The sequence below is a fragment of the Haemaphysalis longicornis genome, unplaced genomic scaffold (genome assembly GCF_048455015.1).
Source record: "Haemaphysalis longicornis isolate Haplotype H1 unplaced genomic scaffold, Haemaphysalis longicornis Haplotype H1 scaffold_4, whole genome shotgun sequence".
NCBI classification, from domain to species: domain Eukaryota; kingdom Metazoa; phylum Arthropoda; class Arachnida; order Ixodida; family Ixodidae; genus Haemaphysalis; species Haemaphysalis longicornis.
In genome coordinates this window covers 211,740,348-211,884,526 of record NW_027526361.1, presented here as the reverse complement: position 1 = coordinate 211,884,526, position 144,179 = coordinate 211,740,348, and positions in this window count along the sequence as shown.

Genomic DNA, 144,179 nt, shown 5'->3' with positions numbered 1-144,179 from the left:
AGCAGGTTGCCTGGGAACTTAAAGCTTTGTGGGGAAATATTCACAATATGATGTGGTATGCGTGGTCGGCAGAAAATAAACAGAAACTATGTGGCACATAGTGTTAGAACGTGAGGGTATTCATCCAAATCTAAACGAAGAAAACATTCGCCTTCCGGAAGCGCTAGGATTTAAGGGTATCACAGAAGAAGTTCACTTCAAGGCTTTCGTGGGGACGAAAAGAAGATTAGAATGCTGGTGGACCAAGAGCAGAGAGGGGAATATTGCCTAAGACAGTTACCACCTGTAACAGGAAAAAAAAGTATTTTGTGCCTGATAAGCTTTTTGCACCTGCCCAGGCAGCGCTAGTATTAAACGAAGAGTGTAAAATATGAATATATTAGTCCTTTTTGGTAAGGTGACATGTCATCACCCCGATACGAAGGGGAAACAAGAGAAATCATCATCATCTTGTAGAGATGCCCTCATCTACTCGTGCACCCCGAATCCACCGACACGAATGCATTTCCGCAGATACAGGAAGCAGGACATGCTGTTCTTGCGACTCCTAGGTAGGATCATCTCGGAAGACGTCTCGTCGGAGATCTCGGAAATGGTTTTTCGCACACCCGAAGATAGCAAAATAGTTTATTTCACTTGAAGATACGGTTTTTATGACGCAGTACTATTGCCCTCTGCAGCCGTTTCCACACAGGCTTCTGGTAAGGTGAACATGCTGGAACACCACATCGATTCAGGAGATCCGCGTCCACTTCGGTTCAACCCCAGACCCTTCAGCATTCAGAAAAAACCAAGTCTGGATGGTGCCCTGCAAGAGATGGTGAATACGGGTGCATTAAGGTCATCAACAAGCCCTTGGGCATTTCCAATTATGTTGGCAGATAAAAAGATCGCAGTGTTCGCATCTGCGTACACTACAGATGCCTAAACGCGATAACCACGAGTGTCTCCTACCCCTTTCCATCTATCGATGAGGTTATGTAAGCGCTAGGTCCTGCAAAAATATTGACAACTCTCGACTGTAGTAGAGGATTCCTACAGATCCCCGTAGGTGAAATGGGGATCTAAAAAACAGAATTCACTTGCAGCAGAGGGCTGTTTGAATTCGTCAAGCTGCCGTTCTGTTTGTCTAATTCCCCGCAACTTTCCAGCGCATGATGGACATCGTGTTGGGGGACGCCAAGTACAACTACTCGATGGTACATAGATGATGTGGTTTTAAATGCAGAGCATTTCCTTAACTCACCATGTCACCCGGAGTTGGCGTGCTCGGCGTCCGCAACAGCCGTTCCAGCTGCGCCCTCTCCCCCACTCCTCCTCTCCCGTATCACGCTACCCTCCTCGGTCTCAACAACAGGCCCGCACCCCTCTCCCTATACTATATAAAAAATAATACCGGCGCCTGGTTTCGATCCCACGACCCTGCGGGCGGAACGCAAGGTACATGGGGCTCTACCAACTGCGCCACAAAGCTGACACAGATTGGAAGGCTACGAACGCGCCTTATATCCTTGACTCATTAAAACTACGTCAAGAAGCTGCTGCTACAACGCATTCACTACCGGTGGGCGGAACGCGAGGTACATGGTGCTCTTCCCACTGCGCCACAAAACCGACACAGAATGAAAGGCTACGAACGCGCCTTATATCCTTGACTCATTCAAACTACGCCAAGAAGCTGCTGATACAACGCATTCACTACCACCAACACCCCAAACACTAAACGTTAACGCAATACACCCACCCCCTATACGACGCATTTACTCGAGTCCCCCTGGCGGGGAGATGGGCACTTTTTTTCAGACAACCTTGAGGATTGCGTTTTTTATTCACAGACTGTGTTGCAGCGCATGCAGAACGCGGGCCTTGCGGTACATCCCCGCAAGGTACAACTGGCTGCCAGCAAGATTGAGCTCCTGGGCTTCGTTGTGGACCAGGGTTCAGTGCGGCCAAACGAGGAGAAGCTCAAGGCGCTATTGTAGACCCGAAACCTGGGAAGTCAAAAGTCTGCAGCGCTTCCTGGGCATGCTCGGCTTATTTAGGCACGTCATTCCAAATTGTGCAAACTTTGCACGGGCGCTTCATCAGCTGCCAAGGAAGGGCGCCAGGTGGCGTTGGGCGGTTCCGAAGAGCAGGCGTTTCAGGGTGTGTTAACAGCTATTGGAGAGACCACAAGACTGTGGCTGCCAGATGTCAACCGCCGCTCCGTTGTTAAAACTGATGCAAGTAATTACGGCATCGGGGCTGTTTTGCTACAGGTGCATAGATCCGAAATGTACCCTCTAGAGTTCTCCAGCCGTGCTCTGTCAGCTGCTGAACACAAATATCTGCATCTTCTCATAGGGGAACCCTCAGTAGTATGCGAAGCAGCCATGGGGTCGACTCAAGTCAACTGCGTTTAGGCGGTCAACAGACATCATGCGCACCACATCTATTAACACGCATTTCACCTTGCGAAAGGCCACGTGGAAGGTGTTCAACTCGCTTGCGCTGAGGCCTCCGTCCTTGTTGGGGCCGGTGGTCTCCTGAGAGAGCTTAAAAGCCGCCTGCACCATGGTTCCTACCCCTGCCGCAGCCGCCTTTCCGATGCTCGCTCAGATGACGAAAGCGTTGTAGGCGATGTTGTTGGGGGTGTTGCTCTACCGGTTGTAAAGGCCCATGGCAAGCCGGAGGACGAGCGTCTTACCACAACCGGCCGGTCCAGTGAAGAAGACCCGTAACGGTGGGGCTGGCGGCGTCGTCTGCCGGTGGATGACCTCTTGCCGTAGCTATTGTTGTTCCGCAATTTTCATCCTCATATAGCTGTAGTATTTGTCCAGGTACATGATGTCTTGGCACTTGCACACGGCCGTGCACAGACTCGCGTGTTTGATCAGGCGGACCAAGTCTTGGCTCGGGATGAGGTTGGCGTCTTCGTGTTCCGGGTGAACGATCATGGTAGGAGGAGGGGCTGCTCCTTTTTCTCCTTGTCCTTCCTGTTGTGCCCTCTTCTCCGCGGCGCTGTTCGCGGCGCTGACACTGGCGCTAACGCTGGCGTTGCAGGTGGCGTTACCGGCGACGTTGACGACGGTGGTTAACCACGAAGCTATCTAGTGACTTATTCTTTGATTGGCCAATCTCTAGGGGCATCCTGCCGCAACCATCATCAGCGGTGGCTGGCCAGACATGCGCAGTGGCGGTGTGGACGCCGTACAACGCGACCACACAACGGCAGGGGGACCAGGCGCCACCATAAGCTGATTCACATGTAAAACTAGTGAGTGAAGGAGATGGAGTGTCTCGCCATAATGCTTGCCCTCATAAAGTCTAACATGTACTTGGATGGCGGAGATTTCACTGTACAGACCGACCACCAGGCCCTGTCATGTTGTCACGGCCTCAGAACCCTGCAGGTCGCCTCGCACGATGGGCCGTAAAGCTGCAAATACAAGAACACCAGCAAGAAAGCCGCGGACGCGCTGTCTCGCGCTGTCCTACCAGCACACAAGCAACCAGAACTACAGGTCTTCGCGATTATAATGTCTGAAGAAGGCCGGAGGACACCTATAAGTCGCCAGCAGATGCTAGAAGCCAGCAGGCTGAGCAGCAGTCAAAATGCATTCGGCAGTCGCTTACGGCCGCGGAGAGCGACGACGCTACAGCTACACGGGCACTTAACTACGACTGCTACATCGAACTCCAGGACGGATTGCTCCTTCTGTACATTCGAACAGCATACACTTTTTATATACCATGACAGTAGTCATTTTTATACCACGACAGTAGCCTAGCAGGTCATAGTGACGGACAGAAAACATTCGAGAAGCTTTGTCGTGTTGTCACGGGGCCTCATATGAGAAAAGAGGTTATGAAGTAAAGGCAGACATGCCGGATTTGCCCGTCTGTGAAGCCAAGAGGAGGTAAACGACTGGGCCTCATAAAGTGTGTCGTGAGCAGCTTTCCCTGCACATGGCTGCATGCGATTTTATGGGTCAGTGAAGGGCAATCGCTAAATCCTGGTAATCACTAATCAATTGTCGAAGTGGGCAGAGCTGTACGCCTTACGTAAACTTTATCCTAAGGTGATCTTGGGCAAACTGTTGGATACTGGTTCGTGCTTTGGATTCCCGTAAGAGCTCATAATGGACAACGCGCCGTACTTCACAAGCAAGAACTTCGAAGACACTTGTTCTGTTCTGGGAGTGGTACACAAGAAGGCTCTCTAACATCCACAAGCAAATACAAGGGAACGTCCGAACAGAAACTTGTTGGTGGCCTTCAGGGAACGCCACATAGTTTGTGATGCTCGCCTCTCTGAAATGGCGTTTGCTACTCGGACTACGGTAAACCGCTCAACCGGCTTCACACCAGCAGCCTTGCTTTGTCACCCCGATCTGTTTCCCTATTGAACGTTCCTTCAATGATCAGGTCGAGGCGCGCCCTGGCACTTATGTCAAGAACGCGCTGGACCTTCGCAGCTCGTTGAACGAGGCTCTCAAGGAGGACAGACAAATCCTGCATCTAGCACGTCTCGAACAACGCCGGCAGTGCGACAAGTGCCGACGCCAGGTTGAGATTTCCGTCGGCAACCTGTTAATACGTCGCACTTCCGTTGAGTGATGCAGCTAAAGTCTTCGCTGCTTCACTGGTAGACAGATGGAAGGCCCTCACGAGGTGAGAAAGCGCACATATCGGCTGTCTTATAATTTCGTATCCTGCAAGGAGGACAGGAAGCGGGTGCAGTAGGGATTGATGAACTTAAAGCATATCATGAACGAATCTCTGGCGAAAAAAGCTAACGTTGTTTATGTTCCACGAGGCGCTACCCGTTTAACGGTACAGCAACAGGGGTCGTGCGGGAAGATACCATTTACCCGACATTCACTTCAATTCCCCTCAGGAAGGCTTCATCAGCGGCAGTCCCCCAGCGCTTCGCGGGCAACTCGGGGATTGTCTGGGTTGATGGAGGAGGAGGGTAGGAATGCAGCCCCTATGTGGGCCCGCGTGTGGTGATTACAGTGTAGCTAGCGCGCTTCTAACACCAGTAGTGACGTCAGTGCGTCATGTGCTTGTGCGTGCTTGTGCGACAAACAGTAAGCATACAAGGAACACGTGTGGGGTTGTACTAAGCCTGGTAACTGAGCACAACGGCTCGTCTGGTATAAAGACCGCTCTCACGGATGCGGTAAGGGGGGCGTTGGACGGATCAGATCGGCATCAGAAGAACAAGAATGGCATCAGCAGGGGGCCGACAACCCGACCGATGACCGCTGACTAGCTCTGACTAACCAGCACATGTGGTAGGCGCACACGAAGTGGCTTGGTACGAGAACTCGAACGTTGTCGTAAGTGTAGTGCGAAGCGTAGTATTATTTTCCCGCACAATCGGTGCAGTGAGTTGTTTTCAGTGTCGCATTGTTTACATGACCATGTGTGTTACGAGATGTATTTATACTCATGTCATTTTGTTTTGCCGTCCCGGAGTAAACCGGTGATTTCCTTTGCCTTCCTGTCGGCGTCACTTCGTCGAGTGGAGTCAGGGTCGCGAACCCTTCGCGCATGATGCAGGTTAGTTAAATTCGTGGCCGGCAAACTTTCTTCTTTCGACTGTCCTACGAGGCAATGGAATTTCTCTTTTCTAGTCTGTTTCTCGGTATCTCTTCTGTTGCCCTTGTGGTCGACGCATTGTCAGTTCGTCGTACTTCATGACTAGTGCCAGACCATTTCTTTTCGATAACTTGAACAATGTTATCTCCCATTCGACTTTGTTACCTAATCCAGCTTGCTCGTTTTCTATACTTGCGCGTTACTCCTAACACTATACGCTCAATGGCAGGTTGGGCGGACCTACGTTTGCTTTGAATTTGCTTAGTAAGACAGAAAGTGTCAGCTCCGTATTTCATCACCTGCAGAATGCATTGGTTGAATTCCTTTATTTTTAGGGATAGAGGTAGCTTAGATTTCATTTTTTGCGAGTTCATGCTGAATGCATCACATCCCTTTCCTATTGTACGCTGGATATCTTTCTCGCCGAGGGGATCAGGACTAAACGTCTGGCAAAGGTTGTTATATTATTGTGGTTATTCCAGTATTTTGTCAGCCATGCTGAAAAAAACACCTTAATATGTTTTTTTTTCATTCCTTTAGTGTTATTCATATTGTAAGGACACGAAAGACCCGGCACAAGTCGGCACCAGTACCAGCGGAATAGGTTTAATGAGACCGTCGGTGACTCAACGGAATCAGCCACTCGTGACGATGATTATGTACAGATGATGATGATAATGAGTATGCACAGATGAGGGATTGGTCCTACCGAATGACGGCGATTGGCCACAGCACGTAAGTTTCCCAGAGCGCAATAATTGTCCAGTAATGTTGACTGCGCTTACACACGCTCACAATATCCCCCCCTCGGCTGGAAGCGGCCTCCTGGTCGCCGAGAGTCACGATGTCCGCTGGTTGTAACGTTTCATGCGACAGACGTGCACTATATCAGTTCCTCGCCGTCGGGGAGCAGTAGGGGCAGCTGCCGGAGACACCAGATAGTTTACAAGAGAGGTCTGCTCAACTACGATGTAGGGACCAATGTACCTATGCAAAAACTTCTCGCATAGACCGGGGGAGCGTAGTGGCGTCCACAGTAATACTTCGTTCCCAGGACGGAAGTGAACGGAGCGGTGAGTGGAATTGTACTGGCTTTTGCGTTCTTGCTGTGTGAGTTCAGTGTGAAGACGGGCCAGGTGACGACAGTGGTTAAGCCGAGAGATGAACAGGTCAGAAAACGGGGCGGCAAGGGAGTCCGGGGCAGAAAAGAAAGCCGTGTCAATGATGAAACAGGGGGAGCGTCCAAAAACCAGGAAGAAAGGTGAGTAGCCAGTTGTGCGCTGGATAGCCGAATTGTAGGCGAATGTAACAAAAGGAAGAATTCGATCCCAGTTAGTGTGGTCCGGCTTAATATACATGGATAGCATGTCGGAGAGGCTACGATGAAATCGTTCGGTGATTCCGTTGGTTTGAGGATGGTAGCTAGTGGTAGTTTTATGCACAGTATTTGCTGCTTGAAGCACTTCAGCCAGAATTTAAGAAAGGAATGCCTTGCCTCGGTCGCTCAAAAGCATGCGAGGTGCACCGTGGCGCAAGATGATGCTCTGAAGCACGAAATCTGCAATTTCTTGAGCGCATCCAGATCGCAGAGGTGATTTTTCCGCGTACCTGGTCAAATGGTCGACCGCCGTTGCAATCCAGCGGTAGCCGGTGGGTGTGCTAGGCAGTGGTCCATACAGATCAATGCCCACCGTATCAAAAGGAGAAGGGGGACAGGGAACTGGTTGTAACGGACCAGCTGGAGAAGACGTACTGCGTTTTCTATGTTGGCATTTGGCACATGATGAAATGTATTTTGCCACACTTGTGGACATTCCAGGCCAGAAAAAAACGACTACGGATTCGGTCGTACGTTTTCTCAAAACCAAGGTGTCCAGCGGTCGCATCATCGTGGAATGCCTCTAAAATGACTGGCCTGAGCATCCGAGGCAAAACAGTGACCCATCGACTGCCTGCAGGGTGATGGCTGTAACGGCAAAGAACTCCACTAACGAGCTCAAAGTTCTTGAGCTGCCGACGTAAGCGGCTGTTGGGTGGTCGTGCGGTGCCTTCAAGTCTTTCTATGATTCGGCGACAATAATTATCGCCACGTTGCAAGGCCGATAAGTTAAGTGTGCCATCAACCATGGCGCAAGGAATGGGTGCGATGGGCAGGACAGGCTGCATCGACGCGGAGGCAGGGGCTGGCGATTTGGACAACGGGCAACGTGAAAGGGCGTCCGCATCCAAATGCTTCTTGCCGGACTTATAAGTAACAGTAAAACTGTAGCGCTGCAGACGAAGAACCCAACGGCCAAGGCGTCCGGACAGGTTCTTGAGTGTCGACAGCCAGCACAACGCATGGTGATCGGTAACGACAGTGAAATGCCTGCCGTATAAGTAAGGGCAAAACTTTTGAATTGCCCAAACAACGGCGAGGCACTCCTTTTTCGTTATGCTGTAGTTTTTTTTCTGGCACCGTAAGCGAACGACTGGCATAAGCAACCACTCGCTCTTTTTGTTGGACGTCTAGTTGAAGCAAGACGGCACCAATGCCTTGCCCACTGGCGTCCGTGTGTAGGATCGTGGGAGCGCTGTCGTTAAAATGGCAAAGGACGGGGCTCGACGTGAGGGCGTCTTTGAGGGCCTGAAAAGCCCGTTCGCAATCTTCTGTCCAAACGAAAGGGATGCCAGGGCGTAGAAGGTGATGTAGCGGGGAAGCAACTGTTGTGAAATTTTGTATAAATCTGCGGAAGTATGATGCGAGGCCGATGAAGCTGCGGAGGTCCTTCTGCTGTTGTGGACGGAGGAAATTTAAAACTGCCGAAATCTTTTCGGGGTCCGGTTGAATTCCTTTTTTGCTCACGACGGGGCCTAATGCTTTGATAGATTTGCTAGCGAAAGTGCATTTCTTTGTGTTTATCTGCAGTCCCGCATTGGAAAGACAACTCAGTACTTCGTCCAGACGGCGTAAGTGTTGGTCAAATGTACCTGAGAAAACAGCAATGTCGTCCAGGTAGCAGAGACAAGTTTTCCACTTAAGACCACGAAGCACGGTGTCAATCATTCGTTCAAACGTGGCAGGCGTGTTACAGAGCCCAAATGGCATCACGTTGAACTCGAAAAGCCCGTCTGGGGTGGAAAACGCCGTCTTCTCTTTGTCATCCTCGTGCATTGGGATCTGCCAATATCCCGAGCGTAAGTCTGGACTTGAGAAGTACTCCGCTCCTTGAAGACTGTAAAAAGCATCGTCGATGCGGGGCAGCGGATAAACGTCTTTTCGAGTGATCTTATTTAGTGCACGGTAGTCGACACAAAAGCGAACTGATCCATCCTTCTTCTCGACTAACACAACCGGCGATGACCAAGAGATTGACGATGGGCGGATAACGTCGCGCTTGAGCATCTCAGCGACCTGCTCTTCAATAATTTTTCTTTCGTGAGAAGAGACGCGGTATGGTCGCCGGCGTACAATCGCTGAGCCATCTGTCTCAATTCGGTGAGCGGTCACAGTGGTCCGTTTGAGTGTGTTAGCAACCAAGTCAAAGGATGCAAGGTGCTTCGCCAGTACCGTGAGCAGCTGTTCTGTTTGCTCAGATGTAAGGTCGGGGCTGATGGTTGCAGCTATACTAGACATACCACCCGAAGAAGCAAGGCCACACGCACGCGAAGGTGGTACAGCGTTGGACAGGACAGAAACAGGCTCTCAGTCAACCACGGCAGCGACGGTCATGCCTTTAGGCAACAAAATTGGCTCTGTGGTGGTGTTCCGAGCGGCCAAAGCTGCAGATCCTTGTGAAAAACGGACGAGGCATGTGGACATAGCAATTCCTCGGGGAAGCATACGGCTTGATGCAGACGCTATCTCATCACCTGCGGAAATGCTGCTCGAGGACACCTAAAGAACTTCTTCACAACCCGGCGGCACAAAACAGTCCGCCCGTAAGGTTAAGTTCTGCTTTCGTGAGTTTGGGGAAGGGGAAGGCTCTGTGCTGGAAATGCGAATGGCTGGTTGGTGACAGGAAATAACCGCATAAGTTGAAGAAAGAAAGTCCCATCCAAAAATTAATTCATGGGCGCATTCTGGCAAAACGGCAAACTCAATATGGTGACAATCGTCTCCGATGACGACACGTGCTGTGCAAGATGCGGCACGCTGTATGACATTTCCATTTGCACTGCACAATGAAGGTCCAGAGTAGGGCGTCTTCACTTTCCGTAGCCGGTCACACAGATCACTATGCATGACGCAGATACTGGCACCAGTGTCCACTAAAGCTTGTACAACAATTCCTTCCACAATTACAGGCAAAATGTTCGAGGGACGCGCCGGAAGAGTTTTAGACAGTTCGCACGATGCAGTTTCCCCTCCGTAAACTGCAGCATCTAGTTTTCCGGAAGGTGGTTAGCGTCATTCGAAACGGGGCGAAGAGGCGAGACGAAACGACGTCCGGGCGAAGGGGAACGGCGTCTGGGATCCAGTTGACGGCGAGAACGGTGTGGGGAAAACTGAGGCGACGGGGAGCGGTCGTGAGGTGGATTTCCAGGTCGTCGAGGTCCGTAGCTGTAGCGAACGTCGCGTTCGTAGGGCGCGTAGCCTCGCCGCTCATCTTGCTGGCGCCATCGGCAAAACCGGGAGATGTGGCCGCGGATTCCACAATAGAAACAGACCGGGCGTTCGTTAGGCCGAAAATCCATACGCGGTCGCCAGTTGGAATATATTGGTGACGCATGGGCCGCTGAGAAGATCGCTGTGAGCTGTTCAAACATTGGCGGAGGTGCAGGAACTCCGATCGGTGAGACTGGGGGTCGCGAAGCTGCGTCCGCGTACGAGGGTGCGGCGAAAGCCACTGGGGGGCTACAGCGCAAGCTACACGTCATCGACGCCAGCTCCTCTTTAATAATCCCCCGCAAATCAGTCGCAGGCTGAGCACACCGGTAACCATGAGGGCACGATGGGCCTTGCCTTTGGAGTTCCTCACGAATGATAGCGCGTATGAGAGCACGTAGCTCCGACTCAGGAGGAAGACGAGCTGATTCCTGCCGTGGCTGCAGGCGGATCGCTTGTAGCTGGTCGAGGCGCTGACACGAGGTTCGTACGTCCTCCACGGAAGACGGATTTTGTAGGGCAAGCGAGTTAAAGGCGAACTCTGCGATTCCCTTGAGTAGATGGCGAACTTTGCCAGCCTCTGCCATGTCTGGGTTCCCCGACGGCAGAGAGCTAGCACATCCTCAATATAAGACGCAAATGTCTCGTCTGGACGCTGCCAGCGGGCATCTAGTTTTCTTTTTGCCTCATCTGAACGCGCAGACGGTGTGCCAAATATCTGGCGGATCTTCTCAGTGAAGGAGGCCCAATCAGGTATGGTATGTTCGTTGTTGCGGTACCAGGTCTTTGCAACTTCATGCAGGGAGAGACCTACGTTATCGAGCTTGAACTTCTCGTCCCACCTGTTAAATTGGCTGACTCGGTTGAATTCGTCAAGCCACTCCTCGACGTCTTTGCCACGAAGACCTGCGAAGCCGGGAGGGTCGCGCTGGCGGCAAGTCACCATCCATGCCGGCGTGGTAGGAGCGGTAGCATTCGGTGCGCCTTCTCGGTCCATTGGACTGGATGGTGGTTGAACAAGGCGACCTGAACGGAGCTCCAGGGGTGCAGCTAGGTCAGGGAGAGGTCAGGGTCGAAAAAAGCACCCTCCACCACTTGTAAGGAGACGGAAGACCCGGCACAAGTCGGCACCAGTACCAGCGGACTAGGTTTAATGAGACCGTCGGTGACTCAACGGAATCAGCCACTAGTGACGATGATTATTTACAGATGATGATGATAATGGGTATGCACAGATGAGGGATTGATCCTACCGAATGGCGGCGATTGGCCACAGCACGTAAGTGTCCCACAGCGCAATAATTGTCCAGTAATGTTGACTGCGCTTACACACGCTCACAATATATATTTTTATTGCCAAATTGAAGCGCCCCGATAAAACACCGTAAATCAATTTTGATTTCTGCTCATTCACTAAGCAAGACTATGGTGTCTGCAAACCTGAAATGACTCCAGTAATCACCGTTTATTTTTAGGCCTGAGTTTTCTTACTCAAGCTTATTGAATACACTTTCTTGACATGCTGTGAACAATTACGGTGGGATCGTATCTTCTTGCTGCACTTTTTTTGAATCAGGAATTTCTGACTTTGTTTGTGAAGGTTCAAACCTGCCCCTATATTCCTTATACGTATCGTCTAGGAATCTTGCATAGGTCTTCTCTATTTCTTGGTTCTTACAACTTACTTCGCAAGGTATATGTAATATAAATAAAACGCTTTTTCATTGTCTATACCGTTCAAATTGCCCAAAAAGTGTGTAGAAAATGTTCCCTATGTGAATAAATTTGGAGTATTTACCGGATCGTAATGATGCTTTGACAAAAGAAAATTAAGGCTCAGAATATTTTACACAACCCACAAACGTGTGTTCTGTGAGTTATTCGTATGATCTGCTGGTAGGAAGGATATCCAAAAAACGGCATCACTGCCAGAAAAGCTGCATTTCACCATAATTTGTATCAGTGTAAGGTTGTTATTATAACCACTTATAACTTCTTTATTCCAAAGAAAAATCCCATTTATTGTGAAGAAAAATTTTTATGAATGGTGTTATTATGACAAATAATTACGGGAATACTTCAAGCTTGAAGTGCCGAAAAGCATCAGTAATCCGCGAGAAGAAAACTGCGAATGCCCCAGAAAAGAAGAAAGCAATAAAAATTTATCCTTAGATCTCATGTGGAGAATCATGCCGCCTACTACCGACCAGCAAAATTGATGATGATGGTCTGATGTTTATGGCGCAAGGCCAACTGGGGCAGAGAGCGCCAAAACAATAGTCGTATATGAGAGGTGATACCTTAAACACTGAGTAAAATCAGCAAAAACAAAAGTAACATCACAAAACGACAATGAGCATGGGTGGTGTTTATGGCCTGATTTCATGATGCGTGATAGGAAATGAGGTTTAAAAACTTCACGTCCGACAAATACTCAAACACACGTTTCACGGAAACAATGGCTTCGTCACCTAGGAAAAACGATGGATGTAGGGGAATATGTTGTCTGTAGAGTTCTCTGAAGTGTTTGTGCCGTGTTGTGTGAAGTGCCTTGCATGTGATTAGTATGTGTACCACGGATAGGGCCTCTCCGCACCTGCTGCACTGGGGTCTAGAAGATCCCGTCAGCAGATACGAGTGCGTCGCATGGGTGTGCCCTATCCGCAGCCTACCCAAGGCGACTTCCATGTGTCTGTTGTGTGAGTCAGATGTGTACCGTCCCAAGTGTGGCTTTATTACATGTAGTTTGTTGTCTGTCTGTTCGTCCCAGTGTGTTTGCCATGTTCTGCGCAGGTGTTGTCTTATGTGAGGCTTGAGGTCTGTGTAGGGTATTGTTGTAATGTCTACAGTGCTCCTGAGTGCATCTGCAGCGGCCCTCTCGTCTGCCAACTCATTCCCAGCGATCCCTGCGTGTCCTGGGACCCAGCAGAGGACAAGCTCGTGCTTTTGTGCATACACGGACATGATAGTGTTGAATACAAGATTAACTATGTGGTTTTTGGGTGGCTTATGCGATGACAGTGCGCGGACAACACTCAAAGAATCTGTATAGATGATGAAATTGGGAATTTGATTATCAAGAATGTGTCGTACAATCAGTAAAATTCCATACGCTTCTGCTGAAAATATTGTTGTGTGCACGCTAATGGTTCTGACTGCATTGAAATTTGGACCATGACCAGTACACGACACCATAGTGGAGGTTTTGGAAGCGTCACTATAAAATTCTGCACATGTGTATTTAAACTGCAAAGACAGAAAGTGCTGCAGTATTGCAGCTCGTGGTACACGATTTTTGTCAAGTCTCATAAAAGAAAGGTCGCACGACACAGGGCGAGCTTGCCAAGGCGGTAAAATGTTTAAAGAGGATGACCTGTACACGTCTAAAAACGAAGCACTCAGAACCGAGGCTCTCTCTCTCGCTCTAAATGAAAAGGGCAGAGGAACGGATGGGCGATTTACAAAAAGCACAGATGTGGATGTGTCGTTAAAGACAGGATAAAAAGGATGATTATTGAGTGATGAAATTTTAAATGCATAAAGTAAGTCCATGTACGTTCGCTGGTTCTCAAGGCTCCACTTATTACATTCAACATATAGACTCTCGACAGGGCTAGTGTGAAAAGCACCCGAGGCGAGACGAAGCCCCAAGTGTAGCACTGCGTCAAGCATTCGTAACGCTGTTTTACTCGCCGACCCATACACCACACTGCCATAGTCCAAACGAGACCCAACCAAAGCAGTATACAAGCGCAGCATGAGTTCTTTATCGGAACCATAGGATTGGTGGGAGAGAACCTTCAGGATATTCATTGTTTTAAGACATTTTTGTTTTAGTTCTTTCATATGAGGGATAAAGGAAAGTTTTTCATCAAGAATTATACCGAGGAACTTGTGTTCTTTTTTGACCGGAATCGAGACACCATCCAGTTTGATGTCTGGATCTGGCGTGACCCCACGCCTTTTAGAAAACACAACACAACTGCTCTTGACTGGGTTCAGCTTAAAACCGTTCTGATCTGCCCAGCATGCTAGTTTGTTGACACCAAGCTGGACTTGGCGTTCGCAGATTGACATATTGCATGATTTAAAAGATATTTGCACATCATCAACATACATGGTACAGGAAATGGTTCGTGGCAACGCCTTTCGAAGTAAGTTCATCTTGACTATGAACAAAGTACAACTCAAAACGCCACCTTGAGGCACACTATGTTCCTGCACAAAAACATTTCAAAGGGCAGTACCAACTCTTACACGAAAGGTTCGTTCTGCCAGGTAGCTATAAAGAGTGTGAAACATATTGCCCGAAACACCGAATGATTTCAGGTCTCTAAGTATCCCGTATCGCCAAGCAGTGTCGTAGGCTTTCTCAAGATCAAAAAAGACCGTAGCACAAAACTGTTTGTGGACAAAGGCATCCTTTATATACGACTCAAGGGCGACAAGTTGGTCGTTTGTGGATCGCCCCACCCTGAAGCCGGCCTGGCAGCTCTCGAGAAGACCATTATATTCTAAGAAGTACACGAGTCTCCTGTTAATCATCTTCTCGAGAAGCTTGTACAGGCAGCTTGTGAGGGCGATGGGTCGGTAACTGGCGGGAGAAGACGGGTCCTTACCCTCCTTCAAGAACGCCACTACAATAGCCTCCCTCCAAGATTTCGGAATGTGCCCCGAAAGCCATATGTTGTTGTATAAGTGTAGGAGTGTTTCAAGAGTATCTGGGTGTAGGTGTTGTATCATTGTGTATGTAATCTGATCTGCGCCTGGAGCAGAAGGTTTACATGTGCTCAGGGCAGCCTTCTGCTCATAGAGAGTAAATTCAGAGTTGTAACCAGATTTTGACCTGTTATTATCATGTAAGGACTTCTTTTCACAAGTGGTTTTATGTCTCAGGAAAGTGTTTGTGTAGTGTGCAGAGCTGGAAACGTGTTGAAAGTGTTGTGCAAGTGTGTTAGCCTGGTCTTCCAGTGTGTCCCCTGTTGTACTAACCAGGGGCAGGCTGTGTGTCTGTTGTCCTTTTAGTTTTCGTATTCGTGTCCAGACTTTGTGTGTGTCTGTACGAGGTTATAGATGTAAGGAAGGTGCGCCAACTCTCTCGTTTTGCCTCATGGCACACACGTTTTCCTAACGCCTTGGCCCGTTTGAACAAAATAAGGTTGCCCGACGTGGGGTACCGTCGAAGGATACCCCACGCCTTGTTCTGGGCCTCTCGCGCCCGCCTACAGTCCTCATTCCACCACGGCATCCTCTGATTGCGCGGAGCACCAGAGGCGTGGGGAATGGACTTCTCAGCGGCGTCGAGGATGTGCGCCGTGAGGAGTTGGGTAGCTTCTTCAACGTGTAGGTGTTCAATGAATGTGTGATAAAGTTTATATGTTTCTGTAAATGTACTCCAGTTCGTTCTATCTTCATTAAACCTGTTATGGGAAGATGGACTGCTCGGGCCTTTACCTAAGTATGCTAATGTGGTTGGGAAGTGGTCACTGCCATATGGGTTAGTGCCAACGTCCCATTCTAGAGATGGAAAGAGTGCTGCAGAGCCAATCGCCAAATCAAGGTGTGAATAACTGTTGTGTCCTATATTAAGGTATGTAGGCTTGTTTGTATTGAATAGACATGCTCCCGAAGATGTTAGATATTTTTCGATAAGGCGACCTCGGGCATCTGTGCGAGCAGAGCCCCAAAGGGAGTTATGTGCGTTGAGGTCGCCTAAAAGAATGAAAGGTGCGGGTAGCTGATCCATAAGGCCCTCGAAATCCCAGCTCAAGAGCTGGAAATCAGGAGGGATGTAAACTGAGCATAGAGTTATTAGCCTATTGAAAATTATGGTACGAATGGCAACAGCCTCAAGGACGGTCTGTAACAGGATAGAATGACAAGCCAAGGACTTTCGGGCAATGATGGCCACACCCCCGGAAGATGTACCACCACCAACCCTGTCCTTCCTAAATACCTGGTAACTATTCAAAAAGTTTGTATGTCTGGAATTTAAGTGTGTTTCTTGTACACACATGACACTTAGCTGATTGGAATGCAGTAGCTCATTAACATCATCAAGATTTTTAAGAAGGCCTCTGCAGTTCCATTGCATGATATTTTCTCTTCCCATTATTGAAGTTTAGATCTACTGGAGTATGTGTGTGTTTACGTGTCGGCTTTCGGGGCTTGTACTCTTGGAAGGGGCTTTTTCATTTTGTCTACTGACCTGGACGCCGCAGCCCGTTCCTTCCGCTGTGGTGCATGCCTGAACGGCTCGACGTCTAGGTCGTCATCTGAGGGCAAGGGGGTGCCCAGCGGACTGGGCCCCCTAGAATTGGACTGGGCACCCTTTGCGGTGCCCTTTTTGGCCGCGACCGCCGAGGGCGTCAGGAGCGCCCCGGGTGGCACAGGCGGTGCGGCGGAGGTGGGAACTACTGCGGTTTCCTCCAGCTCCATTTCCTCCGGGCCCTCGCAGGCGCTTCGGGCCGGTGAAGAGGAGGAAACAGTGGGTGCACAGCATCCCCACGAGACGTGGTTGCCACCACAGCCGCTGCTGGCTCAGCGAGCGGTGCGGAGGTGGGTTGGGCTGCCTGAGGCAACCCAGAGGGGGGCGGGGGCGGGACCAAGTCCGACTCGCGGTACTGGGTGCCCGCCGAAACAAGACGCCGCTCCGCCCCCGGCGAGCTGCGTCGGCGTACCTCCCCAGGGGGAAAGAGGCGAACCTCTTTCGCGCCTCGGGGAAGGAGATGTTCTCGGTTACTTTTACGTGGATTATCTTCTTCTCCTGGTGAAACTTCTCACAGCTGCGGGACCATGCCGCGTGCGGCCCCTGACAGTTTGCGCAGGTGAAGGTGGTGGAGTCACACTTTTCAGTGGGGTGGTCGTGTGCGGCGCATTTTGCGCAGGTCTGTTTGCCGCGCCAAGAAGTCGTAGCGTGCCCGAACCGCTGACACTTGTAGCAGCGGCGCGGGTTAGGTATGTACGGACGTACACCACACCTAATGAAACCAGCATTGATGTGCTCAGGAAGTTTTGAACTGCTGAATGTTAAGAAAACATGCTTTGTTGGTATTTCTACATTGTCGCGACGGATGGTGATTCTCCTGACAGCTGTTACGCCCTGATCCTTCAGGCCTTCCAGAAGGTCGGCCTCTGTTTCACTTAGCAGATCTGGCTGAGATATCACCCCTGCGAGCTGTTGAGGCTGGGGTGGGGTGTGACAGTGATGTCCAGATCTGCCATGCGGGTTTGGGTCAGGAGATTTGTGGCTTGCTGCTGCGTCTTGACTTCAAACAACCCTTCGCCTGTTCGTAGTTTTTCGCCTCGAAAGATTTGCCAATCATTCCTTCAAGGAACTTGGAGACGAGGAATATAGATTGGGAGGAGACGGGTTTGGATTTTTCTATTGATTGGAGGACCAAAAAACGGGGATAGTTGTCATGTTTTGGAACGTTGATAGTTGGTAGGGGTGGAAAGGAAGCTTCGGTGCGGCCCCTTTTCGGGGGCCGATCCCGTCTGGGGGGGGGGGTTTCGAAAATGCCATATGATACATTGAAAAGCAGGGAGACGGGGGTACTTTCTTCTTTGACCTTACCCTGGTAGCCAAAGAGGTCCCGGAGCTCCCTGCCTGGTAAACAGACAGGGAGCCTATCCACCGGAGCTTGACCTGGGCTCCGACGGCCACCGTTCGTGGTTTCTAACCCTCCACCTATAAACACATCGCCACGGTTGGATCCAGCTTATGTTTGGCGGCTCGGGGTCCGCGGTATCGCCAGTACCGTCACCAAGATTTCTCAAGGTGCCCCGTGCGGGGACCAGCAAAATTTTCATGGTGACAAAAGCCACGCCCAGAATAGGTGGGCCTGCATTTCTCAACCGTGATAACGGTACACACCGAACGTAACGGCTGTTTTTCTCAGCTTACCATGTTTTTTTTTTTCAGTTCCTAAATTTGATGTCATACGCTTCTTATCCGGGAAATACGAGAATACAAAGTAAAAATATCCTGCATCCTGAAGGTAACTAGCCAGATAGCACCGCCTGGGGCGCTATTTTTAGTGTGCGAATTCTCCACAATGGTGGCCACATGATTGAACTGGCGAAACCAATATGATCGTGGAAACGTTCACAGCGATTGCACAGGTCTGTGAAGCCAAGCCCGAAACCGCTGCCACTGAGTAAATAGATTTTATGACCCACAAGTTTTTTTTTTCAATCAATCAAACTTTATTTCAGGAATGTATACATTTACATAAATAAAATGTTACAGTACAGATGAGGTCCCGAAGTTAGAAAACTGTCGGGGGGACCTCCGTTAGAGAATAAGTCTAGTGCAATAAAAACGCAGCAAGCAGTGAAAACACTTTGTACGGATTAAACAAAGAATGGGTAACATTTCATAACAACAAGGCAAGAAAATGTCCGTGTAAGAGCACGTGGTATGGTAAGTAAAAAAGATACTAACATGGTATAAATGAGAAGCATGGCATGATAGTAGAATTTAGCAAACAACACGTTTTGTGATCAGGTACTCTTTAAAGAGTTTGCGAAACGAATAGAATGTGGGACATAAGTTTATTTCAAGTGGTATATTGTTCCAGACGGATACACCTGTAAATTTAAGAGTTAGTTTTCCATAATTGGTACGCACTTTAGGGAGAAGAAAGTTGTGATAGGCTGAAAACCTGGTGTTATTAGTATTGACAAGATGTTGCGTGGATAGCCCTGAAATACATAGACGATGATAAATAAGGCGGTACATCAATATAGCTAAATTTAGAGTGAATAAATGATTAATTGGGAGCACAGAAAAATGAATAAAGAGTGGCGTAGAAGGCGATTGAAATGGAGCGAAGGCGATCAGACGTAGTGCCCGCTTCTGAAGATGTTGGAGGGGCTCTGGGTGACTGGCATATGTATTACCCCAGGATGAAATGCAATAGGAAAAATGGCTATGAATATAGGCGTAGTATAATGATAAAATAATGCATGGCTGAAAATAAGGGCGGGCTTTATTGAGAACATGAATCCCAAAAGAAGCTTTTTTTAATATTGAGAGTACATGATAGTTATATTTCAAATGTTTGTCTAGTACTACGCCTAAGAACTTCACGTGATCCGATACAGAAGAGATACGGAAACTGGTGTAGGAAATGTGTTCTGTGCGGATGAAAACACTACAAATGTAGTTTTTGACGGATTTATATAAAGATGATTGTTAACACACCATTGATAAATATTAGAGATATCGGAGTTTAAGCTTCTTTCTAGTTCAGCACTTGTTTTCTTGGATGTGAAAATAGTAGTGTCATCGGCGTATAGAAGACAGTTAGTATGGTTAAGGGAACTAGGTAAGTCGTTAATAAAAAGTAGGAATAGAAGAGGGCCTAACATTGAACCTTGAGGGACGCCCATGGTAATTGGTTTAGCAGATGGCTCAATGTTATTGACATAAACTACCTGTGATCGATTTGTTAAATAATCGGAAATGAACTGCAAAGGGGGACCCACAATTCTGAAAGACTCAAGTTTACGTAGAAGGATTCGATGGTTAATTGTGTCGAAAGCCTTAGTGAGGCCAATAAAAACTGCTCCAGTAAGTAACCCATCGTCTATGGGTTGTTTAATTCGGTCAGTAAAGCTGAGCAAGGCGAGCTCTGTCGAGTAGCCAGGTCGAAAACCAAATTGGTGGGAAGAGAGTAGGTTAAATTTAAGCAGATAGGACATCAAACGCAAGTAAAAAAGCTTTTCGATTACTTTGCTAAAGAAAGGGAGTGCACAAATCGGACGGTAATTATTAGTTGACAAACGATCACCTTTTTTGAAAACAGGCGTTATTTTTCCTACTTTTAAAGCATCAGGGAATGCACCTGCTTTAAACAACTTGTTAATTATTTCAGCTAAAATAGAAGACAGTTCACGAGCCACGAGCTTTATCCTAGTCGGGTGAATGGAATCTAAGCCTGGCATTTGGTTTTAAGAAATGACATGATTTGAAAGACTTCGTCTGCAGATGTCGGACGTAAATAAAACGACTGAGTAGAACGAGATAGAATTGGAAAAGGAAGGTCAACTAGTGAATCGGCGGAATTTGATGCAAAAGTATCACTCAAAGCATTAGCGATATCGAGTCGCTCAGTAAGGAAACGTCCATCAAGCGTTATTTTTGATAAACACGTGGTCTCGCTGCTGTTCAAGAATTTTTTTATTAACTGCCAGTTCTTCCTGGTATCAGTACCGTTCTTTTCTATTTGCTTTTCATAATACTCGCGCTTGGCCCTCTTAAGCAGCATGGAAAGTAGATTTGAATATCTTTTTAAGCGTGTTTTGAGAGAGCTGTTTGAAGGCTGAGACTTTAATTTTTTCCGCATGTTTTCTTTTTTAGATATGGAATGCAAGAGACCAGGAGTAATCCATGGTTTTCTAGGCGTACAAAACCAATGGGTGACGGTGCTTTTGGTTGTGCATTCTGCAATGAGTGCGCTTATTTTTGCCGAAAATTTATTGAACGCTACCTCACCACATGTGTGCAAGGTCGTGTTTGCAAGTTCGTGCAAGTTCGTGTGTGCAAGTTCGTGTGTGCAAGGTCCTAAAAGGCTCTAATGTTTATGGAAAAAAGTTTATTATACTCTGCGAATGCTTCAATTACTGGGTTCATGACATGGATCGGATTTATTATAGAGTATTCTTTTCTAAACCAAGGCTGTTTTCTCGTTCGTTGGCAATCTGGGTGGTGGTTCGGGCGGTTTAGTATTGCGTTCGTAAACCGCTTGTATACAAGTCACACGTGTTATGAGTGTATTTATTAGGATCTTTTTATATGGCTTGTTTGAAAAATAGTTTATGGTGGAGCTTTTTCAGGCTTTGGCACAATATTGTCCCTAAACATTGTGAGATTTTTTAAGCAAGCCGTTATAATAAAACATATCCACCCTTGTTTAAAACGTCTATGCCGTCATCGCCTGGAGCCTTGCTACTTTTATCAACCTTATCCACTTTCTCAATAGTTACTAGCGGAAAATGGGAAGCCACGCTGGTTGGATTAGTAGTTTCCACTGGTCCAACGTTGCCGGCGTATCGCCTTGTGTAGAATAGTGCCGGTATTTTTATTATCTCGTTAATAAGGGATAATATGTTACCCTGCTCGAGTCTAAGTGCGTACATTCTATATATACCCAGCTTGCTTCCGGGTGCCTGCAAGATTCCTCCAGTTTCCAACAATTTCTCAGTGACCGCCATGTTGTACAAATAAATATCATTTGTTGCCCTTCTTGTAATCAACTTTTACTGCTCAGCAAGCTCAGCTTTACGAACCGTGCTAGGCAATTTTGTGTTGTGATGATTTGAAAGAAGCTGCTTGGTTTCATTTTTTTTATTTTTATCTCTTTTGTACCATCTGCTTGTCTAATAGCCGCTTCATTCTCAGTAATTACTATTGTTAGGTTGTCATTAAAGGTGTCAACACTGTCCTCGACTTCTAAACACGTTAATTTCTTCTGGACAGCTATTGTAAACTACTGCATCTGGTGTGACTTGACGCTGGGTTACGTAATTTTTTTTTTGTTTCTTTGTCTCCGTTTTGAGATTTAGCCTTAATTTGCGCATACCCAAGCGGTGAATATAGCACCCGATTTTGCTTACAACCACGTCTTGCAAAATACCTTTTTTGTCACTCAAAATATGTCGATTTGGTTATTTGTCATCCATTCAACACTTTTCTACGTCTATTTCGTACTCTTGGGTTTTTAAAAAAGTTTTTTGATTACATTCATGTTGTTTTTCTCTGCAAGTCAAACCAGTGTACCGCCTCGAATGGTGCAAGTACCGACACCAAAATTCCCTACAGTTGTTTTATTTCTTTAATTGCAGAATTGTTTGCGTTATAATCTGCGATAAAAATAGTGAACATCGCTGTTTTATTATTTGTTGCTCACTAGATGTATTAGTAGAACTATCTACGGCCTCATCCTTGAAGTTAGCTCATCGTGCATTAGCTTGTATTATCTTCAACCGCTATCGCTTGTTAATCTTTATCACAACGACTCCGAACCTTTCCTAATGCTGAAAAGTTACTCAAGATTTTTTGTTATCTCCCTGTACATCAAACATCCCTTCTTGTGGTGTTTATTTTAGAGAGGTACCCGATAGCAATGCACTATCGTCTAGTCAGTTTCATGAAGCCTCCTGTTTTTCTTAACCTCCCTTAGCACAATACCATCCTATTTAATGTCCGATAGCTGCTCCAATTGTACAGCTAATCTTCATTCGCTAGAGAGAGTTAGTGCGTTGAACGTTGCCAAGTTGAAGTTCCAGAGGTGGCCTGTCCGGACTACGAGATTTCTAGCACCACCTGCTGTAATACTGGTCCTACCGCTCCCATCGTGAGGTGGTCTGCAGACCCTGGGGATTCAGGGCCTATAATTGCGTAGGTCAATCATACGGGGGTTGGGCCAACTACTACACAAGGGTTGCCACATTCTTCTATTGTGAGGGAGCGCTGCTTGTGCAAGCGTGTAAACAACACCACGCTAAGAACTCTTCGTGGAGCAAATCGTGATGCACAGTAATTACACGCGAGAAATGTGAGGCATTACTGACGAATCCTTCTTCGAGGGTATATATTCCGTTACGACGAAATAAACCTTGTTGTTGCTAGTGAGCGCCATGTCTTGTCAACCTTTCCTGCGTCCAGTTTAAGCGCTGTTATTCTCTGTCAAGTATGTACCAACAAGCCCACACTACTACTCTTTGTAATTTCACTTGAAAAAAAAATAGGGAGAAGAAGCGAGGATGAAGAAGCACAGAAGGAAAAAAAAAGCCACCCCTATACGCTCATTTTTTATTTATCGTCATCATGCCTTTTTGAATAAAATTTGTTCCTCCTAACATCATCATGGCCTGCTATTCCTTCGTTTCATTGATGTTGTGGCCAGGATGCCGTTAAGAATGCGTCATCGACGCTTCGCACCCCCTCTGAGTGAACAGTCGCTAATTTAGCGCTAATTGGACCAACGCCGCGGGAATGATCAGTGCCGTGCAGAAGTAAAGCAGAGACCATATAGAAGATTTACTTGAAACATTGCGAATATTAGTCACGTTCTCGCACAGCCCATCATGCTCACGAAAATATTACCATTATTTAAATGCGCGGTACTAACTGCCCAGAACCAATTGACAATGAAGCTACCAAGGCTCGAAATGATCACGTTTCGCGTTACAAGGAGGCTATGGTCCCAATTTTGGAGTCAATTTGAGACAGCAATACACAACAGAGAGAGCATGTCGAAAACGCTAAAATTTTAATAAATTCCAGCATCTTTAACTGCTTGAGCGGCGCCACTGGTTGAAGGCTTTAGTTTTTAGGAGACCTATGACAGCGTCGTAGGACCGCTGCGGGAAGCATTCGGAAAAGAGGAGAAACTAGAAAAGGTTTATATGAAGAACCGTACAACCCTAGAAGCTGTCATGAGCAAGAAATAGATAATCGGAGCCCTGCGGCTTTAGAACACTGTCAAGCTCAACAAATGATGGAACGACTCAGTGCGAGTCGAAAAGTCCAGTCTAAGCTATCCAGCAAAAAACTGGAAAGCTACGCGCCAAGGGTACTGATGTTGATGAAGAAAGCTGTACCTTTCGATATGATGATGCACTTCAAGATGAAGGAAACATTTCATCAACAATCAACGGGACCGAACCATCGCTACAAGCATCGGACGCCAGCGTTCACACACTCCCGATACTGTTTAACGTTCTGCCAACTCCCACCAGCACCGCAGATAAAGAATCAGACGAACGAAGCAGTAACCAAGCGGAAGTCAATCGCGTACCAAGGACCAATGTGAAACCTACGTCGGGGATTGCAAGTTTACAGAGCGTCGCGTTCAAAATGTGGGTATTCTACGAAAAGCCAGGAAATTATGCAGAACACTGCCGACGAACCCTTACAGTGAACGAAAAAAGTGAATCCCGATGCTTTCGATGCACCACACAAACCTACACGGCGCAAAAATGCCCAGCCAACATACGTGGCAATATCTAAAAAGGAAGAAGTAACCCTTCTTTGTGCTGTCATACTAAACTCCTGGGCACGGGTGCCAACGTTCTTCATCCTTCAAAGCTTCCCGCAAAAATGAGGCCGCGAGTGGAAAACGATGGATAGGCTCACCGTTGGGTCGTTCGGTGGCCGCGAGAACGATATGTGACTGGAGTTTGTGGAGGTGACATTAAAAGGCATTCAGAAGGAGAATCTAAGCACTGGAAATACACATCATCTGTAAAGTCATATAGCCATCACCACTCAAGGTTGTAGTGCAGGAAGTGAAAGCTCTAGGACTGACATTAGCAGATGCCCTGACGAACTCTTATCAGTAAAGACCAACATTAACAGTTCTCATCGGAGCTGATTAGTTTCGGGAGACTGTTACGGGACAAACAAAACTGCTGCAGGACGAGCTATTGTCGCGGCAACAATTTTAGGGTGAACATCGCATGTTTCATCACACTCAAGAGCTAAACCAATAAATTATTCCACAGTGATAGTACTGAAAGTCCCCGCGAAGAAAAACGATACAAATGATGAAGTCATAAGGCTTTGGGAGCTAGGATCAATAGAAATTGTCAAAAACGAAGCTCACACGACAACGATGAAGTACATAAGTTCATCGAATACACGCCAATGCCTGACTTCAACGAAGTCAGCCTTCATTGGAATGACACAAGTCGAAAACAATTGGGCTGCCCGAAAAAGGCTTTTAAAGGTAATGAAAAAAAACGAATTAAGGACCCCAACAATATTCAAGTATAGCGGGAGGCAATATCATAGTATATATAATCTGGTATAGCTGACAAAGTGAACACGGAGGATTAGAAGACTATGAAAAACTGTGCTTACTACATGCCTAGTCTGGCTGTGATTAAAGACCACTGAGCAACAACGTAGGTTCGAATCTTCTTTGATACATCCGCGATTCGTCTGGCAGGTCGGCCGTTTAATGATGGCCTATAAACATGACCAAACATTAGCCTGACATCGCGTCCCTATTGACGAATTTTAGACAACACAAGCGAGTGACGTACACAGACGTAGAAAAACAATTCCTTGAAATAGCCATCCATGAGAGGTTCTATATCATCTAGATGCAGTAAGAGGAAAATTCCCAAGAACATTAGATAAAATAAGCAGGCAATTTACGCAGAAAATGTGTTGCTATGTGCGGGAGAGATGTCAAGAGCATTAAGGATGTACAGTGAAGCGAAATATATTTGCTGCACCCGGAGTGATTTAAAGTGAACATCCGACGATTGATCTTTACTAAGTGCCTTTGGCAATAAGGGGACGACCTAGACCCGTGACTGAGACCAGAATGTACAACAAAAGTGCTGGGAATGAAGTGAGATTTCGTAAAGGATAAAGTTAGCGGGGCTATTGCGGACTGGCTTTCATAGATAATGTGAAAAAGATAACCAAGCACCAGCTTTTACAGACCATTACCACAAATTAAGATCCCCTGGTATTATTAACAGCTTATATGGTACTAGCCCAGCTGCATTAATAGATTGTTTGGAGATAGTCATTAACCTGGAATAATTTTATACCTGTTAGATATCCAACAGCTTGCATAGAGTGGAATTCTGCAGATTCTCAACTTGTTTTCGTTACCAAGGCCCCGACACGCCGTTTAAAAGGCGGAAGCGTTATCGACTCTGCACATGTTTTTTGATGCAAGCTCAAGAGCATATGAACCATCTCGCATATCTTGTGACACCCTACACTGCTATAAGCAAAACCACTCAGCTTTTTACGAGCAAAGGACACAGCCTAATTTCGGACACAACGCTATCCAGAGCAGAACGTCAGGCCGCAACGATCAACGTGTGGTTATCTAAATACATATTCGAGAGTTTTGTTGGAAAAATCAAATTAGGCCCATTTTTGACGGTCTCATAAAAAGTACTTTGCTGGCTCAAGTAAACAAAAAATAAAGGATATTTGAATCTTGTGCACACCTATGGGACTACGTAAAAATGATGGAAGCTGTAAATCTTCACGCACATCAAGCCGGTTTAAGTTCACTATTGAAGCCTATTTGCTTTTTTCGCTGCCGCAGCAACCTATACCCCATCATTGGTGCTATAGGTGTTACTTCATTCCGCTTTTATAAGTGATAATCATCTGATATCACCTTAGAGGGGCGTATGATATCACGTGTCTTTCTCGTTCTGAGCACGTCTTGCCACAATACGGTTGACGCAGCAGTTTTTTTTTTTGATAAGCTTCGCCAATCACCTTAAGTGGGTATGCTTGGTTTAACAAACGTACACCTGGAAGGCTTGGTGGTGGCCGCGCGGCGCGCACACACATGCCCTAGCCATTTTCGTGGTTTTTTTACTTCCGGGACTTCGCCGCAACTTCGGCCAATCTCCCTAACTGGGTTTGCTTGGTTTGACTAACATGCGCTTCGATCCCTGGGCGGTCGTCGCGATGCGTGCGCACACGAGTGGTACGCCTTTTCCTGGTTTTGTTAGCTGCCGGGAGGTCAGCGGGAGGACCGCACTGGCAGGCGCGCACCATGCAATTTTTTGGTATTTTCATCTGCAGACACGAAAAATTACGATTTGCTAAAGAGCTCCTCCCGCAACAGTGACAAGTGAGATAAAAGCCGCCCGCATCTTCCCACGGGGGGAACTCGAGTAAATGCGTCGCATCTACTCGAAGCAAGCAAAGCATCACGTCAAGCGAAAGCCAAGCAAAGACGCCCTTGTCTGAATTCCGAACGCGCGCTCCGCCGCTTATATACGTTGAAGGGACTGCGTAAGCCGGTCCCAGTCGACGACGTTGGCATCATTGTAAAGCGGCGAGGACCCAAGGTGTTCGAGCCAAGCGCGGATGTCGCTTCGCCGGAGAACGGCACACCGGTTATATGGGCAGCGCGCCCGAAGGAGAGGAAACCGCGGAAGAGAGAGTACTGCACATGCGCCGGCCCCAGCGCGTCTGCCGCGGCTATAACGCAACGTGCCGCGGCTATGACGCAACACAATCCAACACAATCCACTTTAGTCCAATCCAATCCAATCCAATCCAAATCCAATCCAAGCCAAGCCAATCCAAGCCAATCCAAGCCAATCCAAGCCAAGCCAATCCAATCGAATCCAATCTAATGCCCTCGCGAGAGAGTGTTCGAATCCAATCCAATGCCCCTCGCGAGAGAGTGTTCGCTTTCGCCTCGACTCGACGCGCATGCGCAGTGGGCGTGCGGACTACGGACGCCAACGCGGGTGACATCGTGAGTTACTTAAATGCTCTGCATTTAAAATGAAATAACTGCTTGCCTCATACGCCTTCTAAAAAAGGTCCAGCCGGGCCTAGAGTATTTTGTAAGAGACCGGCATATGAAGTGTAGCTAAACGATATGAACATAGAAAAACTTGGACGTCAGGAGGTTCGGCACTTAAACTAAGGCAATAAAGATTGCGTCATCGGTGGTACGTTATGTTAAGAAGCTACTAGAAGAGAAAACAACGGGCCCTTTAACCGCAGAATGCAATAAAGCCGACTTGTATCTCATCACTGTAGAAGAAAAAGAACTCATGCATCCCTTTACTTCAGGCGCGGCAGGAAGGAAAGATGCATCATGATTACATGGCTTCGAAATTTTCACACACACTGAAGGTATAATTAGGGTGAAAGGTCGGCTGTAGTGAAGCGACAGCAGTTTTCGGCGAGAAACACCGAGACGTCCTGCCGACAAACAGTGAGCGCTCTGAGATTTCGGTACGGCTTGTGCTTAACCAGACAATGCACGGTGGTGGCTCTGTAATGCTGACCAAATTGCGAAGAACGTTTTTGGTAGTGCAACGGCGGCAGGTAGTCCGAATGATCATTGTGAGATACATGACATGCCGGTGCTTCAGCTTTCAACGGATGACTCAGGAAATGGCCCCACATCCAGCTTGCAGAATCACCTAGGCGAGACGTTTTCAAGTCATAGGAGTCGATTTCACTATACCACTGCATCTAAGAGAGGAAAGAGGAAACTGCGAGCAAAATATGTACATTGTAATTTTTATCTGTGCGGTAACGCGAGTGGTATATCTGGAGTTAATAAAGAGAAGATCCTCCAACTGGTTTACACAAGCATTTAAAGATTCGTGGCCAGAATAGGCATGTGCAAGAACATTTACAGCGATAATACCAGGTGATTCAAAAGGTCTGAAAAGAAATTCAATAAGATAGTAAGAATTGAGGAGAATAAACGGTGTCTATTCACAACGAACCTTCAGATCACGTAAAAGCACAAAGCCGAGTTAGAACCATGGTGGGGCTGATTTTGTGAGAGAAGGTTTAAAAAGGTTTAAGTCATTCACCAGAAAGACGATTGTAACATGGCTTTGGACAGAAGGAGAACTCCGGATAATTGTTGTGTGTAGCCAGAGGGGTACTCAACAACAGGCCGCTCACATGTATACGACGACGTTAAGAAACCGGTGCCAATTACCCCGGCCTACGTCACAGGATGTAGACAGAACCTTCATCAAGAGCCCACAGCCATCGAAAAGTGCCTAGGAGGTTTCTAGAAGAGCTCCTGGGAAAGAATGGCAGCGGTGTGGAAGATTACAGCAGGGATATTTATCAGAGTAAGAAGTTGTAGATTGATATCGTCGGAAAAAACTAGGGTTAAGAAAGGGGACATTGTTTTATTAGGAGACGTCACACCGATCTCTTTGGAAGCAATCGAAAGTTGAGAAGACGATTCCCGGAAGGGACAGCGTAGTCCCGGCGTGTTTGCTCAAGCCACCTGCCAGGCAGTAATCAGCAGACTGGTACACATTTTGTACTTTATGGAGATATTCTTCCATTGAACCTCGTCAACTGGAAGATGAAGAAAAGCCCAATAAAGAGGTGACAATGCAGTGAAGAAGAAAGAAATACCCACCTCTACGTTCCCTTTTTTATTTATTATAATCATGCCTTTTCTACAATATAATTGTATTCATCCTAACGAGACAAAGACCTCTGCGATTCCGTAGTATGAACGCTTCCACGTGCATGTGTTCTTAAATCATCAAAGGCGCTAGGGACGACAAGGAATGGTAGGAGCGCGATACCGCACGAGACAACAATAAGATGGCCAAACATACATCAGAATCAGTGTTTAGGGTGTGTGGTAAACATGGTTATCAGCATTTCATTTACCATTAGATCGCGCTGGCATGCAGTTATACACGGTTTGGCCACAGGTAATGTTCGGCGTTTTACATGCGGATAGTCTGTACAATTGACGCAGTTCGTTTAAATATCAATTCTGCTTATCTAAGACAATTTGGGCATCATTAAAAAAATCCCTTCCGTTCTTTAGAAGAAGTATCTGTGACAGGATTGTTGAGTTCCAAGTCTGGATTTTCTACATTCAGGATCTCCAAATCTGTTGTAAGAACGGAAGCCGGTTAAAACAATTTCAAATTAATTTTGCGACAAATTATTCCTACCACTTTTCCGTAGCAAAATTTAGTTTCTGCAATTATTGGTAAAATATTTGTAACTGTTAAATGCATGTTTGAGGAGGGAAATTATTTACTTAAGGCGCTTTTATTTTGCCTGCTGAAATCACGTCCGCCACACAATAAAAAAGTTACAGCCGTTCCACTCTACGTGAAAACTGTTGGAAATGCAGAGCACTGATTCGCCATAAGGGGCTGTAGCGCCGTTATCCGCTCACTGCTACCACCCGACGCATTTCAAATTTCCCGCCTTCGCAGTGCTCGCGCGCCCCCTGCCTGAAACTGCGCCAGCAGGAGTTCTGTTCTTTTTGTGCTTGTTTTCCCTCCCGCATCGCCGCCCGACGTTCACGAATGGCTGCGGCTTCTCACTGGCGAAGTTCGGCGTCGGCGGCTCGCTTGCGGCGGTTGCGCTCAGCATCCGCAGCACGCCGCCGCGCCGCCTTCTCTTCCCGCGTAGACATTGTCGATGAAGTCGATGGTGATACGTGAAACGTGCCGTGAACCCCCTGCCGCGGCTATGACGCAACGTGGAGCGGCTATGACGCAACACAATCCAACACAATCCACTTTAATCCAATCCAATCCAATCCAAGCCAATCCAATCCAAGTCAAGCCAATCCAAGCCAATCCAATCCAATCCAATCGAATCCAATCCAATGCCAGACCGACGGGGAGCGATGCGGACTACGGACGCCAACGCGGGTGACATCGTGAGTTACTGAAATGCTCTGCATTTAAAACATTTTTGCATGTGCGCGGAGAAGCGTAGCTGAAAAAAAGATCCCGGGCCATCTCTACTAATCTGAAACCTGGGAAGGGGCGAAGCATGTAGTGCATAAGTGTTTTCTTGGAGCCTTGGCGCATTCCCAACGGAAATGATGCCGCTCGCACGTATTACACAGCGTTGCTCTGGAAGTATCTTGTCTTTGAAGCATAAGGATCTCTAGCGCAGGGCATAAACGAGTGTACCGGTGATTTTTTAGTACGCGTTACGAAGAGCTCCAGCGAGACGCCTAAACGGGTGTCCCGGTGTTTATTTATTGCGCTTTACGTTCTAGCGCGAGTCGTAAACGTGTTTCCCGGTGTTATTTTAGTACGCGTTACCACAGATAAGCAACGAGTACGAAAAGATTGAAGAACGACAGCAAACACCAACATCTCCACCCCAAAGATGCTTCGCCCCTGAAACATCTTGAACAGCAAAAACGTTCTATTGCTCGCAGTATTGAAGTTACTATAAGAAATAACCTCTGCGTTAGTTTTTTAACTCGGAGGAACAAGGTAATTAGCGGTGGTCATAAAGATACACATGGAGGAAACAACTTCTCTTTTGAAAATAGTGACGCTAAAGATAGTGAATTTTAATGTTATAAAAAATCAAACAACAGATCTCCTTCACGTGGTTGCAACACATCTTGTTTGCTTTGTTGAAAACATCGCGAAAATTAGCTATTTCGCTTTATTGCTCCTTCGATTAAACCACATCTTGTCAGGAAAAAGAACAATATCCTTCAGAGTAGTTGCAAGCGGGGAAAATTTGAAAGGGGACCAATAAAACGATATTAAGCTCCGACCATGTACAAAATACAAAGGTGCCCCTTGATATGCGGTCGTGTACAACTCTCTGAAGCACCCGTTCTTATGTTCCTTCTCCAAAGAACACTGTCATGAAGGTGCATTCGCTGACGTAGACATGCTTAAAACGATTGTATAAAACCAGATTCTTGTAAAGTAAACCGACCATTTTTTTAAAGACACCATGGCGTACATAACTGCTTAATAACTAAGCCGACCCAAATTTTACTGATTTTTTGCGTTGCTGGTGGGAACAACATTTTGATTGCTCTAGTTACATCGAGCGAATGAATAATCTTATCAGGAGCATAAAGATCTTGCGCTGTGAAATGAGTAGTTGCGAAAACATTCTATGATGGCAAAAGAAAATTTATAAATCCTTTTAATGATCGTAAGAACAATCAACACGTGTGACAAATGGTTGATGTTTCAGGCTGCTATGATGCAATAAAATAAGAGAATACCAAAAAGAGCATTTGTTTTCCTGTACATACTGCAACCTAATCTTTCGTGCGCGCAAGCGAGAATGATCAAGCGTTATGCCTATTGCATATGAAATTGCAGGGAAGGAGAAGAAGCAACCGGCGTTGCTTCAGAGCGCCACTCGAGCGCCAACTGCCTGTCACGTCGCATGTGTGCGGAAATATAAAAATGATAACTACAGAAGACTACCGGGACGACCAATATCCCCCACGCTAATTTCCTCTGATGCAACATAAAAAGGCAGACGCAATCCATAATTTAAATTTGTGCCGGGATAGGGAGTTCACAAAAGGATGGGGCCGTGATTTTGCGGGGAGAACCGATAGCGGGGTTCAATATTGTGAGAATTGAATAACTTATTAACTCTAAAACTGTGTCGCACCCACGTATTGCGGTAATCAGTGTGCACGTCGTCGAGACCATACCAATTGACGATTGGCATTAAAAGCAGCGGTAGTACCGAACGGCAAGATGGTCGGCCTAGAGGAGAACCTTCGACGTATTATGGCGACTGGAGTCCGACGGTAGCGAAACCCATTTGCGCCGTAGAGGTTGTTATAGGGTAACAGAGGTAAGAGCGATAAAAACACACCAGCCACCACTCCGAGGACACAGATGTATTCGCCATGTGCCTCCATCCACGCGCATGGTGTTCTGAGCTTTGCTCTCATTGACTACGTCATCAGCGACTCGCGACAGTTCAAACTGCTGCGCGCGTGGCCATCTGTTCAGCGGGTATGACGTAAATGGCAAAAAATGCAGCATATCCCCTCCGCGGATGATGACGAGGGTGCGGGGTACGGGGACTCGAAATGACATCCAAGTTGCGCCCCGACTGACATCCGATTTGCGCACCGACAGTCATTCCATTTGAGCCGTGACTTCTACTTTGATAATAGCCTAAATGAAACTGCAACTCACGGCTCGAATCAAATTTCGCTTTATTTTTGCTTGATGGTGGTGTGCGGAAGAAAGGGGTGGAACGGACATTGGGAGGAACTAATGTTCTCCTAACCGTTACAGGCGAGGGAGAATGGCATTTGACTTTCGGGTATTAAATCACGGTGTTCGCCCAATTGATATAACAACTGACACTAACTCTGTCTGGTCTACCAAACACATGCTCGAGTCCTGGCTGTGCCTCTGTGATTTATTGCGATTATAAGTGCTATACGCATGAACGCGGACGGACACTGTGCGGTCCTGAGATACTCCGCACATAATAGCACGCCTAAAGCACGTCGCTTCTGCTCATGGCAGGCGCATATTACGTTGCCTTTAAACTCTGAATAGAGTAAATATCCCACTTTTCTGGTATCGCACCCACAATTGATATCTGAAATAATTTAAAACTGTTTTTTTTGTTATGATTGTGCTATTCGAGTGCGGAGATGTCGAGAGCAACCCGGGCACCAGAGTCATACCGTTGTTTCTGCAACTTGGAAACTCCCCTGCCGAAACGGCTCAGCAGATAAATTATGCGTTTTTTTCCCCAAAACATGTTCACGCTCGAATGGTGCAGCCGCTACCCATTCAGGCTGAGTTAGCCGCATATGTAAAAATTATAAAATGCAGACAGAAGACCATAAAAGACAATTGGAATTCTGCTTAGTGGATTGGAAGCTGTTGAAGGAAACATCCAAAGTCTTGATGAGAACGAAGCCAATTTCGCAAACTTTAGGTTTAGAGTCCGTAGACTAACCGCATGGCTTGCATCCTTGAAATCGTGTATTGAGAACAAATTCACCATTATGTGGTTGGAATATACTATTTTCAGGAATCTCGACTGGAAGGAAAGTTGGTCGCCATCTGAGGCACGTAAAAAGTAATTTAACAGGGGAAGTCGAAAGGTTTTCTTTGTATTGCCGCAAACCAGGTATGCGTTTGTTTGTTATTTATTGATTGCTTTTACTGCCCGGCCATGCCCGGCTCGTTTATCTGTGTCAAGCGAAGCGCGTCGTGCATTCTTTTTTTTATGCCGCACAGCCTATCTCATTCAGATAAGCAGACTGTTGCGTCTCAACGCCACTAGCCCAGAATATTCTTGTGTAATCTACAATGTTCTGGATGCGAATCGACGGTTCCAGAAACAGTCGCGCCGGAAGGTAGAAGCCTGCAGAGCAGACGCCATGGCATTCCGTTCGTGGACGCTCGCCCCCACACGCCACTCTGTGGACTGCTGCTTGGCCGCCTGTGTATTCTTTCAGTTGTTACTGAATCACAAGTTCACTCCAATAAACGTGTTTTCCTTCAAGACAACTGGGTCGTTTCTGGCCTCGTGACATGTGGTGTAGGTGCTGGGTACGTGCACCTTCAACCCTCTTCAATTCGTCAAGAAACCCCACACGGGGAACCTTGAGTAATCATGGTGACGGTGAGCACCAACACCGCGGACCCCGAGCTCCCATGCATAAGCTGTGTCTAACCGTAGCGAGGTGTTTGAAGGTGAAGGGTAGAAGCCGTAAACGGTGACCGTCGGAGCGTTGGTCAAGCTCCGGCCGATGGGCTCCCTGCCTGTCTACCAGGCAGGGAGCTTCGGGACATTTTTGACTACCCGGGTAAGGTCAAAGAAGAAAGTACCCCCGTCTCCCTGCTTTTTTACAATCCCGTATGGTATTTTCAAACCCCCCCAACCGTAATCGGTCCCTAAAAAGGGGCCGCACCGAAGTATCGTTTCCCCCATTGCAATCTTTGACATTTCCTGAACCAGATCATTACTCTCGCTTTCTTGTCATGGAGTCCCTCAATGCAACCCACCCTCTAGCATCTTAGTCAGTCTTCTTGATCGCCAAGTATCTTGAAGCCATAATAGGAAAATCGTATAAGTGCAAAAAACAAAGGTCTGGTGAACTCCTAATCGAAATAAATGACAAGCAGCAGTCTGCAAAGCTTCTAGCTCAGACTAGACTGGCTGATCTCGACATCAGGGTCACACCCCATCGGAGCCTCGAAAGCTCACAGGGTGTGATATCCGAGACAGATCTCCTGAACGAAACGGATTCGGATCTCCTTGCCGGCTTGAAGGAACAGGGCGTCACTGCCGTGAGACGCATCACTATCCGCAGAGACGACAAGGAGATTTCCACCAAGCACATTATCTTGTCTTTCGACTGCACAGTTCTTCCACAACACATAAATGCAGATTTTATTCGTTGCTCCATCCGTCCGTACATCCCGAACCCGTGGCGCTGTTTTAAGTGCCAGCGGTTCGGGCATGGTACAAACTCTTGCCGTGGCCGAATTACATGTGCGAAATGCGCGCCGCATGACCACATGAGCGACAATTGTCCAGCGACCCTGTCTTCTGTGTACTGCGGCGGGCCGCATGCAGCGTACTCCCGCAAGTGTGAAAAATTCCAACTTGAAAAAAGATCATCAACACCAAGGTAACTGAGAACACCACCTTCCCGGAGGCGCGAAAGAGGTTCGCCTCTTTTCCCTTAGGGAGGTGCGCTGACGCAGCTCGTCCGGGGAGGCAGAGCGGCATCTGGTGTCCACAGGAACCCAGTTCAGCGAGTCTGACCTGGTGCCGCCCCCGCCCCCCGCTGGGTTGCCTCAGGCAGCCCAACCCGGCACCTCGCCACCTGCTGAGGCAGCAGCGATTGTGGTGCAAACCACTTCTGTTGGGACAGGTGCCGCTCCCGCCTCTAACCTCCCGTCCTCCACTGCGTTGGAGGGTGCCGAGGGGATGAACACCGCGGGCCCCGCAACGGTTCCCACCGCCACCGCACCGCCCGTGCCACATCTGGCGCCCCCGACGGTGGCGGCTCAAACGAAGGGCTCCTGAAAGGGGGGCAAGTCCAGGGGGACCGGTTCTACGGCCCCCCCCCCCGGACATCTGAGGACGAGATGGACGTCACGCCGTTCTTGCCTGCAACGTGCCCCAAGGAGTGGCCTCCGACGGCCAAGCCAGCAGAAAGGCCTAAAAAGCCCAATCTAAGAGCACCGAAAGATGACACATGAACACACACGAACACACACACTCCAGTAATTCCTAAATTTAATAAATTGGAACAGAAAACATCATCCAATAGAACTGCAGAGGCCTCCTTAAAAATCTTGACGATGTGTATGAGATTCGACATGCCAGTCAGCCAAGTATCATGTGTCTCCAGGAAACCCACCTCAATTCTAAATAAACAAATTTCTTAAATGGGTACATGGTATTCAGAAAGGACGGGGTTGGCGGCACCTACTCTTCAGGAGGTGTGGTCATTATCGCCAGGAAATCATTAGCATTCCACACTTTCTCTTTAGACACTGTCCTCGAGGCTGTAGTGATCCGTACAATAATATTTAATAGGTTGATAACGGTATGCTCCATTTATATCTCTCCTGATTTTGCACTTCTGAGCCCTAATTTCGAGGCACTGGTTGACCAGCTACCCGAACCATACATACTAACAGGCGACTTTAATGCACACAACTCACTTTGGGGATCCTCCAGAACAGATGCCCGAAATTGCCTGATAGAGAAGTTTCTTACATCCTCCGTAGCATGCGTTTTCAACAAAAAACAGCCTACATACCATCACTTAGGACACAATACGTACTGGCGTCTTGACTTGGCTATTGGTTCCGCAGTTCTCTTTCCATGTCTTGAGTGGGGTGTGGGCACGGACCCATATGGTAGTGACCATTTTCCCACTTCATTAACGTATATAGGTACTGGCCCGAGCAGTCCATCTTCCCATAAAAGGTTTATGGAATCAAAAACAAACTGGAGCACATTCAAACAAACATCTCAACTACACCACAAATCTATAAAACACCTACACGTGCAGGAAGCCGCCCAACTCATCACAGCGCACATCCTCGACGCCGCCGAAAAGTTCATTCCCCAGGCCTCCAGTGCGTGCCGCACCCCAAGGAGGCCCTGGTGGAACGAGGACTGCAGGTGGGCGCGAGAGGCCCAGAACAAGGCGTATGGTGTCCTTCGCGGGTACCCCACGTCAGATAACCTCATTTCTTTTAAACGGGCAAAGGCTTTTGGGAAGCGAGTGCGCCGTGAGGCGAAAAGCGAGTGTTGGCGCACCTTCCTCACTTCCATGAACTCATACACTGACCCACACAAAGTCTGGACAAGAATACGCAAACTAAAAGGACAACAGACACACAGCCGGCCCCTGATTAGTACAACAGGGGGCACACTGGAAGACCAGGCTAACACACTCGCACAATGCTTCCAACATGTGGTTAGCTCTGCACACTACACAAACACTTTCCTGTGACATAAAACCGCTTGTGAAAAGAAGTCCTTACATAATATTACCAGGTCAAAATTTGGGTACAATTCTGAATTTACACCTTAAGAGCTTAGGGCTGCCCTGAGCACATGTAAACCTTCAGCTCTAGGCGCAGATGCGATTACATACACCATGATACAACACCCACACCCAGATACTCTTGAAACACTCCTAGATGTATACAACAACATATGGATTTCGGGGCACATTCCTCGCTCTTGAAGGGAGGCCATAGTAGTGGCTTTCCTGAAGTAATGAAAGGACCCTTCCTTTCCCGCTTGCTATCGGCCCATCGCCTTTACAAGCTGCCTGTTCGAGCTCCTCGAGAAGATGATAACCAGGAGACTTGTGTACTTTCTAGAGTACAACGGTCTTCTCGAGGGCTGCCAGGCAGGCTTCAGGGCGGGGCGATCTACAAATGACCAACTTGTCGCCCTTGAATCATACATCATGGAAGCTTTTATTCACAAATAGATCTGCGCAACAGTGTTTTTTTACCTTCAGAAGGCCTATGACCCCGCTTGGCCTTACGGGATCTTCAGTTACGGGATCCTCTTTTGGTGTTTCGGGCCATCTGCTCGACACCCTTGCTAGTTATTTGTCCGAAAAAACATTTCGCGTGAGGGTAGGTAGCGCGTTCTCAAGAGTTCATGTGCAAGAAAACGGCGTTCCGCAAGGTGGAGTTCTAAGCTGCATTTGGTTTATATTTAAGATGAACTCCCTTGGGAAGGCATTGCCACCTCAATTTCCTATTCTATGTATGTAGATGACGTCCAGGTATCTTTTAAATCCTGCAATATGTCCATTCTTGAGCGTCAAGTCCAGCTCGGTGTCAAAAAACTTGCCGGCTGGGCAGACAAGAATGGTTTTAAACTTAACCCAGAAAAAAGCACCTGTGTTGTCTTCTCCAGGAAGCGTGGGATCCATCTGGACCCAGACATTACCCTTAATGGCGTATCGATTCCTGTGAGGAAGGAACACAAGTTTTTAGGTGTGGTGTTTAATAAAAAGCTTACGTTCACCCCTCACATGTAACAATTGAAACACAAATGTTTTAAGAATCTCAACATTCTTAAAATCTTGTCCCACCAGTCCTATGGAACGGACAAGCAACTCATGTTACGTATTTTCACAAGTCTAGTGAGGTCTAGATTGGACTATGGGAGTGTTGTGTATGGGTCAACCACAAAAACAGCACTTAAAATTCTCGACCCAGTCCTTCACTTGGGGCTTCGCCTCTCTTGTGGCGCATTCCGTACGAGCCCTGTACATAGTCTTTACGCAAAGTGTGACAAATGGTGCTTATCACACCAGCTAACCTAAGTTGACTTGTTATATGTCCCTAAAATTTCATCAATGGACAACCATCCTTTTAAACCGGTTTGTAATGATACATCCACATCACAGCTCTTTGTAAATTATCCATCCATTCCTGTTCCCTTTTCGCAGAGAGTGAGGGATGAGGTCACTATTTATGAGGTCTTCTTTTTAGACACATTCAAGTCATCTCACACTGATCTTGTAGCACCATGGCATCTTCATCCTGTTGCATGTGACTTGTCTTTCTTAAAATACAATAAGAACAGGACACCAAGAAGTGGGGTTTTGCAGCAATTCATGCACGTGCAGGACAAATACATCTTAAACGCGATGCATCTTAAACGCTCACTGCACTCTCTTGTGCTGCGCATGGTCGAATTTTGAAGCATCTAGAACAATGAATGTAAAGACAAGTATATTTACGGGAGAGGCATATGCATTTTTCTTGTTATAAGTCGTATAGTTGAACATCATATTTCTAAATCAATTATCTATACAGATTCGCTGAGCGTCGTCCGTGCATTATCATCGGGAAAGTCATCTTAAAAACCATGTCGTTAATCTTGTCCTCAAATCATTTATCCTAGCTTATACGTCAAACCTTGGGGTGACTGTGTGTTGGGTGCCAGGCCACTGCGCAATTGCCGGGAAAGAACTGGCCGATCAAATGGCCGCCAGTGCTGCACTCCGAAACACAGTAGACTTAACAACAGTACGTTACACAGACCTTAAGCCACACATAAGACAGCAACTCCGTAAAACATGGCGAGCAGGCAGGAGCGAACAGTCAGACAACAAACTATATTTAATTTATTTCAATACTGTTAGCCCTTACGGGCTGTTACATGAGTGGGCAAGTACATGATAAACAACACTCACACGCACAAAAACTCCTCAAGTCGCAGTGAAATGAAGGACCAGAAAAGAACTCATATTAGTTTAGAAATATTGCCAAATGTTTCACAACGCTATCAGTGGTATTTGGTCCCACAAACACTCGCGGGTCAATGTTATTCCAGTCTACAATAGTTTTGACGAGAAAGGAATGCTTAAAAATATCAACCCGTGGATAGTAAGAACACACTGCATACGGATGATTGATGCGAGGAGAGACTCGTGTGGGAATTTGCAGATATAACTCAGGACGTAAGTTTAGTTTGCCATTGTATAGGTCGTGAGAGAATTTTAGTCTTGCCATTTATAAAACCACAATTGGGACAATACACTACTGACTCACAAAACAGGCACATTGAAGTTACCTTAGCTAGGTTACGGATAGGCCATACGCATGTAACGCACTCGCACCTGCTCACGGAATCTCCAAGACCCCTGTGTAGCAGGTGTGGGGCGGGCATATCCGTGATACACATCCTGATTGAATGCAAGGCACTCGACACTACACGACGCAAACATTTCGGAGAACTCTACAGAGAACATATTCTATTACATCCCTCAAACTTTATAGGAGACGATGCCATGTTTTCTGTCTAGCGCACCTTCAAGTTTCTTTCATAAGTGCAATTCTTACAGCTCATCTCATACCGCCCATAGTTTTACCCCTGGTCGTCTACACCAGCAACCTTATATATTTTTTAACCGCTCTTGGTCTTCATCCTGGCCCTTTACACCAGCTGTGCTCATAGTCTTTAATTGATTGTATTCGTGTTCCCGCTAACCTTTTAGTTGTCACCAATTGATCAAACCACTTTCTTGGCGCTCTTTGCCCCAGCTGGCCTTGCGCCATTAACCTTCAAACATATACATCATCAATTCGTCAAGCAAGCCCAACTAGAGCCAGCGGCCGACTGCAAGGATTGCCGCCAGAGCTCGGCCTCCAGAAAGACTTAAGACAACGACTGCTGCAACCACCACCATGGTGAAAAAACCAACGCCGCCAATCGTATTGCAGCAGCTCCGGGAACCGCCAGCATTCCGAGGAGCCCCCGCTGAAGACCCGAAGGAATGGTTGGAGAAGCTGGAGCAAGAGCGGATCTTCAACAGGTGGGACGATGAAGAAACCTTGCGGCATGCTTTATTTTACTTGGATTCAAAAGCGAGTTGCTTAAGACCTTTAAGACCGTGGTAAGAAATGAACGAGCCGCGCATTTACTGGAAACTCGAACGCAACTCCCGAACGAAGCAGTCGTAATCTTCGTTGAGTAAATGAAGCGACTATTTTGTCGCCCGGACCCGGATATGACAGAAGAAAAAAAACTGAGGTTTCTGATGCGAGGAGTAAAGCAAGAACTTTTTGCTTGCCCTGTCCGCAACCCCCCCCCCCCCCCAAATCGGTGGCCGAATTTGCGTCCGAGGCGGCTGCCATGGAGAAGACGTTGGAAATTCGCACCGTCCCATCGATGCGCTAGTTGCCGACACGATCGATGCCGGGGCTCTTAGCTCTGACACACTACGTGAGACAATCCTCGCTGTCGTCAGGGAAGAAATGAGGAAACTCTACCTAACAACGCCGCAATCCCAAGTCACCTATATGAGCGACTTGCTTTAGGGACTTCGACGCCTTCCGAAATACCACCGTCCACTGTCGCCCGCCTGACCCCCTGCAAGCCAAAATGAGACGCCGACGAAGACGTACGTATGGCGACACGCCGATAATCCTCCGCTGTGCTACCACTGCGGAGAGGCCGATCACATCTATCGTCGCTGCCCGTAAAGGAGACTCGGACTGCGTGGTTTCTCCTTCGACGCCCCATCCCCCGACCCGGCCAGCGCCCTACTGAGATCGACGAATACCTGTCTAACACCAATCGAGGACCAGCCCGCTTCAACCGATCGCCGTCGCCATACCCATACCATTCGTCCATCCGCCGTAGCAATGCTGATTTCGCACGTGGAAGGTCCCCCAGCCCACGCGGGGAAAACTAAAAGCAGCAACGTCTGGAGGTAAAGTTGCACAATCGCGGAAAATTGAAAACCTTCCAACTATGCAACGACTCGCAGAAGACGATGATTCTCGACACGCCCTGAGCCCGACGACGCGATCTCACCGGAACGTAACTCTGGAACACGACGACAACCACACGGCGCGACTAGTATCCGACTTGACCGAACCTTCGGCTGACAAGACGGCGACCACGTCGCACAGTGCCCGACCGTCAACACGCACTAGCTGAGATACGACGCCACGACACACCCGGCACTCGAAGAAAGTAGCGTCCGACGTTCAACTGTCCATCGACGGCTTTGACGTAGTCGCCCTTGTAGACACGGGAGCCGACTACTCAGTCATGAGCAGACCATTTGCGTCTAAGCTGAAGAAAGTTATGACCAGATGGACGGTGCGCACATTCGCACAGCAGGAGGCCACCTCGTGACGCCAAGTGGAACGTGCACATCGCGCGTCACCAATGACGGCACAACGTACCCTGCGGTGTTCGTCATTTTGACTAGCTGCTCCCGTGGCGTAATACTCAGAATTGACTTTTTGACAGACAACGGAGCAATATTTGATCTACAGGCCAAGTTTATAACATTTTCCTCCGATCACTGCATGACGCCGGAACCTAACCCCTGCCCGGCCACTCCCGGCTCTGTTATCTGTGTCATGCGAAGCGCGTTGTTCATTCTTTATTTTTGTGCCGCACAGGCTATCTCATTCAGATAAGCAGACTGTTGCATCTTAACCTCACTAGCCCTGAATTATCTTCTGAAATCTTCAATTTTCTCGATGTAAATCGACGGTTCCAGAAACTCTCGCACCGAAAGATAAAAGCCTGCAGAGCAGACACTACGGCATTCCGATCGTCGACGCTCGTCCGCACACGTCACTTTGTTGATTGCTGCTTCGCCGCCTGTGTATTCTTTGAGTTGCTAGCGGAGTACAAGTTCGCTCCAATAAACGTGTTTTCCTTCAAGACAACTGCGTCGTTTCTGGCCTCGTGACAATACTATATCGAGCGGACTCACCAGATAGAGGCATTTTTATGAGAGATGTTACCGTCCTCTTGTAATGTCCACGAGAGTTTAAATAGAAGTCAAAATACTCTGCACATAAGAAACTTCAGAAAAGAGCCGTCCCTGTAATTGAAGATTTTTCGCAAGCAATATGTGATTACAGAAACCACTTCCGGCGTTTGTCAAAGGTGAGTCAAATGAATCACACTAGCAACTGGGGTCAGTCATGGGCACGTTACCGAAAAAAGTAACAGTGTTACAGTTGCAGTTATGTAACCCCAAAAAGTTACTCTGTTAGAGTTACAGTTACCGTAAAAACGTAACGTCGTTACTTTTCTGTTACTGTATGAAACTAAGTATTAGATAACAAGATTTAGCTTAATAAATTGAAACGACCGAAGGCATGGGGGCCTAGGCAGCGGTTGCTCTTGCTCTCTGTCGACAGAAATGGCTGCCAGACGTTTAGAAAAAGTACGAACGCGGAGGACGAACTTATACTATACCGAGCTTGAGGGCAAAACAGACGTAACAATCAATGTCAACTAAATTTATTTTCACCTACAGTGTTGTCGCTTGACCGCCTTGCATAGTGAGGGAGAAGGGGAAAAGGGAGATGGGGTCGTGTATCACCGGAAGGCCCTTCGGAGGAAAAGGGAAACGCGTACGAATGTGGGAGTACTTCGGTTGTCGAGGTGTTTTTGAAAGATACCATAAAAGTGCTGCGTTAGCATTTTATTTCGTACTTGTCATCGGAGGCGCAGACCAATTTCAGCAATTGCCGAAGCGACGTTTGTCCGTAGGCCGTTGGAGTCGTTCTCTGCCCCAACCCCCAGTTGCCCCCACCTCGGGAATGAGCCAAGGTTATTTCCAAAGGGAATAGAAACTGAACGGGACACTTTACTGTTTTTTCCTGTGCCCCCTGTCCTCACAAAGGCGAATTTTATCGCCCCGACCGGGAAACACTGTTGTCCATATCCCAGCCTTCCACAGCAACCACGTTCCAGATCACAAAGCCCGCTCCCTTCGTTTTCTTTGAGGCGTATATCGAACGAACCTCAACATTCAGAAACAGATGTAGCTCTAGAAACGCAATCGCGAGGCTTTCCAAGAACATTTCCTGGTGCAGCTGCAGTATGGTCAGGCGTCTGCCAGCCAAGATGCTGGGTGGTGTGTTTGGGTCGGCGTATGTGTGAAGCGGCGTGGAATTCATTACTTACTCGACCTCGTTCGGGCACTGTAGACAGCTAGACGAAGCATCAGGACCAGGGGTTCCAAACACGTGGTCCCAAACATGGCCAGGGGCCTCAAAAGGCCAGGGGTCTGAAACTGCGACTTGTGAATCGAACACTCTACAGGGAGCACAGGGCTGGACGAGCGAGGGGACGCCGAGAGACCCCCCGCGGTGTTTTATGACCCCATAAAAGGGGTTGCACGTCGCTAATGGGAAGGCGACGCATTGACCGGAGTTTTCCAGGCTTCCGCGAAAGTGCAAAGGATTCAGTACGTTGTGCGTTGTTTGTGGCTGTTTTTTTTTCTGTTCGCCTTTGTGTCAAACACTTTTGTTGCGCTCCAGATGTGGTGAAAATGGTTCAGCCACGCATGGTACTCTGATTTCTGGTGTCATTATGCATCCACGTGCACTTAGGCACGAGTCGCAGCGTGAAATATGGTCTGGGTGAGAGTGAAATCGCCCTGCTGCGGGAAAATACTGCAGCTCATACTTAAAAATTTTGAGCCCTTAGATGACCGCGTAGGACACGACGTACACGTACACGCCTAAACATTTCTAGTCCAGCTGTTTTTCCCCAACGCGAAGAGTGAGCTGGCATACATGAAGTAGGCGAAGGGTCTGCCGAAGGAAGTCCAAAAAAGTGAAAAGCGCGAACTGTACATCGGCCGTTAACGAGTGTTGCTGTTGGATAATATTTTATAGAAATGAAGTAACTGTAACGGTATTTCTTGCTACAGTTACTCCATAAAAAAGTAACAGTGTTACAGTTACAAGTTACTCCAACTTAAAAGTAACTAGTTACAGTTACAAGTTACTGTAAAAAGTAACTAGTTACCGGGAACGCGTTACTAGTAACCTGTTACCGTCCAAAACTGACTGGGGTACAAAAATCGGGTTATGAACAACAATAAACACTCCTCTGACCGCGCAACTGATCACATAACAGAGCACGCCCAGCGGCAAATGCCCGGTAATCCCAAAAGCACATCGTGTTGACCGATAAAAGCTAGGGAAACTCAAGGGACTGTCAAAAAACACTAACTCGCGGTTCATTTCTTTACGCCAACAGTCGAAACATTTTCGACATCCCCGTATTGCCGCCATCATACCTAATGCTTATATCGCAGCAGTACCGGAGACCTGGCCGTCGCCAGATATTCTTGAGCAGCAATAGCATGACCGTGCAGGCTTTTTTTTATTTTACCAGTGTATTCGGACAGCCAGCCACAAGGCGGCACATAACTCGCTGTTTCAAGGACTCAATCAATACAGTGTGTTCACTTTCTTCGCATGTGAAAGTTTGATGAGATAAATTCAAACTGTTCCTTTGAGAAGTATTCGGTGAAGGTTATCGCCCTCCTGTGCCATCCCTGTCCTTTATCAATAAACTTCTTGGCATCGTTAACTTTCCCCCATCTTGCCACCGCTCATCACTTTGCTGCTTGTAGGTGGTTTTATTTCCGAAATATTTTATCAGTGATTGGGCCGTCTATCATCTAGCGGTTTTCTATTTCGGCGAATGATATTCTTGTATTCTGTCTTTTACTTTTTTTTCCACTGAGTTACTTCGTCTGTTACGAAAATACCATACCTTGGACTTTCCTTTACTCCACTTTTTTCGAACATTACCCAACTGCCAGGACTGAGTGTGAAACTCTCCTACGGTTCAAGAACAAAGTATCCCGTCCTTAAAAAGCACAGATACTGTCATGCGAAGAATTTGCAAGGACAAAAACGAACGCCGGTTAAAGAAGACGAGGAAAAGAATCTACGAAGCAGACGACACGCACAAGATGCTCTCCGTGTGCACTGCTCTAACAAATGATAAAGATTCTTCTATTCTCAGGTCATTCCGTTCATTCATTCCTTACCAGCTTCGCGAGATCCGGTTAGTGTGGGTCCCTGGTCACGCAGGGATAATCTTCAATGAAATGGCAGACCAATTAGCCAATTTGGCTCTTGGGGGTCCTGCCGTCGTGAATTGCCCAATTGACAGTTTTCTTTTGGGGGCGAGGTTCAGGCGCCTTCAAGTTTTACAAAGTAATCGGCAAGATGCCCTTCGTTCATGCTCCGACTATATTCACCTCTCTCACTTATGGAAGCCTAAATTCTGCGAATCTCGTAAATGTGAGGTCGCAATCACAAAATTTCGTTGCAGAATCCCCCCTTTAAATTTTTATCTATACAAAGCTGGTCAGGCGTTATCTCCTCAATGCCCTTTCTGCAATGCCCCTGAAACAATAGAACACTTTCTTTTAAATTGCCGCAGCTTTTCCTCGATGCGACGCACGCACCTTGAATACACGTTTAATCGGCTGAATCTCCCTTTATCTTTAACCGTTATTCTTTCCCTGGGTGCTTCCGTCGTAGGATATTGCCACAGAGATGTCGTGATCGCCTTTCATTCCTTTGTTGCGGCGACAGGCCGGATGCCCTGCTAGATAGCTATGCCTTCATTCGCAAGATTTTTTTTTTTCCTGACAATCCTGTTCAATCCAAAGATTTTTTTTTCTACTCTCAATGTTTTTTCTCGCACTCCTTTTTTTTTCTCTAAAATAAACCGGGTCACAGCCTAATTATTACTGGCAGCTTCTTGGCCAATCCCCCGCGTGGGTACGCGCCATATCATAAGGAACCAACCAACCAACCAAGTTGATTGACACCAGCTACGGCGCCAAGTGCTCACTACCATGGCACGAGCTTGCGCCGGCCACCAGCCAATCGGGAGCGGCCAGCGACCGCGAACGGCGGGCAGAGGCGATCCGGAGAGGAAGAGGAGAACACCGAGAGAGACTGAAGCATGGAGCGTGACCGGGCTGAGCGGCGGTCGGGCGACCGGAGCCGTGCCGTGCCCCAGGAGGTCCTCCACAAGGACAACCTTCAAGACATCTTCTCCACAAGCAAGTCGTCGCGCCGGGCGTTGGTGACGACAGCGGTGCTTCCAGAGAGCTGCGTTCCCCACGACTCTGACGGGAGCTCTGAGCGCGCTGTACTACCGCGGCCACGACCCACTACTTGGACATTTAAAGGCTACTTCGACCGGAGTCGGTAACCACTACGTACCGTGTCTCATTTCTTAGTTCCCGGACTGTGACTCTTCCGCTATTTGAACTAATTGCCGTTTTCTATACCGTGTACTCGTAGCCCCGTATTGCATTTTCGTTTGTACCTGTTCATTGTGTGCATTTTGTTGTGCTTTAGGGTTATACAAATATAGTCTCGTTTAAAGAGTTTCTTTTCTAATTTAATATTGTCCCGAACCTGACAATAATTGGCGTCCGCGACAGGACGAGGCTAGTTCGTTTGGCATACCCCTAAAAAACAAACTGATAATGGACACGGCCGAGTTATATGAACTAGGGAAGAGGTTAGGCTTGAGGGGCGACGAGCTTAAACAGTGGGTGCTCGAGGAGCAAAATAGCTGGCTCGAGGAAACAGTTCTAGAGCTCGAGGCGGCCAAAGAGCTAGCCGAGATAAAAAAAGAGACAGCCGCAAAACAGAAAGAAACTTTTCAGCTGCGGCTACGGCTCGCGGAGCTTAAGGCGACGCAAAGAGAAGTACTTGAGGCAGAGGGCGATGAATAAGCCTCGAAATGAAACGCAGATGGTAACATCTCTTTTGACTGTTGACGAGTTTGTGGAACCTGCGTGTAGGGATGACCATGAAGCAGCGGGTGTGTATGACATCCCCCCTCAGGAACGCAAATAAATACAAGAAAGTGCCCCGATCGGAGACAGGGGGGTCATACAACCCCAGACTTTCACCCAGAGTGCAAAGAAAGAGTGGGGGAAAAAGCAACCACCACATAAGCAGTGTAACAATTTCAATTGGACAAAGGGGCGACATTTAACAACGAAGCAAAAGATAGGCAGGGTGGCAAGAAGGGCACAGCCAAAGCCCAGGGGTTCAGAAAAGAACGCCGCCGGTAGGCAGAAAAGTTCCCGTGAAATTTCCTCTGGGAGGTATCACGAGTGCCCTCGCGTTTTGATATCTTGTAATGGTAGATATAATCGCAACTTTGGCACACGCGTGTATCGAAAAGGGAGGGGATGGCACCGCAGCCACTGTCGAAAAAGGCACAAACCACCTGCCGGTTTTCATTTATGGTTGACGTTTGGTCCGAAATCTCACTTGAATGTCATGTGTAAAGGTGGTTGGAGTTTTCACTCATTATGTATTCTGATCAGTGTATGTTTAACGCGTGTTTTCTCCTGGGGACATTTCAAGTGCATTTGTGAGGACTAGAGCCTGTGTGCATGGCGTGGTAAGACTGCAAAAAGACATTTTTCGTGGAAAAATGCTTGAGTGGGGGGACATGTCATGCGAAGAATTCGCAAGGACAAAAATTGGCCGCGTATTTGCTCCTTTCGTTGCAAGTTCTTTATCGACTTTTGCCAAGTAAATGCCTCCCTTCGCTTTACCGCTCACCTCTCATGTTGTTCCTCTTGCGTCGCGCTCCTCCCCAGGTAAAGACACCAAAGGTTTGCTTAAATCATTTTAAATTTACCGCGTTCCACTGCTCCAAACCGGGTGTCTCGATACGAACGTTGCCGTACGGCGAAGACGCGCGTTAATCGAGGCACCCTACTCCAACATTTATAGAACCGCGTTTCCCTACTCCACGTGCGTTGCAAGCAGAACGTGGAAACTATCTAGTGGAACCTTGCGTAACTGTTGCCGGTTGATTTGTTAAAATGGCGCCAGAAGCTATAGTGACACTGGCGACAGCAGGCGACGGCGGAGTGAATTCTTTTTCTGCAGGTCATGAAGTATTTAATTTCGCAAAAGTCAAGCATGTTTGAATTTTTATAAAGGAACACTGCAAAGATCACTTCTGTATTGATTTGTTGTCTGATATTTGCGTATGGTCTTGTTCTTCTTCAACAATGTTGACAAGTATGAACATTACACCGGGCTTACATGGGTAGATTTAGCTGTGACTATATAAGACTATTGCGCAGGCATTGTTTTCGTTTGGCCGGGTGGCTGAATCGAGTCATTCTGCTTCCAGTAGCGCTAGCAAGCGGACGCAGGATGGCGAGCTCCGTCCAAGGAGCGGCTTCGGCGGGCGTTTCAGCCGGCGGTAACAGGATTTCTGCCCAGTGTACCGATGAATGTCAAGTTCTTTTGCCCCAGTTCCCAACAGGTCAGTCAGTGTTAAATACTGTGTTTCTTCATGCTGATATGCGTGCCCGCCCCATCGCGTCGAGGACTTCCGTAACACTTTGGCTCGTCTGTCATTGCTCCCCGATGTTGTCGCATTGGGGGCATACCAGATGAGTCACGTATGGGCAGTGACTTTGAAGTCGGCCGAAGGAGTGAAGAAGATTTTGGCCGCGAAAGACGTAAAGGTAAAGGACCGGCGCTGCATCGTCGTTGATCCGGGAAACCAGGAGGTTCGCCTAAAACTTCACTGGTTGCTCTATAACGTGCCTGAAGACGCCGTCCGCGTTGCGCTGGCACCTTACGGGCGCGTCTGCGAGGTGCGTAGGGAGCGATGGCGCGTCGATGGCATCCAAGATAAAGGTTCAACGCTGTGTTCGGTGACGATGTAGTTGAAGGCAGGTGTGACGGTAGACGACCGGCCACACGAACTTCGTGTTGCGGGAGACAGGGTGCTCGTTGTTGTCGCAGGCAGGGCCCCCCCGTGCCTGCGTTGCAAAACCAAGGGGCACATCAGGCGTGAGTGCAAGGTGCCGCGGTGTTCGTCGTGCTGTCGTTTCGGACACGAGGCGAGTGCGTGCGTGAAGTCCTACGCCACTGTCACCGGGCCTGTAAGGGACGAAGAGCTCCGTGAAAACCTTATGGACGAAGAGGACGCGAAGGAGACGGCAGCTGGGACCAGTGACGAGGTGGTGATAACGCGCGTCCCGGAGGTGCCGGTCGTGGCAGACGCTGGCTCTGGCGTTCCTCCGAAAGACCAGCTAGGCCAGCTGAAGACGCCAACTCCGTGCGCTTTGTCGAGCCAGGCCAGCAGCATCAAGGTGAAGGAGGTGATGACGACGACGACGCCAGCTCCTGTAGCCGACGTTATGGACATGGAGCTCGGTGGTGCTGTCGCAAAGCGGCAACGCGAAGGCAACGACACCAGCCAAGGCACCGAGGTTACTAGCGTTGAGGAGCCGCCTACGAAAGCGGTACCCGGGCGTCGTTCGTGCTTCAAGTCGAAGCCTAACGTGCCCCCTGACCGACGGACGCCACCGGGTTTGCCTTCATAGCACCACTTCGGGGCTTCGAAAGGAATGTGTACTGAAGCCCGTAGGGACGCTGGCGTCGGTGAGGACTATGCTCTTGCGTTGGCTCGGTCTCGCATTGCTTGGTAGAAGCGAACGCGGGTGGCGTTCCAGTTCTTAGACTGGTTTTGTGTTTAGGTTTGATGTAAGTTGTAGGCAACGTAGTGTTGAAGGCAACCGCTGAGCGATAGGTTTGTTTCTCCTCTCAACATGGCTTTTTTAAACAAGCCTATGCGCATTGCCACCCTAAATGTCAGGGGTCTTGCTGACCGTAGGTGTCAAAACCAGTTGTATCGACTCGTGACTGACGGCGACTTGGACATAGTGGCCTTGCAAGAGACCAAGGTTGAGAGCGAGGACCAGACCGACCGTATGGTACGGCCCTTCATGGCTCGCTACGATGTTTGTGTTTCTCATGCCGTCGCATTGTCTGCGGGCTGCGTGCTTATAATAAGGCGTAGTTTAGGTGCGACTCTAAAGGCTGTCACTGCGTCGGAAGCGGGCCGGTTTGTTGTGTGTGACTTTGATTTGGGTTTAAAAGAATGGCGTGTTATTTGCGTCTACGGGCCCAACAACGGTGCCGAAAGAAAGGCTTTTTTCGAGGATTTACGAACATGGTGTAACACTGAGCGGCTGTTGATTTTGTTGGGGGATTTTAACTGCGTGTGTTCTGCGCGTGATAAAAGCAGCCTGTCCAATTTCCGAGATGCAAGTACGGCGGCGCTGAACGACATTGTCACAGATTTCGCGCTGGAAGATGTAGGTGATAGCCTTGGTGGCGCTGGGACAGTACAATACACTCATTTTCAGGGCAATAGTCACGCTCGTCTGGATAGACTGTATATGACGCTTGAGCTTCTGCCTGAGTGTGACGATTACCAAGTGTCCCCGGTGTCGTTTAGCGACCACTGTCTCGTGTCGGTATCACTTGGTAGGATCGGAAAGTGAAGAAACGCGTTCTGTTGGGGGTTGTGGAAATTTAATAACAAGTTGCTTGAGGATGAAGAATTTGTTGAGGCCGTCGTCGTATGTAGACGGGAGTATTTTTGCAGTAGTGACAACATTAACTATGCTTCTAAATGGGAACATTTTAAACAGAGGGTTAAAATAAAAGCCCTTGAAAGATCGTCTGCAATGAAATATCAGGAGAAAAGGGAAGAGGCCTGGCTGCGGAGTAGTCTGGACGTTTTTGTAAAGGAAGAATGTAAATCACCTGGCATGTTTAAAGATGATATTCTAACTCTAAAAGCGCAACTTCAAGTCATCAACAGGGAACGCTATCACGGTGCAATTGAACGGGCAAGGGCTGAACGTTTCTTGCTTGGCGAAGCGCCAACAAAAACAGCACTTAGGAAAAAAGATACGCTCGTAGGAATGTGATAGCCGAAATTGTGTCCGATGGGGTAGTGTACAATGACCAGAGCAATATTGAGCGGTGTTTCTGTGAGCATTATGAAAAGCTATTCGCGCGTCACCCTGTCGACGTGGTTAAGTTTAAGGAGGATGATGATGATAGTTTGATTTTATTGGCGCAAGGCCGACACGGGCAAAGAGCGCCAAACACAAAGTGATTTGATGAGGAGAGAATAAGAAATAAAATCAGTTAAAAGCTATGAGCACGGCTGGTATAAAGGGCCAGGGTGAAGAACAAGAGTGGTTAAAAAATAAATAAGGTGGCTGGTGTATAGGACCAGGGGTAAAACTATGGGTGGTATGAGATGAGTTGTAAAAAGTGAACTTCTGATAGGAACTGAAAGGTGCGTTGAACAGAAAACATGGCATCGTCTCCTAAGAAGTATGACGGGTGTGGTGGAATATGTCGTGTGTGTGTGTAGTTGAGGGAAGTGTTTGCGTCGTGTAGTGTCGAGTGCCTTACATTGTATGAGAATGTGCATCACGGATAGGGCCTCTCCGCACCTGCTGCACAGAGGTCTTGGAGATCCAGTGAGCAGGTGCGAGTGCGTTGCATGAGTGTGCCCTATCCGTAATCTAGCCAAGGCGACTTCTGTGTATCTATTGCGTGTATCGGAGGTGTACGGTCCCAAGTGTGGTTTTATTACGTGTAACTTGTTGTCTGTTTGTTCGCTCCAATGTGTTTGCCATGTTTTGCGAAGTTGTTTTTTGATGTGTGGTTTCACGTCGGTGTAGGGTAATGTGGTGATGTCTACTACATTCGAGAGTGTAGCAGCAGCGGCCATTCGATCCGCGGCTTCGTTCCCGGCTATACCACAGTGGCCAGGGACCCAGCAAAGGACGAGTTCAAATTTGTGGACATACACCGACATGATACCTTTGATGATAAGATTTACAACGTGATTTTTTGAATACTTTGTTGACGACAATGCCCGCACAACACTGAGGGAGTCTGTATAGATAATGGATTGTGGGGTGTGGATTTGGAGTATATGATTCACAACAAGACGTACACCATAAGCCTCTGCCGTATAGATACTTGTATTACTGTTAAGAGTTCTAGTGACACTAAGGCCGGGCCCATGCGCAGTGCAGCACACAGAGGTGGAAGTCTTATAGGCATCCGTATAAAATTCAGAATAATGATACTTCTCCTGCAAATACAAGAAGTGCTGCTGAATTGCACATGTGGGAGCTCGGCTTTTATCTACATGTGTGAAAGATGTGTCGCATGACACAGCGCGGAGATGCCATGGTGCTATGAAATCTGTTACAGAACTTTGGATGGTGTCTAAAAAGGAGACAGCAAGCTCTGACGCTTCCTCTCTAACTCTGTAAGAGAAGAGCGCAGAGAACGATGGTCGGTTTAGGAGTAGTGCAGTCATGGAGGTATCATGAAAAACTGATTTAAAAGGATGGTGAGGCATGGATGAAATTTTAAAAGCATAAAGGACGTCTCTGTATGCTTGCTGACGTTGTAGGTTCCATTTGTTGCACTCTACATACAGACTTTCGCCTGGACTAGTTCGAAAGGCACCGCAAGACAAGCGGAGCCCTAGATGAAGCACAGGGTCCAGCATTCTGAGGGATGTTTTAGTGGCTGACCCATAGACAACGCTACCATAGTCCAGTCGTGAACCTATCAAGCTGGTAAAAACAAGTAAAAGAAGTTGTTTGTCAGCACCAAAAGAGATGTGCGACGGAACCTTCAAGATATTCATTGTTTTTAAGCATTTATGTTTTAGTTGTTTTATGTGTGGGATGATTGTGAGCTTTTCGTCAAAGATTTTTCCTAAAAACTTGTGTTCATTTCTGACTGAAATTGAGACACCATTGAGTTTGATGTCTGGATCCGGCCGAATGCCACGCCTTTTCGAAAACAAAACACAAGTACACTTCACTGGATTAAATTTAAAACCTTTGCTATCTGCCCAGCCAGCTAGCTTGTTAACACCAAGCTGGACTACGCGCTCGCAGATCGACAAGTTACACGATCCGAAGGAGAGTGGAACATCGTCTACATAGATTGAACAGGAGATCGATGGTGGCAGTGCCTTCTGAAGAGAATTCATTTTTACAATAAACAAAGGGCAACTCAAAACACCACCTTGCGGCACGCCGTTTTCCTGCACATGAACCCTAGAGAGTGCAGCTCCAACTCGCACACGAAGCGTTCTTTCAGAAAGGTAACAAACAAGCGTATTCATCATGTTACCCGACATGCCAAAGGACTTCAAATCGCTGAGGATGCCGTACCGCCAAGCAGTGTCGTACGCCTTTTCAAGATCAAAGAATACTGACATACAGTACTGCTTGTGGAGGAAAGCATCTTTAATATATGACTCTAACGCAACAAGTTGATCGTTCGTAGATCGGCCCACCCTAAAGCCCGCCTGGCAGCTCTCGGGAAGACCATTGTACTCTAAGAAGTACACGAGTCTCCTGTTTACCATCTTCTCGAAGAGCTTACACAGGCAGCTTGTCAGGGCAATGGGGCGATAACTGGTGGGAGAGGAAGGGTCCTTCCCTTCCTTTAGGAAAGCCACTACTATGGCCTCCCTCCAAGAGCGTGGGAAGTGCCCCGAAAGAAACATTTTATTGTAGAGGTGAAGAAGTGTTTCAAGCGTGTCTGCATGTAAGTGTTGTATCATTGTGTATGAAATCCTGTCTGCACCTGGAGCTGAAGGTTTACAAGTACCAAGTGCGACCTTCAGCTCATGAAATGAAAAGGGCGTGTTATAGGATGAGTTCTACTTATTAGTGTCTCGCAAGGACTTCTTCTCACATGATGCTTTGTGTTTAATGAAAGTGTTGGTGTAGTGTGCTGAGCTGGACACGTGTTCAAAGTGTTGTGCAAGCGTGTTAGCCTGGTCTTCAAGTGTGTCCCCTATTGTGCTAACCAGGGGCAGGCTGTGTGTCTGTTGTACTTTGAGCTTGCGTATACGTATCCAGACTTTGTGTGTGTCCTTGTATAAATTAATGGATGTCAAGAAGCTGTGCCAACTCTCTCGTTTTGCCTCACGGCGCACACGTTTTCCTAACGCCTTGGCCCGTTTGAACAAAATGAGGTTACCCGACGTGGGGTACCGACGAAGGACACCCCATGCCTTGTTCGGGGCCTCTCGCGCCCGCCTACAGTCCTCATTCCACCACGGCCTCCGCTGGTTGCGCGGGGCACCAGAGGCGTGGGGAATGGACATTTCGGCGGCGTCGAGGATGTGCGCCGTGAGGAGTTGGGTAGCTTCTTCAACGTGTAGGTGTCGTATGGATGTGTGGTGTAGTTTGGATGTCTCTGTAAATGTGTTCCAGGTAGCTCGTGCTTCATTGAACCTATTATGGGAAGATAGACTGCTCGGGCCTTTACCTATATACGTTAATGAAGTGGGGAAATGGTCACTGCCATATGGGTCAGGTCCCACACCCCACTCGAGAAGAGGAAAGAGAACTGCGGAGCCAATAGCCAAGTCAAGACATGAGTATGTGTTGTGTCCTATGTTATGATATGTAGGCTGTTTATTGTTGAAAAGGCATGCTCCAGAGGATGTAAGAAACCTCTCTATCAGGCGACCTCGGGAATCCGTACGAGAAGAGCCCCAAAGAGAATTGTGAGCATTACGGTCGCCTGTTAGAATGTATGGTTCAGGCAGCTTGTCAACCAGCGCCTCGAAGTCAGAGCTCAAAAGTGTAACATCAGGAGGAATGTATATGGAGCATACTGTTATCAACCTATTAAATATTATTAAGCGTATTGCTACGGCCTCAAGGATAGTGTTTAAAGTGACAGGGTGGCATGCTAAGGATTTCCGGACGATTATGGCCACACCGCCAGAGGAGTGTGTGCAGCCATCCCTGTCTTTCCTGTATACCAGGTAGCTATTCAAGAAATTTGCGTGTTTAGAATTCAAATGTGTTTCCTGAACACACATTACACTTGGCTAATTGGTATGCAGAATCTCGTACACGTCGTCAAGATTATTCAGAAGGCCTCTGCAGTTCCATTGTACTATGTTCTCTCTTCCCATTATGAAGTGTTCGGAGCTACTGGACTGTGTTGTTTATGTGTCGTCTTTCGGGGCTGTGACTCTCGTCTTTTTTGGCTTGTCGGGAGGCTTTGGCGTCGGGACGCGTTCCTTGCGGTGCACCGCAGACAAGAACGGACCGACGTCCATTTCATCCTCGGATGTCCTCAGAGCGCCTGACGGATCAGGCTCCTTAGACCGCGAACCCTTTGGGGCGCGCTTTTCCTTGCCCGCAACCACCGAGGGATTCAGGAACACCTCGGATGGCGCAGGCGGTGCGGTGGGGGTGGGAGCTGCCGCTATGTTCCTCCGTCTCCATCTCGTCTGCGCCCTCGCTTGTGATTTGGGACGCTGGAGTGGAAGTGGACGATGCAGCATCGCTTCCACCAGACGTGGTTGCCCCCACAGCCGCTGCTGGCTCAGCGAGCGGTGCGGAGGCGGGTTGGGCTGCCTGAGGCAACCCAGGGGGGGGGGGGGGGGCGGAGGCGGGACCAAGTCCGACTCGCGGTACTGGGTTCCCGCTGAAACCAGACGCCGCTCCGCCCCCCGGCGAGCTGCGTCGGCGTACCTCCCCAGAGGGAAAGAGGCGAACCTCTTCCGCGCCTCTGGGAAGGTGATGTTTTCAGTGACCTTGATGTAATGATTTTCTTTTCTAATTGGAAATTTTCACATTTTCTGGAGTAGGCCGCATGTGGGCCCTGGCAGTTTACGCAAAGAAGTTGTTGAACGTTACAATTGTCGGACGGGTGGTCGTGTTGGGCGCATTTTGCGCAGGTACGTCGGCCGCGACAGGAGTTTGTGCCGTGCCCGAACCGTTGGCACTTGACACAGCGCCGCGGGTTCGGGATGTACGGCCGGACTGAACATCGGATGTAACCTGCGTTGATGAATTCTGGAAGGATGGACTTGTCAAAGGTTAGGATGAGGTGCTTTGTCGGTATTTGTTTATCGTCTCTGCGGATGGTTATGCGCCTGACCGCTGTTACGCCCTGACTACGAAGGCCCTCCAGCAGGTCAGCCTCAGATTCATTTAGTAGGTCATACTCGGAAATCACGCCCTGGGAGCTGTTTAGGCTGCGGTGGGGCGTGACTCGGATTGGCAGATTGGCGATGCTGGTTTGAGCAAGAAGTTTATTGGCCTGATCCTGGCTACTGACCTCGACAAGAATTTCACCGGTTGGATGTTTTTTGGCCTTATACGACCCTCGAACAATACCGTCAAGAAACTTTGAAATGAGAAATACAGACTGTGAAGCAATAGGTTTTGATTGGTCTACAGATTCCATCAGGATGAAGCGAGGATAGTTGTTCGGTTTCGGAGGACTCAAGTTAGGAAGTGGTGGAAAAGAATCTTCGGTGCGGCCCCTTTTCGGGGGCCGATCACGTTTGGGGGGGGGGGGTTGAAAGTGCCATATAGCATAGTATAAAAGCAGGGAGACGGGGGTACTTTCTTCTTTGACCTTACCCTGGTAGCCAAAGAGGTCCCGGAGCTCCCTGCCTGGTAGACAGACAGGGAGCCCATCCGCCGGAGCTTGACCTGGGCTCCCACGGCCACCGTTCGTGGTTTGTAACCCTCCACCTATAAACACACCGCCACGGTTGGATCCAGCTTATGTTTGGGGGCTCGGGTTCCGCGGTATCGCCAGTACCGTCACCAAGATTGCTCAAGGTGCCCCGTGCGGGGAGTTTAAGGAGGAGTTCATAGGTTTAATGTCAAAGTTGGCTGAAGAAACCATAGAGTCTCTCGCAAGGAATATCACCGTAGAGGAGGTGAGGAGAGCCATCGACGAGCTGAACACTGGAAAGACACCGGGCCCCGATGGCTTATCTGCAGCCTTTTATAAAAAGTTTAAAGAAGACCTTAGTCCGGCGTTGTGTAGAGTGTATTTGGAGTCTTATCAGAATGGCGTGCTTCCGCCTTCATTTTTAGAGTCGCATACCATTTTCATCCCGAAATCTGAGGATGACGCTAAACTCAGAGAAATCTCTGGCTATCGCCTCATTAGCCTGACGAATATCAACTACAAGATTTTGATGAAAATATTGGCTTCTCGCATGCAGGCTGTGATCAAAGACATTGTTGGACCGCACAAAACTTGCGGAATAAAAGGGAGGTCGATTGTAACGAATGTTCACACGGCCCGGAGTGTTTTGGAATGTTGCGATAGCGTCGAGGGAACTTTAGCAATGCTTCAAATTGATCTGGCAAAGGCCTTTGATCAGGTATCGCACGAACTTCTTTTAAGCATGTTAGAGCAAGTAAATGTAGGGTCTGTTATTTTTGATGGTGTGCCCATGGCGTATACAGGGTGTTTTTAACAAAACAATTGGCAAACCCATCCCAGTTCAACCGTCTGTACGCCAGGGTTGCCCGCTGTCGCCGTTGCTTTTTTGTGTCTACATTGAAGCCTTTTGTTTGAGTATTATTAAGAGTCAAAGGTTCAATGATTTTCTACTCGAGTCATGCGAGGTGCGTGTTTTGGCGTATGCGGACGATATTGCTCTGTTTTGGGTCGATAGGAGCAGTATAAGCGTTGGTGTAAACACGCTTAAGACTTTCTGTAAGTACAGTGGCAGTGGCGTAAACTGGCAGAAATGCTTGGGTTTTTGGCATGGCTACTGGGACACTACACCGAGTGTGTTTGAGTGCATTAGCTGGCAGACGACGCCAGCGAAGTATTTGGGAGTGCCGTTGGAAAATTATGCTGATAGTGATCCTTATTGGCACAGGCAGGCTGCTGAACTGCGAGAAAAGGCCGAGAAATGGAAAGGCTCTGGCCTTTCAATGTTTGCCAGGGCCTCAGTGTGTAACGTGTTTTTTATGAGCAAACTCTGGTACGTTCTTCAGGTACTTCACTGTTCGCGTAAGAACGTACAGGCTCTGCATCGTGTGTTTGCAGTGTTTATATGGGGGTCCACGTGGGAGCAAACGAGCCGGACGAACTTGTTTCAGCGGGTGCGCGTCGGGGGTCTTTCTCTATAGAAGAACGGAAAGTTGGGCTAGTTGGTATGTGTTCATTTTGGTGGAATACAGAGGCGCTCAAAAACAACTTCATTCTTCTTCAAAAAAACTTCTTCCTTCGTCCTTGTTTTTTGAGCGCTTCTGTATTCCACCAAAATGTCTTTCTCTATCGCATTTGTTTTTGCGACAAGTTGTCAATCGGTTTTTGTTTCTGCGTGACGTGAATGATCCTTTCTTGCGCACTGTGTGTCAGATGAGGCTAGCTAGGGCGCTACCTGATTTTGTTGTTTCTTCTGCGTTTTTTATTTTTGGTGCACCCAGAGGATATTTTCGGGAGGTGGTACTGGCAACAAAGTTTTTACGGGCCCGCTTCACGCTTGAATACTTATCAAACGTGACGCGCAAAAGACTGTACCATGACCTTGCGGATATTGTTTTGCCTGAGCCGATTTACAGATCCATGTACCGTGCAGGGCCTGGGCAGGACTTACTTAAACGAGTAAAGAGAATGGCAGTGCCGCCATGACTTAAAACGTTCTTTTTTAAACTTCACATGGGCGTCCTTCCAGTAAAAACCTGGCAAAAAGAGAAAGGTCTATACATTCCATGGGGGGTAGACTGTTACCCATGCAAAAAACCCGAGACGGTTGAACATGTTTTCTTGGAGTGTTGGAATGGGGGTCTTCTTTTGGGATGTGCTTCAGCACACACTAAAGAAGGACTTCCCCCTGGATGCCTACGGGATCAGGTTTCTACTCATTCAAAGCGAGGATGGGGTACCATATGACCTCGTCATGGTTCTGGCCCTGCACGGCATTTGGAAATCGCGCATGGCCATCCGCCATCGCGACATCGATGCCAAACGGTCCAAAGAGTACTTTTCTGAGTCTGTTCGTCTGATTATTGAAGTTTGGAGGGCTGAGCCCGAGCCTCCGGAATGGTTGCCCGTGTTTGAAACTTTAACAAACATGAAACAATTTTAGCCATTACTCTGTTAGTCAAGTGCTGGCTAGCGTCTTTAAGAGTGTAGTATTTTGTTTGGGTGTCAATCTATGGCAATAAAAAAAGTGGCTGAATTGAGTCACAGACAGACAGACGGACAGACATACAGACAGACCAAAATTTCTGGGTTTAAGTAGCCCAAGAAAGACTATCGTCTTTAGAAAAAAACGCGGGTAAAGAAGACGAGGAAAATAATCTACGAAGCAGACGACACGCACAAGATGCTCCGCCAAGTTGATTGACACCAGCTACGGCGCTAGTGCTCGCGACCATGGCACGAGCTTGCGCCGGCCACCAGCCAATCGGGAGCGGCCAGCGACAGCGAACGGCGGGCAGAGGCGATCCGGAGAGGAAGAGGAGAACACCGAGAGAGACTGAAGCGTGGAGCATGACCGGGCTGCGCGGCGGTCGGGCGACCGGACCCGTGCCGTGCCCCAGGAGGTCCTCCACCAGGACCACCTTCAAGACATCTTCTCCACAAGCAAGTCGTCGCGCCGGGCATTGGTGACGACAGCGGTGCTTCCAGAGAGCTTCCCAGCGGTGCTTCCCAAATAATAATGGTTATTTTACCTTTTTAAGCAGATTTTACTTAATTAGAAATGAGCTCTATGGAGTTTATGATACTTTTCTCGCCACGTTTGACTCTCCTCCAACCTAAGAAGGGTGTTTTTGTATATATGGGTAATTAACTAAGAAACAGATACATTCCTTTTCACACTATTACGATCAAAAGGAAATCACATTCTTCTATGTACAGATTAAGGTTATATTAGACAAAAGCGTCTAATTTCAAGGTCAGTGGGGCAAGCTCGTGTGTACGAGATTTCCGCGCACGTTAAAGATCCCGAAGTGGTCAAAATCATCTGGAGCCCTTCACTGCAGCGCGCCTCATTGCCTGCGTTTCATCGGCGCGTAAATCCTACAATCTATCAAATATGAGGTAAGCAATATTACAAAAATATCAACGTCAAAGTATAACTTGGAAGCACTTTAGCTAAAACGCTTTAAAGCACAGTTCACTATTGCAAAAAGCAAGTGCAGGCTAGTCATCTTGTTATTAGTGCAAAAGAGAAAGATATTTTGCAATATGTTTTGGACTGAAGAGATTTGTGTTCAGGGTATCCCACGATTGTTTTCGTCCTGTCTCACAGATTCTAAATAGGTAAGGAACTCATCTAAACGGCTTCGCTAAAACAGCGAGAAAGTACTTCATGTTTATGGCAAAATCGACAACAGCAAGTGATGTTTGAACGCGGAGCTAGAAAAAGTAGTAGCGATGAAATCACGCAGGTGGCATTGCCCAACACCATGTAGACTCTCTAGGTGGACAAAGTTTTATCAGCAAAAGATTTATGCTACTTACCAAAGCATATTACGTTTTTGAACCACAATACCAAGAGTACTGTGCACAGACCTGACGGTGAAGAAATACGATTTTTCACAAATTATCAAGATGTAAAATTCCTTCGTCAAACATTGCTTCGCGGCATAATCCGGGTTACAGCCATATTGCCTAATTCTCACAAAATATGTAGTCAAGAAGAGGGCCGCATTAAAATTATCCTATTCAAAGCCCTTTGAGTATGTAGTAGCGCATAATTACAGAGGGTCGAAAAAGTTTGAATTGATTTTAGGAATTCAAACCTGAAACGGTTTTTTTGTGCAGTTGACCAGCAACCAAACGCTGATTTTTACTTATTACAATCGTTTGAAAATTTTGTGCGCAAGCTCAAAAAACGATCTAGCCAACTAATCATTGGCGGTGATTTTAACCTGTGCAATATAAGTGGCGGTCTATGAACGCTGAAGTTCTCGTACATTTGGGGACCTATGATATTGCATTATCTTTGCTTGGATCTCAATGACCAGTGCATATTTTTAGTCGATGTAATTTTTCTAATCTTCTCCGGTCAAATTGTACGACTTCACAGCAGAAATTCTTCTATGCATTGGAAACCGTAAATTGGTCTCTTTTAGAAGTAGCCTCAGGCATAAAGCTGACCCAATTGAACCAAATACTTGACATATGATTCTTATTTTTTATTCATTGCCGAAAGTCTACATAATTTTCTGGGACGAACGTTTGGGATGTTCACAAACATTAAAAAAATTGTGGTTCTTGATTAAAAAGGCATAAAAAAGGGATAAAAAGTTAAGTGCTCCTAGAAGAAATAACAAGAAAGTTCAAGCCCCTGGATAAAGCGCGAGAAAATAAAATGAACCACCTAATGGAACGGCTTTTATGTACCTCTTCTGAAAAATTTCCCAAGCGATTCACATCGCTTCAAATGAACAAAGAATACAAATAAACGCATATGGGTTCCAGACTTACTGATTCTCTTAAGTTAGCAACGGCTTGTAACAATTTTTAAGACAGAAAGGAAGAATTGCAACCCAATATAAACGCCTACCGTTTTTCTTTTTAATGAAAAAGCTTTTTTTCTAAGGCCGACATCGTTTTGACAGGAAACTAGTCCAATTTTTCTTAGAAGCAAAAACGCCTGTGTGTCCTTGATTAAAACCACGTTGGACCTACTCTTCGGTGGTCGCTGAAGCTACCAAGCCACGCATCGACGACATGCGGAAATGAATGCGCAAGGGCATTTGGATGGCGCCACCCCTGGAATGGGATATAAAAGGGTCACCCTCGTCAACAGCGGTCACTGGGCACGGCGGCCCCACCAGCATGCGGCTGCTTGACAATCCTCTTGTGTTCTTCACGCAGGTGAGACGCTACGGAGAATACTTCCGGTCCGATAGCCCATTATTGTTGGTGCTGCCGTGCCCTCGGCAATGTGAAGTGCCTTATAAGCTTGCTTCGTTCTTGCGGGAGTTGCTGTTATATGCGGGTGACATTGAAGTCAAGCCTGGTTCTGACCTTTCCAAAATAGCAAGTCAACTGAATGAAATTGCCGCTGACATTAAAAAAATCAAAGAAAAACGAGTGGGTCATTTTGATAAGAAAATAGGCTCTGCTTAGACTAGAAAATAGCTTTGCTAGCTGCCAGAATGAAGTAGAGATGTTGAATTCCGTAATCAAAACGCTCGAAAGGCGAATTGATGACCTGGAGAATAACAGCAGGCTATATAATGGGATTATTTACGGTTTACCTGACGAAAAGGACGAACATAGCACAAGCCTTCACGCGGCCGTTAATAGCAAAGTGATTGAAGACATCCTCGAGCTTGAACCAGTAGCAATCGAACGTATTCATCGCTTAGGTAAGCCGGCACCAGAAAAGATTAGGCCTGTCATTTTTAAGCTTCTTGACTTCATGAACGGAGCACAGATACTGAAAAGGGGAGCTCAACCTAAGGACACTGGAGTTTCTATTGGCGAAGTTTTCCCGCAGAAATAAGGGATGCCAGAAAGAAGCTCTGGGAGATTGCAAAACACAACCGATTCAATAACAAAAAGGTGTCGTTGGCTATTGTTAAACTATACATTACTAAGCAATGTCATATGGGGGACGATGTCAACAACGAAAGATTATTGATTTAAAAAAAGCTACCAAAACCTAAGCCGCCCCATGACGAGGCAGCACGCCCTGTCACTGTCAATGCCGGACTCTTTAACGATGCCACTTTTCATGCACCTTACGAGTATGATGACAGGAACAATGAACGCCTATTCAGCAACAGAAACAAAAACCAACGCTTTGTTAATGTAAATGACCGAAGCGTAGTTTCTCAATTTGAAAGAGATATTGCCTGTTTTTTTTGTTTATCACAGATTGTTCAGTCCTGTTCCTATATGCAATTTGTAGCAGCTGCCAAATTTTCTATTTCACGTTTCCTCAGAATAATTTCCCACTGGGTTATTTGGCAGAATGTACTGGAATGCTTTAAAAATATCGGTATTTTTTAAGAACATTGTCACGATTTACACCCGCGTTCGTGAACCTGGGAGGGTAGGGGTACCCTCCAGCCGAGAGACGACATGCAGCGCGCTGGTGGTGACGGTGACTGACCCCCGAGCAGCCGTGCTCGGCGGTGTTTATTGCCCGGCCACACACAATGTTGCCCACCGAGTCTGGTGGGGCCACTGAACTTAGCGGCCAACGAATATCAGGGATGGGGGGCACCACACACTTGTCACAAACATATAAAAATTAATCATTTTTAATGTACTTCTTGCATTACGCATGAATTACTGTTTCTTGGTTTGAAGTACCAATACAAAAACAAACATTAATAAAATGTGCACCGTTCATAAGAAATTCGCACGCTATATTGCAAATGTTAACTACCTCTCTCAAACAGAATATTTGATTACTAGTTTGCACATTTCTCTAATTATTACTAAGCACGAATCTTGAGATACCCGGTCTCAGATCAAACCTCTAAGAATATTGCCGCGAACCATGCTTTGCGTTTGTTTATTTATGTTTTGCTTCTTCCGCCCGGCTGCGCCGGTCTGTGTTATCTGTGTGCCAGGGGAAGCGCGTGTTTCACTATTTCTTTCTATGCCGCATGTCTTATTTCTTCTGAGAGGGAGAGCATTCTAAATTAACGTGAACAGCCTATAATAAACTTCTTTGTTTCGGATATAATCGGTCGGTTCCAGAAACACTTGTGCCCAAAGTTATATTTCCGTGAATCCGACGCGCGGCATTGGAGACGCCGACGCTCACTTGAGCACGTCACTTTGTTCACTGCTGCTTCGCGGCGTGTGCATTGTTTCAGTTGTTTATGGAGCACAAGTTCGCTCCAATAAACTTGTTTCCATTGAAAACAACCGGGGCGTCTTTGACTTCGTTACATCTGGTCGAGGTGCTGGGTACGCACCCTGTATGCTCCCTACGACCTCTGGAAGCGGCCCAGCCAGTCCAACTAGAGGCAGCCGCCGATGGCAAAATTTACCCCCTGAGTTCCGACTCCTGCCAGAAAGACCCAAAACAACCGCTGGAACCACCACCATGGTGCAATAAACAACGTCGCCAATCAGGCTGCAGCAGCCTAGGGAACCGCCATCGTTCGGAGGAGCCTCAGATGAAGACCCGGCGGAATGGTTGGAGAAGGTGGAACGCGTGCAGGTCTTCAACAGGTTGAACGATGAAAAAAAAATATTCCGGCATGTTTTCTTTTACATTGAGGATGCAGCTCTAACTTGTTTCGAGAACCACCAGACCGCCTTCACCACCTCGACGCAATTCAAAATCGAGTTTCTTAAGACCTTCATGACCGTGGTTAGAAAAGAACGAGCAGCACTTTTGCTGGAAACTCGAACGCAACACCCCAACGAAGGAGTGGTGACCTTCCTTGAGGAAATGAAGCTACTATTTCGTTGAGCTAAATCGGTTATTTTGGAAGAAAAGAAACTGAGGTTTCTGATGCGAGGAGTAAAAAAAAACATTCTTCCCTGTACGCAACCCTCCTAAAATGGTGGCCGAATTCGCATCTTAGGCGGCCGCTATGAAGAAGACGTAGGAAATTCGTACGAGGTAGTGCGACCGCCCAGCCAATGCGATGGTTTCGGCGACGATTGGTGCCGGGGCCACTACCTCTAAAGGCACTACACGAGAGCATGCGTGAAGTGGTAAGGGAAGAGCTGCGGAATCTTTTCCCGGCGATGCTGCAACCCCAAGGCACTTTTCTAACTGGCGTGACCCAAGAAGAAGTTCAACAGGCTTTGGGAACTTCGGTGCCATCCGAAGTACACTGCCAGCCAGAACCTATGACGTACTCTGCGGCTGTTCGTCGATACCGCCCTGCCCAAACACGTCGTCAAGAGGTCCAGCCCTACCGCGGCCCACTGTGGCCCGCCCGACCCCCCGTAGATCGAAACCAGACGCGGAGAAAGAATAACTTATGGCTAACACCGGCTAATCGTCCTCCCTGCTACAACTTCGGAGAGGTCGACCACGTCTACCGTCGCTGCCCATACAAGACACTCGGACTTCGTGGTTTCGCCGTCGACACACCACGCCCCCGAACCGCCCAGCGCCGATTTAAGATTTAAGAATACCTGTCCAACACCAGCCGTGGACCAGCTCGTTTCAACCGTTTAACGTCGCCCTACCCGTACCAGTCACCGGAGCGCCGTAGCAGTGCTGACTATGCATGTTGAAGGTCTCCCAGCCCGCGCTGGGGAAACTAAAGGCAGCAACTTATAGAGGTAAATTGCACAACGGCGGAAAAACAAAAACCATCCAACGATGCAACGATTCGCCGAAGACTGTGAGTGACGGTATGACCTCATCCCCGATGACCCCACCTAACCCTGACGTGACTCCCGCACACAATAGTCACAAGGCGCGACGCGTACCCGACATCACCGAGCCTGCCGCTGAGAAGACGGCGACAGCAACGACGCGCAGCTCGAAACCGTCAACACGCACAAGCCGAGATGGGAAGCCCCAACGAACCCGAAACTTGAGGAAGGCGGCGTCCGTCGTCCAGGTGTCCATCGACAGCTTTGCTGTAGTCGCCTTTATAGACACTGGAGCCGACTACTCAGTAATGATCAGATCATACGCGTCTAAAATGAACAAAGTTACTACCTTATAGTACGGTCCGCACATACCCACCGCAGGAGGTCATCTTGTAACACCAAGTGGACATGCACATCGCGCGTCATCATAGATGGTACTACGTGCCCTGCTGCGTTCGTCATTTTGCCGAACTGCTCCCGCGGCGTAATTCTCGGACTGGAGTTTTTGACGGAGAACGGCGCAATCTTTAATCTGCACACCCAGTTTATAACTTTTTCGTCCATGACACCTCAGCCAAAACCCGAACACCGTGCTGCTGTAAGGATCGCCGACGATCACGTCACCCTGCCACACCACGCAAGCTTGATGATCACCGTATACTGTGAAGATGCAGCTCCTGACATCGAAGCTATCGTAGAGTGTAACCAAAATTTGCTTCTCGACCGCGGTGTCTCCGTCGCAAGAGGCATTGCGCGATTTATGCAATTCAAATCCCATGTTTTCGTCACTAATTTCACCGAGGATTACGAGCATCTAAACATCGGCGCTACAATTGCGTGTCTCTAAGAAACACAAGAAGCAAGTGAAGTGATCACGGTCGCCAACTTTGAACGCCCACGCGCATATGCTTTCAAGCTGCCGCATCCTTTCGACGTGAACCCGGCGCTGCTGAAAGAAAGCCGTAGCAGAATATTGGATTTGCTGCGCCGCTACAGCGATTGTTTTTGGTCGAACTGAACATTACGTCACACACCACTAGCGAAGCACCGAATTATAACCGAATATTGAGCCCGGCAAACTCTACGGTCACCGTACCGTGCGACTACAATGAACGGGTAGCCATCCGGACACAAGTCGACGACATGCTCCGTGACGACTTTATAGAGCCATCAAAACGCCCCTGGCCAGCAGCGGTGGTACTCGTGAAGAACAAGGATGGCACACTGAGGTTGTGCATTGATTACCGGCGACTGAACAAGATCACCAAAAAGTATGTGTACCCCTTCCCATGAATCGACGACGTCCACGACCCACTCTGCCACGCAAAGTACTTCTCTTCGATAGATTTGAAGACAGGCTACTGGAAAACTGAAGTTGACGTGCGAGGCCGAGAGAAGACTGCATTGAAGACTGCACTGTGCCACTTCAGCTGGCTTGAAGTGGCACACCTGCCAAGTAGACCTCGAGGACATTGTCGTATTCGCCCGGACTTTCGACGAACACCTTGAAAGGTTGGAGACTGTACTCGAGGCCATCCATACGTCGGGGTTGACGCTGAAGCCTGAAAACTGCCGCTTCACGTAGGAGGAACTCAAGTATTTGGCCATATCATCAACGCCGCGCGAGTCCTGCCTTACCCGGCGAAACCTACAGCCATAGCGAACTTCCCAAGACCGAAAGACAAGAAGAGCGTGTGAAGATTTCCCGGAATGTGCGCATACTACCGCTGCTTCGTCGCGAAGTTCGCACGCATTGCCTAGCCACTAACACGCTTGAGGAAAGATAGCACCCCGTTTACCAGGGAAATTGCCGAAGAGGAAGCATTTTGCGAGATGCAACACCTCCTCAAAAGCCCGCCCGTGCTCGCTCATTTCGACGAAAAAGCCGAACCCCAAATGCACACGGACGCCAGTGATATAGTTTTTGGCGTCGTCCTCGTACAAAAGAAAAGCGGGTGCGAAAAGGTAAACGCGTATGCAAGCCGTGGCCTGTCGATGGAGGAGGAAAACTACTCGGAGAAAGAGTGCCTGGCTATCATATAGGCCATTTCAAAATTTCGCCCATACGTGTATGGTAGACCATTCAAGGTTGTGAGAGACAACCATGCGCTGTGTTGGGTCGCCATTTTGAAGCACTCCTCTGGCAGTCTTGGCGATGGAGCTTGCGCCTATAGGAATTCTATATTACAATTGTCTATAAATCCGGCTGGAAACACTCCGACGCCGACTGTCTGTCCCGTGCCCCCGTCGATCTACCACCTCAAAACTCCTATGCCGGCAGCGCATTTTTCAGAGTAGAAACGGAGAGCGATCAAGCCATCCAACAACGTGCCGACCCCGAGTTAAGCGTCATGATTGACTACCTGGAAGGAGGCTATGTCGCCATGCCCAAAGCCTTCAAAGGAAAGTTACTAGCATTAGGCCTCAAAAACTCTGTCCTCGTGAAGAAAAAGTTCACCCCTGCAACGAGAAGGAAATATCTTGTTGTCATCCAGGGAGATCTTCATGAAGATATTTTGGAAGCGTGCCACGACGACCCGTCTTTCGGACGTCTCTGCAGTGGTCGCAGAATTGGAAAAATCAAGCCAAGGTACTATTGGCCCCCCCTTACATCCGATGTCACCCACTACATCCGAAGCTGCTGTGACTGCCAGCGGCGAAAAATGCCGCCGACTAGAGCCGCCGGACTTCTCCAGCCGATCGCCGTCCCATGGAGGGCCTTTTTACAATTTGGAATGGAGCTTTAGGGCCCGTTTTCTACGTCACGATTCGAGAACAAGGGGATTGTCGTAACGACAGACTACATGACGCAGTACGCAGAGACCGCTGCTCTTCCTATGGGTACTGCCAAAGAAGTTGCAAAGTTCTTCATATGGCAAGTTGTGGAGCGACATAGAGCCCATGAAGTTGTAATCACGGACCGCGGAACGGCCATTACTGCCGAGGTAATGCAAGGAACGGAATAACGGAACGGAATAACGGAACGGAACGGAATAACGGAACGTTTGAACAATACGATTGCTGATATGCTGTTCATGTACGTCGATCTCGAACATAAGACCTGGGACGAAGTGCTCTTATATATCACGTTTGCGTACAACACGGCTATCCAAGAAAATACGCAGATGACACTGTTCGAGCTTGTATACAGAAGGGGGCCGACTATGATACTTGACGCCATGCTTCCGCACGTAGAAGACGACGACCTCAACGCCCACGTCCAAGGATATCTTCAACGTGTGGAGGAGGCCCGCCAGCTCGCTCGAGTTGGTACCACGCATTGGATGCCGCTGGTGGATGCCGGACGCTACAAGCTCCAACGCAGAGACTCCGAGTACCACACAGGGGATCGTGTGTTAATTTGGACGGCCATTCGACGACGTGGACTCAGAGAGAAGCTTCTACGACGGTATTTCGTACCTTAAAAAATTCTGCGATGTGTTGGCCAAGTTATCTATGAAGTGATCCCCGGTGGTGATTCGGGCACATCACGACGACGCACGCGGCCCGAGGTCGTCCACGTGGTTCTCTTAAAACCTTTCTACTTTGATTTTTCATTTCTTCGACTTGTTGCTTATGCAAGAATCGGGTCGATGCACTTTTAGAGGGGGGAAATGCTGCGAACTATGCATTTGGTTTGTTTAATTGTGTTTTGCTTTTTTCCGCCCGGCTGCCCTGGTTTGTTTTATCTGTGTGCCACGGGAATCGCGTGTTCCATTCTTTCTTTCTATGCCGCATGTCTTATCTCTTCTGACAGGGGGAGCGTTCTGAACCAACGTGAACAGCCTAATCTTTGTTTTGGATATTATCCGACAGTTCCAGAAACACGTGCGACCAAAGATAAATCGCACCCAAACACTGCTGCTTCGCCGCCTGTGTATTCTTTGAGTGGTTAGGGGAGCACAAGTTCGCTCCGATAAAGTTATTTCCCGTAAAGACAACCACGTCGTCTTTGACTTCATGACACTATTATTTTCGCAAAAAGAAATTCGGCACATTTCCATTTTTCGTACAATGCATGGACAACAAATGATTCAACACTGCCAACCCACTTTTTCCTTATTAAATTTCTGTCAAAGGATGTTTTCGCAAAAAACGTTTAATAGTTGACATTAGTTTTGCATATTTTTTTAATGTTTTCATTTACAATGTTCTATTTACATATTTTCCTGTTTTCTCTTTTCTTATGAATACCTGGTTTTGTTTTCTCCTGTGTTGTTTCTGCTCTGTTTATAGGCTTTTTTTTAAAATTCATCTGAGATTGTGTTGTCCAGTAGTTTCCAATATAATATAGTTATATACGCTTTGTTCGCTTTCGCTCTATGCCTTGTACATGGGTGCTCGGGCATCCCTAAAGTGGCTATTTTTTTTCACTCTTTGTAAGAGCCTAACCGCATCGTTTTTTTATCGATGTATATAAAACCACTTTGAATTCGACTTTGACTTGAAGCGTTTGTACTGAAAATGGTTTACAGAACCGAGCAGCGTTTTTAAAAGTTCGCCCCGCATGTATGAAAGCGTTAGGGAAGCTTGCACTGATGGGCAAGACTTCAATGGCAAAGTTATAGGTTAGAATTGCGGGACACATAGATATCATTATTTATCATTGTTGTCAATGATATCATTCGATATGAATATTTATTGCATATTTGTTGTGCTAGTAATCATCAACATATGCATCAAATTAGTCGTTGTCTTCTGTGCCGTGAGAGGAGAACGCAAAGTCATCCTCAGCCTTATAGACTTCGAGCTACTGAAATTGCAGTGCTTTCATACATTCGCGCTAGGCCTGAACCATAGCGAAGCTGCAGGATTTCGTTATACGTTTCGCACAGAAGGAGACATCACGGCGCATTTATACAAGTGGGAAATTACTTATGTAAATTTTACATCCTTGCTTTGCAATGGGGTAGTGGGAGTTGTAGTCGTACACATCGATATCATCGTGTTCCCCGTGCCAGGCTTATGATTGCGCTGGTAGCAGCGCTTATGATAGCAGCGCTTATGATAGCGCTGGAGTTTGTTTTTTTGTTTAAAGCCACTGCACGAGCCGGATACTCGGCAGCCAGCGCATAGCGCCGTCTTACGAGCGCTCGATTGTTTCTTGCATTCTGGCGTTTTTGCCAATTTGTTTTTTGCTAGCGCAACTGCGTATGTAGTGAATTCTACGTAAGAGCACGGGATGTGCTAGCGACCCTCACGCAGAGTACAGGCGGGTCACTCGCACATCCCGGGCTCTTACACAGAATATATCAGGAGGAGCGCGATATCAAATGCCCGTTCTGCAAAGCGAGGAGGGCACCCTGGGACACGTCATAGCCGAGTGCACTCACCTCAAGAACCCCCCACCACTCCCTATCCCAAATTCCCCAATCCCAAACACCAGAGAGCGTTGTTGCCGGTCCCGATCTGACGACCAGCTCGCGATGGCCGTCAGTGGCCATGAGCTGCTGCACGCATATGGGAGCATGATGATGATGATGATGATGATGATTAGTGGCTCTCCCTTTGAATCGGGGCGTCACTTGTCAGCAACCGACTAGCCTGTTTTATTACGCATACTTGCCCTCCTCCCAGCTAGCCTAATAGATTTTCTTTCTTCCTCCCATTTCCCCCTCTTCCCTGTTTTAAAGTCATCGCTCCCGCCCCCCCTTTTTTTCTCCCCTCGCTGTTAGAAATTCTCATCCGTATGATTACTCCGCCTGCGTACCCATCACTTCCCTACTTTTCCGCCACCACCAGTCCAGTCGCCTGTTTGTAACCTCTATAGCCTTGAAGTTGAGGTTGCCCGTCGCCCCAAATCCCAAAGCCTCCGCCAGCGTCGTATCCACCTCACCCCGCGGTGGTTGCATCTCTGTGCAGCTCCTGACAATATGGTCTATCGTTTCCCCATCACTGCCGCAACATGCACATATTTGATCCTGCTACCTGTAGCTACCCGTGGATGCCCGGGTTCTCATGCACCCTGCCCGTGCCTCGAAGAGCAAAGCACTCCCTCTTGTATTGCCATAGAATCCCTCCTTCTTAATTTCCGGTTTCTCTGCCCTATACGTCTCCAGGATGTTTTTTGCTTCCATTCTCTGTGCCCACTTTGTCGTTTCTGTGGCCTTTACCTGCTTTTTAACTGTTGTGTATACCCCAGTTTCCCCTACAGACTTTCCGTACTGCTTGGTCAGCTGTCTGGACCTCTGTCTCCACCGTGTGTCCACGCTCCTCATATACAGGTACTTAAAAACCCTCGCGGCCCATTTTTCGTCCTCCATGTCACGAAGTCGTTCCTCAAACTTTATCTTGCTCTCCGCATCCCTCGCCTCGAAGGACGACAAACCCATATCCCCCTACACCACCTCATTTGTAGTTTTGCTGTGGGCCCCTAGGGCCAATCTGCCTACTGCCCTCTGATTTAGCTCCAGGCTCGCTTGGGTTTCTCGCTTTATGCACAGAACCGAATTTGCGGAAGTTATTCCTCATACCATGACCACTTTCCAGACTCGCCTTACCACCTCGTATTTGCTGTATCCCCACAGGGCTCCATGCTTCATTATAGCCGGGTTCCGTCTTCCTTTCGTCTTAAGTTGGGCAGCATGCGCCTGCGTGTAATCTTCGCTTTCGTTCAGCCATACTCCTAAATATCTATACTATTTCACTACTGGTATTTCTACTTGCTGCACTGGTACTGTTCTGTCCTCCACGCCGTCGTTAAAGACCATGATCCCCGATTTTTCTCTGCGTAATGATAGCCCTAGGTGCGTCGCTTGTTCACCACATATATCCATCAAACCCTGCATACTTATCTGGTTGTCTGCCATCAACAATATGTCGTCTGCATACATTAGTCCCGGAGCCCTTTGTTCCACCACCTGCCCGTTTTTCATGTATGATAAGCTCAAATCCAGCGTACTGACCCCTAGCTTCCTTTCTAACCCAGCATTGTAGATCATGAACAGCAGCGGAGAGAGGGGACATCCTTGTTTAAACCCTTGTAGGTGTATACAGGCCTATTGTATGTTATCCCCTCCCATACTATTTGCACTTGGCTCTGCCGGTATAGCTCCCTGTGTAAGCTAATGAATTCTGTCCTAACTCCCTCATCCTCCAGCATACTCCATAGCCGCTCCCTGTCTACATTTTCATACGCCGCTTTAATGTCCAGAAAGGCTAACCACAAAGGTCGGTTTTGCATCTTCGCCACCTCTATGCATTCGCTTACCACAAGTAAGTTGTCATCTAGTCTTCTGTCCTTTCAAAACCAGCGAAGAAGGTTCCACGCCATCTGGTGCATGCGTGCACTAAGCGTTTTATTGGGCTCAATAAAAATCAATTCCCTCTCTCTCGGCGGCTGCCGTGAGGCACGCGCTCACTCAAGCTTCGCAATTTCTTGGTATTTTTCTCTGCAGGACTGAAAAAATGGCTGGAAGAATAACAATACCATTTACACGTAAGCAAAAGAAACTTTTCACAAAAGGCGTCTTCCAGAACACATGCATTTGGTTAGGTCACGATGCTCAAAAACGAGAAAAGTGTCTCCTTTGCAGGGTGAGAGCATTTATCAATGCGAGCATTTTTAATTACTTATTTACGATGGCATTTATGATAACACTTCTCTTGGGCAAGCAGTAGCAAGATTTAATTAGCATAGAGCAGTTTGGGTTGTAACCATTGCAATGAAATATGACTTCCACCCTCTTTTAACCACACGCCTCCGTTAGGTGACGTAGAATTGAAAGGAAGCGGCAGCACTTAAATGTTTGCAGCTCCATGGAAGCTTCACGAGAGTTAATTAGGACGGAAGCATTACATCGACTTGTGTTAGACCCACGGGTGTCGTTATTATAGCTGTGTACTCGCATGCTGGGTGCCACTGTTTTTTAATCTATAAACGTATCGCTTTGAAGCTTTAGAAACCACACTTACCTCTGCTAAGGCCTAGAAAATGTCCCCATGAAAAGAAATAAGCCGCGGTTTACCTAAATTGGAATAATATTTAGCGTGTAGTATTTTAGGTTATTCTTTATTTCTTATTTTCAATTAGACTGAAACTTGTGGGACACTGGAACTATATAACAAAGAACGGTGTTACACCTTTGTTGAATGAACGTCGACTAAGAAGTTTAAATGAAATAAAAACTGAAATTAACCGTACAAAACAAGTCAATCTATGTGTGAATCTAAGCAATATCATTCTTGGTGTAGTGAACCGTTACCAATTGGGCACATCTACGAAACCTTTGGGCGGTGTTACGCAGTGTGTAAGGTCACTCTTAAAAAGTAGGCGTAGAAAAGGCTACAAGAGCACTGATAGCTTGAAGGAGTGGCAGCTAGATGATTTTGTATTTCGTATCTGTATGTTCCTGCAAGTACTGCTGGCAACCAAGCATCCCTGGTTGCAACCCCAGAATTGGGCTTTCTGTGTGACACAAGATTCCTTCTGTGTCATCTGATCCTACATGCAAAGCAACGTCAGACACTACGGCGCCTTTATTTTTGACTTTTAAAAAACTTGGTTTTCGTTGGGCCTGTTCCGACTTTGTTCGCATATCTTTCCGAAATTATGCCTTACTGTTTATTCCCCGCCTTGCCCACCCCATTCACATACGGCGCCTAGCATCATCAACAGAACCTCTTCTGAACCAAGAGCAATTATCGACTGTGCTTAGTGCGAAATATACTAGTGAAGGAGAAGGCCGTGGCGCCGGCCCCCGTAATGCTGAATGGTGATTCCAGATAAGGTCGACGAAAGAGCATCAGGTCGACCTGGTCAACTGTTTTGACTTTTATGTATGTCATTCCCTGATTATACAGATGTCCCGCTTCACCAACATGTTCTGTGAAAAAAAGTTTGTCTAACTGCTAAAAAAATTGAACACGACAAGGTGGACACCCACCACCACGTGCCCGTGTAGGTCGGCCAAATTCAGCGGCGTTTATATACAAAAATATGCATGAAGGGCTGTTCCTAAATTTTATTCTCAATATACGCCTGCCGTACATTTGTCTACAAAAGTTATTTTATTGACAATAAATAATTTTTAACAATATAAGTAAAATTTCGCTGAGAGATCATTTTTTATCTTTGGGCTTGGAGGTTTTCATATAGTACTCAAGGAACAACCAACAAATTTTACTCAGGTGTGCTTCTGGCATATATAAAAAACACATGGCATTTTTCAATTGTGCAAAAAACGGTGAGATGCAACGGGCCCACAAGTTTGAAGAAAAAAACTCAAAAACAATGTTCAGACTCTAGAACAAAATCACATTTTGAATTTTTCTCAAATCCTCCAGAGATGTACGTTTCTACATGTTCTTTCATTATCATCAAAAACATATTGCGTCATGTTGTCCTTTACGAGAACCGCATGAGAGAAGACCAGTGTTTGGCAGGATCCCTAAGAAGTGTTTTAATTACAATGACTTCCGTAAAATCTGTGTCAAATGAAATTATTTTAGAAATAAAGCAAATGACCCTTCAACGAATACAATACTTGAGAATGAAACAAAAAATGCAACTTCAATATCCACGTTGGGAACAAAACAAACAATGTTCACTTGATTTATTGGGTATAGTTTCTGGGAAAAATCACTAACTCCAAAAAACGTGTATTTGGCCAATATTAAAAACAATGTTATAAATTTTGTGAAACTCTTCAGAGATGTTGGCGGGTAAATAGAGCTTAGCTGAAAATAAAGATACTTTGCCTAATACTGATACTCAAGTGTGTACAGCTCCAGACTCGAGCCCTGTCGGCCATGCTTATTGCACGCGGCATACACAGGGAGCAGACTTGTAGCTACATCATTACATTTGAATGTACCTAATGTTTTGTACATAGGAAAAACCAAATCACACGAGCTGAATATACACCGAACACAGCGTAAACTGTTAATCCTCAAAGTTAACTCTTGACGCAGTAAACAGTCGCCACTCTATGAAAATTGCGTACTGTGGTGTAGAACAGAATTAGCTGTCCTGCTGAAGTTGCTTGCATTATAAGTATTAGAAATTCTTTCAATGATACGCACAGGTCCTCTGCACGTAGTTCCTATGTACCTTCTGCTAATTTTTTATTTGTTTGCATTTTTGTTTGCTTGCGCCACATGCGTCATGAATGAATGCCAGAACGCATGCCCTAATCATTACTATTCGCTTTTTTGCAACACAGTTGTTGAAAACTTCATTTCGCTCCACGTTCTAAAACAGCCACACGTGACTTCCTACGAAAGCACATTTGCTATGTTTGTTGTAATAATTGCTATTCCTAAGATATTCTTACAGTTAAACGTAGCCTGGTATTTTAAGATTCATCCAAATATGTCGCAATATTTCACTGAGTGCGCGAACATTAGGTGTGCGAAAGCGTGAAAACATGAAATATGTTTTGTTTCACTTTTTTATCCAAACAAGCGGTAACAATCTGTGGGCACAATTGATGACACCGGCGCGATATCGAGTGCTGTTGTTTTCGGTAGTCACTGCGGCCGGCGACCTTTTTACCCAAAACAATTATTGTTTTTTTTTTAATTTCTCACACATTTAAAAGAAGCAGTCATACAGCTTAACCGCTGAAAATAATTTTCAGCGGGACACAATGCCCAAAGTGTCCAAGAAGGAATTCGATCGGTCCACAAAATATTAACGCCAACTTCACGTGCCCCATTTTCTATGCCTGTACATTCTTTTCTGCTTAAAATGTTGGCTCTGGAGTGAAGCACATTGATTAGTTCTGCTCTGCACACCGCAATCCCTTCGTGACTCCCATTAGAAAACTGTCTCCCCTACCATTTGCTCTGTGCCCTCCATATACGCCCTTCTTTGTTTAGTTTAAATTGACTTGGCTTGGAGAAGGGATAATCTTGGAAATTGCGGATAACATACAACTGAGAAGGATCACTTTTGTTTACGTTTTACGTATTTTGTGCTCCAAAAGAGCAGGCTAAACAATGCTCTCACAGCAAGTGTTTGCGATGAAGAGTAAGATTTTCCTTTTTTTCTTCACAGGTTTTTTTTAGAAAACTGCCATCTGGTAAAACCCGGTGGATTAATAAAATCCTCTGTAGTGTTTCCAAAGTTGTTAAAGTTAAGTTTATATGTACTTGTAAAACTGTTGAACTCCTTCACCTGCATTACGTATCATGTCACGTAAAGAAACAAGGCAACATTTGCATGGTGTTTTAGCTGGGGTGCTAGCTTTTCTCAAATAGTTTCTTAGCTTCCGTCGGGGCAAGTCAGGTCGACGGTGACCTCCCGCACCACCCGCCGCACCGGCTGCCTACCATGCCCTCCTTCACGGCTACCAATCGAAAAGATGTTTGAAAATTTACTTCTTCCCTAGGGCGACCCATCCATGCGGCCGTATAGAGTGCAACATTTTAGCTTAGCGCTTGCCGACAAGACGTCAAGAAGATTAGGTCTCTCGGACCAATGCAATTCAGCCACCTTTCGATGGCAGCATTTACATCGGAACAAAACATGCAGCTGTTGACTGTGCACACGGAGATCACGGTGAGAGGGAGGCTGTGCCCAGTGATCAAACCCAACTATCGAGACGTAGCCGTGAAGGTTTACTAGGTGCTACCAGAAGTTTTTGAGGAGCTCCTGATTTGCAAGTTCCAACGTTTCGGCCAGGTCCAGAGGGTGGTAGCAAACACGAGAACTCGCACACATGACCGGAACCATGAGGGTTTTTCACGTGATCCCGTCGACACCAATATTTCTCGAAGTAGTCCCCTACCAGGCCACTATAAATGGCAACGCCATCCTAATCGAAGTTCCTGATAGTCCATCATTGTACCCGCCGTGCTACCACGACGGACACTACCGGAAAAACTGCAATACACTTTGGTGTCATGGGTGCAACGCCTACGGGCCCGGCCCAGAACACCGCACGGAGTCTTGTACTACCAGAGCGGCGCAGCGAAGGCCTTGAAAAACCCGGAGGAATACATGGACACCGATGAAATGGTGGCACTATTGAGCGCTGAGCCAGCCGCGGACTTCTCCCACCGCCTCCTCGGGACCCAGCAAACGCGCCCTCGCCTCCATTATTAACAACCAACCAGCTAGGTGAGCTAGAGGGGTAGACAGAACAGAAGGAAGACAACAGGAGCTTGGTCCCCAATCTTGAAACGCCTCCAAACCAAACGTGCATGTCGAGACGATTGCGGGACAGAACCCCGCACCCCCACCGGCCCGCAGCAGGGATTACCGCCGACGAGAGGGAGGGAACTGAAGCGAAACATTCAAGTGACCCTCCTCCCGCCACCGCCAGAGCCCTCTCCCGCCAGCGCCCTCAATGGCCACTCTCCAGAATTCACTTAAGCTTTCCAGGCCTAACGTCGTCAGTCCCATCTCGGCAAAGGGAAGGTGTTGGACAATCAATGTACTTGAAGACTTTAATATCGACGTCCCTTACCTAAAGGAAACCAAAGTCTCAAATCAGGCCGACGCAATGTTTGTCCACTTATTGGGAAACAAATATTGCTCTTTTTATACCTTGGCGGTCCTCCGAGAGAGCGGTTCAGCCATTTTCACAGAGAAGTAATAACTTGTAAAAATTGTCGACAGCCAACTGGTGAGAGATGGCCGCTTTTGCATGGTCGATGCGACTGAGAGAAGGGAGCTCACCCGTTTTCTGCGCGCTTGCGTCCCCAAAGATCCCCCGTGTGGGCAAATTTTTTTGATGTACCTCTCCTGTCTGCCCTAAGAAACGTCTTTTTTGAGGGTAATTTCAACTGCGTCCTAAATGAACGGGACTGGTCAGGAAGGAAAGGCAAGGTGGGCCCATAAGCGCAAATTTTGAAGTCCTTACAACAGAGCTGCGTCTTCAATGATGCCTTAAAGCAGGTATCGAATACATCGCGCTGTACGCAGTGGCGCGGCCAGTTGCAAGACTGCTTGGACCGCGTGTCTGTTGTGGCGATTGTTGTTCACAGGTGATCCTGCTACGGGGTCACACTAGTTCTATTTTCCGACAACGAGCTCGTTATTTCGGACTTAACACAACACAGATATTATCTTACTTGAGTACGTACAATAAAGAAAGCCTTGTTGCACTTCTTTCGCGCAATCGCAGCGCCCTGAGCCGAATGCCCGCGTTTGAAGCACGCATTTTATTCAACTTCAAGAAAATCCAGACATGCGTTTTGAACGAACACAACGTCCCAACAAGCGTTGCAAGTCTGAACCGCGATTGACAGACGACGGGTTGCCTGCTCCTGCCCGTCGTAAATTGGGCACTCACCTCGCGCCCGATTTGCGGAAACAATCAGCAAGTCACTCAACTCTTGCACGCAGGCCGAGAAGGCTTTATCCAGGCACACTGCACATACCCCATGCGAGGTTGAGTCGTACGTCGCTCGAAAAAGATAATCCAGAGCGTGGGACGCACTATTCACCCGCAGAAGTACAACGTCGCATTTCATTGCGAAACGAACGCGTCCACAACACACCGGAGGCGATGCACACACACACACACACACAGCTTCGGTCGCTGCATTGGCTTAGCTGCAAGCTTCGTTCGGACAGTCAGCGATGTCACGACGATACAGAGCTGCGTGAGGGCGACGTGCTAACCCCTTCACGTATTTAAAAACACAGGGGCAAAGAACTTGGTTCATCGGAAGCAAAAAATCTTTCCTCCATTATAGTGCCTGGAATATACTGGCTAGTGTGCCGAGAGCGGGCTCCAGGCGGGCGCCGGGAGCGATGTACGCGGGCGGCTGCCGCTTGAGGCGCTGTCGCACGGGAGTGTGTGCGTTCGTCCGGCCCAAGCAGATCGCGTGGTTACCTCTGCGCTGCGTAGCAAACGTCAGCGGCAGAACGTTCCATTCCCGCTTGCGACGAAAGTAAGCGAAAGCGACAGGAATTCTGTCGCGCCACTAAAATGTGTCCCGACCATTCGATAAAAACGATCGTCGAGAGACAAAGCGACGGAATTCCCGTCGCTTTCGCTCGCTTTCGTCGCAAGTGCGAACGGACCTTTATCACAATCTCCATCCCACATAAAATAACCTCTTGCTTGTCGCCTGAGCATACGGTTGATATTTGACTACGTTACACTGTGCTTGCGAGTGTATTTAAACGATGTCACAAGGTTTGAAACGTAAGCGCTCGGCGTGCAGCTTTGTAAACGCAAGCGGCCTCACGTACGCACGCTATTTTGCTGCTAATAGAGCGTTTTATTACAGCGTTTCTTGCCTTTGCATACGCTAAACGCGAAATGTTTGCGTGCCGCTATCTGAACACCGCGAGGGAAGTTCTAGAAGAGCGTCTCGTCAGTTTTCGGACGACACGCTAAAGCATACGGCGCCATCTGCCAAATGTTTTCCGCAATTACTCGCCCGCTGATCTGCTAGCAGAGTGCCGGAGTGTTTGGACATTTTACGACTATCCAAACACGTGCAAACAAACGTCTTCCCGTAAGTGTTGAATGCAACACATGTGTGCAGCTTGTCAGAACATGGGTGCACGCTGCTCGAGTGCGGCGTTGGTTTGCTCTACTCCTTCCCGTTCATCGTTACTGATAAAGCGATCCGAACGGGCGCGTTTTCTGCACGGGTTCTGTGTCGGTTTAAAATGCCTTTTTAACATGCCCCCGGTAGGAATTACCACCGCCGCAAAATAAGACCCGGCGCCAGAGGGACCACATCTCAAACCGCGCTTTTTGGATAAACAGTGCGCGGTGCATCTAAGGGAAGGAGCGCACGGTTCTCCCCGCGCGGCTGCGAGTTCGCCGCCGATAGCAACTGCAGCACCGTACACCGTGAACGGGCAAGGCCAGGCCGCACACATGCGGCCAGGTCTTTCGTTCGGTTTACCAGCCTTGAGCGGAGTGCGGGGATTTATGTCCATGGTGTCAACAAAGATGAAAAAGCCGAAAGAGCTTTCCCGTAGCAGACGGCAGTCTGAGGAGCTCGATACGCGGAAGTACGTGACCGCTGAGTAGCGCAGCATCATGGGAGGGAAGGCTCGCTCGCCGTCAACCGCGAGAGGAGGAAGAAATGCGGCGCGACGATAATGCGCCGTTTTTGATTTACGATTTCTCAGCTAATACTCATCGCTTTAACAACATTCTTGCGGGAGGAGATTGCTAATACACTGCTTTATTTGGTTACATGTACATCCACGCATCGGCGGAAGGTATTTCAGGACCCCTTTAAGTCTGTTGTGTCCGGTTGTTATTGATTACTTAAGAACTGCAATAAAATTCCCCCTTTTCGTTTGAAACTGCGGCAGTTCATTTGCCAAATGACCTACATATTTGCATTGTTACTCCGGGCCATACTGTCCGCTGGTGTTATCGAATGTTCTCGCACCTTCCCCTATGTCGGGCTTCGAATAGGGCTTGGATTTGTATGCGCCTACGCCTGGTGTGTGTTGTTCTATTGTTTGGGCGTTTTCAATAGCGAGTACCCTAGTGTTCAAGTTTGTTAATTACTTGTTCGCCGACTCCGCAAATTTGGTGAACATGTCTTGCAGTATCGCGAGACGGGCATCTATTTTTGTTTCTAACCCTTCGGTAAACTTTTGCGTGGTCGGATCACCGGGCCCAGTTCCCGCTTTTCGCTTAAGGGGCGGTGCATCCGCCTCGGACTGGCACATAACTTCTACTGCTGCAGGTTTAACGGAAACTGGGGTTGGCGTTACGGGTTTCGCATTGGGGCTGTTAGGTCGCGCTGCCTTTAGTGGGAGGTTTTTGGCCTTGAGTTGGGCATTCTCTGCCTTACCCTGTGTATTTTCTCTGATAACTAACTCAAGCGTTTGCTTGATCTGCGTGAGCTCTGCTTCAACTGCAGAAGGGAGCCCTGCCTTATGTTTTGTGTCGTTTGGAGCAGTTCGGGAGACCGTGCTGGCCCAGCTCACCTTGCTTTTATCCACCGTAGACTTGTCGCTGAGTCTGGAGCGTGAGGCAGAGCACGACTCTTTGCGCTTCGCCTCCCGGCGACGAGAGTTGGAACGGGATCTGTGCCAGCCTCCAGTGCTCCCCTTCTCCGCGGCTGTGGGAGGGAGTCGAGGAAACGAACCAGAGCGACTCCCCTTCTCAGCGATTTTTGCTTCTCGGTCGTGCCCTTCCAGGCCGCCTTGGTTTTGGGTGTTGCTCTTGTCCGTGGAGCTGTCCTTGGACGTGTAACCACGATGCTGTTTCTCCCATCGACGTTGTTTGAGGAGAAAATGAGTCTTAAACCTTTAACAGCACTTCTTGTCACCAGTCGTGCGGCCCTTGCCACATATTGCACACTTCAGTTCACAAACATGATTGTCTGGTGGGTTTTGGAGATTGCAGCTGTTGCAGAAGGGCCTGTCCTTTTGGGGGCAAATATCTCAGCTGTGACCGAGTCGACCACAGCCCGTGCAGAATTCGTGTTTCTTCTTATGGAGGAAGCAGCGATAGGCTGCACCTCTATAGTAGACGTAGTATGGGACGCGGCAGCCCTCGAAGACGATTATGACCGAGTTCGTTTTGCCCATGCGTCGGGCCTCTAAAACCGTTGGATTCTTCTTGTAGACGAGGCTGCGTGTGATGTCGTCAGCGGTGTCATAGTCAGGAATATTATGGATCACTCCCTTGGTAGTGTCCTCCGGGGCGGCGGCGTATGCGGTGATCTCGCAACTGTGCTCGCCGAAACACAGCTGTCGGATTCCGTTGTACTTTTCGGCGTGGACCATCTTTGGGGTGCTGACGACTATGATGTTTTGTTTGGGATTTGTCCGAAGTAAATCGTCCTCGGCTTCTTCCTCCTTGATTTCTGCGGCGGAGACAACACCGTCTCTCATCTGTGCGTCATTCAATTTGGCGACGTCATGTCCGTCCCGCGGTCTCAGAACGATCTTTATGTCCCCTTTCGGCAGCGGCGGCTGGTGCGGCAACCGTATTGCTTGTTTGCGCTTTGGCTCTGGCGTCTTCCTGACAGACGAGGCACTACCGGCGCCTGGTTGCCTCTGTGAGTAATTCTGGGCTTGGTTTAGCCGTGCGAGTGCCTTGCCACTTCTTTTCCGGTGACTCGAGAGCCAACCGGCATCATTTTCTAAGTCTTGGGCTGAAATAGTCTCACCATCTACTTCAATGACGTCCATAGTGCACGACGAAGAAGCCAGCGGCGTGGTTTGGGGTGGCATCCTCCCCGCGGTCAAGTTCGGAGGCCCCGTGGCGCCCGGCGCCATCGACCAGGCACGGCGCGGTTCCAAAGCGCTGGTTAGGATTAGCTTGTTGCGGCACGGCCTCTCGGTGAAGTGGGTGTAAAAAGCCTACCGCTGGGCCAGGATTTGTCGGAGTTGATTCCTAGAAGACCTGGAGGACTTCCGAAACCAATGACGGAACTTTCAACAGGCTGGTCGTGGAATATACGCCACCATAGGAAAAGATCCCAGAGCCCATGTGAAGCACGGTTGCTTGCATGCGCGCACGTGACGCCCCTTTATGGTAATGACATGCGGCAGCCAAAGGATGTTTTCCTGCGCTGTACGCTGATGACATATCTATTTTAGCCAGTTTCCGATCAACCACTAACTCCTGTGCCCTCTTGCAAGACTTTCTCACTCATGTTTCTCACTGGGCAACAGTCAATCATCTCTCCATCAGCACCACTAAGATTGTGTTGTTCCATTTCCACAGTAGTAAGCCGGCTGCCTCGCCCATCTATACACTGGGTGACTCGGTCCTTCGCCCTGTTCGATCTGCTTCAATCCTTGGAGTCCAGTTCACCCCATCTCTAGACTTCTCCCTTCACATTTTCAACATAGTGGCCAAGGCACGCCACACTCTGCGCCTCGTGCTACGGCAATCAAAACCTAGTGGTCCTGAGGCCTTCTGCGCACTCTACACGGCCGTTCTGTTGCCAAGACTTGAAGGTTACTCCTCCGTGTGGAACCCGTATCAGCTCTCCTGGTTAACAGGCTTCAGAGTGTTCACCTGCGGGCCACCCGAACGTTGTTCACTCGTCTAGACTGCAGCCATGACACGCTTCCGCAATACGAGGCTCGGCTGCACAACCATGGAATGGAAACGCTCCAGCAGCAGCGTTCTGTGACGCGTGTGGGCTTTCTCTGCCGCTGCTTCCAGAGCCCCCCAGGAGTCGCGTACATCTCCTATGCTATTCGTGTTAACATGCGAAGCGGACAACCTGAAGTAATTCATGCGAGGAGTGTCCACAACCAGAACTCTGTCATCCCAGCGGCACTACGGGACTTTCTCTCTGCTTCTCTAAGTGTTCGAATGCCCCTCCCCACGGACGTTGAGGTGTCGAGGGCGCTATGCAGAGCGGTTGCAAGGTACTTGTGATGCCTATTGCTAGGCGACTTTTTTGTTGGTTGTTTGTTTGTTTGTCCCCTCTCCTGTTTGGATGGATGGCAGGCGCTGTGCGTACGGGTTTTCACCCTACTGCCACACCTAGCACGCCAACCGGGACGGTCCCTCTTTCTCTTCATTACCCCTTTCCACCTACCTCCTGTGCAATAAAGGTTATTATTATTATTATTAACGTCTTCCATCGAACGTGGAAAATCTCTCGAGTGCGATCAATTTTAAAGACAGGCACGACGTCTGACGCAACAAATTACAGGGCTGTTTCTCTCCTGTGTGCCTGCTCCAGGCTGTTTGAGACAGCGCTACACAAAGTCTTATCAAGTTCTGCACAAAGCGTCCCTATACCTAACCAGCATGGTTTTATATCGGGAAGGTAGACAACAACGAATCTTGCCTGCTTCGTGGAGCAGGCCTCCGCCGCACTTTCAGAGAGGGGCCAGTTGGACGTTGTTTACTGCGAGCTCAGCAAGGCATTCGATGTTGTCTGCCACTCGTTGTTACTTAATAAGCTGTTACTGTCTGGTATTGAGGCACCACTTGTGGCATTGTTGTGCAGTTATCTACACAAGCGGTTTTGTTATGTGAGTGATAACGGCAAGTCCGCTATGTGCAGGAAATCAAGTGGTGAGCCCCATGTCTCTGTGTTGGGCCCTCTGTTGTTTGCTATGTTTATAAATGATGTGTCAGCTGCAATAAAAAAGTCAAAACAGACGACTGGGCGAGTTGGTACATTGTCTTGCTTGGTAACAGAGCAAATAAAACAGGACACAAAAGGAAGAAGGAACGGACACAGCGCTGACTCACAACTGAAATTTTATTGCGGTCGCCAGCGTTTTTGTAGGAACACTGGCAAAAACAACAAAAAGGAAAAAGTAGAAAATTTCAGTTGTAAGTCAGCGCTTTGTCCGTTCCTTCTTCCTTTTGTGTCCTGTTTTATTTGCGCTGTTACCAAGCAAAATAAAAAAGTCTTCGTTCCTAATCTATGCTGATGACAACAAGATATTCAAACGTATTGAGTCCGCCGAGGACTGTGTTTCCCTGTGTTTTCTCTGTGTTTCTCTAAATGGTGTTGAGAGAATAGATTAAATATTAAACCAAAGAAAACAAAGGTGAGCTCCTATATGCCAAAAAACAAACACCCTTTACTTTCCTTACACCATTGACGGCGGCCCCCTGTCTAGATTTTATGGTATCAGTGACCCTGGAGTGCTCTTTGACAGCGCCTTAACTTCTCGTCCCATGTCGATCAACTTACTCGGTGGGCTCTTCGCTCTCTTGGTGCTGTATGCAGATTTTCAAGAGACTTTCGGTCTCCTAATTTATTCCTGAAACTATTCAAAACACTTTGTAATCCTCAACTAGAATATGCCTCTTTCGTGTGGAATGAAACCTGTCATTCTAACAGGAAACGTATAGAGCGTGTTCAAGACCAAATTTCTACCAATGTACAGGCATCGTTTTTGCTCTGGGCCTCCGGAGACTGCCTCAGCAGTATCCAGATCCCCATTACCTGTCTCTCTGAGTTGTCGGTGAACCCGCCTAGATCTTCTTTTTCTATATAAGCTGCTTCACGGTATTATCTCATGCCAGGAACGACTTGCACTAGTAAGCCTTCGTGTTTCGCAAAAAACAACAAGGTTTACTCCCTTTCCACAATGCTACAGCACTTAACCCCCATTCCCCACTCCAAAGAGTGCAGCGTCTCTGTAACAGTCACTCTGGGAAACTTGATATATTTCAACGTCCTATTCGGGAGTTTTTGATGGGGTGTTAGCTGAGATACAATAATTACTCTTCTTTTCGGCACAGTTTCTTTGCGCAATGTCTTCATAGTTATTATTTCTTGTTTGTAAGTTTTGTATGTTCGTGACTTTGTGGCTGTAATTGCTTCATTGACTTGTCAAATATTACGGTATGCTACTTGCCTTCCATCGCACCCGATTTATTGTGCCGCGAGGAGCCACAGGTATGTGTCTGGTACTTTTCATCTTGTGATGCTGTAATGTCATAAATCAGTTCCTGTATTTTGACTCAAACATTCATGTTTAATTGAAGATCGTGTTTTCGCATACACCTGCGGATATGTTTTCTATGTCTGCTTGCTTCACCCAACTGCTGTGACTATTCTTCCACATGTTGTTATCATTGATCCACCATTAGAGTTTCCTAAAAGTGTAATTTTGTTAGGAATACCTTTTCATTATATCCTTTGGGTTTATCTTTATTGCTTTTTTTCTCCGCTCGTCCTCTCTTTGATTGTTTATATTGTGAGCTTCTGCTGTATATTAGGGATGCATTTTGTCTTCCTCAGTGCGCCAGAACCAAGGCGTCAGCTGTTCTGGCACTCTAATAAACATTGAGTGGATCAGTTATTATTATTATTATTATTATTATTATTATTATTATTATTATTATTATGGCTTCATAAGTGGTCGCTCAACTTCCACAAACCTCGCATGCTTCATGGAGCAGGCTGTCCCAGCAGTCATTGGTAGAAGCCAGCTTGATGCGGTCTACTGTGACATGAGCAAGGCCTTTGATGTAGTCAACCACTCGTTATTGCTTGCCAAGCTCATTCTGTTAGATGTTCACGCTTCCTTAGTGGGTCTTATACGTTGCTATCTCCAGGAGCGATAGTGCTATGTAAGTGTTAATGGTCAAACATCATTTAGGTACAAAGCAACCAGTGGTGTACCCCAGGGCTCCGTTCTGGGCCCCCTTCTTTTTTCCATTTTCATTAATGATGTTGCTTCTGTCATTAAAAATTCTTCTTTTTTGTTGTATGCTGATGATGTGAAAATCTTCAGAGAAGTGCGTAATGTTCAGGACTGTAATTCTCTTCAGGCTGATGTCGTGTCATTCCATCGTTGGTGCACCAAAAACGACTTAATTTTGAGCCCCTCAAAAACGAAAGTTGTTTCCTATAGTAGGAAAACTCAACAGCTGCAATACTCCTATCAAATAGCAAGCACTGCACTGCCGAGGGTGACCGAAATTCGGGCCTTGGGAGTACTATTTGATTCTTCTCTGACTTTCTCTTCCCACGTTACACAAATTACCGGACGCTCTCTTCGATGTCTGGGTGCTGTCTGCAGGTATTCTAGAGAGTTTAAAAGTCCTCTTTCTTTCTTAAAGTTGTATTCGGCTCTGTGCTTACCTCTTCTCGAATACGGTTCTGTTGTTTGGAATGGAACTTGCAAGTCCAATAGTGACCGCATCGAAAGGGTTCAAAATAAGTTCCTTTCTATCTTTAGGCACCGTTTCCGTCATGTACAAGAAGACGCAAACGGCAGCACGTCTTGTCTCAAAAGTATTCCTTCCCTTTGGTGTCGACGAATGAGAGCTGACATTATCTTTCTTTATAAACTTCTTCATGGTGATATTTTGTGTGATGACTTGGTTGCACTCATCAATGTCAACTTGCCGAACAAACTTTTCCGAAGATTTCGAACTTTCAGAACAGACGCTTTAAGTAAACGATGCTCGTCCATCTGCAGAATACAATGTGCATATAATGAATATTCCGATCGTCTTGATATATTCCAGAGCTCTTTGTCTTTGTTCTCTAATGAATTGAAAACTGTTGTAACTTAAGTGTCTTTATGTCATTTATGTGCCGTGTTTCTGTTCCGTATTTATTTTATGCAAATCATCATCTTGCTTGTTTGTTTTTCACTTTTCCTGATTTTGTGTTGCTTGAATTTCTGTCGGTTTAAGGGTCAGTGCTTGTGACGCTGAACTTCGTTTTTCCATTTTGAAACTTCCTGACATTTTGTTACAAAACCTTTGTTTTATGTGTATAATCTATCTCCGTCATGTGCATTGAGTATTTGCTTGTGTATTTTCAATTTTTCACGTGCCTTCAACGTTTTGCTGGCCGGATGTCATGGCTTCTAACACTAGGCTTCCTTTTTTTTTGCTGTTTTGCTTTCTGGGATCTCTGTAACTATTTTTATCTTATTGTTTCTTTCATATATACGGTTTTCTGTGTTGTGTTGTCTTGATTTTAGTTTGTTTTTATGAATGCTTGTATATGGTGTACCAGTACCAAGACCCTAGGGTTGTTCCTGGGCACCAAAAATAAAGGTTGATTGATTATTATTAATATTATTATTATTAATATTATTATTCCGCGTTCCACAAAAAGCTACAAGGCTCGCCCATCTTTTTAAAGCAGCTGGAGCTCTCAGCACACGTTCTCCTCTTCAAAGGATGCAGCATCTGCATAATGTTCACTCCGAGAAGCTCGATATCTTTCAGCGTCCTCTTCGGGAGTTTTTGGCCGGGTTGTCAGCTCTGACACACTAGGTTCATCTTGGCAGTGCTCTTTTTCTTCACTTATCGTCCTGACGTGTGCATTGACTTCACCGAGCTTGTTCTTGTTCCTGTTATTCGTGTATTGTGCTGATACTGCGACTGTAATTATTGCAGAATTTTTCTTTTTCTGCCACTTTTATCATTAAAAGTTGCCTTATTCACTTCATGCGTCCATTTGAAACTGAAAATGTACGCTTCCCGAATCTTGTAAAAACTTTCTTCTTTTCACTCACCCTTCCGTATATTTACGCTTATTGTAATATGTCTTCTTGCAATTGACCAGACATTACAGTTTCTATTGATTGTGTAATGTTGCCTAAAATTACACTATGGTATTTTTATTCTTCTTTGAAGTTGTAGTTTCTTCATATTTTTTGCTCGCTCACTGTTCTTTTGCCAGCTCTTGATGCATTTTATTGCTGTCTTATACCTTTTCTGTGCGCCAGCATGACTTGATTGTGTAAAGTCGGTTGGATTGCACTATTTTATTACTAATGTTCTTTGCGTTTTTTATAGGTCTTTCTGTCTTTTTTCTCATTTTTTTTTTGCTCACTGAGTGTTTATTAGCAAATTGTTGATGTACTACAGTGCTGCATTTTCCCCTCTGAGTGCTCCAGCACGAAGGCCTCCGCTGTTCGTGGGCACTATTATAAACATTGATTGATTGAATGATTGATTGGTTATTATTATTATTATGAAAAGCATTCCTTCCCTTCGGTGTCGACGAACGCGAGCTGATATTATCTTTCTCTATAAACTTCTTCATGGTAATATTTTGTGTGACGATTTGGTTACACTTATCAATGTCAGTTTGCCAAATAAACTGTTCAGAAAATTTCCAGCTTTCAGACCAGTTGCTTTAAATAGCCGACGCTCGTCCATCTGCCGAATACAATGTGCATATAATGAATATTCCGTTCGGCTTGATATATTCCAGAGCTCCTTTACTTTGTTCTGTAAAGAGTTGAAAACTGTTGTAGCTTAAATACTTTATGTCATTCCAAATTTATGTACCCTATGTAATATGTGCAAACTGTTCTTGCTTGCTTTTCACTTTTACTTGTTTTGTGTTGCTTGAATATTTGTACGTTTTAGTGTCAGTGTTGGTAATGCTGAAGCTTTCCCCCCCCCTTTTTTTTGGAACTTCCTAATATGTTGTTAGAAAACCTTGGTTATATGCGTATACTCTATGTCATGTTGATTCAATATTTGCTTGTATACTTCCTATTTTTCACATCTACTGAACGTTTATCTGGCCTAGTGGCATGGCTTGCAACACTAAGCTTGTCTTTTCTTTTTTGACTTTCTGTTCTTTTTTGTTCCTTTTTTGCTTTCTAAGATTTCTGTAACTATTTTTACTTTATTGTTTATGTCATACATATAGTTTTTGTGTGTTGTCTTGTCTTAATTGTAGTGTTTTTTTGTATTGTGTACCAGTACCAAGACCCTAGGGTTGTTCCTGGGCACCGAAAATAATGGTTGATTGATTGATTGATTGATTGATTGATTGATTGATTGATTGATTGATTGATTATTGTTTTCTATCTTTATCAAGGTTGTGTCAACAGTGTTAACAAACTGTTCTTTTCTTCTCTATGCAGATGATGTCAAACTATTTAGGCACATAAGCGGTGTTCAGGACTGCTGTGCCTTGAAGAGGGATGTGTCGGAATTATCGGTCTGGTGCAGCAAAAACTGTCTAATTTTAAACACCGCTAAAAAAAGGTTGTCACATACAGCCGGAAAACCAACCGTCTGTTGTTTTCCTACAGTATTGAGGGAGCTCCTCTGCAAAGGGTTGAGGAGATTAGGGACCTAGGGGTGCTTTTCGACAGTACCCTCTCTTTTTCTCCTCATATTAGGCTCATCACCCGGTGAGCGCTTCGAAGTCTTGGAAATGTATGTCGGATTACAAAGGAATTCTCTTCTCCAGATCCATTTCTAATGCTATACAATGCAATATGTATACCACAGTTAGGATATGCTTCTGTTGCCTGGAACGGCATCTCCAAATCTAGTAGTGAATTAATAAAACGTGTACAGAAGAAGTTTTTGTCCATATTTAAGCACCGTCATCACAATCCCAGTTTTCATCCTGATTCTGATTTACACATAGTTCCTTCCATCCCTTCCTTGAACTGCAAATGTATGCGTGCAGATCTTACATTTCTTCACAAAGTTTGTTCATGGTGACCTTTCTTGCGCAGACCTGCTTAACTGTTTAAAGTTTGTTGTACCACAAAGGCCCACCAGGTCGCATCGCCCGTTCCTGACCGCTGCGCGCAACTCGAATCACTCTCCTGTGCTCATAATACAGAATTGTTACAATCGCTTCTTTGAACGCCTTGACATCTTTCAGAAATTCTTTACAATTTACCGTACAGCGCTGGTGAATACAGTATGTTAAACACCTATGATACGTCTGTCGTTCTTTTTTTTCTGGAATTTGGTTTCTCTGCGGTTGTGTCTATCCAAGTGATAGTTGCCTATTTTTGAAACTGTTTACTGTCATTTGTTCTTCTTATCATTTGTCTCTACACTCTTGCCGTGTTTTTTGTTGTATTACTGTCAAACTTTCTTGCTCTGTCTGTCGTCTGGCATTTACAACCAGCAGAGCAACAAAGGCATCTTCTTTTTTTATTTTTTGACCTGTACCCAGGTTCCGCCTGTGCTATATTTCTGTCATTTTCACTACTTCAATTTGTGTGTGTGTTGTCGCTTGTTTGTTTCTTGTATTTTGTTGTTATGTAACTATTCGTGCGCCAGCACTCAGGCCTCTGGCTGTTCGTGGGCACGTAAATAAACATGATTGATTGATTGATTGATTATTATATTTGAATAATAATTGATTGATTGATGACTATATTTGAATAATAATAATATTATTATTATTATTCAAATATAGTCCCACAGCATGGCGCCCAGCAGGGATGCATGCTTGCTCTCCTCCTGCGATTTTTCGAAAAACAACAGTTCTATCACTGCAAAAGCTGAGTAAAACGTGTGCATGCAAAGTGTGTGACCTGGCCGGACGACCAACTGGAACTTTTGAGGGCTGGATCGCGCCCGTTTTGCTGCAATTTGTGCGATTCGACCAAGTCGGCGCTAAGCCTAGCGACGAGATGGAGGCATCCCCGACGCAAACGTGTTCGCCGCAGCCCAGCGCTCCCCCGACTGGTTCCTCACTCTCCCCTCCGGGTAACCTTTGTGGTGAGATGGCCTGTCTCCGCCGTCTTGTCCTCGACGTGCTGGAGCGAATTTCTTTTTTGAGCGACGAAGTGTCGCAAATGCGAGAAGAAAATGAGCGCTTCCGAAAGGACCATTCCCGCGCAGCCGAACAGCAGGCTCGAATCGTCGCCTCCCTCCGCTCCGAGGTTCGTTTTTTACGTGAGGAGCTGGCCCGCCGTGTGACTTCCGCGCCTGCGAAGTCCCCAACGGTTGTTCCATTTGAAGCTTCCGTGATCCCCTCAACCTCCAACAACCCCTCGCCCTCCGACACGCCTCGAGACACCGAGACCAGTCCTGCTTGTCCTACGCCGCCAGCTCGCCAGTCCCCTACGGAGCAACGCGTTGACGATCCTGCCCAACCCCCTTTGACATCAATTGCCACAAAGGGTGAAAAGAATACAAAGAAGGGAAACAGGCCTGCATTCCTTGGAGCCATTGAGTCGTGTGCATTGTCGGTGGTTGAGTGGCCGCAGCGTCAAAGGGCACTATTTCTTTCAAAGTTGAGCCCTGACACGGCCACTGCTGACCTCAAGAAGCACATCGAATCTCAAAATATTTGTCCCTTTCCTGCCAGCGGCTGAAAACAAAATAATTGTCTAACACTCATTCTACGTCATGGTTGACGAAGAAAACATGAAGCGTCTAAACGACCCCTCAATGTGGCCGCGTTGCTGCATTTTCAAGCCATTCCATGGGATTCTACATGATGATATGCTCCATCCTTCAGAGTCTGTAATTGACAGTGACGGTGTGTAACTTGGACATCTTTTACCAAAACGCTCATGGTCTACGAACTAAGCGAACTAAATTTTTCGCTAATGTTATTTCGTCTTCGTTTCCTGTCATTGTGATTACTGAAACTTGGCTGTGCAATGAGATTCCCTCATTAGACTATTTTCCATCAAGTTGCAACACCTTCCGCAGTGATCGTGACTTTAGTGCACCCAAACAAAAAGGTGGTGGCGTACTTATGGCTGTAGATAATTCTCTGAGGTCTGTTCGCCGAAGTGACATTGAAACTGTTCCTGAATCAATATGGATTGAAATTAGCCTTGATCGCTGCAAAAAATTTTTGATTTGGTCCTTCTATGTGCCGCCTAGCATTACCCCAATCACTTTTAATGACATCATCTCTTCCATTGAAAATGGCATAGCTTCACATAGGAAGCACAGGATTGTTGTTATTGGTGATTTTAATACCCGTGGTATCGTCTGGAGAACACTTAAATATTCTCATTACCATCAATACATAAAGAATAAGTGCGGCCTGCTATTAGTATTTCTTGCTTTTAATTCCCTTCAATAACATAATTCCATTGCCAATCCTTGCGGTAACATATTAGATCTATGTATTTCGAACAATCAGCCTACTGAAGTGTCACTCTCTGACGTTTTTCTTGTTCGTCCCGATAAATTTCACCCTCCACTTAAACTAACAATCTCTCTGTCAGGGGAAAAACAGGGCTTTCAAAATAACATCAACAAATCGCCCAGATTTGCTTTCGAAAATGGTGACTACGTTGGCTTGCACCGTGACTTATCTTCCATTGACTGGTCTATGGTAACTAAAAAAACCAATGTTGATGACAAAGTAGATCAGCTTACGGAACTTATCTTAAGCAGTATGCGCAAATATATTCCACAATATACTCCTAAACTCCATAAATATCCCCCATGGTTCTCGTCGGAACTTATAGGTGCTCTAAAGCATAAGGATTGCGCACAGAGAAAGCTTAAAAGCACTCCATCTCTCGAGCGCAAGGAAGATTTCCGACGCTTTCGAACTCTCTGTAAACGCCTATATAAACGGGATCACAGTTCATATATTGCACACTTAAAAAAAAGCGCCTCTGACAGGCCGGCTGAGTTCTGGAAGTGTGTACGCAAACAACGGTCTAACAAAAGTGAAGAGCCTTTATACTACTGGACTCCAATGAAACAGAACTACAAGCCGTCGCTGACTGTTTTGCCACGCAGTTCTCTTCCGTTTATAAAGCCTCTGACTGTAGCACTACTATCGAACAACATTTGGAAAGCAACACACCCAATGCTCTGTCGCTAGATGAAAATCTCATCAGCGAATGCATTAAGGGCTTGAAACCATCCTTATTATGTGATCCAGATGGTATCCCCTCAGCCATACTAAAAGCCTATAGCAGTAGATTGGTCCCAGTACTGACTAGCATATTTAATAATTGACTGATTACTTCCATATTTCCGAAGATGTGGAAAATTGCTCGTATTTTTCCAGTATTTAGGTCTCTCAAAAACTGATTTCTCAAATTATGGACCGATTTCTCTTCTCTGTGCCATGTCAAAGATTTTTTGCTGGCCCTTCACCACATACTGTCTTTAATTGTGAAAAACTCATTGAATAATAATCAACATGGATTTGTCCCTGGCCGCTCAACCGTCACTAATCTTGCCAGTTTCATGACGCAAATCTCTACACCTGTATTCCAGAGAGGACAGGTCGACACCATTTACTGTGACCTCATCAAAGCGTTCGATGTAGTCAGTCACTCAATGCTTATGGTTAAACTTGCTCGTTTTGATGTTGACACCGCTGTTGTGAATCTATTGCATAGCTACCTTCGTGACAGGTCATGTTATGTTGCCGTCAATGGCCAAACGTCCTCCTTTCACAAAGTGACCAGTGGTGTACCTCAGGGTTCGGTATTAGGCCCACTCCTCTTTTTAATGTATGTTAACGACGTTTCTTCTGCCATTCGCAATTCTTCTTTCCTTTTGTATGCAGATGATATAAAAATATTTAGGGAAATTCATTCATTTAACGACTGTCGCTTGTTGCAGTCTGATTTGTGTTCTTTTTCAGAATGGTGCAAAAAAAACAACCTTTCTCTCAATATTTCAAAGACAAAAGTCATGAGTTTTACTCGCAAATCATCTAGCGTATCTTTTTTATACTCTGTCAATTCTGTGTCTTTATGTAGGGTTTGTGAGATCAACGATCTCGGCGTTCTCTTTGATAGCACCTTGCATTTTTCAGCTCATACTAAGCGTGTTGCTATGCGGGGTCTTCGTTCTCTCGGCTGTGTTTGTAGAATATCGAGAGAATTCAATTCTCCTATGCCACTCCGGAAATTGTACACCGCAATATGTCTTCCTCAACTTGAGTGCATCTGTGATCTGGAAAGGCATCTATAATTCCTTAAGTAACGTAGTTGGGCGTGTCCAGAAAACATTTCTAAGCGTTTACAACTATCGCTTCGCTAAAAATGACTCTGGCTCGTGTTCTAACACCGTTGAACTACTGTCACTGCCTTCACTTAGCTGCCGGCGAAATCGCGCCGATCTCTTCTTTCTTTTCAAGCTCGTTCACGGTACTATATCCTGTCCAATACTGCTCAATAGTATTAATTTTCGGATTCCGCGAAAGCAAACAAGAGAGAGCAGGCCGTTTCTTGTAACTACCCGCCTCTCTCAGCACTCAACCCTCAACAGGATACAAAGTCTTTATAATTTTTATTTTCTTGACCTCGATGTTTCTGAGGGTCACAGTTATCGTTTTCCTCCAAGGTTTCTACCGTTATAAGATAACATCACATGTGCAATTTGTTCTATCCTTCTCTTTTAGTTTATCTAGCGCATTGTTGTATGTATGTATGTATGTATGTATGTATGTATGTATGTATGTATGTATGTATGTATGTATGTATGTATGTATGTATATTGTCGCGAAGACAAGAACGATGCAGTTGTCTTGAATGAGAAACACGTTTATTGGAGCGAACTTGTGCTCCCCTAACAACTCAAAAGAATGCAGAGGCGGCGAAGCAGCGGTCAACAAAGTGACTTGCACAGGCGAGTGTCGCCGAATCGAATGCTCCGGCGTCCGCACGGCAGGCTTTTTATCTTTCGGCGCGCGTGGTTCTCGAAACGTCGATTCACATCCAGAACATAGTAGATCCAAGAATATTATTCTGGGCTGTTCACGTTAGATCGGAATGCTCTCCCTATCACGACAGATAACACATACGGCACAGAAAGAAAGAATGGAACACGCGCTTCCCTTGGCGCAGAGATAACACAGACCGGCGCAGCCGGGCGGTAAAAGCAAAACACAAATAAACAAACCCAATGTATGGTTCGCGGCATTACCCCCCCTCTAAGAGTGCATCGACCCGATGCTAACATAAGCGACTGTCCGAAAATAAAAATAAAATTCGTTATCGTCCGTAGAAAGGTTTTAAGTGAACCACGTGAACGACTTCGGGCCGCGTGCGTCGTCGTGATGTTCCGGAATCACCATCGGGGATCACCTCGTAGGTAATTTGGCCGACAAGTCGTAGAATCTGGTAGGGTCCGAAATACCGTCGCAGGAGCTTCTCACTGAGTCCTCGTCGTCGGATGGGAGTCCAAACCCACACACGATCCCCTGGTTGGTACTCGGCGTCTCGGCGTCGGAGGTTGTAGCGGCCCGCATCCACCAGCTTATACGAGTCCGTGATACGAACTCGAGCGAGCTGGCGGGCCTCCTCCGCACGTTGAAGATATCCGTGGACGTCGGCGTTGAGGTCGTCGTCTTCTACGTGCGGAAGTATGGCGTCCAGCATCGTAGTTGGCCTTCTACCGTAGACAAGCTCGAATGGCGTCAGCTGCGTCGTCTCCTGGATAGCCGTGTTGTACGCAGACGTGACATACGGGAGCACTTCGTCCCAAGTTTTATGTTCAACGTCAACGTACATTGACAGCATATCTGCGATTGTCTTGTTCAGACGTTCTGTAAGTCCGTTCGTTTGGGGGTGGTACGCCGTCGTTCTTCGGTGATCCGTGTTGCTGTAGTGTAATATTCCTTGCATCAGCTCCGCAGTAAATGCCGTTCCGCGGTCGGTGATTAGGACTTCCGGGGCTCCATGTCACAGCACAACTTGGCTTATAAAGAACTTTGCCACTTCTTGTGCAGTCCCCCTCGGAAGAGCGGCGGTCTCTGCGTAGCGCGTCATGTAGTCTATCGCTACGACAATCGACTTGTTCTGTGATCGTTATGTAGGAAACGGGCCTAAAAGGTCCATTCCAATCTGTTGAAATGGTCTCGATGGGACGGCGATCGGTTGCAGAAGTCCGGCGGGTCTTGTCGGCGGCTTTTTTCGTCGCTGGCAGTCACGGCAGCTCCGGACGTAGTGGGTGACGTCAGAGGTAAGGCCGGGCCAGTAGTACCTCGCCTTGATTTTTCCAATAGTGCGCGCTGTGCTGAGATGTCCGGAAGACGGGTCGTCGTGGCACGCTTCCAAAATTTCGTCACGAAGGTCCGCGGGGATGACGAGAAGGTAATTCGCTCTTGTTCCGGGGCTGAAATTCTTCTTCACGAGGACGGAGTTTCTCAGGCTGAATGCTGGTAAGCTGCGTTTGAAGGTCCTAGGAACGGCAACGTTGCATCCCTCGAGGTACTCGATTATGACGCGTAAGTCGGGGTCGGCACGCTGCTGGGCGGCTAGGTCGCTCTCCGTCACGATCCCGAAGAACGCGCTGTCTTCGTCAGCGTCTTGTGGTGGTGGGTCGACGGGGGCGCGGGACAGGCAGTCGGCGTCGGAGTGTTTCCTGCCGGATTTATAAACGACTGTAACGTCGAACTCCTGCAGGCGCAAGCTCCACCGCCCAAGACGGCCAGAGGGGTCCTTCAAATTGGCGAGCCAACACAGCGCATGGTGGTCTGTTTCAACCTTTAATGGCCTTCCATACACGTATGGGCGAAATTTTGAAATCGCCCATATATTAGCCAGGCATTCTTTCTCAGAGGCAGAATAGTTTTTCTCCTCGTTCGACAGACCACGGCTGGCATAGGCGATTACCCTTTCGCAGCCGCTTTGCTTTTGGACAAGGACGGCACCCAAGCCTATATCACTGGCGTCCGTGTGCATTTCCGTTTCGGCATTTTCGTCGAAATGAGCGAGCACGGGCGGTCTTTGCAGGCGTTTTTGCAGCTCGCAGAATGCTTTTTCTTGGTCGTTTTCCCAGCTGAAAGGGGTGCTATCTTTCGTCAAGCGCGTGAGTGGCTCTGCAATGCGTGCGAAGTTTGCGACGAAGCGCCGGTAGTATGCGCACAGCCCGAGAAGTCTTCGCACGCCCTTCTTGTCTTTCGGCCTAGGGAAGTTCGCAATGGCTGAAGTTTTTGCCGGGTCAGGTAGGACTCCCTCGGCATTGACGACGTGGCCCAAGAACTTGAGTTCCCCGTATGTGAAACGGCACTTTTCAGGCTTCAGCGTCAACCCCGACGTACGAATGGCCTCGAGTGCAGACTCCAACCTTGCAAGGTGTTCGTCGAAAGTCCGGGCGAATACCACTACGTCATCGAGGTATACGAGGCTGGTGTGCCACTTAAGGCCAGCTAGCACAGTGTCCATGACTCTGTGAAACGTCGCTGGTGCTGTGCACAGCCCAAACGCATCACCTTGAACTCATATAGGCCGTCTGGGGTTATAAATGCAGTCTTCTCTCGGTCTCTCTCGTCCACTTCAATTTGCCACTAGCCGGTCTTCAGGTCCATCGATGAGAAGTACTTCGCGTGGCAGAGGTGGTCGAGGGCGTCGTCGATTCGGGGGAGGGGGTACACGTCCTTTTTCGTGATTTTGTTCGGTCGCCGGTAGTCAACACACAACCTCAATGTGCCGTCTTTTTTCTTTACGAGTACGACGGGCTCAGCCCAGGGGCTTTTCGAGGGCTGTATAATGTCGTCGCTGAGCATGTCGTCGACTTGAGTCCGGATGGCTTCCCGTTCGTATGAAGAGACGCTGTACGGTGACTGTCGGGTGGGTTGGGCTCCATCTTCGGTTATTATTCGGTGCTTCGCTAGAGGGGTCTGACGTAGTTTTGCGCTCGACGAAAAACATTCGCTATAGCGACGCAGCAAAGCCAATAACTTGTTCCGTTGTTCTTGCGGTAGCGCCGGATTCACGTCGAAAGGCTGCGGGAGCTTGAAGGTTTCTACGGGTGTGCGTTCAAATTCGGCGACCGCGATCACGTCACTTCCTTCTTGCGCTTCTTCGAGGAATGCAATTGCCGCGCCCTTGTTTAAATGCTGGTACTCCTCGGTGAAATTCGTAACCAAAATGTGGGATTGGTGTTCCTTGAAGCGCGCAATGCCTCTTGCGACCGACACACCACGGTTGAGAAGCACCCTTTCATCGGTGTCTAGGATATCGTCGACGTCAGGAGCAGCATCTTCACAGTAGACTGCGACCATCAAGCTTGCGCGGGATGGCAGGGTGACATGATCATCGGCAATCCTTACAGCAGCACGTCGTTCGGGGTTCGGTTCCGGCGTCATGGAGTGATTGGGGGAAAAAGTTATTGACTTGGTCTGCATATCGATTATTGCACCGTTGTCCATCAAAAAGTCCATTCCAAGAATTACGTCGCTGGAGCAGTTAGGCAGAATGACGAACGCCGCAGGGTACGTTGGGCCGTCTATGGTGACGCGCGATGTGCACGTTCCACTTGGCGTCACGAGGTGGCCTCCTGCTGTGCGTATGTGCGGACCGTCCCATCTGGTCATAACTTTCTTCAGTTTAGACGCAAATGGTCCGCTCATTACCGAATAGTCAGCTCCCGTGTCTACGAGGGCAACTACGTCAAAGCCGTCGATGGACACCTTGACGTCAGATGCAGTCTTCCTCGAGTTCCGGGTTCGTCGGGGCGTCGTGTCTCTGCTTGTACGTGTTGACGGTCGGGCACTGTGCATCGTCGTTGTCGTCTTCTCAACGGGGGTCTCGGTCAGGTCGGGTACGCGTCGCGCCGTGTAGCATTCGTCGTGTTCAGGAGTCTTGTTAGGGCTAGGTCGGGTCGTCGGGTTGAGGGCATGTCGTGAATGATGGTCTTCAGCGAGTCGCTGCGTCGTTGGAGGGTTTTCATTTTTCCGCCGTTGTGCAACTTTACCTCCCGAAGTTGCTGGTTTTAGTTTCCCCCGCGTGGGCTGGGGGACCTTCCACGTGAGAAGTCAGCAGTGCTGCGGCGGTTCGGTGACTGATACGGGTAGGGCGACGGTGAACGGTTGAAGCGGGCTGGTCCTCGGTTGGTGTTGGAGAGGTATTCTTCGATCTCAGCAGGGCGCTGGCCTTATCGGGGGCGTGGGGCGTCGACGGAGAACCCTCGCAAACCGAGCCTCTTGTAGCGACAGCGACGGTAGATGTGGTCGGCCTCTCCGCAGTGGTAGCACAGCGGGCGATTATCGGGCGTTCGCCACACGTCGGTCTTCCTTGGCGTCAGGTATTGGTCTACAAGGCGTCGTGCGGGCGGCATTTGACGGCGGTATGGCTCGGCCTCTTGGCGACGGGTTGGAGCAGGGCGGGGTTAACGAACAGCCGAGGAGTAGGTCATGGCTTGTGGTTCGCGGGGTTCTTCCGATGGCGTAGAAGTTCTCAGTGCGTTTTGGACTTCTTCTCGGATTACGTCGGTCAGGGAAGCCACTTCAGGTTGCGGCGTCGTTGGAAAAAGCTTCCGAAGCTCCTCCCTGACCACTGCTCGGATGGTCTCTCGCAATGTATCGGAGCTTCCATTTGCGGCACCGGTGGTCTACGGGAACAGCGCGTTGACAGGGCGGTCGTACTGCCTCGTTCGAATTTCTAGCGTCTTCTCCATCGCGGCCGCCTCAGACGCGAATTCCGCCACTGTCTTCGGAGGGTTACGGACTAGACAAGCAAAAAGCTCTTGCTTCACTCCTCGCATTAGAAACCTGAGCTTCTTTTCCTCGGTCATTTCAGGCTCCGCACGACGAAAAAGTCGCTTCATGTCCTCAAAGAAAATCACGACTCCTTCGTTGGGGTGCTGCGTTCGAGTTTCAAGCAAAAGCGCAGCTCGCTCTTTTCTCACCACGGTAGTGAAATTCTTAAGGAACTCCCTTTTGAATTGAGTCCAGTCGGTCAAAGAGCTCTCATGGTTCTCGAACCAAGTTCGAGCAGCATCTTCTAAGTAAAAGAAGACATGCCGGAAAGTTTCTTCGTCGTCCCACCTGTTGAAGATGCGGACGCGCTCCAGCTTCTCCAACCATTCTTCGGGGTCTTCAGCGGGGGCTCCCCGGAACGATGGCGGTTCTCGGGGCTGCTGCAGGATGATTGGCGACGTTGTTTTTTGCACCATGGTGTTGGTTGCAGCGTTCCTTCTCTTGGGCCCTTCTGGCAGAAGACCGAACTCGGGTAGCAATCCTTGCAGTCGGGGGCTTTCTCTGGTTGGACTGGCTTGGCGGCTTCGAGATGTCGTAGAGGGCATAAAGACTTAGTACCCCGCACCTACACCAGATGTCGCGAAGACAAGAACGATGCAGTTGTCTTGAATGAGAAACACGTTTATTGGAGCGAACTTGTGCTCCCCTAACAACTCAAAAGAATACAGAGGCGGCGAAGCAGCGGTCAACAAAGTGACTTGCACAGGCGAGTGTCGTCGAATCGAATGCTCCGGCGTCCGCACGGCAGGCTTTTTATCTTTCGGCGCGCGTGGTTCTCGAAACGTCGATTCACATCGAGAACACAGTAGATCCAAGAATATTATTCTGGGCTGTTCACGTTAGATCGGAATGCTCTCCCTATCACGACAGATAACACATACGGCACAGAAAGAAAGAATAGAACACGTGCTTCCCTTGGCGGAGAGAAAACACAGACCAGCGCAGCCGGGATGTAAAAGCAAAACACAAATAAACAAACCCAATGTATGGTTCGCGGCAATATTATCGAACTTTTCGTCATTATCATTAGCTATTTCTCATACTGTGTTAATCTACTTTTGTCCTGTCGTCCTAATATTTCTGTGCGCATTGTGTCTCTGATAGTTTTCTTCTGAACAGTCATCTTGTTCTATTGCTTTATTCTTAGTTTTTTTTTGTTTCTTTTTTTGTGCGCCATCATCAAGACCTCTCGGTTGTTCCTGGGCACGTTAAATAAATGATTTATGGATTGAAGAATTGATTGATTATTTTTATTATTATTATTATTATTTCTGGTTATAGTAACTTCTTTTTACCTGCTTGCCTTACTGTATGGATAGTATGCTGTTTATACGACTTTTTTGTTGTTTTCCATTTTATGGATTGCTGTTATAACGTTTCACGATTATCTGTAGTGTGCAGATGTTCTGTTTCATCAGTACGATGTTTTTACAAATTCTGTTGTATCCTGTCAGTTTTGTTTGTGTTCATTGCGTGTAGTGTATACGCTATCTACGTTTTGTAGTGGTTTGTGTGGTATACTTTGTAATATACATTGTAAAAGTTATTTTCTTACTCTTTTATCTTACACGTAGTCAAAGTGTTCTTTCCTTTTACTTTTTCACCTTTTTTTCACTTGTATTCTCTCTGTGCCAGCTCCAGGCCTCACGGCTGTTCGTGGGCACAATAAATATACATGATTGATTGATTGAGTATTATTATTATTAATATTATTATTATTATTCCAAGATGGCGCCAAGCAAGGACGCTTGCCTACTCTGTTCCTGTGTTTTCTTCGGAAAACCGAAATTTCTGCGTTGCGGCGAGTGCAACAAACGCGCTCACGCGAAATGTATCACGTTGCCGGACGACGACCTCGAGTTACTTAAGTCAGGTGCGAGGCGCTTCGTCTGCAATCCGTGCAAGACTGCTTCGCCGCCGGTTAGCCCTAACATCGACCACGGCATTTCTTCGCAAGCGGCAGCGTTGCCGGCTTTTTCGTCCAGCCCTTCCCTCGCAGCCGCCACCACGCAAACCGTTGACCTCGCCGCCGAGCTGGTTTCCCTCCGTGCCCTTCTCGAGGACGCCCTGGAGGGAATCTCTTTTCCCTCCGACCAGGTTGTTAAGCTGGGGGAGGACAACGAGCAGCTCCGCCGTGAGGGCGCAACAAAGACTGAGGCTCACGCCGATGCCGTGAGATCGCTGCGCCAAGAAGTGCATTCCCTGCGCAGCGATTTGGCCCGGCTGAGGGGTGCGCCCCGGCTGGCCGATTTCCCGCCGCTGCCAACCAGGATGGTCGCGGAAACAAAACCCCCTACCCCGCGGACGCCCGGCTCTTCGCAGAATCCCGTGCTGCCTGCCTCTGCCCCTCCAAGCCCGACACCGGTAAATTGGCCTCTCGGCCTCTCCTGAACGTGTCACCACCGACGCAGCAGCAGCAACGCCGCGCAAGGCACAACCCGCGTCCGCTGGCAGTTGGCGTTTCTGACGGGACTGTACTTGCAGCGGTCGGCCGTCCCAGGCCCCCTAAAGCTATGTTTCTCACCAAGCTGCGTCCTTCTACAACATCGGCGCAAGTAGCCAAGCACTTGTGTTCTGTGGGTGCTGTGCCCATCATGTGCAAGCGACTGAAAACGAAGCATGACTCGTACGCTTCCTTCTACGTCGCCGTGGACGACGTGTGTTTCGAGAAACTGAGAGACCCTGCGCTTTGGCCGCGGCACTGCTTGTTTAAACCCTTCCGCGGTGAGTTGTGTGAACAAATGATCTATGGCGAGGAACACCGTTTCGATGGCGAGTAACTGCAGTTTTGATTTTTTCTACCAAAATGTCCGTGGGCTACGTACTAAATCTGCGGAATTTTTTTCTAATGTGGTTTCTTCTTGCTTTCCAGTAATAATTCTTACAGAAACCTGGCTGTGCCCGGAAATTACCTCTAGTTTCTTCTTTCCCCCAAACTACCAAATCTTTCGGCATGACCGTGACCCTTCGTGCGGCAAATAACGGGGAGGTGGCGTTTTGGTTGCCCTACACGATTCGATTAGATGTAAACGGCGCCTGGACCTTGAATTGGAAACTGAGTCTATCTGGTTAGAGGTACTTTGCTCTCGGGGCAAACGCCTTTTACTATGTACTTACTACATACCACCCGAGACAAATGCCACTGACTTCAAACATACCCTAAATTCAATAGAAAATGTTGTAACCTCTCACAGTGATCACGATTTTCTTATAACTGGTGACTTTAACGCACCCGGCATTGCATGGGAAACTCAGTTGGTTGATCGGGCGTCCCATCCGATATCACATAAGTGTGAAATTTTGCTATATTTTATTTTTTTCACTTCGTTACAGCAATGCACCTTCATTAGGATTCGGTGTGGAAACGTTTTGGACTTGTCTTTTACTAACATGGAACACGTTGAGGTGTCGCGTAGTTATATTGACCTCGTAAAACCAGACAGGTTTCACCCCCCCTTACTCATTTACATTTATAACGTATCCCTTGTCGATTACAGTCCTCCCGTCAACCCACCAGGCGTCCGTGGTTACAACTTCGCTCGTGGGGACTATATTGGCTTGTTTCACTTCCTTGCGGAGACGGATTGGTCACCATTGGACACTCTCAATGACGCAGACGAAATGACTGATTTTTTCACCGAAGTACTTCACGATGGCTTAAGCAGATTTGTACCCAAAAAAACTAAAAAAAGTAGCAATTATCCGCACTGGTTTTCATCTGAACTAAGAAAGGCCCTTGGTAGAAAGAATCGAGCTCACAAACAAGCAAAAAAACTGGCCAAGAGAGGTGGCAGAGCGAGTTTCGTCAACTCAGGTCGCATTGTAAAAATCTGCTTAAGCGCGATAGGTCCAGTTATATGGACGCGGTTGAAACCGATGCGCCGCGCAATGCTAAAGCTTTCTGGGGTCATGTCCGCGCACAAACTTCCAAAAACAACCCTGGAGATATTAACCTCACTGGCAAGAGGGGTGACAGCATTCCTGACGTTCCTAATGCTTTTGCTCAACAATTCAGTTCAGAATTCGGCAAGAAAAGTGCAGCCTGCCCCCCTCAAGTGTTTCCGGGGTATGATAAAAGCTCAGAATGTTTTATTTCGGAAAGTCTTGTATCAAGAGCTCTAAAGCGAGTAAAGGCCTCATTTTCGTGCGGCCCTGATGGCATTCCTTCGGCAGTACTGACGGCATTTGGAGATCTTCTTGTTCCGGTCTTGGCGCGAATATTTCGAACGTCACTCAATACCGGTAAATTCCCTACTCGTTTGAAGACTGCGCGGGTTGTTCCTATATTTATGTCAGGGTCAAAGTTAGACCTCACAAACTACCGCCCGATTTCTATTCTCTGCGCCGCTACAAAACTCTTTCAGACAGTACTACATACACTACTCTCTTTCAGCGTAAAAATTATATTATTACCTCAGCAACACGGCTTTCTCGCTGGGAGATTGACCACCACTAATCTCGTCAACTTCATGCTGCATGCTCCGGAAGCTGTGCAAGGGAGAGGTCAACTTGATATAGTCTACTTTGATTAAGGCAAGGCTTTTGATGTCGTCTGCCACGAGCTCTTTTCCAAAAAACTATCTGAGCTTGATATACAACCATCCCTGATATCTCTTATATGCAATTATCTATGTGATAGGTCATGTTTCGTGCATGTAATTGGACAGTCTTCTCTTTCCTATGAGGTCACCAGTGGTGTCCCTCAGGGCTCAGTTCTCGGGCCACTTCTCTTCTCAATCTTTAAAAATGCTGTCGCGACAATATTTAATGATTGTAATTTTCTTTTATATGCCGATGATGTAAAAATATTTAAATCTGTTTGCAACTCTGCCAGCTGTTCTGCTCTCCAGAGGGCAATCTCGTCCTTCTTGCATTGGTGCTCATGCAACAAACTCCTCATTAATACATCTAAAACTAAGGTAATGACATACACAAGAAAGACTGACAACATCTTGTTTCCCTATAACATCAACGGTGAATTACTCCCACGTGTGGCAGAGGTTAAGACCTAGGCGTCACTTTCGACAGTAAACTGAGCTTCTCTCCACATATTCAGGTAATTACTCGTAGAGCTCTTCGATCGCTTGGCGTTGTCTGTCGCGTGTCCAAGGAGTTCAAGGAGCCGATTTCTCTTCTCAAGCTCTACACAACTATATGTCGTCCTCAGCTTGAATATGCATCTGTTGTCTGGAACAGCACGAGCAAAACAAACCGTAAGCTTGTAGAAAGGGTCCAAAATAAGTTCATATCTATCTTCCACCATCGCTTTGGGGATAGTAGTAATTATAACCCTGGATCGCCCTCTTCATTGACGCTATCATGCTTAACTTCCAGGCGGAACAAGGCTGATATTCTCTTCCTCTTTAAAATTATGCACGGCATAGTGTCTTGTGGTGAGCTGCTACAGCATGTTCGTCTTTATGTGCCGCAAAAATGGACCAGGAAACATGATACCTTTTGCAACCCCAATTGTCTGCGTGTCTTGTGCCCTGTGTTCCGACTGCAATGCACGTACAATCGGTACTCTGATTACCTTGATATATTTAATGATTGCCCTACTCTGTTTCGCAAACATGTCTGTGAGTTTGTATTGGCGTAACTGCCAACTTTTCTTATTCTGCATTTGTCTTTTATCCTTGAGTTCATGCACTTAAATGACTTTCATTCCGTAACTTCAACATAAGCTATCGTTTCGTTTTTTTGTATTTTGTATTTTATTTTGTATTTGAAAGATGTGTACATTATGTTTCGTGTGTTTCTGTTTCCGTGCGCCAGCACAAAGGCCGACCCCGGCTGTTCCTGGGCACGCAAATAAATGATTGATTGATTGATTGATTGATTGATTGATTATTATTATTATTATTATTATTTTTATTGGCTGTGCAACCGAAACTTGGCTGTGCAATGAGATTCCCTCATCAGACTATTTTTCATCAAGTTGCAACACCTTCCGCAGTGATCGTGACTTTAGTGCACCCAAACAAAAAGGTGGTGGCGTACTTATGGCTGTAGATAATTCTCTGAGATCTGTTCGCCGAAGTGACATTGAAACTGTTCGTGAATCAATATGGGTCGAAATTAGCCTTGATCGCTGCGAAAAATTGTTGATCGGGTCCTTCTATGTGCCGCCTAGCATTACCCCAATCTCTTTGATTGACATCATCTCTTCCATTGAAAATGTCATAGCTTCACATAGGAAGCACAGGATTGTTGTTATTGGTGATTTTAATACCCCTGGTATCGACTGGAGAACTCTTAAATATTCTCATTACCATCAATACATAGAGAATGAGTGCGGCCTGCTAATAGATTTTCTTGCTTTTAATTCCCTTCAACAACATAATTCTAATGCCAATCCTTGCGGTAACATATTAGATCTGTGTATTTCGAACAATCAGCCTATTGAAGTGTCACTCTCTGACGTTTTTCTTGTTCGTCGCGATAAATTTCACCCACCACTTAAACTAACACTCTCTCTGTCAGGGGAAAAACAGAGCTTTCAAAATACCATCAACAAATCGCACAGATTTGCTTTCAAAAAAGGTGACTAGGTTGGCTTACACCGTGACTTATCCTCCATTGACTGGTCTATGGTAACTGCAAAAACCAATGTTGACGACCAAGTAGATCAGCTTACGGAACTTATCTTAAGCAGTATGCCCAAATATATTCCACAAAATACTCATAATTTCCATAAATACCCCCCCCCCTAGTTCTCTTCTGAACTTTTAAGTGCTCTAAAGCATAAAGATCGCGCACACAGAAAGCTCAAAAGCACGCCATCTCTCGAGCGCAAAGAAGATTTCTGATGCTTTCGAACTCTCTGTAAACGCCTATATAAACGGGATCACAGTTCATATATTGCACACTCAGAAAAATGCGCCTCTGACAGGCCGGCTGAGTTCTGGAAGTGTGTACGCAAACAACGGTCTAACAAAAGTGAAGAGCCTTTAATACTCCTGGACTCCAATGGAACAGAACTACAAGCCGTCGCTGACTGTTTTGCCACGCAGTTATCTTCCGTTTATAAAGCCTCTGACTCTAGCACTACTATCGAACAACATTTGGAAATCAACACACCCAATTCTCTGTCGCTAGATGAAAATCTCATCAGCGAATGCATTAAGCGCTTGAAACCATCCTTATCATGTGGTCCAGATGGTATCCCCTCAGTCATACTAATAGCTTATAGCAGTATATTTGTCCCAGTACTGACTAGCATATTTAATAACTGTCTGTTTACTTCCACATTTCCTAGCATGTGGAAAATTGCTCGTGTTTTTCCAGTATTTAAGTGTGGCTCTAAAACTGATGTCTCGAATTATCGACCGATTTCTCTTATCTGTGCCATGTCGAAGATTTTTGAGCTGGCCCTTCACCACATACTGTCTTTTAATGTGAAAAACTCATTGAATAATAATCAACATGGATTTGTCCCTGGCCACTCAACCCTCACTAATCTTTCCAGTTTCATGACGCAAATATCTACACCTGTATTCCAGAGAAGACCGGTCGACACCATTTACTGTGACCTCAGCAAAGTGTTCGATGTAGTCAGTCACTCAATGCTTATGGTTAAACTTGCTGATTTTGATGTTGACACCGCTGTTGTGAATCTATTGCATAGCTACCTTCGTGACAGATCATATTATGTTGCCGTCTATGGCCAAACGTCCTCCTTTTACAAAGTGACCAGTGGTGTACCTCAGGGTTCGGTATTAGGCCCACTCCTCTTTTAATGTATGTTAACGACGTTTCTTCTGCCATTCGCATTTCTTCTTTCCTTTTGTATGCAGATAATATAAAGATATTTAGGGAAATTCTTTCAGTTAACGACTGTCGCTTGTTGCAGTCTGATTTGTGTTCTTTTTCAGAATGGTGTAAAAACAATAACCTTTCTCTCAATATTTCAAAGACAAAAGTCATGAGTTTCACTCGCAAATCATCCAGCGTATCTTTTTTATACTCTGTCAATTCTGTGTTTTTATGTAGGGTTTGTGAGATCAACGATCTCGGCGTTCTGTTTGATAGCACCTTGCATTTTTCAGCTCATACTAAGCGTGTTGCTATGCGGGGTCTTCGTTCTCTAGGCTGTGTTTGTAGAATATCGAGAGAATTCAATTCTCCTATGCCACTCCGGAAATTGTACACCGCAATATGTCTTCGTCAACTTGAGTATGCATCTGTGATCTGGAATGGCATCTCTAATTCCTTAAGTAACGTAGTTGAGCGTGTCCAGAAAAAAGTTCTAAGCGTTTACAACCATCGCTTCGCTAAAAATGGCTCTGGCTCGTGTTCCAACACCGCTGAACTATTGTCACTGCCTTCACTTTGCTGCCGTCGAAATCGCGCCGATCTCTTCTTTCTTTTCAAGCTCGTTCGCGGTACTAAATCCTGTCCTATACTGCTCAATAGTAGTAATTTTGGGATTCCGCGTAAGCAAACAAGAGAGAGCAGGCCGTTTCTTGTAACTAACCGCCTCTCTGAGCACTCAACCCTCCACAGGATACAAAGTCTTTATAATTTTTATTTTCTTGACCTCGATGTTTTTGATGGGTCACAGTTATCGTTTTCCTCCAAGGTTTCTACCGTTATAAGATAATATCATATGTGCAATTTGTTCTATCCTTCTCTTTTAGTTTATCTGGCGCATTGTTGTATGTATGTATGTATGTATGTATGTATATTATGTAACTTTTCGTCATTATCATTAGCTATTTCTCATACTGTGTTAATCTACTTTTGTCCTGTCGTGCTATTATTTCTGTGCGCATTTTGTCTCTGATAGTTTTCTTCTGAACAGTCATCTTGTTCTATTGTGTTCTTCTTAGTTTTTTTTTTGTTTCTTTTTTTGTGCGCCAGCATCAAGACCTCTCGGTTGTTCCTGGGCACGTTAAATAAATGATTGATTGATTATCATTATTATTTTTGAACGCCTTGACATCTTTCAGAAATCCTTTACAATTTACCGTACGGTGCTGTCGAGAACAGTATGTTAAACACCTATGATATGTCTGTCGTTCTTTTTTTTTTCTGGAATTTGGTTTCTCTGCGGTAGTGTCTATCCAACTGATAGTTGCCTATTTTTGAAACTGTTTACTGTCATTTGTTCGTCTTATCATTTGTCTCTAGACTGTTGCCGTTGTTTTTGTTGTATTACTGTCAAACTTTGTTGCTCTGCCTGTCGTGTTGCCTTCACGACTGGCAGAGCAACATAGGCATCTTCTTTTTTATTTTTTACCTGTACCTAGGCTCCGCATGTGCTTTATTTCGGTCATTTTCACTACTAAAATTTGTGTGTGTCTTGTCGCTTGTTTGTTTCTTGCTATTTTTCTTGTATTTTGTGTTCATGTAACTATCCGTGCGCCAGCACTCAGGCCTCTGGCTGTTCCTGGGCACGTAAATAAACACGATTGATTTATTATTATTATTATTATTATTATTATTAAATCATGTTCTTGTTTGTTTGTTTTTCACATTTCCTTGTTTTGCGTTGCTTGAATTTCTTTCTGTAGGTTTGAGTGCCAGTGCTTGTAATGCTGAACTTCTTTCAAAGTTGAACCTTCCGAACATTTTGTTATAAAACCTTCGTGTTATGCGTATAACTTATCGCTGTCATGTTCAGTGAGTATTTCCTGTTTTTCACGTGCCTTGAACATTTCGCTGTCCGAGTGTCATGGCTTGCAACGCTAGGTCTCCTGTTTCTTTTCTTTTCTTTTCTTTTTTTCTTTTTCTTTTTTGCTGTTTTGCTTTCTGAGATTACTGTAACTATCTTTACTTTATTGTTTCTTTCATGCATACAGTTTTGTGTGTTGTGTTGTCTTGATTTTAGTTTGTTTTTATGTACGATTTGTATATGGTGTACCAGTACCAAGACCCTAGGGTTGTTCCTGGGCACCGAAAATAAAGGTTGATTGATTGATTGATTGATTATTATTTGCTCAGTACCAGTTTTGCTTAGTACTTTGATTCTGTCTTTCAACTGCCAGATGGCAACGACGAATGCCTATCGTTTAATAACTCTAATTTTAACACACTTAGGTTCGATGAAAAAATTGTCAATGATAGCCTTCAACGGATGAAACCATCATTTTCCTGTGGTGCAGATGGAATTCCAGCAGCCCTCATGAAGGCTTACGGGAACATTTTTGTGCCTGTCTTAACTTCCATTTATAATAACTGCTTACTTTTAGGTAAATTTCCTCGTGCATGGAAGATCGCTCGAATTTTTCCAATATTTAAGTCTGGTGATAAGTCAGCCGTTTCTAACTATCGCCCGATCTCACTCCTTTGTGTCGCCTCAAAACTCTTTGAGTCAGCTCTGCACAAAGTTCTTGCTGCCTGCGTCAAGAACGTTGTGCTACCAAATCAGCACGGCTTTTTCTCGGGTCGATCGACGGTCACAAATCTTGCAAGCTTTATGACACAGGCTTCGGCTGCAGTTTGTGACAACGGCCAGTTGGACGTTATTTATTTTGACCTCAGTAAGGCGTTTGATGTGGTGAACCATCAGTTATTAATTAACAAGCTTGCTAAGACCGGTGTAGACGCAAGCCTTGTTGCCTTGTTGTCCAACTATCTCCTTGACCGGGCCTTTTATGTAGATGTTAACTACAAAAAGTCTAGTGTTTATCCTGCAACAAGTGGTGTACCCCAGGGTTCCGTGCTGGGTCCATTATTGTTTTCTGTCTTTATCAATGATGTTTCAACAGTGTTAACAAACTCTTCTTTTCTTCTCTATGCTGATGATGTCAAACTATTTAGGCACATTAGCGGTGTTCAGGACTGCTGTGCCTTGCAGAGGGATGTGTCGGAATTATCGGTCTGGTGCAGGAAAAACTGCCTAATTTTAAACCCCACTAAAACAAAGGTTGTCACCTACAGCCGGAAAACCCACCGTCTGCTGTTTTCCTACAGTATTGAGGGAGCTCCTCTGCAAAGGGTTGAGGAGATTAGGGACCTAGGGGTGCTTTTCGACAGTACCCTCTCTTTTTCTCCTCATATTAGGCTCATCACCCGGCGAGCACTCCGAAGCCTTGGAAATGTGTGTCGGATTACAAAGGAATTCTCTTCTCCAGATCCATTTCTAATGCTATACAATGCAATATGTATACCACAGTTAGAATATGCTTCTGTTGCTTGGAACGGCATCTCCAAATCTAGTAGTGAAATAATAGAACGTGTGCAGAAGAAGTTTTTATCCATATTTAAGTACCGTCATCACAATCACAGTTTTCATCCTGATTCTGACTTATCCATAGTCCCTTCCATCCCTTCCTTGAACTGCAGACGTATGCGTGCAGACCTTACATTTCTTCACAAAATTGTTCATGGTGACCTTTCTTGCGCAGACCTGCTTAACTGTTTAGAGTTTAGTGTACCACAAAGGCCCACCAGGTCGCATCGCCCGTTCTTGACCGCTGCACGCAACTCCAATCATTCTCCTGTTCGCAGAATACAGAATTGTTACAACCGCTTCTTTGAACGCCTTGACATCTTTCAGAAATCCTTTACAGTTTACCGTACAACGCTGTTGAATACAGTATGTTAAACACCTATGATATGTCTGTCGTTCTTTTTTTCTGGAATTTGATTTCTCTGCGGTTGTGTCTATCCAACTGATAGTTGCCTATTTTTGAAACTGTTTACTGTCATTTGTTCGTCTTATCATTTGTCTCTACACTCTTGTCGTTGTTTTTGTTGTATTACTGTCAAACGTTGTTGCTCTGCCTGTCGTGTGGCCTTTACGACGGGCAGAGCAACATAGGCATCTTCTTTTTTTATTTTTTTACCTGTACCCAGGCTCCGCCTGTGCTTTATTTCTGTAATTTTCACTACTTCAATTTGTGTGTGTCTTGTCGCTTGTTTGTTTCTTGCTATATGTTTCTTGTATTTTGTTTTCATGTAACTACCCGTGCGCCAGCACTCAGGCCTCTGGCTGTTCCTGGGCACGTAAATAAACACGATTGATTGATTGATTGATTGATTCATTGATTATTATTATTATTATTATTATTATCAGTAATAATAATAATATTATTTTTATTATTATTAAGATGGCGCCGAGTAAGAATGCGTGTGTTCTGTGCTCGTGCGTTTTCTACGGGAAACAGAAATTTCTTCGTTGCGGTGAGTGCAACAGGCGTGCTCACGCACAGTACATAACGTTGCCGGACGAGGACCTACAGTTTATTAAGTCAGGCGCGCGTCGTTTTGTGTGCAATGCCTGCAAGTCTGCCTCGTCGCCGTGTGTGCTGGCTAGCCCTAACGACGACTACGGCGGCGTTGCTTCGGCAGCGACCCTTTCGTCGAGCCCTCCCCGCCCAGCCCCCGCCACCCAACCTGTTGACCTTGCGGCCGAGCTGCTGTCCCTGCGCGCCCTTCTCGTGGATGCCCTGGAAGGAATTTCCTTCCTCTCCGATCAGGTTACCAAGTTGGGAGAGGACAATGAGCGGCTGCGCCGGGACAACGCGACAAAGGCTGATGCTCACGCCGATGTCGTGAAGACCCTGCGGCAGGAGGTGCGTGCACTGCGCACAGATTTGATTCGGTTGAGGGGCGACCCTCCTTCCCCCTCTCGGCTAGCCGAGTTCCCGCCGCTTCCAACCGCGTCGTCCGCGGAAACAATACCCCCCACTCAGCTGTCGCAGAGCGCTTCGCCTGCCGCATCGCCTCTCTCGGCCGACCCCAGCTCGAAGGTGGTTTCTTCGAAATCCCATCGCCTGGACCGTCGGCCCCTGCACCTACCCCTGCAGCAACGCACTCCCAAGAACTCCGTACCGCGTCCCCTGGCTGTTGGTGTATCTGAGGGATCTGGTCTTGTGGCTGTCAGCCGTCGCAAGCCCCCAAAAGCTGTGTTTGTAACAAAACTGGTTCCGTCTACAACTTCAGCTCAAGTCTTCGAGCACCTGTCCGGTGTGGGGGCCGCCCTGATTGTGTGCAAACGTTTAAAGACGAGGCATGACTCTTACGCCTCTTTCTACGTCGCTGTGGACGACGCTTGTTTTGAGCGGCTCAAAGACCCTGCGCTGTTGCCTCGGCACTGTCTTTTCAAGCCCTTCCGTGGTGAATTGCATGAAAAAATGATTCATGCAGACGAGCAACGACTTGATGATGATGGCAGGTAATAGTAGCTTTGATTGCTTTTATCAGAACGTCCGTGGACTTCGTACAAAGTCAGCTGAATTTTTCTCAAGTGTCGTTTCTTCTTGCTGGCCTATAATTATTCTGACAGAAACTTGGTTGTGCCCGGACATAAGTTCCAATACCTTGTTCCCTCCGCATTACCAAGTTTTCCGGCATGACCGTGACCCGTTGCACGATAAACAACGGGGCGGTGGTGTGCTTATTGCCCTACATGACTCCATCAAGTGTAAACGCCGCCTTGACCTTGAATTAGAGAGTGAGTGTGTTTGGTTAGAGGTGTTTTGTGATCGGGGTGAACGGCTCTTAGTGTGTACATACTACATTTCCCCTGAGACACATGCCAGTGAGTTCAGAAATATCCTTAACACAATCTAAACTACAGTAATATCTCACAGTGATCACCATTTTCTTGTCACTGGGGACTTTAAAGAACCGGGGATTTCTTGGGAGACTCAGCGGGTCAGTCAGGCGTCTCATCCAATATCTCCCAAGTGTGACTTTCCATTTGATTTTATTTCCTTTACTTCCTTGCAGCAGTGCAACCTCATTAGGAATTCATGTGGGAACGTCTTAGATTTGTGTCTGACTAGCTTGGAAGCTGTCGACGTCTCGCGCAGTGATACTAACCTTGTAAAACCGGACATCCGTCATTACACATTTCATTGCCTAACGTATCTCTCCTTCATTACAGTCCCACTGTTTGCACACCAGGAAGCAGTAGTTACGACTTTGCCCGTTGTGACTACATTGGTTTATTTCACTTTCTTAGTAACACTGATTGGTCACCAATAGCTAACCTCAACGACGTTGATGAACAGACCGATGTTTTTACTGAAGTTGTTCACGATGGCTTGAGGAGCTTTGTTCCACGAAAATTTGAAAAGAAAGGCAATTTTCCGCGTTGGTTTTCTGCTGAACTTAAACGAGCTTTGGGGAGGAAAAAATCGAGCGCACAAGCAAGCGAAGAAAACGGGGCAGGAAAGGTGGCAGAATGAGTTTCATCAACTCGGATCTATTTGTAAATGTCTGGTTAGGCACGATAGGTCGAATTACATTGCCGCGGTGGAGGCTGATGCAACACGCAATGCAAAAGCTTTCTGGGGCCACGTCCGTTCTCAAACATGCAAAAATTCACCTGGGAACATTAACCTCATCGATGAACGAGGAGAGAGCATATCTGACGTTGCCAATGCCTTTGCGCGACAATTCCGTTCCACTTATGGCAACAACAGTGCAGCTTGCCCCCCTGCACAATCTCTAGGTTACTGTAAAAACTCAGAAGTGTTGGTTTCGGAAAGTCTCGTTTTGAAAGCTCTGAAACAATTGAAATCGTCATTTTCATGCTACCCTGTCGGCATTCCTTCTGCCGTACTGAAAGCGTTTGGTGATATTCTAGTTCCAGTATTGACGTGTATATTTCAAACTTCTCTCAAGTCTGGCAAGTTCCCCGCTCGATGGAAGAATGCAAGGGTTGTTCCTGTATTTAAGACAGGTTCAAAATTGGACCCCGCGAACTACCGACAGATGTCTATTCTATGTGCTGCTTCTAAATTGTTTGAGTCAATACTGCATAAACTACTCACATTCAGTATAAATACCACATTAATACCTGAACAGCATGGTTTTTTCGCGGGCCGATCGACCACTACCAATCTCGTCAACTTCATGCTGCATGCTTCGGAAGCTGTGCAAGGGAGAGGTCAACTTGATGTAGTCTACTTTAATTTAAGCAAGACTTTTGATGTCGTCTGCCACAAGCTCTTAGCCAAAAAACTATATGAGCTTGATATTCAACCATCCCTGATATCTCTTATATGCAATTATCTATGTGATAGGTCATGTTTCCTGCATGTAAATGGACAGTCTTCTCTTTCCTATGAGGTCACCAGTGGTGTCCCTCAGGGCTCAGTGCTCGGGCCACTTCTCTTCTCAATCTTTATAAATGATGTCGCGACAATATTTAATGATTGTAATTTTCTTTTATATGCCGATGATGTAAAAATATTTAAATCTGTTTCCAACTCTGCCAGCTGTTCCGCTCTCCAGAGAGCAATCTCGTCCTTCTCGCATTGATGCTCATGCAACAAACTCCTCATTAATACATCTAAAACTAAGGTAATGACATACACAAGAAAGACTGACAACATCTTGTTTCCCTATAACATCAACGGTGAATTACTGCCACGTGTGGTAGAGGTTAATGACCTAGGCGTCACTTTCGACAGTAAACTGAGCTTCTCTCCACATATTCAGGTAATTACTCGTAGAGCTCTTCGATCGCTTGGCGTTGTCTGTCGCGTGTCCAAGGAGTTCAAGGAGCCGATTTCTCTTCTCAAGCTCTACACAACTATATGTCGTCCTCAGCTTGAATATGCATCTGTTGTCTGGAACAGCACGAGCAAAACAAACCGTAAGCTTGTAGAAACGGTCCAAAATAAGTTCATGTCTATCTTCAACCATCGCTTTGGCTATAGTAGTAATTATAACCCTGGATCGCCCTCTTCATTGACGCTATAATGCTTAACTTCCAGGCGGAACAAGGCTGATATTCTCTTCCTCTTTAAAATTATGCACGGCATAGTGTCTTGTGGTGAGCTGCTGCAGCATGTTCGTCTTTATGTGCCGCAAAAGTGGACCAGGAAACATGATACCTTTTGCAACCCCAATTGTCTGCGTGTCTTGTGCCCTGTGTGCCGACTGCAATGCACGTACAATCAGTACTCGGATTACCTTGATATATTTAATGATTGCCCTACTCTGTTTCGCAAACATGTCTGTGAGTTTGTACTGGCGTAACTGCCAACTTTTCTTATTCTGCATTTTTCTTTTATCCTTGAGTTCATGCACTTAAATGACTTTCATTCCGTAACTTCAACATAAGCTATCCTTTCGTTTTTTTGTATTTTGTATTTTATTTTGTTTTTGAAGGATGTGTACATTATGTTTCGTGTATTTCTGTTTCCGTGAGCCAGCACAAAGGCCGACTCCGGCTGTTCTTGGGCACGCAATAATAAATGATTGATTGATTGATTATTATTATTATTATTATTAGTATTAGTATTATTTCAAGCCGTTTTTTCAAGCCGTTTCAAGGCAAGGTCCACCCTGGTATGCTGCACAGCTCTGAAATAACTGAAAATGATCAGTAAGTACGAGAGTTTCGACATATACTATCAAAACACTAGAGGTCTACAAACTAAGTCCTCTGAATTTATTAGAAATATTGTATGCTCTAAATTTTCTGCTGTTGTCATTACTGAAACCTGGCTTTCCGATGATATCTCGTCTTCCGACTATTTCCCTTCTAACTATCAAATCTTTAGAAGCGACAGAAAATTAACTGGACCTAAACAAAAAGGTGGCGGGGTTCTCGTTGCCGTTGATCATTCAGTGCATTGCATGCGGCGTGCTGACCTCGAGACCCTAGACGAATCAGTCTGGCTTGAGGTAGGACTCGCGAAGGGCGAGAAGCTACTCATCGGTGCATTCTATATATCCCCGGATGTATTACCTTCTGTATTTAATCGAACACTCACAACCATAGAAAATGTCTCAAATGCACACTCCAACCATAAGCTCATTATACTTGGAGACTTCAACACCCCAGGTATTCGCTGGAACAGTCTTTCCTTTGAGCACAAAAACCATTATGCAGCGCAGAAATGCAGCATGCTATTAGATTTTCAATCGTTCACCTCCATGCAGCAGTTTTGCCGCATAGAAAACTCTTGTGGTAATGTTCTAGATGTGTGCTTCTCAAACTTAAAAAACGTACAAGTGTGTACCTCCGAAACATCCCTTGTGCACCCCGACAAGTTTCACCCCCCTCTTATTGTCTCTGTCTCGGTCACGACCCAGCATCGCTCTGGTGGTGTTGACAATTGTGCAGTCCCGCGATATGCTTTCAAGCGTGGAGATTATGCTGGGCTGTATCACTTTTATTCATCTGCTGAATGGTCTAGTGTTTTGGATGTCAATGATGTTGACGAACAGGTTCGACGTTTCACTGAAATCGTCAGAAGGGGCATGGAAAAGTACATCCCTTGTTGTAAGCCTGTTCCTTCCAAATTTCCCCACTGGTTTTCTAAAGAACTTCGAAGTTCGCTTAAACTTAAGGATAGCGCCCACAAAAAGGCCAAGCGTTCTGGGCTTGACAAGTGGAAAGCGGAGTTTAGTCGGTATCGCTCACTTTGTAAAATCCTCTACCGGCGTGACCACCAGTTCTATATAGAATCGTTAGAGGCTGCTGCGTCTCAGAAACCGGCTGAATTCTGGAGGTATGTACGCGGCCGTTCTAAGGCGTCTAAAGAACACGTTAGCCTGCTTAATTCCGATGGTGAAGAGGTTGAGGATGTTGCCACCAGTTTTGCTCAGTACTTTCATTCTGTCTTTCAACTGCCAGATGGCAACGACGAACGCCTATCGTTTAATAACTCTAATTTTAACACACTTAGGTTCGATGAAAAAATTGTCAATAATAGCCTTCAACGGATGAAACCATCATTTTCCTGTGGTGCAGATGGAATTCCAGCAGCCCTCATGAAGGCTTACGGCAACATTTTTGTGCCTGTCTTAACTTCCATTTATAATAACTGCTTACTTTTAGGTAAATTTCCTTGTGCATGGAAGATCGCTCGAATTTTTCCAATATTTAAGTCTGGTGATAAGTCAGCCGTTTCTAACTATCGCACGATCTCACTCCTTTGTGTCGCCTCAAAACTCTTTGAGTCAGCTCTGCACAAAGTTCTTGCTGCCTGCGTCAAGAACGTTGTGATACCAAATCAGCACGGCTTTTCCTCTGCTCGATCGACGGTCACAAATCTTGCAAGCTTTATGACACAGGCTTCGGCTGCAGTTTGTGAAAACGGCCAGTTGGACGTTATTTATTTTGACCTCAGTAAGGCGTTTGATGTGGTGAACCATCAGTTATTAATTAACAAGCTTGCTAAGTCCGGTGTAGACGCAAGCCTTGTTGCCTTGTTGTCCAACTATCTCCTTGACCGGTCCTTTTATGTAGATGTTAACAACAAAAAGTCTAGTGTTTACCCTGCAACAAGTGGTGTACCCCAGGGTTCCGTGCTGGGTCCATTATTGTTTTCTGTCTTTATCAATGATGTTTCGACAGTGTTAACAAACTCTTCTTTTCTTCTCTATGCTGATGATGTCAAACTATTTAGGCACATTAGCGGTGTTCAGGATCGCTGTGCCTGGCAGAGGGATGTGTCGGAATTATCGGTCTGGTGCAGGAAAAACTGCCTAATTTTAAACCCCACTAAAACAAAGGTTGTCACCTACAGCCGGAAAACCCACCGTCTGCTGTTTTCCTACAGTATTGAGGGAGCTCCTCTGCAAAGGGTTGATGAGATTAGGGACCTAGGGGTGCTTTTCGACAGTACCCTCTCTTTTTCTCCTCATATTAGGCTCATCACCCGGCGAGCACTCCGAAGCCTTGGAAATGTGTGTCGGATTACAAAGGAATTCTCTTCTCCAGATCCATTTCTAATGCTATACAATGCAATATGTATACCACAGTTAGAATATGCTTCTGTTGCCTGGAACGGCATCTCCAAATCTAGTAGTGAAATAATAGAACGTGTGCAGAAGAAGTTTTTATCCATATTTAAGCACCGTCATCACAATCAGAGTTTTCATCCTGATTCTGACTTACCCATAGTCCCTTCCATCCCCTCCTTGAACTGCAGACGTATGCGTGCAGACCTTACATTTCTTCACAAAATTGTTCATGGCGACCTTTCTTGCGCAGACCTGCTTAACTGTTTAGATTTTAGTGTACCACAAAAGCCCACCAGGTCGCATCGCCCGTTCTTGACCGCTGCGCGCAACTCCAATCATTCTCCTGTGCGCAGAATACAGAATTGTTACAACCGCTTCTTTGAACGCCTTGACATCTTTCAGAAATCCTTTACAATTTACCGTACAGCGCTGTTGAATACAGTATGTTAAACACCTATGATATGTCTGTCGCTCTTTTTTTTCTGGAATTTGGTTTCTCTGCGGTTGTGTCTATCCAACTGATAGTTGCCTATTTTTGAAACTGTTTACTGTCATTTGTTCATATTATCATTTGTCTCTACACTCCGTTGTTTTTGTTGTATTACTGTCAAACTTTGTTGCTCTGGCTGTCGTGTGGCCTTTACGACAGGCAGAGCAACATAGGCATCTTCTTTTTTTATTTTTTACCTGTACCCAGGCTCCACCTGTGCTTTATTTCTGTCATTTTCACTACTTCAATTTGTGTGTCTTGTCGCTTGTTTGTTTCTTGCTATATGTTTCTTGTATTTTGTTTTCATGAAACTACCCGTGCGCCAGCACTCAGGCCTCTGGCTGTTCCTGGGCACGTAAATAAACACGATTGATTGATTGATTGATTGATTGATTGATTGATTGATTGATTATTATTATTATTATTATTATTGCGGGAGAACAACGACCTCATGCGCCGGGAAAACGCGCTCTCTTTCGACCGTCTCCGCCAAGAGAGGGAGGGAGACCGCGCCCATTATGCGAAGGTGGTTAGTTCCCTGCGTGCGGAGGTGTGCTCCTTGCGTGCCGAATTGCTTCGCCGCCCCCCTGCCTTGCAGAATGAAGTACGTCGCAGCTCGGAAAAGCCTTCTTTCACGCAAGTTGTCTACAAAGAAGTGTCGCCGTCGGCTACGTCGGCTCCGCTGCAGTCGGTGTCTTCGGCTTTTCCGACACTGCCTCCCACTCCGTCCCCACTTTCCCAGGTGCAATCTGTGTCTGTGCTTGATCGTAACCCTCCTACTATTGAGAAGAAGCGCCGAAGCCGTGCATGTGTAGGTGCATCGTACACATGTGGACTCGTAGTCGTTCCGCAGCCGAAGCGCCCCAAAGCTATGTTCGTCTCAAAGCTTTCCCCATCCACCACCTCTGCTAGCCTTAATGCCCATCTGTCAACCTTAGGTGTCTCGTCCTTGAGCTGCCGACGACTGAAGACGAAGTTTGACACGTACGCATCCTTTTATATATCCGTCAGTGAAGAGTTTTTCGAGCGTTTGAATGACCCCGCTGTTTGGCCGAAAGACTGCCTCTTTAAGGAGTTTCGAGGCATGTTTCGCGAAGGCATGCTTCACAGCTCTGAGCGCATATCATAAGAAAAGCAATGATGACTAGTACTTTGGATGTGTATTATCAGAATGTGCGCGGTCTTCGTACCAAGGCAACTGACTTTTTTGGTAATGTTCTGGCTTCGTGTTTTCCGTTATTAGCTATCTCTGAAACTTGGTTGTGCCCTGATATTCTGTCCAGTGATTATTTCCCTCAAAATTACCATGTATATCGTAGTGATCGTGCCTTGACGGGAAGCAAACAAAAAGGGGGTGGGGTCCTTCTTGCCGTCGACAAATCTCTCCCGAGTGTGCTTTGTAGTGATATTCAGAATGCAGATGAGTCTGTATGGGTTGAAATTCTTATCTCTAAAACTGAAATACTTCTTGTTGGGGTTTTTTACATTCCCCCTGATGTAGCTCCTGACGCATTCAATCAGTTAGTTTCCTCCATTGAACAAGAGCTTATTACTCAATGCAACCGCAAGGTCCTCCTTCTTGGAGACTTTAACGCTCCTGGCGTTCAGTGGAGCCATCTATCCTGTTCCCACCATAACCACCACATTGAACAGAAGGGTAATAGATTACTATATTTTTCGTCTTTTACTTCCATGGCACAGCATAATCACATAGAAAACTGCAGTGGAAACATTTTGGACCTGTGTTTTTCGAATTTTGATGATGTTAGTGTGTCACACTCTGATTGTCCTTTAGTTAGACCTGACAGATTTCATCCTCCTCTTTCTATTTCCTGTTCCCTTCCCACAATGCTCCACCATTCCCTAAGTTCCTGCAACACGCAACCTCGCTACGCTTTCGCCCGGGGAGATTACGTTGGGCTGTATGATTACTTTTCTGCTGCCCCTTGGTCGACAGTCATTGACGAACCTGATGTCAATGAACAAGTTGACCGTTTTACTGAGATTGTACTTTTGGGTATGAAGAAATACATCCCGCAATATTTACCAAAGAAGTTCAAATTCCCACACTGGTTTTCTTCTGAATTGCGGGATGCCCTTAAACTCAAAGAACGTGCGCACAGAAAGATGAAGCGCTCTGGTGCGAACCAGTTCGCTCAGGAGTTTCGGCGCCTACGTGCCTTATGCAAAATATTGCACAAGCGTGATCATGCTTCGTACCTGGCGTCAGTAGAAGCTAAAGCAACCCATCAACCGGGAGCCTTCTGGAAGTACATTCATTCAAGATCTAGTAAAACTAAAGAATCTATTCGTTTACTAGACTCCAATGGCAATGAGGTTGCGGAGGTGGCCGACTGCTTTGCTCGTCAGTTTTCTTCTTTTTTTGGAATTAGCGGTGGCAGTGATAACAGTAGCGCCCCTTGTCAACAGGGCGGTAACTCTGGTTGTTTCCAACTGGACGAGAACATCGTGCGGACCAGTATCAAGCGGCTAAAGCCCTCGCTTTCTTGTGGATCAGATGGTATTCCTGCCGCCATTCTAAAAACGTATGCAAACATATTCGTTCCAGTGTTCACTTCAATGTTTAATAACTGTCTCCGGTCTGGCATGTTCCCTCGCTCATGGAAAATTTCTCGCGTATTCCCTGTATTCAAGTCGGGCCCAAAAACTGACGCCATAAACTATAGGCCAGTCTCGCTCCTTTGTTCTGCCTCTAAACTATTCGAGTTATCTCTTCATATGGTGTTGTCTTTCTCACTTAAACACGTCCTCATTCCTAATCAACATGGCTTTATGCGTGGTCGTTCAACTTCCACAAACCTCGCGTGCTTCATGGAGCAGGCTGTCCCAGCAGTCGTTGGTAGAAGCCAGCTTGATGTGGTCTACTGTGACATGAGCAAGGCCTTTGATGTAGTCAACCACTCGTTATTGCTTGCCAAGCTCATTCTGTTAGATGTCCACGCTTCTTTGGTGGATCTTATACGTTGCTATCTCCAGCAGCGATATTGCTATGTAAGTGTTAACGGTCAAACTTCATTTAGGTACAAAGCAACCAGTGGTGTACCCCAGGGATCTGTTCTGGGTCCCCTTCTTTTCTCCATTTTCAATAACGATGTTGCTTCTGTAATTCAAAATTTTTCTTTTTTGTTGTATGCTGATGATATGAAAATCTTTAGAGAAGAGCGCAATATTCATGACTGTAATTATCTTCAGGCTGATATTGCGTCATTCCATCGTTGGTGCACCAAAAACGACCTAATTTTGAACCCCTCAAAAACGAAAGTTGTCTCCTATAGTAGAAAAACTCATCAGCTGCAATACTCTTATAAAATTGCAAGCACTGCATTGCCGAGGGTGACTGAAATTCGAGACTTGGGAGTACTATTTGATACTTCTCTGACTTTCTCTTCCCACGTTACACAAATTACCCGTCGCTCTCTTCGATGTCTGGGTGCTGTTTGCAAGTATTCTAGAGACTTTAAAGGTCCTCTTCCTTTTTTAAAGTTGTATTAGGCTCTATGCCTACCTCTTCTCGAATACGGCTCTGTTGTTTGGAATGGAACTTGCAAGTCCAATAGTGACCGTATCGAAAGATTTCAAAATAAGTTCCTCTTTATCATTAAGCACCGCTTCCGTCATGTGCTAGAAGACGCTAACGGCAGTGTGCCTTTTCTGAAAAGTCTTCCTTCCCTTCGGTGTCGACGAATGCGAGCTGATATTATCTTTCTTTATAAACTTCTTCATGGGGGTATTTTGTGTGACGACTTGGTTACACTTATCAATGTCAACTTGCCGAACAAACTTTTCCGAACATTTGGAATTTTTAGAACAGATGCTTTAAGTAGAAGACGCTCGTCCATCTGCAGAATACAATGTGCATATAATGAATATTCTGATCGTCTTGATATATTTCAGAGCTCTTTTTCTTTGTTCTCAAACGACTTGAAAACTGTTGTAGCTTAAGTGCCTTTAGTCATTGCAAATTTATGTGCTGTATTTATTTTAGGCAAATCATGTTCTTGTTTGTTTGTTTTTCACATTTCCTGGTTTTGCGTTGCTTGAATTGCTGTAGGTTTGAGTGCCAGTGCTTGTAATGCTGAACTTCTTTCAAAGTTGAAACTTCCGTACATTTTCTTATAAAGCATTCGTGTTATGCGTATAACTTATCTCTGTCATGTTCAGTGAGTATTTCCTCTTTGTCACGTGCCTTGAACATTTCGCTGTCCGAGTGTCATGGCTTGCAACGCTAGGTCTCCTGTTTCTTTTTTTTTTTTTGCTGTTTTGCTTTCTGAGATCACTGTAACTATCTTTACTTTATTGTTTCTTTCATGCATACGGTTTTGTGTGTTGTGTTGTCTTGATTTTAGTTTGTTTTTATGTACGATTTGTATATGGTGTACCAGTACCAAGACCCTAGGGTTGTTCCTGGGCACCGAAAATAAAGGTTGATTGATTGATTGATTGATTATTATTATTATTATTATAGAATACAGCAAGGATTGCTGTATTCTATGCTCCTGTGTTTTTTACGGTAAACAAAAGTTTTTCCGCTGCCTTTCCTGTAACAAACGCGTGCACGCGAAGTGTGTTGTGTGGCCGGACGCTGAGCTTCAACTCCTGAGTTCTGGCGCTCGGCCGTTCAAGTGCAACATCTGTGAAACGGCTGAGGCGGCGGCTAGGCCTAGCGGAGCCGGCGACGACATCGGCACGTCCGCAAGCGGGGCTCCTTCCCCCTGCTCCCTTCGACGAGACTCGCCGCCCGTCGTCGAGAAGGCCCCGGCCCCGCCGTCCCAGCCGGTTGACCTTGACGCCGAAGCTGCCGGTCTCCGCGCGCTCCTCATCGACGCGCTGGACGGAATTTCTTTCCTCAGCGACCAAGTGGCCCGGCTGCGGGAGAACAACGACCTCATGCGCCGGGAAAACGCGCTCTCTTTCGACCGTCTCCGTCAAGAGAGGGAGGGAGACCGCGCCCATTATGCGAAAGTGGTTAGTTCCCTGCGTGCGGAGGTGTGCTCCTTGCGTGCCGAATTGCTTCGTCGCCCCCCTGCCTTGCAGGATGAAGTACGTCGCAGCTCGGAAAAGCCTTCTTTCACGCAAGTTGTCTGCAAAGAAGTGTCGCCGTCGGCTACGTCGGCTCCGCTGCAGTCGGTGTCTTCGGCTTTTCCGACACTGCCTCCCACTCCGTCCCCACTTTCCCCGCTGCAATCTGTGTCTGTGCTTGATCGTAACCCTCCTACTATTGAGAAGAAGCGCCGAAGCCGTGCATGTGTAGGTGCATCGGACACATGTGGACTCGTAGTCGTTCCGCAGCCGAAGCGCCCCAAAGCTATGTTCGTCTCAAAGCTTTCCCCATCCACCACCTCTGCTAGCCTTAATGCCCATCTGTCAACCTTAGGTGTCTCGTCCTTGAGCTGCCGACGACTGAAGACGAAGTTTGACACGTACGCATCCTTTTATATATCCGTCAGTGAAGAGTTTTTCGAGCGCTTGAATGACCCCGCTGTTTGGCCGAAAGACTGCCTCTTTAAGGAGTTTCGAGGCATGTTTCGCGAAGGCATGCTTCACAGCTCTGAGCGCATCACATAAGAAACGCAATGATGACTAGTACTTTGGATGTGTTTTATCAGAATGTGCGCGGTCTTCGTACCAAGGCAACTGACTTCTTTGGTAATGTTCTGGCTTCGTGTTTTCCGTTAATAGCTATCTCTGAAACTTGGTTGTGCCCTGATATTCTGTCCAGTGATTATTTCCCTCAAAATTATCATGTATATCGTAGTGATCGTGCCTTGATGGGAAGCAAACAAAAAGGGGGTGGGGTCCTTCTTGCCGTCGACAAATCTCTCCCGAGTGTGCTTTGTAGTGATATTCAGAATGCAGATGAGTCTGTATGGGTTGAAATTCTTATCTCTAAAACTGAAAAACTTCTTGTTGGGGTTTTTTACATTCCCCCTGATGTAGCTCCTGACGCATTCAATCAGTTAGTTTCCTCCATTGAACAAGAGCTTATTACTCAATGCAACCGCAAGGTCCTCCTTCTTGGAGACTTTAACGCTCCTGGCGTTCAGTGGAGCCATCTATCCTGTTCCCACCATAACCACCACATTGAACAGAAGGGTAATAGATTACTAGATTTTTCGTCTTTCACTTCCATGGCACAGCATAATCACATAGAAAACTGCAGTGGAAACATTTTGGACCTGTGTTTTTCGAATTTTGATGATGTTAGTGTGTCACACTCTGATTGTCCTTTAGTTAGACCTGACAGATTTCATCCTCCTCTTTCTATTTCCTGTTCCCTTCCCACAATGCTCCACCATTCCGTAAGTTCCTGCAACATGCAACCTCGCTACGCTTTCGCCCGGGGAGATTACGTTGGGCTGTATGATTACTTTTCTGCTGTCCCTTGGTCGACAGTCATTGACGAACCTGATGTCAATGAACAAGTTGACCGTTTTACTGAGATTGTACTTTTGGGTATGAAGAAATACATCCCGCAATATTTACCAAAGAAGTTGAAATTCCCACACTGGTTTTCTTCTGAATTGCGGGATGCCCTTAAACTCAAAGAACGTGCGCATAGAAAGATGAAGCGCTCTGGTGCGAACCAGTTCACTCAGGAATTTCGGCGCCTACGTGCCTTATGCAAAATATTGCACAAGCGTGATCATGCTTCGTACCTGGCATCAGTAGAAGCTAAAGCAACCCATCAACCGGGAGCCTTCTGGAAGTACATTCATTCAAGATCTAGTAAAACTAAAGAATCTATTCGTTTACTAGACTCCAACGGCAATGAGGTTGCGGAGGTGGCCGACTGCTTTGCTCGTCAGTTTTCTTCTTTTTTTGAAATTAGCGGTGGCAGTGATAACAGTAGCGCCCCTTGTCACCAGGGCGGTAACTCTGGTTGTTTCCAACTGGATGAGAACATCGTGCGGACCAGTATCAAGCGGCTAAAGCCCTCGCTTTCTTGTGGACCAGATGGTATTCCTGGCGCCATTCTAAAAACGTATACAAACATATTCGTTCCAGTGTTCACTTCAATGTTTAATAACTGTCTCCGGTCTGGCACGTTCCCTCGCTCATGGAAAATCTCTCGCGTATTCCCTGTATTCAAGTCAGGCCCAAAAACTGACGCCATAAACTATAGGCCAGTCTCGCTCCTTTGTTCTGCCTCTAAACTATTCGAGTTATCTCTTCATATGGTGTTGTCTTTCTCACTTAAACACGTCCTCATTCCTAATCAACATGGCTTTATGCGTGGTCGTTGAACTTCCACAAACCTCGCGTGCTTCATGGAGCAGGCTGTCCCAGCAATCGTTGGTAGAAGCCAGCTTGATGTGGTCTACTGTGACATGAGCAAGGCCTTTGATGTAGTCAACCACTCGTTATTGCTTGCCAAGCTCATTCTGTTAGATGTCCACGCTTCTTTGGTGGGTCTTATACGTTGCTATCTCCAGCAGCGATATTGCTATGTAAGTGTTAACGGTCAAACTTCATTTAGGTACAAAGCAACAAGTGGTGTACCCCAGGGATCTGTTCTGGGTCCCCTTCTTTTCTCCATTTTCATTAACGATGTTGCTTCTGTAATTCAAAATTCTTCTTTTTTGTTGTATGCTGATGATATGAAAATCTTTAGAGAAGTGCGCAATATTCATGACTGTAATTATCTTCAGGCTGATATTGCGTCATTCCATCGTTGGTGCACCAAAAACGACCTAATTTTGAACCCCTCAAAAACGAAAGTTGTCTCCTATAGTAGAAAAACTCAACAGCTGCAATACTCTTATAAACCTGCAAGCACTGCATTGCCGAGGGTGACTGAAATTCGAGACTTGGGAGTACTATTTGATACTTCTCTGACTTTCTCTTCCCACGTTACACAAATTACCCGTCGCTCTCTTCGATGTCTGGGTGCTGTTTGCAGGTATTCTAGAGACTTTAAAGGTCCTCTTCCTTTTTTAAAGTTGTATTCGGCTCTCTGCCTACCTCTTCTCGAATACGGCTCTGTTGTTTGGAATGGAACTTGCAAGTCCAATAGTGACCGTATCGAAAGAGTTCAAAATAAGTTCCTCTTTATCTTTAAGCACCGCTTCCGTCATGTGCTAGAAGACGCTAACGGCAGTGTGCCTTTTCTGAAAAGTCTTCCTTCCCTTCGGTGTCGACGAATGCGAGCTGATATTATCTTTCTTTATAAACTTCTTCATGGGGATATTTTGTGTGACGACTTGGTTACACTTATCAATGTCAACTTGCCGAACAAGCTTTTCCGAACATTTCGAACTTTTAGAACAGATGCTTTAAGTAGAAGACGCTCGTCCATCTGCAGAATACAATGTGCATATAATGAATATTCTGATCGTCTTGATATATTTCAGAGCTCTTTTTCTTTGTTCTCAAACGACTTGAAAACTGTTGTAGCTTAAGTGCCTTTAGTCATTGCAAATTTATGTGCTGTATTTATTTTAGGCAAATCATGTTCTTGTTTGTTTGTTTTTCACATTTCCTGGTTTTGCGTTGCTTGAATTTCTGTAGGTTTGAGTGCCAGTGCTTGTAATGCTGAACTTCTTTCAAAGTTGAAACTTCCGAACATTTTGTTATAAAACCTTCGTGTTATGCGTATAACTTATCGCTGTCATGTTCAGTGAGTATTTCCTGTTTTTCACGTGCCTTGAACATTTCGCTGTCCGAGTGTCATGGCTTGCAACGCTAGGTCTCCTGTTTCTTTTCTTTTCTTTTCTTTTTTTTTTGCTGTTTTGCTTTCTGAGATTACTGTAACTATCTTTACTTTATTGTTTCTTTCATGCATACAGTTTTGTGTGTTGTGTTGTCTTGATTTTAGTTTGTTTTTATGTACGATTTGTATATGGTGTACCAGTACCAAGACCCTAGGGTTGTTCCTGGGCACCGAAAATAACGGTTGATTGATTGATTGATTGATTGATTGATTGCTTGATTATTATTATTATTATTATAATATTATTATTATTATTATTATTATTATTTTCCATTTTTTCCATTTTCATTAACGATGTTGCTTCTGCCATTAAAAATTCTTCTTTTTTGTTGTATGCTGATGATGTGAAAATCTTCAGAGAAGTGCGTAATGTTCAGGACTGTAATTCTCTTCAGGCTGATATCGTCTCATTCCATCGTTGGTGCACCAAAAACGACTTAATTTTGAACCCCTCAAAAACGAAAGTTGTTTCCTATAGTAGGAAAACTCAACAGCTGCAATACTCCTATAAAATAGCAAGCACTGCACTGCCGAGGGTGACCGAAATTCGGGACTTGGGAGTACTATTTGATTCTTCTCTGACTTTCTCTTCCCACGTTACACAAATTACCGGACGCTCTCTTCGATGTCTGGGTGCTGTCTGCAGGTATTCTAGAGAGTTTAAAAGTCCTCTTCCTTTCTTAAAGTTGTATTCGGCTCTGTGCTTACCTCTTCTCGAATACGGTTCTGTTGTTTGGAATGGAACTTGCAAGTCCAATAGTGACCGCATCGAAAGGGTTCAAAATAAATTCCTTTCTATCTTTAGGCACCGTTTCCGTCATGTACAAGAAGACGCAAACGGCAGCATGTCTTGTCTCAAAAGTATTCCTTCCCTTTGGTGTCGACGAATGAGAGCTGACATTATCTTTCTTTATAAACTTCTTCATGGTGATATTTTGTGTGATGACTTGGTTGCACTTATCAATGTCAACTTGCCGAACAAACTTTTCCGAAGATTTCGAACTTTCAGAACAGATGCTTTAAGTAAACGATGCTCGTCCATCTGCAGAATACAATGTGCATATAATGAATATTCCGATCGTCTTGATATATTCCAGAGCTCTTTGTCTTTGTTCTCTAAGGAATTGAAAACTGTTGTAGCTTAAGTGCCTTTATGTCATTTATGTGCCGTATTTCTGTTCCGTATTTATTTTATGCAAATCATCATCTTGCTTGTTTGTTTTTCACTTTTACTGATTTTGTGTTGCTTGAATTTCTGTCGGTTTAGGTGTCAGCGCCTGTAACGCTGAACTTCGTTTTTCCATTTTGAAACTTCCTAACATTTTGTTACAAAACCTTTGTTTTATGTGTATAATCTATCTCCGTCATGTGCATTGAGTATTTGCTTGTGTATTTTCAATTTTTCACGTGCCTTCAACGTTTTGCTGGCCGGGTGTCATGGCTTCTAACACTAGGCTTCCTTTTTTTTTAGCTGTTTTGCTTTATGGGATCTCTGTAACTATTTTTATCTTATTCTTTCTTCCATATATATGGTTTTCTGTGTTGTGTTGCCTTGATTTTAGTTTGTTTTTATGAATGCTTGTATATGGTGTACCAGTACCAAGACCCTACGGTTGTTCCTGGGCACCAAAAATAAAGATTGATTGATTGATTGATTGATTATTATTATTATTATTATTATTATTATTATTCGAACGGTTCCGAAATTGTCAAAAGCGGTATGGACCAATTTATTCCCAAGTATAAACCAAACCACTCCAAGCACCCACATTGGTTTTCGAAAGAACTTCGTACGACTCTTAAATTAATAGACCGCTGCCACAGAAAGTATAAGAAAACCGGGAGTGACGAATGGAAACAGAACTTCTGCTCTTACAGTAAATTATGTAAAAACCTTTATGAGCGGCACCAGCGCTCCTATTTCGATTCTGTAGAGAGTAGTGCGAATTCTCAGCCTGAAACATTTTGGAGATACATCTGGTCCCGTAAGAACAACTCACATGATCTTATCAATCTTGTAGATTCCTCTGGGGAAGAAGTTCATAATGTCGCCAACCACTTTGCTCAGCACTTCAGTGCCACATGCGGCCAGCGTGACGTCTCTGAAATGAACATATTGTTAAATCGCGTGCAGGGCTCTAGCTTAGTGCTTTTGAACGAGCAGTTGGTTTTGGAGAGCCTAAAGCGCATGAAACCGTCATTGTCGTGCGGAGCTGACGGAATACCTCCAGCTATTCTCAAAACATACGGCAGCATTTTTGTACCTGTCTTGACGGTTATATTTAACCAGTGTCTAAAAACAAACGTGTTTCCTCTCGCGTGGAAAATTTCTCGAGTGCGTCCTATTTTCAAGTCAGGCTCCAAATTGGATGCAACAAACTACAGAGCAAAATCTCTCCTTTGTGCTCTTTCCAAGCTGTTTGAGACAGCGCTGTACAAATTACTGTCAAGTTCTGTACAGAATCTTCTTGTAAGTAAACAGCACGGCTTTATATCAGGAAGGTGAACAACGACTAATCTCTCCTGCTTCATGGAGCAGGCCTCGGCAGCCATTTCTGAGAGGGGGGCCAGCTCGACGTTGTCTACTGTGATCTGAGCAAATCATTTGACGTTGTTAGCCACACGCTGTTACTTAAAAAGCTTTTACAGGTAGGAATTGATACACCACTCGTGGCATTGTTGGGTAGTTATCTAGATAACCGGTTCAGTTTCGTTAGCATTAACGGGCAGACGTCTGCTCTGTACAGATCAACAAGCGGTGTGCCTCAAGGCTCCGTGTTGGGGCCTCTCTTGTTCTCCATTTTTGTTAATGATGTGTCAGCCGCAATTAAGATGTCTTCTTTCCTTCTTTACGCTGACGACATTAAAATATTCAGACGGATTGAGTCCATTAATGACTGCATTGCCCTGGAGAAAGATATATCCTCATTTTCCAAGTGGTGCTCAGACAATAGATTAAATCTTAACTCTACAAAAACAAAGGTCATGTCTTATAGCAGGAAAACGAACCGCACTTTATTTTGCTACCGTTATAACGGCGGTTACTTGTCTAGAGTTGAAGAGATCAGAGACCTCGGCGTGCTTTTCGACAGTGCCTTAACTTTCTCACCTCATGTCACTCAACTTACTAGGCGGGCGCTACGCTCTCTTGGGGCTGTTTGCAGGTTTTTTCGAGAATTCCGGTTTCCTTCTTCATTCCTAAAAGTATTCAGAACGCTTTGTATTCCGCAACTAGAATATGCTTCTGTCGTTTGGAATGGAACCTGTAGTTCCAACTGTCAACGTATAGAGCGTGTACAAACCAAATTTTCATCAATATTTAGGCATCGTTTTCCTTCGCAGCCTATCCCTATGACGGTTTCTCTAAGTTCCCGGCGGACCCACTCAGACCTTCTTTTCATGTACAAATTGCTTCATGGTATTATTTTATGCACGGAACTACTTGAATCAATCAGTTTTCGCGTTCCACAAAAAGCTACAAGGCTCGCCCACCCTTTTAAAGCAGCTGGAGCTCTCAGCACACGTTCTCCCCTTCAAAGGATGCAGCATCTGCATAATGTTCACTCCGAGAAGTTCGATATCTTTCAGCGTCCTCTTCGGGAGTTTTTGGCCGGGTTGTCAGCTCTGACACACTAGGTTCATCTTGGCAGTGCTCTTTTTCTTCACTTATCATCCTGACGTGTGCATTGACTTCACCGAGCTTGTTCTTGTTCCTGTTATTCGTGTATTGTGCTGATACTGCGACTGTAATTATCGTAGAATTTTTCTTTTTCTGCCATATTTATCATCCAAAGTTGCCATATTCACTTCATGCGTCCATTTAAAACTGAAAATGTACGCTTCCCGAATATTGTAAAAACTTTCTTCTTTTCACTCACCCTTCCGTATAGTTACGCTTATTGTAAGATGTCTTCTTGCAATTGACTAGACATTACAGTTTCTATTGATTGTTTAATGTTGCCTAAAATTACACTATGGTATTTTTATTCTTCTTTGAAGTTGTAGCTTCTTCATATTTTTTGCTCGCTCACTGTTCTTTTGCCAGCTGTTGATGCATTTCATTGCTGTCTTAAACCTTTTCTGTGCGCCAGCATGACTTGATTGTGTAAAGTCGGTTGTATTGTACTATTTTATTACTAATCTTCTTTGCCGTTTTTTGCAAGTCTTTCTGTCTTTTTTTCTCTTGTTTTTTGCTCATTGAGTGTTTATTAGCGAATTGTTGATGTACTACAGTGCTGCATTTTCCCCTCTAAATGCTCCAGCACGAAGGTCTGCGCTGTTCCTGGGCCCTATAATAAACATTGATATATTGATTGATTGAATATTATTAATATTATTATTAATATTAATATTAATATATTATTATTATTATTATTATTATTATTATTATTATTATTATTATTATTATTATTATTATTATTATTATTATAACCTGACGGGCGTGCCTGACGCGCGTGCTTTCGCCCAGCAGTCAGGCATAATTGCTTCTCTGCGGGCGGAGGTTCGCAGCCTTCGAGGGGAGCGGCTCCCGCGGTTACCGCGGGCCGGTCCCTTGCCTCCCGAGCTGCCTGCCCCCCCTTCGACACCTGAGCTCAACGTGACGACGGCGACCCCTTCCACGCAGCGAATGGACCTTTCATCCTTTGCCACTGTTGTGGCGAAGATACACGCAGCGTCTACGCTTTCAGCGAACGAGCAGCTGACCCCAGCCCCTTCCGAGGCTTGCCTTTTGTTAAATGATGCATCCGGCAAGCCACCTTCCAACGACTCGGCCCAGTCAAACAAACGCAGAGGGAGTGCAGTGTGTGTGGGTGCTTCAGATGCGTGTAGCATCTCCGTCGTTCGTCCATCTAAGCATCCCAGACACATCTTCGTGTCTAAACTGTCACCGTGCACCACTTCAGCCCAACTGATGGAGCATCTTTCGACGGTACATGTCATACCTTTGGCTTGTCAGCGGCTGAAGACTAAGTACAGCTCTTATTCTTCCTTCTGCGTTACGGTCGATGAGGACTCCATCGAGCGTTTGAGCGATCCTTTGTTCTGGCCGAAGGGCTGCCTTTTCAAACCTTTCCGCGGAAAGCTGCATGCCGAAATGTTCTGTTCCACTGATGTCCCACACGATGAAAAAAACTAACAATAAGGTGGACATTTACTATCAAAATACGCGCGGCCTTCGCACTAAAGCGTCCGAATTTTTTGCTAATGTACTTTCCTCAAATTTTCCAATTATTGTAATTTCTGAATCCTGGCTCTGTAGCGACATTAGCTCGAATGATTATTTCTCTCCAAATTACCAAGTTTTCCGCAAAGATAGGAATTTTACTGGGGCTAAACAAAAGGGAGGGGGCGTATTAGTTGCGGTCGATTGTGGTCTTCAGTGTAAGAGGCGTCAAGACCTTGAGGGCGACAATGAGTGTGTCTGGCTGGACATCCGACTGACTGGGGGCGAGAGGCTCTTAATAGGGGCGTTTTATATTCCCCCCGATGTTCCTATTTCTTCGTTCAATGAGCTACTTACTTCTGTAGAAGAAGTTTGCGCTTTACACCAAAATCACCATTTTATTATTCTGGGGGATTTCAATGCACCTGGTGTACAATGGGACAGTCTAACTAGCCAGCATTACAATTATTACGTACAGCAAAAATCTCGCATTGTTTTAGACTTTCTAGATTTCACATCCATGGCACAACTGAATAACATCAAAAACTGCTCCGAAAATATCTTAGACCTCTGCTTCTCAAACATTCAGAACGCGCGAGTATCAATGGTGGATATCTCTCTTGTCAAACCCGACAAGCTTCATCCTCCATTTTCAGTTTCGGCTCCCGTTTCGATTCGGCATTGTGGTACCTCACTAAAGTATAATGAACTCTCTCCCTTCTGTTATGCACGTGGGGATTACATTGGCTTGTATAGCTTTTTTTCTTCGTTTGATTGGTCGGAAATTCAAGAACTCCCTGATTGCAATGCACAGGTCGAACGGTTCACCGAAATTGTCAAAAGCGGTATGGACGAATTTATTTCCAAGTATAAACCAAACCACTCCAAGCCCCCACATTGGTTTTCGAAAGAACTTCGTACGACTCTTAAATTAAAAGACCGCTGCCAAAAAAAGTATAAGAAAACCGGGAGTGACGAATGGAAACAACTTCTGCTCTTACCGTAAATTATGTAAAAACCTTTATGAGCGGGACCAGCGCTCCTATCTCGATTCTGTAGAGAGTAGTGCGAATTCTCAGCCTGAAACATTTTGGAGATACATCCGGTCCCGTAAGAACAACTCACATGATCTTATCAATCTTGTAGATTCCTCTGGGAAGAAGTTCATAATGTCGCCAACCACTTTGCTCAGCACTTCAGTGCCACATGCGGCCAGCGTGACGTCTCTGAAATGAACATATTGCTAAATCGCGTACAGGGCTCTAGCTTAGTGCTTTTGGACGAGCAGTTGGTTTTGGAGAGCCTAAAGCGCATGAAACCGTCATTGTCGTGTGGAGCTGACGGAATACCTCCACCTATTCTCAAAACATACGGCAGCATTTTTCTACCTGTTTTGACGGTGATATTTAACCAGTGTCTAAACACAAACGTGTTTCCTCTCGCGTGGAAAACTTCTCGAGTGCGTCCTATTTTCAAGTCAGGCTCCAAATCGGATGCAACAAACTACAGAGCAGTTTCTCTCCATTGTGCTTGTTCCAAGCTGTTTGAGACAGCGCTGCACAAATTACTGTCAAGTTCTGTACAGAATCTTCTTGTAAGTAAACAGCACGGCTTTATATCAGGAAGGTCGACAACGACTAATCTCTCCTGCTTCATGGAGCAGGCCTCAGCAGCCATTTCGGAGAGGGGCCAGCTCGACGTTGTCTACTGTGATCTGAGCACAGCATTTGACGTTGTCTGCCACACGCTGTTACTTAAAAAGCTTTTACAGGTAGGAATTGATACACCACTCGTGGCATTGTTGGGTAGTTATCTAGATAACCTGTTCAGTTTCGTTTGCGTTAACGGGCAGACGTCTGCTCTGTACAGATCAACAAGCGGTGTGCCTCAAGGCTCCGTGTTGGGGCCTCTCTTGTTCTCCATTTTTGTTAATGATGTGTCAGCCGCAATTAAGATGTCTTCTTTCCTTCTTTACGCTGACGACATTAAAATATTCAGACGGATTGAGTCCATTAATGACTGCATTGCCCTGGAGCAAGATATATTGTCATTTTCCAGTGGTGCTCAGACAATAGAATAAATCTTAACTCTACAAAAACAAAGGTCATGTCTTATAGCAGGAAAACGAACCGCACTTTATTTTGCTACCGTTATAACGGCGGTTACTTGTCTAGAGTTGAAGAGGTCAGAGACTTCGGCGTGCTTTTCGAGAGTGCCTTAACTTTCTCACCTCATGTCACTCAACTTACTAGGCGTGCCCTACCCTCTCTTGGGGCTGTTTGCAGGTTTTCTCGAGAATTCCGGTTTCCTTCTTCATTCCTGAAACTATTCAGAACGCTTTGTATTCCGCAACTAGAATATGCTTCAGTCGTTTGGAATGGAACCTGTAGTTTCAACTGTCAACGTATAGAGCGTGTACAAACCAAATTTTCATCAATATTTAGGCATCGTTTTCCTTCGCAGCCTATCCCTATGACGGTTTCTCTAAGTTCCCGGCGGACCCACTCAGACCTTCTTTTCATGTACAAATTGCTTCATGGTATTATTTTATGCCCGTAACTACTTGAATCAATCAGTTTTCGCGTTCCACAAAAAGCTACAAGGCTCGCCCACCCTTTTAAAGCAGCTGGAGCTCTCAGCACACGTTATCCTCTTCAAAGGTTGCAGCATCTGCAAAGTGTTCACTCCCAGAAGCTCGATATCTTTCAGCGTCCTCTTCGGGAGTTTTTGGCCGGGTTGTCAGCTCTGACACACTAGGTTCATCTTGGCAGTGCTCTTTTTCTTCACTTATCGTCCTGACGTGTGCATTGACTTCACCGAGCTTGTTCTTGTTCCTGGTTATTCATGTATTGTGCTGATATTGCGACTGTTATTATCGTAGAATTTTTCTTTTTCTGCCGTTTTTATCATTAAAAGTTGCCCTATTCACTTCATGCATCCATTTGAAACTGAAAATGTACGCTTCCCGAATCTTGTAAAAACTTTCTTCTTTTCACTCACCCTTCCGTATAGTTACGCTTAGTGTAAGATGTCTTCTTGCAATTGACCAGTCATTACAGATTCTATTGATTGTGTAATGTTGCCTAAAATTACACTAATGTATTTTTATTCTTCTTTGAAGTTGCAGTTTCTTCTTATTTTTTCTCACTCACTGTTCTTTTGCCAGCTGTTGATGCATTTCATTGCTGTCTTATACCTTTTCTGTGCGCCAGCACGACTTGATTGTGTAAAGTCGGTTGGATTGCACTTTTCTTTGCCGTTTTTTGTAGGTCTTTCTTTCTTTCCTTTTTTTTGCTCACTGAGTGTTTATTAGCAAATTGTCGATGTACTACAGTGCTGCATTTCCCCCTCTGAGTGCTCCAGCACGAAGGCCTCCGCTGTTTCTGGGCACTATAATAAACATTGATTGATTGATTGATTGATTGATTGATTGATTGATTGATTGATTGGTTATTATATAGTAACTTCTTTTTACGTGCTTGCCTTATTGTATAGAGAGTATGCTGTTTATATGACTCTTTTGTTGTTTTCCATTTTATGGATTGCTTTTATAAGGTTACACGATTATCTGTAGTGTGCAGATGTTCTGTTTCGTCGGTACGATGTAATTACCAATTCTGTTGTATCCTGTCAGTTTCGTTTGTGTTCATTGCATGTAGTGTATACGCTATCTACGTTTTGTAGTGATTTGTACGGTATACTTCGTAATATACATTCTAAAAGTTTTTTTTCTGCTCTTTTATTTTATACGCTGTCAAAGTGTTCTTTCCTTTCAATTTTTGTTTTTCTTTTTTTTACCTGTATCCATCTGTGTACCAGCACCAAGGCCTCACGGCTGTTCCTGGGCACAATAAACATACATGATTGATTGATTGGTTCATTATTATTATTATTATTATTATTATTATTATTATTATTATTATTATTATTCAGCGACCAAGTGGCTGGGCTGCGCGAGGACAACGACCTTCTGCGCCGGGAAAACGCGCGGGCTTTTGCCTGCCTCCGTCAGGAGAGGGAGGGAGACGGCGCCATTATGCGAAGTTGGTCACTTCCCTGCGTGCAGAGGTTTGCTCCTTGCGAGCTGAATTGCTTCGCCGTCCCGCTGCTTTGCAGAATGGAATGCGCGGCAGCTCGGGGAAGCCTTCTTTCACCCAAGCTGTTAACAATTAAGTGCCATCGTCGTCGGCTACGTCGGCTCCGCTGCAGGCGGTGTCTCCGGCGTTTCCTACACTGCACCCAACTCCGTCCACCTCTTTCCCAGTGCTTTCCGTGTCTGTGCGTGACTGTCACCCTCCCATTTTTGAGAAGAAGCGCCGAAGCCGCGCACGTGTGGGTGCGTCAGACACATCTGGACTGGTCGTCGTTTCGCAGCCGAAGCGCCCCAAAGCTATGTTTGTTTCCAAGCTTTCTCCGACCACCACCCCTGCCAGTCTCAATGCTCATCTGTCAACTTTAGGTGTCTCGCCCTTGAGCTGCCGACGACTGAAGACTAAATTCGACACCTATGCACCCTTTTATATTACCTTGAATGAAGAGTGTTTCGAGCGCCTAAATAACCCCGCTGTTTGGCCGAAAGACTGCCTCTTTAAGGAGTTTCGAAGCATGTTTCGCGAAGGCATGCTTCACAGCTCTGAGCGCATCACGTAAGAAAAACAACCATGACTAGTTTAGATGTTTTTATCAGAATGTGCAAGGTCTTCGAACTAAGGCGACTGAATTTTTTGGTAACGTTCTGGCTTCTTGCTTTCCGTTAATAGCTATATCTGAAACTTGGTTGTGCCCTGATATCCTATCCAGTGATTATCTTCCTCAAAATTACCATGTATATCGTAATGATCGTGCTTTAACGGGATGCAAACAAAAAGGGGCGGGGTCCTTCTCGCCGTTGACAAATCTCTCCCGTGTGTGCTACGTAGCGATATTGATAACGCAGATGAGTCTTTATGGGTCGAAATTCATTTCTCTAAAACTGAAAAACTTCTAGTTGGTGTTGTTTACATTCCTCCTGATGTAGCTCCTGAGGCGTTGAATAAGTTAATCTCCTCCATTGAACAGGTGCTTATCTCTCATGGCAACCGCAAAGTCCTCCTGCTTGGAGATTTTAATTGTCCTGGCGTGGAGTGGAGCCAGCTAACGTGTTCCCACTACAACCACCACATTGAACAGAAGGGTAATAGGGTGCTAGATTTTTTGGCTTTCATTTCTATGGCACAGTGTAATCGCATAAAAAATTGCAGTGGAAATATTCTGGACCTGTGCTTTTCGAACTTTGATGCGTTAGGGTGTTGCACTGTGATTGTTCTTTAGTAACACCGGACAGATTTCATCCTCCTCTTTCTATTTCCTGTTGCCTCCCTTCATTGCTCTACCGTTCCGTAAATTCCAACAACACGCAACCTCATTACGCTTTCGCCAGGGGAGATTATGCTGGGCTGTATGGCTATTTTTCCACTGCCCCTTGGTCGACCGTCATTGACCACACTGATGTCAATGAACAAGTCGACCGTTTCACAGAGATTGTGCTTTCGGGTATGAAGGAATACATCCCGCAATATTTACCGAGGAGGTTCAAGTTTCCACACTGGTTTTCTTCTGAATTGCGGGATGCCCTGAAGCTCAAGAAACGTGCGCACAGAAAGATGAAGCACTCTGGTGCCAACCAGTTTGCTCAGGAATTCCGGCGCCTACGTGCCCTATGTAAAATATTGCACAAACGTGATCATTCTTCGTACCTGGCGTCGGTAGAAACTAAAGCAACTCACCAACCGGGAGCCTTCTGGAAATACATTCATCCTAGATCTAGTACAACTAAAGATTCTATTCGTCTTCTAGACTCCAACGGCGATGAGGTTGTCAAGGTGGCCGACTGCTTTGCTCGTCAATTTTCTTCTTTTTTTGGGATTAGCGGTGGTAGTGACAACAGCAGCGCCCCTTGTCACCAGGGCGTGAACTCCGGTTGTTTACAACTGGACGAGAACATCATTCGGACCAGCATCTAGCGGCTCAAGCCCTCGCTTTCTTGTGGGCCAGATGGTATTCCTGCTGCAATCCTAAAAACATATGCAAATATATTGGTTCCTGTGTTCACTTCAATATTTAATGACTGTCTCCGGTCGGGAACGTTTCCTCGCTCATGGAAAATCTTTTGCGAATTCCCTGTTTTCAAGTCAGGCCTAAAAACTGATGCTATAAACTATAGGCCTGTCTCGCTGCTTTGTTCTGCCTCTAAAATTTTCGAGTTATCTCTTCATACGGTCTTGTCTTTCTCATTTAAACATTTCCTCATTCCTAATCAACATGGATTTATGCGTGGTCGTTCAACTTCCACGAACCTTGTATGCTTCATGGAGTAGGCTGTCCCAGCAATCATTGGTAGAAGCCAACTGGATGTGGTCTACTGTGACATGAGCAAAGCCTTTGATGTTGTCAACCACTCGTTATTGCTTGCAAAGCTCACTCTGTTAGATGTACACGCTTCTTTGGTGGGTCTTATACGTTGTTATCTTAAGGAGCGATATTGCTATGTAAGTGGTAACGGTCAAACATCATTTAGGTACAAAGCAACCAGTGGTGTACCCCAAGAGTCCGTTCTGGGCCCCCTTCTTTTTTCCATTTTCATTAACGATGTTGCTTCTGCCATTCAAAATTCTTCTTTTTTGTTGTACGCTGATGATATAAAAATCTTTAGAGAAGTGCGTAGTGTTCAGGACTGTAATTCTCTTCAGATTGATATTGTGTCATTCCAGCGTTGGTGCACCAAAAACGACCGTATTTTGAACCCTTCAAAAACTAAAGTTGTCTCCTATAGTAGAAAAACTCAACAGCTGCAATACCCTTATGAAATTGCAGGCACCACACTGCCGAGGGTGACCGAAATTCGGGACTTGGGAGTACTTTTTGATTCTCCTCTGACTTTCTCTTCCCACATTGCACAAATTACCCGTCGGTCTCTTCGTTGTCTGGGTGCTGTTTGCAGGTATTCTAGAGAGTTTAAAGGTCCGCTTCCTTTCTTAAAGTTGTATTCGGCTCTCTGCTTACCTCTTCTTGAATACGGGTCCGTTGTCTGGAATGGAACTTGCAAGTCCAATAGTGACCGTATCGAAAGGGTTCAAAATAAGTTCCTTTCTATCTTTAAGCACCGCTTCCGTCATGTGCAAGACGACGCAAACGGCATCATGTCTCTTCTGAAAAGCATTCCTTCCCTTCGGTGTCGACGAATGCGAGCTGATATTATCTTTCTCTATAAACTTCTTCATGGTAATATTTTGTATGACGATTTGGTTACACTTATCAATGTCAATTTGCCAAATAATCTTTTCAGAAAATTTCCAGCTTTCAGACCAGCTGCTTTAAATAGCCGACGCTCGTCCATCTGCCGAATACAATGTGCATATAATGAATATTCCGTTCGGCTTGATATATTCCAGAGCTCCTTTACTGTGTTCTCTAATGAGTTGAAAACTGTTGTAGCTTAAGTTCTTTATGTCATTCCAAATTTATGTACCCTATGTATTATGTGCAAACTGTTCTTGCTTGCTTTTCACTTTTTCTTGTTTTGTGTTGCTTGAATATTTGTACGTTTTAGTGTCAGTGTTGGTAATACTGAAGCTTTCCCCCTTTTTTTTGGAACTTCCTAATATGTTGTTTGAAAACCTTGGTTATATACGTATACTCTATGTCATGTTGATTCAATGTTTGCTTGTATAGTTCCTATTTTTCACATCTACTGAACGTTTCGCTGGCCGAGTGGCATGGCTTGCAACACTAAGCCTGCCTTTTCTTTTTTGACTTTCTGTTCTTTTTTTTTCCTTTTTTGCTTTCTAAGATTTCTGTACCTATTTTTACTTTATTGTTTATGTCATACATATAGTTTTTGTGTGTTGTCTTGTCTTAATTGTAGTGTTTTTTTATGGTGTACCAGTACCAAGACCCTAGGGTTGTTCCTGGGCACCGAAAATAAAGGTTGATCGATTGATTGATTGATTATTATTAGCTTCTCAGTTGGTTGTGGTACACCGACCACCGAGCTCCAGGGTCATCTTTGTTTCAAAACTGTCGCCTAACACCACATCTGCTCAACTGTTGGCTCACTTGTCAACTGTGCAAGTTACGCCATGGTCGTGCAAACGCCTTAGGACCAAGTACGACTCCTATTCTTCTTTTTGCGTAACTATTAACGAGGAGTGTTTTAGGCGCCTGAGCGACCCGTCTATGTGGCCAAAAGGCTGCCTTTTCAAGCCGTTTCAAGGCAAGGTCCACCCTGGTATGCTGCACAGCTCTGAAATAACTGAAAATGATCAGTAAGTACAAGAGGTTCAACATATACTATAAAAGCACTTGAGGTCTACGAACTAAGTCCTCTGAATTTATTAGAAATATTGTATACTCTAAATTTTCTGCTGTGGTCATTACTGAAACCTGGCTTTCCGATCATATCTCGTCTTCCGACTATTTCCCTTCTAACTATCAAATCTTTAGAAGCGACAGGAAATTAACTGGACATAAACAAAAAGGTGGCGGGGTTCTCATTGCCGTTGATCATTCAGTGCACTGCATGCGGCGTGCTGACCTCGAGACCCTAGACGAATCAGTCTGGCTTGAGGTAGGCCTCACGAAGGGCGAGAAGCTACTCATCGGTGCATTCTATATATCCCCGGATGTATTACCTTCTGAATTTAATCGAACACTCACATCCATAGAAATTACATCAAATGCACACTCCAACCATTAGCTCATTATACTTGGAGACTTGAACACCCCAGGGATTCGCTGGAACAGTCTTTCCTTTGGGCACAAAAACCATTATGCAGCGAAGAAATGCAGCATGCTATTAGATTTTCAATCGTTCACCTCCATGCAGCAGTTTTGCCGCAATAAAAACTTCTGTGGTAATGTTCTAGATGTGTGCTTCTCAAACTTAAAAAACGTACAAGTGTGTGCCTCCGAAAAAACCCTTGTCCACCCCGACAAGTTTCACCCCCTCTTATTGTCTCTGTCTCGGTCGCGACCCAGCATCGCTCTGGCGGTGTTGACAATTGTGCAATCCCGCGATATGCTTTCAAGCGTGGAGATTATGCTGGGCTGTATCACCTTTATTCATCTGCTGAATGGTCTAGGGTTTTGGATGTCAATGATGTTGACAAACATGTTCGACGTTTTACCGAAATCGTCAGAAGTGGCATGGAAATGTATATCCCTTGTTATAAGCCTGTTCCTTCCAAATTTCCCCACTGGTTTTCTAAAGAACTTCGAAGTTCGCTTAAACTTAAGGATAGCGCCCACAAAAAGGCCAAGCGTTCTGGGCTTGACAAGTGGAAAGCGGAGTTTAGTCGGTATCGCTCACTTTGTAAAATCCTCTACCGGCGTGACCACCAGCTCTATATAGAATCGTTAGAGTCTCCTGCGTCTCAGGAACCGGCTGAATCCTGGAGGTATGTACGCGGCCGTTCTAAGGCGTCTAAAGAACACGTTAGCCTGCTTAATTCCGATGGTGAAGAGGTTGAGGATGTTGCCACCAGTTTTGCTCAGTACTTTCATTCTGTCTTTCAACTGCCAGATGGCAACGACGAACGCCTATCGTTTAACAACTCTAATTTTAACACACTTATGTTCGATGAAAAAATTGTCAATGATAGCCTTCAACGGAAGAAAACATCATTTTCCTGTGGTGCAGATAGAATTCCAGCCGCCCTCATGAAGGCTTACGGCAACATTTTTGTGCCTGTATTACCTTCCATTTATAATAACTGCTTACTTTTAGGTAAATTTTCTCGTGCATGGAAGATCGCTCGAATTTTTTCAATATTTAAGTCTGGTGATCAGTCAGCCGTTTCTAACTCTCTCCCTGTCTCACTCCTTGGTGTCTCCTCCAAACTCTTTGAGTCAGCTCTGCACAAAATTCTTGCTGCCTGCGTCAAGAACGTTGTAATACCAAATCAGCACGGCTTTTTCTCAGGTCGATCGACGGTCACAAATCTTGCAAGCTTTAAGACACAGGCTTCGGCTGCAGTTTGTGAAAACGGCCAGTTGGACGTTATTTATTTAGATCTCAGTAAGGCGTTTGATGTGGTGAACCATCAGTTATTAATTAACAAGCTTGCTAAGTCCGGTGTAGACGCAAGCCTTGTTGCCTTGTTTTCCAACTATCTCCTTGACCGGTCCTTTTACGTAGATGTTACCTACAAAACGTCTAGTGTTTACCTTGCAACAAGTGGTGTACCCCAGGGTTCCGTGCTGGGTCCATTATTGTTTTCGGTCTTTATCAATGATGTTTCAACAGTGTTAACAAACTCTTCTTTTCTTCTCTATGCTGATGATGTTAAACTATTTAGGCATATTACGGAGTTCAGGGCTGCTGTACCTTACAGAGGGATGTGTCGGAATTATCGGTATGGTGCAAGAAAAACTGCCTAATTTTAAACCCCACTAAAACAAAGGTTGTCACCTACAGCCGGAAAACCAGCCGTCTGCTGTTTTCCTACAGTACTGAGGGAGCTCCTCTGCCAAAGATTGAGGAGATTAGGGACCTATGGGTGCTTTTCGACGGTATCCTCTCTTTTTCTCCTCATATTAGGCTCATCACCCGGCGAGCACTCCGAAGCCTTGGAAATATGTGTCGGATTACAAAGAAATTCTCTTCTCCAGATCCATTTCTAAAGCTATAAAATGCAATATGTATACCACAGTTAGAATATGCTTCTGCTGCCTGGAACGGCATCTCCAAATGTAGTAGTGAATTAATAGAACGTGTGCAGAAGTTTTTATCCATATTTAAGCACCGTCATCACAATCACAGTTTACATCCTGATTCTGACTTACCCATAATCCCTTCCATCCCTTCCTTGAACTGCAGACGTTTGCGTGCAGACCTTACATTTCTTCACAAAATTGTTCATGGTGACCTTTCTTGCGCAGACCTGCTTAACTGTTTAGAGTTTAGTGTACCACAAAGGCCAACCAGGTCGCATCGCCCGTTCTTGACCGCTGCGCGCAACTCCAATCATTCTCCTGTGCGCAGAATACAGAATTGTTAGAACCGCTTCTTTGAACGCCTTGACATCTTTCAGCAATCCTTTACAATTTACCGTACAGCGCTGTTGAATACAGTATGTTATACACCTATGATATGTCTGTCGTTCTTTTTTTCTGGACTTTGGTTTCTCTGCGGTTGTGTCTATCCAACTGATAGTTGCCTATTTTTGAAACTGTTTACTGTCATTTGTTCGTCTTATCATTTGTCTCTACACTCTTGTCGTTGTTTTTGTTGTATTACTGTCAAACTTTGTTGCTCTGCCTGTCGTGTGGCCTTTACGACAGGCAGAGCAACATAGGCGTCTTCTTTTTTATTTTTTACCTGTACCCAGGCTCCGCCTGTGCTTTATTTCTGTCATTTTCACTATTT